Raw genomic sequence first — 144,179 nt, 5'->3', positions numbered from 1 at the left:
TAAAATATGACGGTGTGGTTTTGCTCCTCTCAGAATTTTGAAAATTGTGTGAACAATTGGAAAAAAAATGTGGAGAGCATTAAACCTCGGGGGAGAGATAATCAACAGCTTAAACATCAGTGAGTTTTTTATTTTTATATATTTGCTTATGTTGGGTTTTTTATTATTATTTTTTTCTGAACAATTAGAAAAAGGTTGTGAGTGAAGGAATTAGGCCGGGGTCTCACTCGCGAGTGCAATGCAAGAAAAGTGTGCGAGTCTCTCGCCTCAATCCCCGGCACTGCCACCGGTGGCTCGGAGCAGAGCGTTCAACTGCAAAGAAATACATGCAGCCGCACACTCCGGTCCCGAGTGCCAGCGGTAGTGCCAAGTATTGAGGCCAGAGACTCTCGTGAGTTTCTCGCATTGCACTCGCAAGTGTGACCCGGCCTTAGGAAGATTGTTGTTTTTATCTGATTTCCTCTTTTTGTATCTCTACAGTATGTTTTGTACAATAAAGTTGTAAAATTCAAAAAATGAGCAAACAATTGCAGCATTCTAATGATGTCACAATGGGCTGGAGGCTATAGAATGCCCCGTCACCCAGGGTTCCGTTGAGGGTTTTAGTAGGCGTTTGTGGAGAGAGGAGTGTTGTGAGCGACTTGTGCAAATATGATGCCAAGAAAGCGATTTAAGAGTATTATAGTTCTCTGTGATACCGAGGACAGCAGCGATGATGACGATTTACATCAGGTGAGCATCATTTTATATTTTTAAATAAATAAAAAATATTTGGGATAAAAGTTCAAGAAAAGATGGTGGGACAGAAAATAGCGCTCCAAGTAGATGAGGCGATAACTCGGATCATGATTGCAGAGTGAAGACTGTGTCACTTGTAATATTTGTGACAATATGTCCATGTACTGGATACATAACATTGTATGAAGACACATAAATGTCACCACCGCCCCTATCCATAGCCTAACCATAAGTGTCCCATACCCCCGCTATACTCTGTACGTGGAATAAGCACAGTGGAGACCACACTCATATCGCTGCCCACCTGTAATCAGTGGAATATGGGGTAAGATTATAGATTGGAGATGTTCATGGTTATAGATTCTATCTGACATGTTTGCCATTTTTTCAGTCTCATCGAAGAAAGAGGCCAATACCGAGGTCTCCAGGCCAAGATAACACCACTGGCTTCAATTCGGGCCCGACTCCGAGTTTACCAGGTACTGTAACCCTAATCTAGTGAAGTCTCTGATGTATTAATAAGCCATTGTAGTCACCGGGTGCAGATCACGTGCACATTGTGGTCAGGGCTTGGATTTATCTTTATTATTCGTCTATGGTAGAGTTTATAGCAAACATTTCTGTTCAGCATTTGGTCAGGAATATTCATGCAGGCGTTATAAAGTCAGGCAGAAATGGGATTTGGGGATTGCTTCTCATGGTGGCCATGTACAGGGCAGATTACTGTAGCTGAAGGTGATTGTTTTGCCCCATGTACCTATAGGGAAACACTGGATAATTTATTAGGATTTATTTCTTTTGATATTGAGCCTCGGTCGTTGCTATTACAATATTCTAATAAGAGAGTTATATTGTGTTTCCCCCACAGATCTGAGTTTACCACCAACAGATCATGGTCCGGACAGTACCACCTGGTGAGACACGTTTCCTCCATTACTAAGTACAAGATGGGGATTAATGATTAATGATGGCTCATTACCTGTTACATTTATTCCACAGCTCTGATGACATCATTATTGATGATGACGATTCCAATAGAGCAGCAACATCCATGTATAATAGTAAGTTATCATTTCTAGACACAATCCAGGGTTATGTTATTGTAGAGGTAACAATGACTTTTCTGTACTGTCACAGGTCAGTTTCCAAATCTAACAACTAAAAGGGCGCTGATCAGGAGTTGGAACAGCGAGCCACCTTGGAAATGTGCTGTAAATGCCAGTGTCAGAGCAGTATTTAACAGGTGAACAGAAGCAGGCAGAGCTCCAATCCACTCTCGGCTGTCAGAGGCAGATGATGGCTGAATGACACAACCATCATCTGCCATGAAAGAGGCGGGCTCAACTCCTTAGCCCTCTCCATTCATTCTCTACTGATGAGCGTCGTACATGGTTGTTAAGGGGTTAAATTACAGATACCTTACAGAGGTAATCCTATTTTACGCATGCTTGATTGGTGTGGATCCTGTGTCTCGGATATTTCCATATTGGGAGAGCACGTCACCGCCATGTTGACTTATGGCCATTGTTATCCTTAGAGAATTTATTACAGATGTGCAGTACATTTGTTTGTGTCTTTTTGGAAACCCAATAGATATCAATGGAGAAATCCCTGCACCAAGGCATCCCACATCTCCATTAAAACCATGGAGGCTACCATGAATCAGCAAATGAGGTGAAAATGGAACCCTACCATTTGAGGGTCCACCCTCCGGCCATTGAGGACATGTTCACTTCTGATCTTGTACTGAGCACATACAACATTACTAAGGATATATTACCTGAGCAACAGGTGGGATAGACATCTGAGAAAGTTTATGGACCCTGATGTTGCTGAACCCCATTATAATGTCAGATCCTGATCTGAAGGGAAGATCCTGTGGATTTCTGGTGGTCTGGTCAGCTATGTGTTCTGCTCTGGTCGGATCCCATATTCATAGTCTTATTAGTCCTCTACACTGTATATTTATAGACCCCTCTCTAGTACGGGCTGCATACTAACACGTCTGATTTGAGCCTTATAAAAAGTATTTTCACTCTTCCATATTTCTGTACAGATCATTTACCATCTGACAGCGAGGAGAGCTCCGCTACAGAGGAGAGGTAAGTTAGGCCAGATCCATCTACCTCTATATAAAGCCATGAACTAGGCAAGATGTTTCCTGTGGATTTATATATGATTCTTATCTTTGCCAGGACACCACGATGTAACATCCCCGGCTGTTTCCTGGAAGAAATTATTTCTCCTACTTCCATCTATGTTACCCACTTCCAGGAAAATAAGGAGGAGCTGGTGGAGCGACTGTACAACTTGTACAACCGGACAGTCTTCGATAATAAGGTATCACATCTTGTCATGAGTTTCTGGGTGATACATGACTTCTCTATTATCTCCCCCTTTAGACAATCAATTCCAAGAAAAATGGCTCTAACTTTCTGAAAGGCAGATTCCTAACCCCATTGTCATGTTTCTGTAATACAGTTATTGAATATCTCAGGTAAATCTCACTTAGTTTGGTGAATGCCGTCACCCTCTTCCCATCTGTGGGACGAGAGGAAACCTTAGATGATCCACCATGCAGAGACAAAAAGATTAGCATTTTTTGGCTTGAAGTTCAAAGGATTTTTACATTTATTTATAAAAAACATTTAGTTGATATTTGGACATTTTAGAATAAGGTTATTTTTATTTTTGTTCTCACATCTTGGACTTCTCGGTAGACCCAGTGCCCCATACAAGTAGACCAGTGCTGTAAATCACATATGAGAGTTGGGGACTTTGTAAGATTGGGGGTCAAAGAGTTTACAGATGTAATGGAATTTGTTTTGTTTATTTTAGCTCCCTTTGAAAATGGACATTTTGTGGAGCAAGAGGCTGACAGCATCCGCCGGCCAATGCTGGAATAAGCTGCAGGACAACCACCGTTTCTCATATATTGAGCTTTCTGAAAAAGTCTGCGATTCTGCCGGTAGGTTTCACATCACATCCATCCTACAGCTTCATAAGACAACCTGCATACAGGGCAAAAAAACTGCTACTTGTTATGCAGAACATCTTACAAACTCATTGTACATACTGTCATAAGAAAAACTAAGTACACCCTCTTTGAATTCTAGTATTTTACATATCAGGAGAAAATAAAAAAAAGTATCAGCTCCATAGAAAGTCCTAAAAGTAGGGAAATACAATCTCAGAAAACAACGTGAAAAAAATATATTGCATCATTATTTAACAAAAAGTAGGCCAAAAGGCAACAACGGTGTGTGATAAAGTACACCGTCGATGCAACTTCAAGTTATTGCTGCTAAAGATGATTCTAAAAGCTATTGATTGATGGGGTGTACTTATTTTTCACTCTCTGCTTCTGCATTTTGAAGTAGGTTTCGGTAAATAAATAACGGCACGGTTGACTTGTCACGTGTTGTTCATCTCATGATGTATTTTGTATTTTGTCCTGCTATGTAAAACCAAATAGTTCAATCAGGGTGTACTCAGATTTTGTCATAACTGTATAACCTCTTGTTTTAGAGCGAGTACGATCCACACTTGCGCATGAGATGTGCCATGCCGCCTCTTGGATAATCAACGGTGAACGCAAAGACCACCATGGCTTGTTATGGCAGGCTTTCACAAGAAGGGTAAACCTTATCCATCCCGAGCTGCCAAAAGTGACGGAATATCACAATTATACCATCAACTACACCTACAAGTACAAATGCCACCGGTGTGATAAAGAGTAAGTGGATTTTATGACCCATCTCCTCCGGACACACAATCACTGCGGAGAGACGTCCGTGCGGTTCTGTTGGTGGAATGCTTTCATACTTTACTACTATCAGAGTGGACTGACGTCTGGGGGGCGGTAGGGTTTAGGATGCTACGTGTTATATTTTCTGTGCTGGGCCAGTTCTTAATATATTGATTTCAATTTGTTCTTGTTAATATAATCCATGGTATTAATGAGCGTTCATTCCAGTCCAGTAACCAATATTCCTCTTATCTTTGCAGAATTGGGCGATTTAGACCAATACCTGGCAATAAACGTAAATGCCGCCGGTGCGGAGGACGAATGCGACAACTACCCAGCAGCTAAACATGTAACTATTCTTCAGAATATTTAGTCTCTAATTTGATTTCTTTAAAATGTAAAGTTGAGACACTTTTATATATTTTCCCCTGAGTAGCGAGACAATGAATATCTGTGTTCATCACCAGCAATTAGCGGTAAAGATCCAGAATCCGTCCTCATAGGTTCCAGATAAGCCCCGGTTACATTTCCCATAACTTGCTGGCTATGGAATGATTGACCATTCCCAGCAATTATCTACAATGCTCTGGAAAACCTTCTATGAGTTTACGCTTTGTTGGATGTAATTATTTTCTTTCTATTTTCAGGTTCATTATTGGAACAGTGAGATTCCTCTAAGTATTGTCATCTCATCCACCTGTGATGGAGGTAAGAACGAATCTTCCATTATTGTCAGCAATCAATAATAAAAGTGAATTTTACAATATTGAGAATCTGGAGTCTCTAATTTAGTCTTTTATTGAGTTTTATCATTTAAAGGTTAAATACTTTTATATATTTTGCCTTTTTCCACCACCGTGTAGGGAGACAATCAGTTTACATCTTCATCACAAGCAGCGAACAGCAAACATTCAGAATCCACCTCTTCTGATGGACACAAAGCTTCTGACGTGCGTTTTCCAGGTAAATATTTCGGTGGTTTTCCTCCAATCATTCTTGTTTTCAAGAAGTGCAACAGCGAGGACAGTGTAAGCAAGGTGTCATAACAGAAGAAATGCAATATCGGTTTTATTACTGCATTTATTTCTTCTAATTATTATTTTTTCTTGCTGCACAATTTTTAAATTCTGTCTGAGAAAGGAAGGAAATGATGAAAGTTATCAGCCTACTGCTGCGGAGGAATCTCCAACACACAGTCTGACGGGCGAGATGAGCCCCTCTGACATGGCATGCCGTATAGATCTATTGTGAGTGCTCTCACCATAGCCGTATGGCTCATGTCACATTTATCTCACATTACACTATTATTGGCAGCTTCCTATTTCCAATCTCCACATTGGCCTTCTTTGTAGACAATATATAATGCAATATTTCAGGTCTATTTCACCTTCAGCTGATGACCAGGAATACAATGCTGAAGTTCCTTCTCGGAGTTTGCTTCTTTTGATCACCAGTACCTTTTGTCAAGTTTTTAAAAAACATCTTTTAATTGTTTTCAGGTTAATGAGAAAGGCGACTTATCGCTTCTACACAGGCATGACACATCGTGGAAGAAAACGGTGAATTCCGGCACCGACCTGCGCTGAGAACAGTTTCCAAGACCTGGAGAATCTCTACAAGTGCTTTATAATCAGAGCTGCCCAGCAATGGATATGGCGCTGGACATTTGAACTTCAATAGTCATCAATTGCTTTTTTTTTCTAATTTTTCTGAGTTAGATATAAATACCATTAAAAAATGAATATATTAATTCTTTCTAGTTTGGGATTTTTGTTCTGCAAAACGATGGCTGTTGATAAACATATTACAATCAATGTTGTCTACTTGTGATATTCAGCCATAATCCGCCTCGCACAATCGAGAGGAGCGGAGCTTTGTCTGCTGCTGTTAAACTGATAAATGCAGCTGTCAATCTGTGAGAGTTGCATTTCACCCCTTAACGTCTAATGACGGACACAGTCCATCATGGCTGGGTGTCAGTTTCCGCACCAGGACGGACAGTGTCCATCATGCATGTAAAGTGTCACTAAAACTTGCAAACACCCAGTGATAGTTCAGCGCCGGCAGATGTGTATGACAGCTGAGAGGCACGGAAAGAGGTAGTGTAGTTACCAGGGGGGCAGAGGGTGTTGTTGCCTCAGGCCCTTTGCTTTGAGGGGACCCACCCAGAGCTACTGCCACTGAGTATACCAACTGAGAAACTGGGTCTGAGCAGAAAAAGTAACTTAATGTGCATGCAAAATGTAATTGCATATGAACACATGACCTTTACACAGAGAAAACCAAAAACAAAACACAAAACAAATATCCTGAAATAAAAAAATAAAAAAATATATATTGCAAAAATTGCATGAAAGTAGTAATAGTAATAATAATGGTATTTAGTTAACATAATTTTGATCAAAATAATGTAGAAGCCATCCCGCCACATCACGGCAACCCTTGTGGGACAGTCCTAACTCTTGTATTTAAAACCTTTCCACTTGTCAAGTGACTCCAGAAAAGGGGCAAAAGATGTCCTCCAGATTGGCGTGCCTCGAGTCCAGATGGATCTGGACACTTAAAACTGTGCATCCTCATGGGTTGAACGAAAATTTAAGTTTTGCCCCTTTTCTGGAGTAGGTGTGTACTTTTTGTAATTAGCTGTTTTCTTGTCTTTTGTTTTTAACCTTCCTTTTGTTTTATCTTTTTTAGTATATACAGTGCTTAATATTGTGGATTCCGAAAGGTTTTTGTGGATACATGATGAAGTGGACCATATTCCATCATTTGGATCTTCACATTGAATAACGCCATGTGACGAATTTTACACTATGGACAATGGATGGGTGTTATGAGTTGGGGTTGTTATTATATGAATCCTACCGCTCATACGTCTTGGTATATTGTAGATATACCGTGAGACATGATGTTTACTAAAGTGTATTTCAACTCTATCTGGGCAATCTAATGTTCTGTATATACAGTTATACTTATATATCCATACTTATGATGGCATAAATTTTTATGTTATATTTTCTATGATTGCTCCAGGTATACCTTTGGTATTTGGATGTATATTAGGGTTATATGTGCGGGTTTGGCTTTGAGGGCATCTCTTATTTCTATTTAGCAATAACACTGGTGCTGCGGGCAAAAAATAGGAAGAGGTTATTTATTTTTATATATTTTTTATATATATGGTTAAATCAATATGCTCATTATATTTGGCTTTTGCTATTTATTTACCTTTTCAATTGCATGCAGCACCAGTGTTTTATCTGTTATCTATTATTTTTTACTATTCTTGATAATATACTGGCGATCTCATCCCTCAGACCGGCTATTGCTGCCTTTTGAATATGCTGGATCTTTTGCCCCTAACTAATATGGCGCCTATCCATACATGTTTGTTATGCGCATGCCCGATCTACATTGTGTGACTTGTTGGTCCCTCCTCCCGGCCGGCGCATGGCAGCTTTGGGCGTCCGGTCACGTGGGGCCCCACGTCATCCGGACGTCACGGCTGTCCATCTGCCGAGCGTGGGGGTGGGTCAACGGTTACCCGGGTAGCGCTGAATGACTTCCGTCCAATACATGGACTGGCCCTTCCGGTCTCTGCACTATAAGAAGCACTGAGGTTCATTGTCTTATAGCGCCCCCTGACGATGGCTCCCGAAACACGCGTCGGGGCGGGTACCTGGTCCTTTCACTTGTCGCTGTGCACGGGCACTTGAACTGGTAATGTAGGACAGATTTATATTTCCTTGTCATGACCCTGTGTAATCCACTTTGAGGTTATTATTGTTTTATATAGTGGGCCATCTTCCCACACTACTCTTTGTGTGTTATGACCGTGTGCCATATTATATGATGATATCACTGCTACACTGAGTGGGGTTTGTTCCCACTTCACACTTTGAGTGGTTGTTATAACATCTCTGTGTTTCTTCCTTTTGTCCTTCCCATTTGGGTTATGTTTGATTGACATTTGAGGACTTCTGGTACCTTTTTTATGACAAGTTACCAACTGTTGCAATTTTTAATGGTATAGTCCCTTGCCCTGTATCCTAAATAAAGCAATTTTATTTATTGACCTGTTTGTTGTCAGGAAGTTTGTTCCTTTCTTCCTTCCCCTTGTAACTTTCATCAAGAAGAACAAGTCATGGATTTCCAATGACTTTTGCATTCCAGTCGCAGACATGGCAGACTAGGCATGGTGTCATTTTTAGTGTCATGCATTGATTTTGCGCTATTGCAGTCTGACACGTTTATTGTGGCTTCTGTGCCTACTGTTCCTACTGCTGCAGATGTTACAAACATTTTTTTTTAAATGTGGAGACTCCAAGTTTGGTCTCCATATGGTGTGTTGCCTGTAGTGGAAGGGGTGTCACAGCACAATTATACTATTTCCACTCTGGGAAAATTGATGCCACTTTAGTGGTGTAGGACAATTATTTTTTGAAATGTGGAGACACCAAGTTTGGTCTCCATGTGGTGTGCTGCCTGTAGTGGAAGGGATGTCAGATGCCCATTATACTGTTTCTACTCTGGGAAATATAATGTAACTTTAGTGCTGTGTGACAACAATTTTTTGAAATGTGGAGATTCCAAGTTGGGACTCCATCTGGTGGGTTGCCTGTAGTGGAAGGGGTGTCAGAGGCCCATTATACTGTTTCTACTCTGGGAAATATAATGTAACTTTAGTGCTGTGTGACAATTTTTTGAAATGTTTGTACTCCAAGTTGGGTCTTTATCCGTTGGGTTGACTGTAGTGGCAGGGGCATCAGAGGGTCGTTATACTATTTCTACTCTGGGGAAATTGATGCCACTTTAGTCGTGTAGGACAATTATTTTGTGAAATGTGGAGATTCCAAGTAGCGTCTCCATCTGGTGGGTTGCCTGTAGTGGAAGTGGTGTCAGAGGCGCATTATACTATTTCTAATATGGGGAAACTGATGCCATTTTAGTGGTGTGTGAGAATATTTTTTATAAATGTGGAGACTCCAAGCTGGGTCTCCCTCTGGCGTGTTGTCTGTAGTGGAATAGTTGTCAGAAGCCCATTGTACTGGTTCTACTCTGGGGAAATTGATGCCACTTTATTCGTGTGTGACAATAATTTCTTGAATGTTTGCACTCAAAGTTGGGTCTCCATCTCGTGGGTTACTTGTAGTGGAAAGGCTGTCAGAGGCCCATTACTCTATTTCTATTTTGGGGAAATTGATACCACTTTATTGGTGTGTAGCAATTTTTTAAAAATGTTTGCACTACAAGTTGGAATTAGAGATGGTCTATTTCACCATGGATGGAAGACACCCCTTGTCAGAAAGGAAAAGAGAAAACTAACAAAGGACACAGGCAGAGGCGCACATGAATGACAGTGGTTAGAGAGGTGTTAGTATTTTGATATTCAGGCTAAATATTGGTGAATAAACGTGAATTGTCAGCTCTGCTCAAGGACCTTAAGGAAGAAGTTGTTCTTCATTTGCATTGGATCCTCAGTGAAATGTAACAAATGTTTACAGATCTCTGAAGTCAACACTTACTTTCTGACCAGAATGGTTTTCTACATTTGCATAACTTGAAGCTCACGGACCCCACATTTAAAAGCTCCAATGGGGTTCTATACCAGGGACAGGAAATTATTCATTTGAGGAAAGCGTTTGCAAATATCCAATTAGGAGAAGAAGCCACCACTCCTTCTGGGCATGAAATTCCACAAAGGCTTAGAACACGGTGGAGCAGGAGTTCCTATGTAGGGTAATGAAGTAGTTTGGGTTTGGTGAGAATTTTACTAGGTGGATCCAAGGCCGGAACAAGGTATTTTAGTGCCGTAGGCAGATGAAGCCGATGGTGCCCCCCCCCGATGAACTTTCAGTCCCTAAGTAAAGGAATGGGTCAGAGACTAAAGCGACAGGTCCCCTAACGCCCCTGTCCTTTCCTTCTGATGGGTTAAGTAGCAAGCTGTTAAGACTACTATCAATAGAATTGCTACCTTTTTCACTCAAAAATACCAGCAAAAGTAAAAAGAGTGATGTGATGTACTTTAGAGAAGTGGCTCAACAGGGAGTATTTTTTTTAAGATAGATATAGAATCATTCATTGTTTAAGGACCATTAAGAGAATACAAATAGCTATATTCATCCCTGACAGCCTATATTTCAAATCTCAGACCTAGTGATGGTCATGGAAACTAATATAGCTTAACTATAATGGGGGCTGTTTGCTTTCAGTTAAGATGTCCAGCATTTGGAAGACATCATAATAGAAACTAAACAGACCCTATTATAGATATAGGGATACATATGATGATTTTACTTCCATCATGTTAGTTCTGCTGCCGCATCCCTTGTGAGAATCAGGGAGGAATAGTGGATGAGGGCAGGTATATCTCGCCCAGATACCTTTCCTATGTGGCCTGGTCCGGTCAGTATCTCACCTGGTGACTAATGAATAATGGGAAGCGGATATAAAAGGAGGCCAGGTGGTGTGTTAGTAGCTCAGCCTGGGGAACACAGAGAGCCTGTCTGTGTGAGCGACACTTGTGAGTGAAAGCTGTGCTTACGGTAATGCTGGTTTGGGTGGCTGGGAGAAGCCCTCCAGTTGGTAGTTAGTACGGACCCTGTTTAGTTAGTGCCGGACAGGCAAGGAATTGTTTTATGTTTATTTTCCTGTATGTTTTGCTTTCACCTGAAATAATCCTGACCCAGCGTCAGTTATGTCCAAAACCTGACTGTGCACCTGAGTTCTATGCTAAACCCATGTGACCTTTGACCCCAGCAAAGGTGATCCCGGAGTGTTTTATCACACCCTGTATTGATGGTGCCTCTGGTGATATATTCATGTATGGATGAAGGTTCATATAATGTAGTGATGAATGTTCTGGAGATTGATTCGTAACCAGAACCATCATCAATATGAAACCAAAATCATCATAAGTACACAAATTGAACACTAGAGCTTTCACTAGTACATACATACGGCACCAGAACCATCATTAGTAAATAACTATGTCACTACAGCCTCTATCAGTATATGAATATGGCACCAGAAGCACCATCAGTAGATAAATGTATCACCAGAAAGATCATCAGTACAGGACTACATCACCAGAACCACTATCAGTACATTAATGCGTCACCAGAACCACAGCCAGTAAATAAATACACCACCATCATTATCTACATAAATACGGCACCAGAATCATCACTGATAAATAACTATGTCAGTAGAGCCACTATCAGTACATGAATACAGCCCAATAGCCAGCATCAGGAGATAAAGGCATCACCAGAATCATCATCAGTACATGAATACATCACGAGAACCACAGCCAGTAAATAAATACAACATCAGTGTATTTGTACACCACCAAAACTATCACTAGTACATGAATACATCACCAGAACCACCATCAGTACTGTTGGGGTGATCTCGTAATGTGAGATCTTAGTGACTGCCTGCCCCTGACCTGATGAATATCAGCCGAATGCATGCATAGAAGAAGGACATCAGACACAAGGTCAGGTGTGCTCCTCTCTTGGCCAGTGCTGTCACAGAACTGACTTTATTAGTATAAATAATCCTTCACTTTCTGCTAATTCCTCTAATCCCTACTCCTAGCAAGGAACTGTTCATTTCTTCTTCAATCCTCCCCATCCACCTCACCTCCGCCTCAAAACTGTTCCTTAACATACAATCCTCTGTCTCCAAACACAGACAGCCCCCTCATGCCCTTTCCTGCTCCCACCTGCTAACACTTTCTCTGCTTCTTCTCACTGATGGTGATATCTCTCCAAATCCTGGTCCTCCTCACCACATTCCCACAGTCATTTCTACCTCCCATCCACGCTCTATCACAACCTTCCGTAACCACTCCAACCTTATACCCATTCACCCATCCCCCGCTTCCCCAGTCCCACTAACAGGAGCTCTGTGGAATGCTCGCTCTGTCTGCAACAAGCTTTCCTACATCCATGATCTTTTTGTCACTACCAAACTTTCCTTCCTCGCCATCACCGAAACCTGGCTCACCCCTTCTGACACAGCCTCTCCTGCTGCACTTTCGTATGGCGGCTTCCACCTTTCTCACACCCCCCGCCCCAGCAGCAAACATGGCGGAGGAGTTGGTTTTCTCCTGTCAGATACCTGCTCCTTCACCCCAATCCCACTGCCACCCTCTGTTACCCTCCCTTCCTTTGAGGTGCACTCCGTGCGCATCTACTCCCCCTCCAACCTCCAACTGGCTGTCATCTACCGCCCCCCAGGGCCAGCCACCACCTTCTTTGACCACTTCACCACCTGATTACTTCATTTCCTCTCCGTGGACATCCCTACTATCATCATGGGCGACTTCAACATCCCCATTGACACTTCCCTCTCAGCTGCCACTAAACTTCTATCTCTCACTTCCTCCTTCGGCCTCACTCAATGGTCTTCTACATCCACCCATAAAGATGGCCACACACTGGACCTCATCTTCAACCGCCTCTGCTCCCTATCTAACCTCTCTAACTCACCTCTCCCTCTCTCTGACCACAACCTGCTCACATTCTCTTCCCTCTTCACTCCATGTCTACAATCCCCACCCCACAAACTTTCACACCCTCGCAGGAATCTTAAACACCTTGACCTACACTCATTCTCTGAATCCCTCCTCCCTCTCACAGATATAAGTTCCTTACACAATGCAGATGACGCTGCTGCTCTATATAACACCACAATAGCTGTAGCTTTGGAATCCGCTGCCCCACTTACACATAACAAAACTCGCAAAATCAACAGACAGCCCTGGCACACCAGCCTGACCAAAGAGCTGAGGCGAGCTTCCAGGGCTGCTGAGCGCAGATGGAAAAGATCCCACTCCAACGAGCACTTCATCGCATTCAAACAGTCCCTCACTACTTTCAAGACCACACTTGCCACTGCTAAACAAACCTACTTCTCATCTCTCATATCCTCCCTGTCTCACAACCCTAAACAGTTATTCAACACCTTCAATTCTCTCCTCCGCCCCCCAGCACCTCCTCCCTCCCCACTCATCTCAGCTGAAGACTTTGCCTCATTTTTCAGGCAGAAAATTGATAACATCAGGGACAGTTTTGGTCAACAACCCCCAGAGCCCTTCCTCCTGACTTCCCAGCCCTCCACCTTCAAAACCAACTTCTCCACCATTACAGAAGATCGACTCTCCACTCTACTCTCAAGATCACATCTCACCACCTGTGCACTCGACCCAATCCCATCCCACTTCATACCAAACCTCACCACAGTCTTCATCCCAACCCTAACCCATCTCTTCAACCTATCACTAACAACTGGTGTTTTCCCCTCAAGCTTTAAACATGCCTCCATCACACCTATCCTCAAAAAGCCCTCTCTTGACCCATCCTCTGTATCTAGCTATCGCCCTATATCACTTCTCCCCTACGCCTCCAAGCTACTGGAACAACACGTCTACCTTGAACTGTCCTCCCATCTCTCTTCTTGCTCCCTCTTCGACTGCTTACAATCTGGCTTCCGGTCACACCACTCCACTGAAACTGCCCTTACTAAGGTCACCAATGACCTCTTAACCGCCAAGAGCAAGCGACACTACTCTGTCCTCCTCCTCCTGGACCTGTCGGCTGCCTTTGACACAGTGGACCATTCCCTATTATTACAGACCCTCTCATCCCTCGGCATCACAGACTTGGCCCTATCCTGGATCTCATCATACCTAACAGACCGGACATTTAGCGTCTCCCACTCACACACCACCTCCTCACCTCGCCCCCTATCTGTCGGAGTCCCACAAGGTTCAGTCCTTGGGCCCCTGCTGTTCTCTATTTACACCTTTGGCCTGGGACAGCTCATAGAATCTCATGGCTTTCAGTATCATCTTTACGCTGATGACACACAGATCTACATCTCTGGACCAGATATCACCTCCCTACTAAACAGAATCCCTCAATGTCTGTCCACTATTTCATCCTTCTTCTCCGCTAGATTTCTGAAACTCAACATGGACAAAAAAGAATTAATCATCTTTCCCCCATCTCACGTGACCCCCCCCTACGAACCTATCATTTACAGTAAATGACTGCCCACTCTCCCCAGTCCCACAAGCTCGCTGCCTCGGAGTAATCCTTGACGCTGATCTCTCCTTCAAACCACATATCCAAGCCCTTTCCACTTCCTGCCGACTTCAACTCAAAAATATTTCATATTCCTCACCCAAGAATCTGCAAAAACCCTAGTCCATGCCCTCATCATCTCTCGCCTTGACTACTGCAACCTCATGCTCTGTGGCCTCCCCTCAAACACTCTTGCACCCCTCCAATCTATTCTAAACTCTGCTGCCCGACTAATCCACCTGTCCCCCCGCTATTCCCCAGCTTCTCCCCTCTGTCAATCCCTTCACTGGCTCCCAATTGCCCAGAGACTCCATTACAAAACCCTAACCATGACATACAAAGCCATCCACAACCTGTCTCCTCCATACATCTGTGACCTCGTCTCCCGGTACTTTCCCGCACGCAACCTCCGATCCTCACAAGATCTCCTTCTCTACTCCCCTCTTATCTCCTCTTCCCACAATCGCATACAAGATTTCTCTCGCGCATCACCCCTACTCTGGAACTCTCTACCACAACATATCAGACTCTCACCTACCATCGAAACCTTCAAAAAGAGCCTGAAGACCCACCTCTTCCGACAAGCCTACAACCTGCAGTAACCACCGATCGACCAAACCGCTGCACGACCAGCTCTACCCTCGCCTACTGTATTATCACCCATCCCTTGAAGATTGTGAGCCCTCGCGGGCAGGGTCCTCTCTCCTCCTGTACCAGTTATGACTTGTATTGTTTAAGATTATTGTATATGATTATATGTATACTCCTCCTTACATGTAAAGCGCCATGGAATAAATGGCGCTATAACAATAAATAATAATAATAATAAACAAAAGACCATGTAATAGGCAGGAAAAGGGAATTGCTCAGCTTCTCCGGAGCCATTGTTCCAGTCTGTATAAGGTCCGTGCTAAGTCTATTCCACATATGGTCTTCAGTGTATCCTCATCACATTCCAAGGATTCCAGGGCATAGTTCCAGCATATAGACACCACCTTGCCACACCACGTCTGAACTAGCTTATGTTAGGTTAATAATTGATTTCATTAGCCATTCTCTCCTTCACAGTACAGCAATAAGTTGTATTGTCAAGTCAGGCCCATATACCGTATATACTCATGTATAAGCCGAGATTTTCAGCCCATTTTTTTGGCTGAAAGTCCCCCTCTCGGCTTATACACGAGTCATATATGTCAGGTGGTCGTGGGGTGGGGCGGGGGTGTCAGATCACACTGAACCCATCTGGCACGGTCTCTGCAGCTCCCGTTTGTCCCACGGTCTCAGGCTCCTTCCATCAGCGGTCATGTGGTACTGCTCATTAAAGTCATGAATATGCGCAGAGAATGGGGCTGCAGAGACCACGCCAGGAGGGGGTAAGTATACGCGATATTCACCTGTCCCCATTCCAACGCTGCTCACCGCTGTCTGCCGCGTCCTCTGTTAGTGACATTCAGGCAGCAGAGGGCGTGATGACATGGTTAGTGCGCGCTGTGCCCTCTGCTGCCTGATCATCACTGACGGAGGACACGGCAGACACCGGCACCTGTTCCCCAGTGAAGGAGAGGTGAGTATGTCTTTTTTTATTTGCAGCAGCATATGGGGTATAATCTATGGAGCAGCATATGGGGGCAGCATGCATATGGGGTATAATCTATGGAGCAGCATATGGGGGCATAATCTGGGGGCAGCATATGGGGGCATAATCTATGGAGAATTTTATGGAGCAGCATATGGGGCATAATTTATGGAGCACCTTATGGGGCAGCATATGGGGGCATAATGTATGGAGCATCTTATGGGGCAGCATATGGCGGCATAATCTTTGGAGCAGCATATGGAGCCTATTCTATGAAGCAACTTATGGGGAAGCATATGGGGACATAATCTATGGAGCATCTTGTGGGGGCATAATCTATGGAGTATCTTACGGGGCCTATTCTATGGAGCATCTCATGGGGCCATTATTAACCTTTGTGCAGCATTATATGTGGTGTATTTTGTATGGAGCATTTTATGGGGCCATCATAAACTGTATGGAGCATTATATGGGGCTCAAAAACATTTAATCTACTGATGTCTCAATTACAGTAATTTTACTTTTATTGGTATCTATTTTTATTTTTGAAATTTATCAGTATCTGCTGCATTTTCCACCCTAGGCTTATACGCGAGTCAATAAGTTTTCCCAGTTTTTTGTGGCAAGAGTAGGGGGGTCAGCTTATACACGGGTCGGCTTATACACAAGTATATACGGTATATTTGGTATTCAATTAAATTAAATGTTTATTAAGACAAATTCAAGACAATTAATGCAGGGGTGAGAATAAATTACCAAAAAGAAGGGGCAACACAAGGAGTCTATTGCACAGATATTATGCACTTCAATGTACTATGGCTACATAGGATGTAATATGGTTGTAAAAAGAATTAATAAGCCACAAAAAATAAGAAAATTGATATACTGATATTATACATAATCATAAAGTGCAAATAGTGAAAAAATAATTCATAAAAAGCACAAATTTGTAAAGACCAATCTATATATAAAAAGTGCAATATGCACAAATTCATAGACAGTGGGTTTAGGCACACAACCGCATAAATGTATATCACTAATTCAACAAATGACTAGTGTAGATAGCCATGTGGGCAGAGATAAATATATGTCACAACAGATATCCATTTAAATAAAAATGCTCAGTGGCAGGTTCTAAATAGAGGTGTTCAATGACAATTAGTCATATATGCGGCTGCAAGTAAACTGTATTGAAAAGTACATATACATGTGCCAAAAAATTGCACTCAATCAATACCTTATGCCAATGTGCGATAGATCCCCAGGATGCGCCAGTCCCCGATGCGCGTTTCGGCGTCTGTCTTCGTCAGTTTTTTTTCCGTTGTGATATGATTTGATATCCGATTTGTCCTTATTTGTCTTATATTGTCCATTTGTGCTTTGATAAGGCTTATTATATAATTTTTAACACCATTTATAATTTTCCTTAAACATGCACCTTTGACCTTGGTATTTTGTTGAACCATATACATTTGGATCTCATAGAATCTTAGAATCGTAGAGTTGGAAGGGATCTCCTGGGCCATCTGGTCCAACCCCCTGCTCAAAGCAGGATTCGCTAAATCATCCCAGTCAGATGTCTGTCCAGCCTCTGTTTGAAGACTTCCATTGAAGGAGAACTCACCACTTCTCGTGGCAGCCTGTTCCACTCATTGATCACTCTAACTGTCAAAAAGTTTTTTCTAATATCTAATCTGTGTCTCCTCCCATTCAGTTTCATCCCATTGCTTCTAGTCTTTCCTTGTGCATATGAGAATAAAGTTGATCCTTCTACAATGTGACAGCCCTTTAGATATTTGTAGACAGCTATTAAGTCTCCTCTCAGTCTTCTCTTTTGCAAACTAAACATTCCCAAATCCTGCAACCTTTCCTCATAAGACAGGGTTTGCAGACCGGTCACCATTCTGGTCGCTCTTTTCTGAACTTGCTCCAGTTTGTTGATGTCTTTTTTAAAATGTGGTGCCCAAAACTGGACACAATATTCCAGATGAGGTCTGACCAAAGAGGAGTAGAGGGAAATAATGACTTCACATGATCTAGACTGTATGCTTCTGTTAATACATCCTAGAATTGCATTTGCCTTTTTTGCTGCTGCATCACACTGTTGACTCATATTCAGTCTGTGATCTATTAGTATACCCAAGTCTTTTTCACATGTGCTGTCGCAGTGGAAAACCGCAAAAAAAGGGAAGAAATCCGCAGGAAAAATGCCGGTCATTAAATCCGCGGGAGGATCCGCACCGTGTGCACATGGCCTCACCTGCACAACAGCAGCTATTGGATCTCTATACAAACCGATATCTGCTGCTGCGCAGGCTCCCCGGATGCCATTTTCAAAATGACTTTCTTTTTTTTGCCTCGCTCAAGTAAATCTCCAAAGGCATTCAGTGCACAGTAACCATGCGACTATGATGATGCGCATTTATCATACAAACTGCGGGGCAGGGCAGTGAGAGATCAGTGGGGGGGTCAGTAGTCTGCATTATGAATATCTCATCGGAGCACCACATACATGAACCCCATCCTAGAGCACGAGAATCTCATTAATATCAAACTGAAAATAAAGATTAAGAAACAGCCACAAGACGGCTTTCATCAACCAAGGCATCATTTTATTCAGTATAACAGCACCGACCTGACATTGTGTGTAGGTCACTATGCACAATCCTGCTGACAGGTTCCCTTTAAGTAGGCGGCTTTATATCACAAGAGTGGATTTCGTTAGGAAATGGATAAGGCAAAAATGGAGCATTACAGAACAGAAGAAATTACTAAAGAGAGTGATAAAATATGACGGTGTGGTTTTGCTCCTCTCAGAATTTTGAAAATTGTGTGAACAATTGGAAAAAAAATGTGGAGAGCATTAAACCTCGGGGGAGAGATAATCAACAGCTTAAACATCAGTGAGTTTTTTATTTTTATATATTTGCTTATGTTGGGTTTTTCATTATTATTTTTTTCTGAACAATTAGAAAAAGGTTGGGAGTGAAGGAATTAGGCCGGGGTCTCACTCGCGAGTGCAATGCAAGAAAAGTGTGCGAGTCTCTCGCCTCAATCCCCGGCACTGCCACCGGTGGCTCGGAGCAGAGCGTTCAACTGCAAAGAAATACATGCAGCCGCACACTCCGGTCCCGAGTGCCAGCGGTAGTGCCAAGTATTGAGGCCAGAGACTCTCGTGAGTTTCTCGCATTGCACTCGCAAGTGTGACCCGGCCTTAGGAAGATTGTTGTTTTTATCTGATTTCCTCTTTTTGTATCTGTACAGTATGTTTTGTACAATAAAGTTGTAAAATTCAAAAAATGAGCAAACAATTGCAGGGTTCTAATGATGTCACAATGGGCTGGAGGCTATAGAATGCCCCGTCACCCAGGGTTCCGTTGAGGGTTTTAGTAGGCGTTTGTGGAGAGAGGAGTGTTGTGAGCGACTTGTGCAAATATGATGCCAAGAAAGCGATTTAAGAGTATTATAGTTCTCTGTGATACCGAGGACAGCAGCGATGATGACGATTTACATCAGGTGAGCATCATTTTATATTCTTAAATAAATAAAAAATATTTGGGATAAAAGTTCAAGAAAAGATGGTGGGACAGAAAATAGCGCTCCAAGTAGATGAGGCGATAACTCGGATCATGATTGCAGAGTAAAGACTGCGTCACTTGTAATATTTGTGACAATATGTCCATGTACTGGATACATAACATTGTATGAAGACACATAAATGTCACCACCGCCCCTATCCATAGCCTAACCATAAGTGTCCCATACCCCCGTTATACTCTGTACGTGGAATAAGCACAGTGGAGACCACACTCATATCGCTGCCCACCTGTAATCAGTGGAATATGGGGTAAGATTATAGATTGGAGATGTTCATGGTTATAGATTCTATCTGACATGTTTGCCATTTTTTCAGTCTCATCGAAGAAAGAGGCCAATACCGAGGTCTCCAGGCCAAGATAACACCACTGGCTTCAATTCGGGCCCGACTCCGAGTTTACCAGGTACTGTAACCCTAATCTAGTGAAGTCTCTGAGGTATTAATAAGCCATTGTAGTCACCGGGTGCAGATCACGTGCACATTGTGGTCAGGGCTTGGATTTATCGTTATTAGTCGTCTATGGTAGAGTTTATATCAAACATTTCTGTTCAGCATTTGGTCAGGAATATTCATGCAGGCGATATAAAGTCAGCCAGAAATGGGATTTGTGGATTGCTTCTCATGGTGGCCATGTACAGGGCAGATTACTGGAGCTGAAGGTGATTGTTTTGCCCCATGTACCTATAGGGAAACACTGGATAATTTATTAGGATTTATTTCTTTTGATATTGAGCCTCGGTCGTTGCTATTACAATATTCTAATAAGAGAGTTATATTGTGTTTCCCCCACAGATCTGAGTTTACCACCAACAGATCATGGTCCGGACAGTACCACCTGGTAAGACACGTTTCCTCCATTACTAAGTACAAGATGGGGATTAATGATTAATGATGGCTCATTACCTGTTACATTTATTCCACAGCTCCGATGACATCATTATTGATGATGATGACGATTCCAATAGAGCAGCAACTTCCATGTATAATAGTAAGTTATCATTTCTAGACACAATCCAGGTTTATGTTATTGTAGAGGTAACAATTACTTTTCTGTACTGTCACAGGTCAGTTTCCAAATCTAACAATTACAAGGGCGCTGATCAGGAGTTGGAACAGCGAGCCACCTGGGAAATGTGCTGTAAATGCCAGTGTCAGAGAATGACAGCAGCATTTAACAGGTTAATAGAAGCAGGCAGAGCTCCAATCCACTCTCGGCTGTCAGAGGCACATGATGGCTGAATGACACAACCATCATCTACCATGAAAGAGGCGGGCTCAACTCCTTAGCCCTCTCCATTCATTCTCTACTGATGAGCGTCGTACATGGTTGTTAAGGGGTTAAATTACAGATACCTTACAGAGGTAATCCTATTTTACGCATGCTTGATTGGTGTGGATCCTGTGTCTCGGATATTTCCATATTGGGAGAGCAAGTCACTGCCATGTTGACTTATGGCCATTGTTATCCTTAGAGAATTTATTACAGATGTGCAGTACATTTGCTTGTGTCTTTTCGGAAACCCAATAGACATAAATGGAGAAATCCCTGCACCAAGGAATCCCACATCTCCATTAAAACCATGGAGGCTACCATGAATCAGCAAATGAGGTGAAAATGGACCCCTACCATTTGAGGGTCCACCCTCCGGCCATTGAGGACATGTTCACTTCTGATCTTGTACTGAGCACATACAACATTACTAAGGATATATTACCTGAGTAACAGGTGGGATAGACATCTGAGAAAGTTTATGGACCCTGATGTTGCTGAACCCCATTATTATATCAGATCCTGATCTGAAGGGAAGATCCTGTGGATTTCTGGTGGTCTGGTCAGCTATGTGTTCTGCTGTGGTCGGATCCCATATTCATAGTCTTATTAGTCCTCTACACTCTATATTTATAGACCCCTCTCTAGTACGGGCTGCATACTAACATGTCTGATTTGAGCCTTATAAAAAGTATTTTCACTCTTCCATATTTCTGTACAGATCATTTACCATCTGACAGCGAGGAGAGCTCCGCTACAGAGGAGAGGTAAGTTAGATCCATCTACCTCTATATAAAGCCATGAACTAGGCGAGATGTTTCCTGTGGATTTATATATGATTCTTATCTTTGCCAGGACACCACGATGTAACATCCCCGGCTGTTTCCTGGAAGAAATTATTTCTCCTACTTCCATCTATGTTACCCACTTCCAGGAAAATAAGGAGGAGCTGGTGGAGCGACTGTACAACTTGTACAACCGGACAGTCTTCGATAATAAGGTATCACATCTTGTCATGAGTTTCTGGGTGATACATGACTTCTCTATTATCTCCCCATTTAAACAATCAATTCCAAGAAAAATGGCTCTAACTTTCTGAAAGACAGATTCCTAACCCCATTGTCATGTTTCTGTAATATAGTTATTGAATATCTCAGGTAAATCTCACTTAGTTTGGTGAATGCCGTCACCCTCTTCCCATCTGTGGGACGAGAGGAAACCTTAGATGATCCACCATGCAGAGACAAAAAGATTAGTATTTTTTGGCTTGACGTTCAAAGGATTTTTACATTTATTTATAAGAAACATTTAGTTGATATTTGGACATTTTAGAATAAGGTTATTTTTATTTTTGTTCTCACATCTTGGACTTCTCGGTAGACCCCGCGCCCCATACAAGTAGACCAGTGCTGTAAATCACATATGAGAGTTGGGGACTTTGCAAGATTGGGGGTCAAAGAGTTTACAGATGTAATGGAATTTGTTTTCTTTATTTTAGCTCCCTTTGAAAATGGACATTTTGTGGAGCAAGAGGCTGACAGCATCCGCCGGCCAATGCTGGAATAAGCTGCAGGACAACCTCCGTTTCTCATATATTGAGCTTTCTGAAAAAGTCTGCGATTCTGCCGGTAGGTTTCACATCACATCCATCCTACAGCTTCATAAGACAACCTGCATACAGGGCAAAAAAACTGCTACTTGTTATGCAGAACATCTTAGAAACTCATTGTACATACTGTCATAAGAAAAACTAAGTACACCCTCTTTGAATTTTAGTATTTTACATATCAGGAGAAAATAAAAAAAAGTATCAGCTCCATAGAAAGTCCTAAAAGTAGGGAAATACAAGCTCAGAAAACAACGTGAAAAAAAATATATTGCATCATTATTTAACAAAAAGTAGGCCAAAAGGCAACAACGGTGTGTGATAAAGTACACCGTCGATGCAACTTCAAGTTATTGCTGCTAAAGATGATTCTAAAAGCTATTGATTGATGGGGTGTACTTATTTTTCACTCTCTGCTTCTGCATTTTGAAGTAGGTTTCGGTAAATAAATAACGGCACGGTTGACTTGTCACGTGTTGTTCATCTCATGATGTATTTTGTATTTTGTCCTGCTATGTAAAACCAAATAGTTCAATCAGGGTGTACTCAGATGTTGTCATAACTGTATAACCTCTTGTTTTAGAGCGAGTGCGATCCACACTTGCGCATGAGATGTGCCATGCCGCCACTTGGATAATCAACGGTGAACGCAAAGACCACCATGGCTTGTTATGGCAGGCTTTCACAAGAAGGGTAAACCTTATCCATCCCGAGCTGCCAAAAGTGACGGAATATCACAATTATACCATCAACTACACCTACAAGTACAAATGCCACCGGTGTGATAAAGAGTAAGTGGATTCTATGACCCATCTCCTCCGGACACACAATCACTGCGGAGAGACGTCCGTGCGGTTCTGTTGGTGGAATGCTTTCATACTTTACTACTATCAGAGCGGACTGACGTCTGGGGGGCGGTAGGGTTTAGGATGTTACGTGTTATATTTTCTGTGCTGGGCCAGTTCTTAATATATTGATTTCAATTTGTTCTTGTTAATATAATCCATGGTATTAATGAATGTTCATTCCAGTCCAGTAACCAATATTCCTCTTATCTTTGCAGAATTGGGCGATTTAGACCAATAGCTGGCAATAAACGTAAATGCCGCCGGTGCGGAGGACGAATGCGACAACTACCCAGCAGCTAAACATGTAACTATTCTTCAGAATATTTAGTCTCTAATTTGATTTCTTTAAAATGTAAAGTTGAGACACTTTTATATATTTTCCCCTGAGTAGCGAGACAATGAATATCTGTGTTCATCACCAGCAATTAGCGGTAAAGATCCAGAATCCGTCCTCATAGGTTCCAGATAAGCCCCGGTTACATTTCCCATAACTTGCTGGCTATGGAATGATTGACCATTCCCAGCAATTATCTACAATGCTCTGGAAAACCTTCTATGAGTTTACGCTTTGTTGGATGTAATTATTTTCTTTCTATTTTCAGGTTCATTATTGGAACAGTGAGATTCCTCTAAATATTGTCATCTCATCCCCCTGTGATGGAGGTAAGAACGAATCTTCCATTATTGTCAGCAATCAATAATAAAAGTGAATTTTACAATATTGAGAATCTGGAGTCTCTAATTTAGTCTTTTATTGAGTTTTATCATTTAAAGGTTAAATACTTTTATATATTTTGCCTTTTTCCACCACCGTGTAGGGAGACAATCAGTTTAAGTCTTCATCACAAGCAGCGAACAGCAAACATTCAGAATCCACCTCTTCTGATGGACACAAAGCTTCTGACGTGCGTTTTCCAGGTAAATATTTCGGTGGTTTTCCTCCAATCATTCTTGTTTTCAAGAAGTGCAACAGCGAGGACAGTGTGAGCAAGGTGTCATAACAGAAGAAATGCAATATCGGTTTTATTACTGCATTTATTTGTTCTAATTATTATTTTTTCTTGCTGCACAATTTTTAAATTCTGTCTGAGAAAGGAAGGAAATGATGAAAGTTATCAGCCTACTGCTGCGGAGGAATCTCCAACACCCAGTCTGACGGGCGAGATGAGCCCCTCTGACATGGCATGCCGTATAGATCTATTGTGAGTGCTCTCACCATAGCCGTATGGCTCATGTCGCATTTATCTCACATTACACTGTTATTGGCAGCTTCCTATTTCCAATCTCCACATTGGCCTTCTTTGTAGACAATATATAATGCAATATTTCAGGTCTATTTCACCTTCAGCTGATGACCAGGAATACAATGCTGAAGTTCCTTCTCGGAGTTTGATTCTTTTGATCACCAGTACCTTTTGTCAAGTTTTTTATAAACACCTTTTAATTGTTTTCAGGTTAATGAGAAAGGCGACTTATCGCTTCTACACAGGCATGACACATCGTGGAAGAAAACGGTGAATTCCGGCCCCGACCTGCGCTGAGAACAGTTTCCAAGACCTGGAGAATCTCTACAAGTGCTTTATAATCAGAGCTGCCCAGCAATGGATATGGCGCTGGACATTTGAACTTCAATAGTCATCAATTGCTTTTTTTTTCTAATTTTTCTGAGTTAGATATAAATACCATTAAAAAATGAATATATTAATTCTTTCTAGTTTGGGATTTTTGTTCTGCAAAACGATGGCTGTTGATAAACATATTACAATCAATGTTGTCTACTTGTGATATTCAGCCATAATCCGCCTCGCACAATCGAGAGGAGCGGAGCTTTGTCTGCTGCTGTTAAACTGTTAAATGCAGCTGTCAATCTGTGAGAGTTGCATTTCACCCCTTAACGTCTAATGACGGACACAGTCCATCATGGCTGGGTGTCAGTTTCCGCACCAGGATGGACAGTGTCCGTCATGCATGTAAAGTGACACTAAAACTTGCAAACACCCAGTGAGAGGTACGGAAAGAGGTGCAGACACCAGTAGTGTAGTTACCAGGGGGGCAGAGGGTGTTGTTGCCTCGAGCCCCTTGCTTTGAGGGGGCCCACCCAGAGCTACTGACACGCAGTATACCAACTGAGTTGTAATCAGGGTTACCGGTTAGGGGCCCACTCAGATATTTCTCCCCCCCCCCCCGAGCTGAACCCCTAGCTACGCCTCTGGCAGGGACCCATGCTGTCAGTCCCCGCACCCAGATCGCTGTAATCGGGCAGTCAATCTGACAAACCGCTCACAGCATGACTGCGCAGGAGATGCTGAAATATCAGCCCTTCCTGCCCGATCAAAGGAGAAGCTCGGCGCTGACAGTTACTGAACGGGCAGCAGCCACGGGACAAATGGAGGAGTATGAGAAAGAAGAGTTAATGGGCATGCAACAGTCAGGAGATGAAGTGGATAATGATCCCCTCTCTGTTGTCTCTAATTTGAGGAAGGGGACGGAGGAAGCAAGCTTGAGTGTTAACTCGCCACCCACACAGTATGGACATGGACCAACTGAAGACTGTGAAGTGGGTTATCATGTGGCCTTCTAGTATGTGTGTTCACAAGCTGATTGGGGTGCATATGACTTGGCAGCACGGCAGGCCTTGCAGTCAAGGCATAAAGAAAGAGTACAGGAGTACAAAATGCATAATGTGAGGTGAAATTTCCTGGGCCCATCCAGTATGTGGGTTCCAAGGCATAGTGGGGTACAGATGACTTGGCAGCAGGGCAGGCCGTGCATTCAATGCAACATTTTTTATGGAGGCCCTCCTGGACATCTCGTGAAAGGGATATTGGGGTGCGTCATAATTCTTGGCAGCCCATCCACTCACTGCATTGGCTGCAACAGTTTAGGAGACCCACTGTTTAATAATGGCCCTTTAAGCAGATTAATGCTGCCTAATGTCCCTGTAAAAATAGGCTCTGTGACTTTAAGAGTCCCTCCTTCATAAATGAAACAAGATGTGCCTGCTTATGTGTCACACACCACATGGCCAGCTAGGGTTGGTAAATGTTACAATGACATTTCCCAGTGAATGCATGTTTTGGATGAAAGCAATGTTAAAGTGGAAAAACGCTTCAAAAACGCTGCGTCTGAACATAGCCCAAGTGGGGGAGGAACATTTTGGTCTGGGGTTATTTATTTTGCCTTATATACAAGTCATTAACCTGGACAGGATGTACCTTAAGATATTTCCCAGCAAAATCCATTTTGGTTTTGTTTTAGTAAGTTTTTTGGTGCACCGGTAAAAATGGCATGAAACTATGAAACAATTGATTAAAGCTGTGAACTAAGAGTCAGAAATGCTTCCACGGGCATTTTAGTGCTCGCCCATCACTAGTCCTTGACATTGAAGAGGAGCTACATATAGACACAGCCAGCACTAAAATTGATTTTAAGCTATGGCCCAATGTATTTCTTCATTAGGGTACTTGTACATGTGAGTTTTACATTGTTAGGGCTGGCGGAACACACCAAATAATATTAAGATGGTAATAAGGTGCGTTCGAAGCCCGGGGTTCACCGTGCAGAGATGTTAACTGCTGCTCGGTAATGGCGGACACAAAATGGCAGTATCGCACTGGACACACGTGGGCTTAACGCCACCTGGTGTGTAGTTGCAACGAGCTGTTACTTCAGAGTCGCGGAACTGCAGAGCACAGATACCGCACCCTGTTAACTGTCACAGGGCACAGCTGAATCAGCGCTAGTGTTCGGTCTCAAGACTCAGCCCCAAGGACGTGGGGTAAGAGCCTCTCTAGACCCACGAAGCGCACAACGTCACACCTGCGATGCCTGGACGAATCCTGACTAATAAATTTAGCGCACTGAGTGCACACAGCATCGCACTGGCAAACGCCACTAACCACCCTTATTAGGGATTCTAGCGTACTGATGGCATATCGCGTCGCGCTGGCAAACGCCACTACTTGGCGCTGACTCTGCCTCCTACCTGTACTATCAGCCTAGGCACTAGCTGGCAGGGCTGAACAACACATGCATACCATGGGTAGGGGTTTCATAATGAGTCTTTCACCAGAGACATTCATACATGCATGCAACACTCACTCCACATGGTCTATACTAGCGCAGGGCTGTGCGATCCTTTTATAACCGCAGCCTTCCGGGACCTTGCTGATGGCCCAATCCGAGCTGCTGGAGGACCTGAGCAGGTGACCACCAATGAGCGATCGATTCACAGGCATGTTCCGATGGAGAAAAGCAGGACTTAGTCCCAGGAGTGTCTGCTCACCGCTGACTAATACTGGATGCTATAGCTGAACCTGGGGTGGCAACAGCAACCAAATGCATAGCATTATCCTGAGCAAATGCTGGGACTGACATCTCTGCTGCGCAGGATCCTCTGTGGCTGAAGAAGAATGGGAGACCACAGAGGACATGGCTCAAGATTCCCCCTGTTCAGTGGCAAGATAACGATGTCTAACATACATTATCTGCACGAAATGTAGATCAATTGGTTGAGAAATTGATGCAGTTTTGATTAAATTAGGAGAAAATATGACATACTGCTGAATTTTTAAAGGATCATCTGCTGTCCAGAGCCTGACTGGTGTCCTCCACTGAGACATGTACAAGATTGGGAGGTACCATGTACGCGTCCTCAGAAAGCAACAAGAACTTTTCTAATCTCATTTACAAGTTGTTGCTATATTGCAGCTAAATTGCTACATGTGATAAACCAACGCCTGTCTGCACAAGTACAAGTATTTTATTGGGGCAGCTGTATTACAGCACCATATACTGTTTTGCACATTTTCTGCATTTGATTTTTTAGCTTCAGGCCCAGTCCATCTACATGTATTTTTTTTATATATATTTCCTTTCTACGGTGTTTTTTTGGCCAAAATCAGAATACATAAAGGGGAAAAATATTAATCCCAAAAACCAAGAGGAAAATACACCAATGAAGATAAAAGGGGCAAAAAAAATACAAAATACTAAGTCATAGTGCAAAAGTAAAATATTAATAATGCCCAAGCCTGAGACAAACTGAAAAATGAAGAGCAAAATGCACCAAAACAAAAATGAGAAATTAGTTTATTCTCGGTGCTTAAACCCAAATTAAAAAAAAGTGGGAGATGGAGACACAGACACCTTAGTGTACGCGCAAGCAATCAAATAACACCCTCTCCAAAATACAAGCGCACGCGCAGGGCTGGAATCTATCATGTTATTAGAATTGCTAACATTGCTTGCACTGGGTACTTTTGGGATTGCCTTCCAGTTTAACGCCATGAATTAGCAGCACACGTCTGTGCACATTCTAACGTCTTTGTTGGAGGGGCAGCTGTATTTTAACACCATGTCCTGTCTTGCAAGATGTATGTATAGCGACACTTATGAGCATTATTATTCCTCATTTTGTTAATTTGCCTTTCAGCCTGTCACTGCACTATTTTCAATATTTCCTTTCCACCGGGTGTTTTTAATTCAAAATTATTAGCAAAACGCACCTAAACGTAAAATGGCGCAAAACTAGTTTGCTCAGAAAGTGCAATCACCTCTTATCCTACTACTCGCTCATGTACAGCGACATTTATGTGCTCTAGGTCCCTTTTTTTTTTGGCTTCTGACCCTGTCCCGTACACGCTTTTCCATCTTATATTTCCTTTCTAAGGTGTCTGTTTTTAAGACAAAATCAAAAGCAGAACACACAAAGGGGCAAAGAAAATTCACTCATGGTGGCACAAGACTGAGATAAACTGGAGCTAATCCCAAAAAAAGAGAAACAAAAGGCACCTTAAAAAGTATAAAGCCATTGTTATAAAAAGCAGGAGATGGAGATCCTCATACTTTAGTGCGCATAAAGCCTTGAGTCACGCTCCAAAGATAAGCGCCTGTGCGGCACTGGACGTCCACCATCATTTAATGTCCAGTACTAACTTTGTTTGTACGGAGTATTTCTGTGACTAATTGCACCTTTACACGCCTTGGATTTCTGATAAAGGGTTATATTCCCTTTATTACAGCTCTCAGTACTGTTTGTACTGGGTATTATTGTAATTGCTCTCTAACATCATGAATTAGCCGCACACGTCTGTGTACATTCTGACATCTTTGTTGGAGGGGGAAGAAGAATTTCAGTGCTATGTTCGATTTTGCTGGATATATGTGTATGTTAGGGTTGGTGGAACGCACCAAATAATATAAAGATGGTAATAAGGTGCGCTCACAGCCCGGGGTCCACCGTGCAGAGATGTTAACTGCGGCTCGGTAATGGCGGACACTAAATGGCGGTATCGCATTGGACACACGTGGGTTAAACGCCATCCAGTATGTAGTAGCGACGGGCTCTGTTGCTCTTCACAGAGCCACAGTACCGCATAACACAGATGCCGTACCGTTTACTGTCACAGGGCACAGCTGAGTCAGCGCTAGTGTACGGTCACAAGACTCTGCCCCAAGGACGCGGGGTAAGAGCCTCTCTAGACCCACTAGGCTCATGGCGTCGCACCTGCAAACGCCTCTAATAGACGCTGGCTACTGTGGAGTGCAGACCAAGTGCACAGTGGTGTACAGGCAGCCACCACTAGGCGCTGAAGCTCGGCCCTGACTCTGCCTCCTACCTGCACTATCAGCCAAGGCACTACCTGGCAAGGCTGCACAACACATGCGTACCAAGGGTCGGGGTTTCATATTGAGTCAGTCACCAGAGACATTCGTATGTGCAAACAACGCTCACTCCATATGGTCTATACTAGCGTGCAGTATATTGCCCCTGATGAGCATTATTCCTTTATCTGCATTTGTCTCTCAGCCCCGGTCCCTGCTCTCTCTCTAATATTCCCTTTCTACGGTGTCTATTTATAGTGCAAAATTATAAGCAAAATGCACCGGAACATAAAATGGTGAAAAACTATTAGTGCACACGAAGAATGTTATCAAAGGCCATAAAGGGCAGACAGGGCCCCGATCACCCCTACCCTAACACAAGTTTATATAGCCACTTCTCAGCAGTATTCGCCTTTATGTGCACTTGCGCTTCAGACCCCTCTGTCCTCCATCAATTACTTCCTAATTTCTTTCCTAATTGCGTTTTATGACTGAATCGGGGGAAAATCAATAAAAAAAAAAAGGTGTGTAAAAGCCACAAGCACCCACCCTGCCCTCTGGTCACATCTACTGTCTCTACACCAAGATCAAGAGAAAACAGCAACAAAATCAAAGTAGTGCGGAGCTAGTTCACTAATTACACAAGAGGAAGAGGAAAATGGCGAGAGAGCCTGAGGCCCCAAACCAGGCCCTCTCCGAAAACCAGGCGCCCTGGAGTGCAGCGTCTCACTAATAGGCCACGTGCAGTGATTGCTACGATAGCTGGGGACTCGTGTTCCTGTCACTTCGGCGTCATTACGAGGCCACACGCCCGCTGCTCCCCTTTCCCTCCCTTCCCTTGTGCAATGGGCGCAGCGTCTCACTAAAAGGCCACGGTCACTGAGTGCTATTAGATTTCGTGCCTCAATTTCCTGTCACTTCGGTGCCGTTACACGGCCACACGCCCGCAGCTCCCCTTTCCCTCCCTTCCCTTGTGCAATGGGCGCAGCGTCTCACTAAAAGGCCGCGGTCATTGAGTGCTATTAGATTTCGTGCCTCAATTTCCTGTCACTTCGGTGCCGTTACGCGGTTACACGCCCGCTGCTCCCCTTTCCCTCCCTTCCCTTGTGCAATGGGCGCAGCGTCTCACTAAAAGGCCACGGTCATTGAGTGCTATTAGATTTCGTGCCTCAATTTCCTGTCACTTCGGCGCCATTACGCGGTTACACGCCCGCTGCTCCCCTTTCCCTCCCTTCCCTTGTGCAATGGGCGCAGCGTCTCACTAAAAGGCCACGGTCATTGAGTGCTATTAGATTTCGGGCCTCAATTTCCTGTCACTTCGGCGCCATTACGCGGTTACACGTCCGCTGCTCCCCTTTCCCTCCCTTCCCTTGTGCAATGGGCGCAGCGTCTCACTAAAAGGCCACGGTCATTGAGTGCTATTAGATTTCGGGCCTCAATTTCCTGTCACCTCGGTGCCATTACGCGGTTACACGCCCGCTGCTCCCCTTTCCCTCCCTTCCCTTGTGCAATGGGCGCAGCGTCTCACTAAAAGGCCACGGTCATTGAGTGCTATTAGATTTCGGGCCTCAATTTCCTGTCACCTCGGTGCCGTTACGCGGTTACACGCCCGCTGCTCCCCTTTCCCTCCCTTCCCTTGTGCAATGGGCGCAGCGTCTCACTAAAAGGCCACGGTCATTGAGTGCTATTAGATTTCGTGCCTCAATTTCCTGTCACTTCGGCGCCATTACGCGGTTACACGCCCGCTGCTCCCCTTTCCCTCCCTTCCCTTGTGCAATGGGCGCAGCGTCTCACTAAAAGGCCACGGTCATTGAGTGCTATTAGATTTCGGGCCTCAATTTCCTGTCACCTCGGTGCCATTACGCGGTTACACGCCCGCTGCTCCCCTTTCCATCCCTTGTGTAATGGGCGCAGCGTCTCACTAAAAGGCCACGGTCATTGAGTGCTATTAGATTTCGGGCCTCAATTTCCTGTCACCTCGGCGCCATTACGCGGTTACACGCCCGCTGCTCCCCTTTCCCTCCCTTCCCTTGTGTAATGGGCGCAGCGTCTCACTAAAAGGCCACGGTCATTGAGTGCTATTAGATTTCCTGCCTCAATTTCCTGTCACTTCGGTGCCATTACGCGGTTACACGCCCGCTGCTCCCCTTTCCCTCCCTTCCCTTGTGTAATGGGCGCAGCGTCTCACTAAAAGGCCGCGGTCATTGAGTGCTATTAGATTTCGGGCCTCAATTTCCTGTCACCTCGGCGCCATTACGCGGTTACACGCCCGCTGCTCTCCTTTCCCTCCCTTCCCTTGTGTAATGGGCGCAGCGTCTCACTAAAAGGCCACGGTCATTGAGTGCTATTAGATTTCCTGCCTCAATTTCCTGTCACTTCGGTGCCATTACGCGGTTACACGCCCGCTGCTCCCCTTTCCCTCCCTTCCCTTGTGTAATGGGCGCAGCGTCTCACTAAAAGGCCGCGGTCATTGAGTGCTATTAGATTTCGGGCCTCAATTTCCTGTCACCTCGGCGCCATTACGCGGTTACACGCCCGCTGCTCCCCTTTCCCTCCCTTCCCTTGTGCTGCCCCGAGGAAATAGCGGTTAGCGCGCTACGCAGGGGTATATATACCCCATTCAGATCACGTGGTACACTAGCGGTCAGAGGGGGACGCTGGCGCTCGCGTGTTCTCGTGACGTCACTACGCGCCGGTCACATGACTGTGATGTCAGCAGTGGGCGCGGATTCCTCCTTACACAGCGCTGATATCTGTAGAGGCTAAAGGACCTGTGGTGACGTCATGCCCATGTGATCAGAAGGGGCGGCGCCTCTTCCTCCGTAGAGCAGACAGGAGGAAGCTGCAGCTGTCATGGAGGGATGTGAAGTCACAGATCAGCTAAGTGGATGTTCCTGCACGAGCTGCGAGTCTGCCTGGGGAGAAGGAGGTGATGTTGCTTGCATGGGGCTGCATGTGCATGTTGGGGGGGTCTGTCTGGGGAGAAGGAGGTGATGGGGCTGCATGTGCATGCTGGGGGGGGTCTGCCTGGTGAGAAGGGGTGATGCTGCATGGGGCTGCATGTGCATGCTGGGGGGGTCTCCCTGGGGAGGAGGTGATGTTGCTTGCATGGGGCTGCATGTGCATGCTGGGGGGGTCTCCCTGGGGAGGAGGTGATGTTGCTTGCATGGGGCTGCATGTGCATGCTGGGGGGTCTGCCTGGGGAGAAGGAGGTGATGTTGCTTGCATGGGGCTGCATGTGCATGCTGGAGGGTCTGCCTGGGGAGAAGGAGGTGATGTTGCTTGCATGGGGCTGCATGCTGGAACGAGGTCTGCCTGGGGAGAAGGAGGTGATGATGCTTGCATGGGGCTGCATGTGCATGGTGGAAGGGGGTCTGCCTGGTGAGAAGGGGTGATGCTGCATGGGGCTGCATGTGCATGGTGGAAGGGGGTCTGCCTGGTGAGAAGGGGTGATGCTGCATGGGGTTGCATCTGCATGCTGGAGGGGGGTCTGCCTGGGGAGAAGGAGGTGATGTTGCTTGCATGGGGCTGCATGTGCATGCTGGGGGGGTCTGCAAGGGGAGAAGGGGGTGATGTTGTTTGCATGGGGCTGCATGTGCATGCTGGAGGGAGGGTGTGCCTGGGGAGAAGGGGTAGATTCATAGAATCGTAGAGTTGGAAGGGACCTCCTGTGCCATCTGGTCCAACCCCCTGCTCAAAGCAGGATTCACTTAATCATCCCAGTCAGATGTCTGTCCAGCCTCTGTTTGAAGACTTCCATTGAAGGAGAACTCACCACTTCTCGTGGCAGCTTGTTCCACTCATTGACCACTCTAACTGTCAAAAAGTTTTTTCTAATATCTAATCTGTCTCCTCCCATTCAGTTTCATCCCATTGCTTCTAGTCTTTCCTTGTGCAAATGAGAATAAAGATGATCCTTCTACAATGTGACAGCCCTTTAGATATCTGTAGACAGCTATTAAGTCCCAAATCCTGCAACCTTTCCTCATAAGACAGGGTTTGCAGACCGGTCACCATTCTGGTTGCTCTTTTCTGAACTTGCTCCAGTTTGTTGATGTCTTTTTTTAAAATGTGGTGCCCAAAACTGGACACAATATTCCAGATGAGGTCTGACCAAAGAGGAGTAGAGGGAAATAATGACTTCACGTGATCTAGACTGTATGCTTCTGTTAATACATCCTAGAATTGCATTTGCCTTTTTTGCTGCTGCATCACACTGTTGACTCATATTCAGTCTGTGATCTATTAGTATACCCAAGTCTTTTTCACATGTGCTGTTGCTTAGGCCTATTCCTCCCATTCTGTATATGCTTTTTTCATTTTTATTGCCCAGATGTAGTACTTTGCATTTTTCCCTGTTAAAAACCATTCTGTTAGTTGCTGCCCACTGCTACAGTTTATTTATATCTTTTTGAATCCTCTCTCTCTCTTCTCTAGTATTAGCTATCCCTCCTAGCTTTGTGTCATCAGCAAATTTAATCAGTTTACCCTCAATTCCTTCATCTAAATCGTTGATAAAGATGTTGAACAATACAGGGCCCAGGACAGAGCCCTGTGGTACCCCACTTGAGACATTCTTCCAACTGGATGTGCAGCCATTTACGACCACTCTCTGGGTCCGATCACTAAGCCAGTTATGAATCCACCTAACAGTTGCCTTGTCAATTCCATACTTAGTCATTTTTTATTCGGTCGTCCATGACAGCACCACCTGAGAGAGGGGATCCGCCCTTTAGGAACAGGAAACCTACAGATACAAAAAGGGTGGCACCTCTCCCACGCATCAGTTGGTTTCCTGTTCCTAACAAGGACAGAACTCCCTACAGATCGTCCGTCATGGATAACTGAAGTCCCAGGCCAGCGGACCGACTCAGGTAGCGGGGGGTTCTCCTACCTCGGTCTCGCTGGGAGCCCTGGATGCGCCACGGTGGGTCCGGGTAGGATTTCCACGGCAGTGGTAAGAGCAGGCGGAGACAGGGTCCGGCGGATGCCTTCTCCATGGGACCGGTGAGGTAAGTGGGGTCCCCCTGTGTCTCCTTTCCCCGGAGCGGTCCGTTCGGGCGGACGCCGCCGGCGGTGTCCCACAAAGGGAGCGACGGTTCCGAGCCGGCGGCGCAGTGCTAGCCCCTTGCCGCGCGTCCCCGCGCGCGGCGGAAGTGACGCGGCGGGGCCTAGCGCCGAAACCGGAAGTCGGATGCCGGTCGACTTCCGGTTGTTGTGGACACGCGCCGATGCGCGCCCGCCGCCTGGCGGGCCTGAAGGGGAGGGGGAGGATCGCAGAGCGGTCCAATGGGGGGCCCGAACACCGGACGGAGTTCCTGCTGATCCGGAGGGGAAGCCTTCTTAAGACAGAAGGCATTGCTGCTGAGGTGCTTCTGGAGGCCCAGCGATGGACACAACAGAAGCCCCCATGGACCCACAGGAGGTGCAGCCCGTGGCAAAGCACCCCAGTGACCAGCCTAAGAGGCGGAAGGAGGGAAGTGGACAGAGCCACAGTAGTTCCTCTAGGCCAAAGGATCCTGCTGCAGCCCCCCGTGATCCGGTACCTATCCTCGTCTGCAAGGGTAAGAGATCTGCGAGAATGTACCCTGATGCAGTGTCCCTTTATATTTTTTGATTCTCAGGGAAAGAAGGCCACAGGGAAACAGAAGCACAAGGAATGTGCCCTCTGTAGTTGCCCCTTACCAGATGGTCACCCTAAGAGATTATGTCAGTCTTGCGTGAGACAGACGGTAGGGACGGAGATGAGGGGTAGAACGTGAGTGGAGTATCAGACTCTTACACTCTTCCCTATTTATGCAGGTAGCGGAAGAAGCTCCAAGCTTCGCTACGGACCTGAGGCAATTAATCAGGACTGAAATAAAAGCTCTATCAAAAGAAGATTCTTCTAAAAGAAGACGGGCTAGTGTTTCAGGCTCAGAATCTTCAGTCGGCCCTAGGAGGGAAGATATCTCCTCAGAGTCCTCGGCCTCCTCTTCTTCCTCCGAAGAGGATTCCAGCCGGTTTTGTTTTCCCTTGGACCGTATGGATAAATTAATTAAAACCATAAGGTCAACCATGGGGGTAGAGGAAAAAAAGACAGAACTGTCTGCTCAGGACATTATGTTCGGGGGTCTAGACCCCAGAAAGCAAAGGACTTTTCCATTAAACGAAAAAGTCCAGAACCTGATAGACAGGGAGTGGAAAAAAACGGAAAAAAGGGGTTCTATGCCGCCTGCTTTCAAGCGAAGGTACCCCTTTGAGGACCCAATAGTAAGTCGATGGGATAAGGCCCCCAAGCTGGATGCAGCGGTAGCTAAGGCCTCCAAAAAATCATCTATACCATTCGACGATATGGCCTCCCTTAAAGATCCCCTAGATAAAAAGGCAGATTCCTTTTTAAGGGGCACTTGGGAGATGTCAGCAGGCGCCCTAAGGCCAGCAATAGCAGCCACGTGCGCAGCCAGATCCATGATGGTTTGGCTGGATCAATTGGACTCCCAGCTAAAGGATGGGACCTCGCGAGCTTCCATCCGTAAGTCTCTTCCAATTATCCAGAATGCTGCTGCCTTTCTGGCAGATGCCTCGGCAGACTCTGTAAGAATGGCGGCCAGGTCTGCAAGTTTGTCTAATTCGGCCCGAAGAGCCCTCTGGTTGAAATGCTGGCCGGGAGATATCCAAGCCAGGTCCCGTCTCTGTTCTATCCCCTGTGAGGGTGAATACTTGTTCGGCCCCGTCCTAGACGAACTGTTAGAGAAAGCCGGGGATGAGAAAAAGAAATTTCCGAGTCTGCCGAATACATCCTGGAGACGTCCCTTTTCTAGGAAAGGGTATTCCCGCAGGAGGCAGGCCAGAGATCAGAACAGATGGGACAACAAGAAAACCAGAGGTACGGGCTTCATGTTCGGAGGAGGGGGGCGCCAAGAAGGTCCATCTCGGGATAATAAGAAACCGCCCCAATGACTAGTGGCTCCGGTAGGAGGAAGATTATCTGCCTTCTACCCGGCCTGGGCCAGAATCTCAAATAGCAGCTGGATACTGGGGGTGATAGCTACAGGACTGCACCTAGAGTTCTCCTGCGTTCCCCAAGACCGGTTCAAGGTAACTCCGCTCAAATCTTCCCCGCTAGAACAAGCTGCCCTGGAGACCGAGGTCCTCGAGCTACTGGACAAAAAAGTCCTGACGAGAGTTCCAGAGGAAGAGAGGGGGAAAGGCTTCTATTCCCCCCTGTTCTTGGTCCGTAAACCGGACGACTCATTTAGGGCTATATTTAATCTCAAAGCCCTCAATAAATGTCTGGTCGTTCGACCGTTTAAAATGGAAACAATTAACACCGCAATAAAAATGCTGTTTCAAAACTGCTTCATGGTGGTCCTAGATCTGAAAGACGCGTACTACCATATACCCATATGTCTAGCTCACCAACCTTTCCTCAGACTGGCGGTTCAGTTGGAGGGGTCAATCCAGCACTTCCAGTACGCGGCCTTACCCTTCGGGGTGGCAGTTGCACCCCGAGTATTCACCAAAGTGATGGCAGAGGTGATGGCCCATCTGCGCGAGCTAAATATTCTAGTCGTTCCCTATCTAGATGACCTCCTTATAATAGGCAGTTCAGCCGAGCAATGTTTAGATCAGTTACAGAAAACAACGGCGGCTCTAGAGCGGTTGGGATGGTTACTTAATATCAAAAAATCCCGTTTGCAGCCTTTAAAAATTCAACAATTTTTAGGCCTAACCCTAGATTCTAAAAAACAGAAATGCCGTCTGCCCCCAGAGAAGCTGCTGCACCTGCATGGCCGGGTCCTGAACGCTTCCAACAACCCCTCCATGTCCCTCAGGAAAGCCATGTCCCTGTTGGGTTCCTTCTCGTCCTGCATTCCCGCGGTCCAGTGGGCCCAAGTTCATACGAGAACTCTACAGGGCGAAGTTTTGTGGTATCAGAGGATTCTTGGGGGTAACTTAGAAGGTCGACTGACCTTATCCAGAAACACAATAGAGTCCCTGGAATGGTGGCTAGAAAGAAATAACTTATCTAAAGGGGTCCCTTGGGAGTATAACATTACCCGCGTGGTCACCACGGATGCAAGTCCTTCCGGTTGGGGGGCGCATATGGAGGGAATTCTGGTCCAGGGCCTATGGGAACGGGATCAAATACAAATGTCTTCTAATTTGAAAGAATTGACAGCGGTAGTACACGCAGCTAAAGAGCTCCTTATGTATCTACAGGGCCATCACGTACGAGTTCTCTCGGACAATCGAGTGGCCGTGGCCTATATCAACCACCAAGGCGGAACTCGATCCAAAACTCTGATGAATGTGGCAGGACAGTTATTCCAGCTAGCAGAGCGGCATTTTTTATCTCTCACGGCTCTTCACATAAGAGGGAAAGAAAACGTCGCGGCAGATTTCCTAAGCCGCAATCTGTTAAAACAAGGAGAGTGGGCCTTAAACACCTCCATTTTTGTTCAGATCGTACAGAGATGGGGTCAACCAGAGGTGGATCTATTCGCCACCAAAGAGAACTCGAAAACGAGACAGTTTTGCTCCCTAAATCCCAGGGAGACTCCTCTGGCAGTAGATGCGCTACTGATAAAATGGGACTTCAGGCTAGCCTATGCCTTTCCTCCCCTATCTCTACTTCCTCTGGTGTTGAGGAAGATCAGGAAGGACAAGGCAAGAGTCATAGTCATTGCCCCGTTCTGGCCCAGAAGAGCATGGTTCTCGAACCTCAGGATCATGTCGATAGACGTTCCTTGGGTTCTCCCGGACATCCCGGACCTTCTGTCCCAGGGCCCGGTCTTCCACCCTCAGGTGGCTGGCCTACATCTCACGGCGTGGAATTTGAGCGGTCACTGCTAAGAAGTAAAGGTTTCTCCCCAGACCTAATTGACACTCTACTAAAAAGTAGGAAAGTGGTGACAACTAAGATTTACGTCAGAATTTGGAAAAGATTCCTCCAAAGCTCAAATATAAATACTGATGATTCCGTCCCTATAGGCCAGATCTTGGAATTTTTACAAAAAGGGCTGGACCTGGGTCTCCCCACCAGTACCCTTAAAGTACAGGTATCTGCCTTAGGGGCCCTCTTTAGCTGCAACATCGCGGCTAATTACTGGGTCAATAGGTTTATCAAAGCAGCGAGTAGGTCCAGACCAATAGTAAAGAATAGACTCACGCCATGGGATTTGAACCTAGTCCTCACAGCTGTGACAGAAGTGCCATTTGAACCCATCTCGTCAGCCTCTATTAGGAGCCTGTCCCTCAAGATAGCTTTTCTGATAGCCATAACGTCAGCCCGTAGGGTAAGCAACATTCAGGCATTGTCTAGGCGCCCACCTTTTCTTCAGGTAAAAGAGGATAGGGTAATACTTAGACCTGACCCAGCGTATTTATCAAAAGTAGCCTCCAGCTTTCATAGGTCGCAGGAAATAGTCCTTCCATCATTCCTCCCTAAGCCAACTAATGAGAAAGAGGAGAAGCTACACACTTTAGATGTTAGGAGATGCCTCTTAGAGTATCTAGCAGCTACCGATCCTTGGAAGAAGGACAATGCCCTCTTTGTCTCCTACCAGGGCCCTAGGAAAGGTCTTAGGGTGTCCAAAAGTACACTAGTCAGATGGATTAGAGAAGCAATCTCGTTAGCTTATACCTCAAAAGGTAGAGTGGCTCCGGAGAAATTGAAGGCGCATTCCACCAGAGCCGTGGCGACCTCGTGGGCCGAGAGATCAGAAGTCTCCATCGACCAGATTTGTAAGGCGGCCACTTGGTCCTCTCTGAGCACTTTTTATAGTCATTATAGGCTAGACTTGGGTGCTTCTGCAGACCTCTCCTTCGGTATCAGGGTTCTGCAGGCTGTAGCCCCCCCCTAAAGTAGTGATTACTCTCTGTAATTCTCTCAGGTGGTGCTGTCATGGACGACCGAATAAAGTCTTAGTTACTCACCGGTTATCGGTATTTTTCGGAGTCCATGACAGCACCCGTATATTCCCTCCCTTTAGTTTAACTTGGGTGTGCACGTCTATATTTCTTGTATATGCTCACTGGTGATAAAAGTTTATAATTGTAAAGAATACTGTACATAAATCATGCATTAACCTTGGAAGTCCTCTTGTGCTCTGTAATCCAACTGATGCGTGGGAGAGGTGCCACCCTTTTTGTATCTGTAGGTTTCCTGTTCCTAAAGGGCGGATCCCCTCTCTCAGGTGGTGCTGTCATGGACTCCGAAAAATACCGTTAACCGGTGAGTAACTAAGACTTTCAATAAGGATTGTATGAGATATTTTGTCAAATGCTTTGCTGAAGTCAAGATATACTATATCTACAGCATTTCCTTGATCCACCCAATCAGTGATTCCGTCATAGAAGGAAATTAAGTTAGTCTGACATGACTTATTAGTTACAAACCCATGCTGACTCTGTTTAATCACTTCATTCTTATCCAGGTACTGACATACATGTTGTTTAATAATTTGTTCAAAGATCTTTCCTGGTATAGAAGTCAGACTCACCGGCCTATAGTTGCCTGGGTCCACCTTCTTCCCCTTTTTGAAGATAGGAACAACATTTGCTCTTCTCCAGTCTTCTGGGACTTCTCCTGTTCTCCAAGAATTTTCAAAGATTATGGAGAGGGGTTCAAAAATTTCTTCTGCTATCTCCTTCAGTACTCTGGGGTGTAATTCATCTGGACCTGGAGACTTGAATTCATTTAGGTTAGCTAAGTGTTTCCTCACTATCTTTCTGTTTATAGATATCCTGGATTCTTCTATTCCCCTAAGGACAGTGATGAACAGTTGATGTTACATTTCCTTTCTGAGAGAAAACAGATGCAAAATAGGAATTTAAAAGTTCGGCCTTCTCAACATCCTGTCTTACCATTTCATCATTTTCATCCTGTAAAAATCCTGTAACATCTTTGACTTTACTTTTACTTTTGACATATCACCAAAATCATTTATTATTGCTTTTGACATCTCTTGCAAGCCTCAATTCATTGTCAGCTTTAGCTAATCTGATTTGTTCCCTGCAGGTTCTGCAGACAGAATTATATTCATCTTTAGATATGCCTCCCTCTTTCCATTTTATAAACATTTTTGTCTTCCTTTTTAGCATGTGCTTAAGTTCTGTGTTCATCCATCCTGGCTTCCTTAAATGCTTCCTATTCTTCCCTCTTTTTGGAATTGTTAACAATTGTGCTTTGAGAATTTCATTTTTCAAGATTTCCCATCCTTCCTGGACATTTTTGTCTTTAAGGATATCCAGCCATTGGATCCCTCCAATTCTCTTTCTGAATCCCTTAAAATCTGCCTTTCTGAAATCTAACCTTGACGTCTGAGTCTTCACAGGTCTTCCTCCTCTAGTTATCCAAAATTCTAAAATAGCATGGTCGCTACCTCCTAGGGTCCCAGCCACTTTTACCTCCTCAACCATTTCCTCCCTGTTTATAAGGATTAGATCTAAGGTAGCAGTTCCCCTTGTTTTCTCCCTTACCTTTTGGAAGATAAAGTTGTCAGCAAGAGAGGATAAGAATTTCCTTGACATGTTAGTTTTGCCTGAGAGAGATTCCCAACAAATGTCTGGATAGTTGAAATCCCCCATGACAACTATGTCATATTTTTTGGAGAACTTGGCCATTTGATGCATAAAGAGATCATCCATATCTTCAGCTTGCACAGGCGGCCTGTAGTAAATGCCTACAATGGTGTCCTTTCCATTGTTCTGTCCTTGTATTCTTACCCAAACAGTTTCCACAGAACTCCCAGTCTCTGAAGCTTCAATCTCTGTGCAGATATACGCGTTTCTAACATACAATGCGACACCCCCTCCTCGTTTATCAAGTCTGTTTCTTGTAAATAAGTTGTATCCTTCTAGTCTTGTATTCCAATCATGTGTATTGTCCCACCAAGTTTCAGTGATTCCAATGACATCATATTTCTTTTCCTGTGTTAGTAGTTCCAATTCTCCTTGTTTGTTGCCCATGCTTTGTGCATTAGTATAGAAACATTTTAGTTTGTGATTGGTTTCTCTTTCTCCAATATTTTTATTAATTAGATTCTTTTCTCTTTGTTCTTCCTTTCCACTTCTAATAGCAGAGTTCTCAATAGCATTTGTCAGGTGTATGGCTTTTTCTGGTCTTTTGCTTCCCTTCCCATGTTGTTCTATTTTAAAGCTCTCCTTACAAGTGTAGCAAGGCGACTTCCAAATACATGCTTTCCAGTCTTCGTAAGGTGCACCCCATCTCTAGCAAGTAGTCCATCGTATAAGTAGTTCACTCCGTGATCCAGAAATCCAAATCGTTGTTGACTGCACCATCGACGTAGCCAGTTGTTCACCTGCAGAATCTTTTTCCACCTCCTTGTTCCATGGCCACCCACTGGGAGGATGGAAGAGAAGACCACCTGCGCTCCCAGTTCTTTCACTTTCTTGCCTAAGTCTTCAAAGTCTCTGCAGATGGTTTCCAGGTCGTTTCTTGCGGTGTCATTTGTCCCCACATGTAGTAGCAGAAATGGGATGGGAATCTGTAGGTCTGAAGAGTCCTGATATCCTGTCAGACATGGGTGATGTTGCTTGCATGGGACTGCGTGCTGGGAGTCTGCCTGGGGAGAAGAGGGTGATGTTGCTTGCATGGGGTTGCATCTGCATGCTGGAAGGGGGTCTGCCTGGGGAGAAGGGGGTGATGTTGCTTGCATGGGGCTGCATGTGCATGCTGGAGGGAGGGTGTGCCTGGGGAGAAGGGGTGATGTTGCTTGCATGGGACTGCGTGCTGGGAGTCTGCCTGGGGAGAAGAGGGTGATGTTGCACACATGGGACTGCGTGCTGCAGTACTTTACTCTGCTCTCAACAGGGCAGAGCAGTGCGCCTGCGCAGGAGCCACTGCAGAAGTAAGAAGGCGGATGGCATCGTATGGAGATGGGAGGCGCCGGACCGCAACACCCATTGGACCGGATCCCAGGGTGAGTATAATCTGACTCATTTCTCTTCTCTTTCATGTTACATCGGGGGCTTATCTACAGCATTACAGAATGCATTACAGAATGCTGTAGATAAGCCCCTGATGGCGGTGGCCGCAGCTTATAGGCCAAAAATGGGGTGACAGATTCCCTTTAAGGCCAGGGACCCCCGGTTTTGTCACTGTGATGTGGTAGTGGGCTTCATAGTCTGATCAGAATGTAAAGTAATAGCCTCATGTTCTGTTTGTACATTGTTGCTGATGGGCATTAGATCACGGTGTGAATATTGGGAGGGGCGGCCATGGCTTTTTGTACAACTTAGGCAGGATTTTTCTTTAATAAATGTCTTTGTTTTCTTCTAGGTGTTGTGGGTTTCCTCCATCTTTTCAGTAGTGCCCTCATTGGATGCCAATTCATCATGTGTCCTCTTTCCGCCAAGTGGAGTGTTGGAGCCTCCACCATCCGTGTTCTGCCAAGATAGCTGTGACCCAGCGCCCCTCCGATGTCAGATGAGTCTAAGATCTCCGATATTCCCCTCTCTCCACTTCTCATGGCTTGCTAGGGTGGGTCCTGTGGGGGTCTGCCACCTTTTCATTTCCTTTGTCCAATATTTCTCACCTTTACCGTATTTGCCTTACATACTATCTGTACTGTCATGCTTCTCTCTGTCTTTTTTTCGGGGCTTTGTTTTTTGGGTCACCCTGGGACGTGTTATCTGTGGTGCAGGGCCCACCTAGGTCTCCTTCCCTTTACCCACGCTTGTGTCCTATAGTGGATTCAATGAGAAATGAATCTTGTGTTAAGTACCGCAATACAGTTTGTGCAGCTAAAGAACAGGGGACTTTGGTACAAAATGTGTGTTATTTTATTTTGTCATTAATCTCTAATGTGCCTTAACCCCTTTCCTACATTAGACGTACTATCCCGTCCATGTGACCTGGGACCTAAGTCCCAAGGACGGAATAGTACATCTAACGCGATCAGCGGCACTCACGGGGGGAGCGCCGCTGATCGCGGCCGGGTGTCAGCTGATTATCACAGCTGACACCCGGCACTATGTGTCGGGGCGGTCACGGACCACCCCCGGCACATTAACCCCTGGCACACTGCGATCAAACATGGGGCATAGGAGAGAAATGTGTAGGGAGCGGGCTCCCTCCGTGCTTCCCTGAGACCCCCGGAGCGACGCGATGTGCTGCGTCGCTCCGAGGGTCCTCCTCCCTGCAGGCCCCCGGATCCGATATGGCCGTGGGGGCCTTCAGGGAGGTGGCTTCCTCAGTGCCTGCAGAGTGCAGTCACGGATGAAGCCTGCAGCAGCGCCTGTCAGATCGCTGATCTGTCAGAGTGCTGTGCAACCTGTTAGATCAGCGATCTGACACATGACAGTGATGTCCCCCCCTGGGACAATGTAATAAAGTTAAAAAAAAAAAAGTGTAAAATATATTTAAAAAATCGCTAAATTAAAAAAAAAAATATTGCCTGATAATTTCATTTTTTGGAAAAAAAAAATAAAAGTACACATATTTAGTATGAGCACGTCTGTAACGACCCGCCCTATAAAACTGTTCCTCTAGTTAACCCCTTTAGTGAACCCATTAAAAAAAAATAAAAAAACAAAGCAAAAAAACAATGTTTTATCATCATACCACCGAACAAAAAGTGCAATAATGCGCGATAAAAAAAACAGATATGAATAAACATGGAACCGCTGAAAACATCATCTTGTCCGGCAAAAAAACGAGCCGCCACACAGCATCATCAACGAAAAAACTTAAAAGTTATAGCTCGCAGAATAAAGCGATGCAAAAATAATTATTTTTTATATAAAATTGTTTTTATTGCATAGAAGCGCCAAAACATAAAAAAACGACATAAATGAGGTATCGCTGTAACCGTACTGACCCGAAGAATAAAGGTGCTTTATCAATTTTTCCGCACATGGAACGGTGTAAACGCACCCCCCAAAAGAAATTCATGAAACGCTGGTTTTTGTTCATTCTGCGTCCCAAAAATCGGAATAAAAAGCGATCAAAAAATGTCACATGCCCGAAAATGGTACCAATAAAAACGTCAACTCATCCCGCAAAAATAAGACCTCACATGACTCTGTGGGCTAAAATATGGAAAAATTATAGCTCTCAAAATGTGGTGCTGCAAAAACTATTTTTACATTAAAAAGCGTCTTTTAGCGTATGACAGCCGCCAAACATAAAAACCGCCATACATAGTAAATCAAACCCCCCGTTATCACCCCCTTAGTTAGGGAAAAATAATAAAATTAAAAAAATGTATTTATTTCCATTTTCCCATTAGGGTTAGGGCTATGGCTGAGATTAGGGTTAGGGGTGTGTTGGCGTTAGGGTTGGTGTTAGAATTGGGGGTTTCCACTGTTTGGGCACATCAGGGGCTCTCCAAATGCAACATGGCGTCTGATCTCAATTCCAGCCAATTCTGTGCTGAAAAAGTCAAACAGTGCTCCTTCCCTTCCAAGCTCTGCCATGCGCCCAAACAGTGGTCCCCCCCCCCCACATATGGGGTACCAGCGTACTCAGGACAAATTGGACAACAACTGATTTCCAAAATGGGGTCATTTGTGTGGGGTTTCCACAGTTTAGGCACATCAGGGACTCTCCAAATGCGACATGTCACCCGCAGATCATTCCATCAAAGTCTGCATTCCAAAATGTCACTACTTCCGTTCTGAGCCCAAACGTGTGCCCATACAGTAGTTTTCTCCCACATATGGGGTATCGGCGTACTGAGGACAAATTGGAGAACATCTCTTGGGGTCCAATTTATCCTGTTACCCTTGGGAAAATAAAAAAATTGGGAGCTAAAAGGTCATGTTTGTGGAAAAAATGATTTTTTCTTTTTATTTTCACGACTGGGCGTTATAAACTTCTGTGAAGCCCTGGGCGTTCAAAGTGCTCACCACACATCTAGATAAGTTCCTTAGGGGGTCTAGTTTCCAAAATAGTGTCACTTATGGGGGGGTTTCCACTGTTTAGGCACATCAGGGGCTCTCCAAATGTGACATGGCGCCCGATCTCAATTCCAGCCAATTTTGCGTTGAAAAAGTCAAACGGCGCTCATTCCCTTCCGAGCTCTGCCATGTGCCCAAACAGTGGTCCCCCCCACACATATCAGATATCAGCGTACTCAGGACAAATTGCAAAATACCTTTTGTAGTCCAATTTCTCCTGTTACCCTTGGTAAAAAAAATTGGACCTGAATTAAATTTTTTGGGGAAAAAAATTTGTTCATTTTTTTTTTTTTTTTTTTTGTAAACATTCAAAAAATTCCTGTGAAGCACCTGAAGGGTTAATAAACTTCTTGAATGTGGTTTTGAGTACCTTGAGGGGTGCAGTTTTTAGAATGGTGTCACTTTTGGGTATTTTCTATCATATGACCCCTCAAAGTGACTTCAAATGTGATGTGGTCCCTAAAAATAAAATGGTATTGTAAAAATGAGAAATCGCTGGTCAACTTTTAACCCTTATAACTTCTTAAGAAAAAAAAAATTTGGTTCCAAAATTGTGCTGATGTAAAGTAAATATATGGGAAATGTTAGCAATATATCCAAATGTTCATCAACTGATCCACCCTGCATGTATTTACTCCATTCACTGCTAGCAAGCAGCCTGAATGGTACAACTTCCCACCTCTGCTGCCTCTATTTTCTGATGCAATATATCCAAATGGTACAACTCCATACTTCTGCTTGCTGTCTGTCTTCTGCTGCTTTACCATTTTGCTGCATATTTTAATGTGCTTGCTAAAGCTTTGCTATAATTCATTTGTTGCACTGTATGTAATACTTATTTCCACAACTAGGGCCTGAAAAAACATGGCACTTCCCAACTAATGTATACACCAAACAGATCAAGGAAGCATAATGCCATAAAATACAAATTGCTTTATTGAAATACATACAGCAGACATGAACATACTAAAAAGAGATAGATATATCGATGGATATCACAAATACAAGTGTGCTAATCGTGTAAAAGTATACACAAAAAATGATACACCAAAATGAAATATCAAAAAATCACAACAAAGTGCATCAGTATAAGTCATAAGGGGTATGCAAAACATGTACATTCATAAGCAGATAGACTGTGGTCTACTGCAATAGTGATACTAACAGGCAAAAATACTGAAAGCATCCAATATTACATGACAATGTGATAGACATTACCAAAATGTATGCCCTACATGAGGAGGAAAGCCCTCAGCAGATAATGTAGGATATGGTCAAATTCAATGCACGACACTGCTATAATAGCTTAGACAAGAAACCAAGTCTTAAAGAGGTATATATTTTGACCCATTATCATACCAGTAACGCTAAACAAACATGCATAGTCAAGAAGCGTAACATATAGTATGGCCAAAATACTAAGTATTTATAAATATGCTGCCTATAATAATATACTATATTTCATTTTTGGTGTATCATTTTTTGTGTATACTTTTACACGATTAGCACACTTGTATTTGTGATATCCATCGATATATCTATCTCTTTTTAGTATGTTCATGTCTGCTGTATGTATTTCAATAAAGCAATTTGTATTTTATGGCATTATGCTTCCTTGATCTGTTTGGTGTATGTATGTAATACTTACTGCTTTAGATCCATGACTGGGGCCTCTCTAGAGCTTATCAGGTGGAAGGTGCTATAGCATATGACACAGCCTGGTCTAGTGCCTTTGATCATCTAACCACCCCCTAGTGTGCTTGCCCCAGCTGCCAAATTATACCCAACCAGCTCCCACAATCCCTCTCTCCTGACCCTGCAGTGTGGCCTATATATGTAGTAGTTCCTAAGGGGAAGCATGCAGTGTGGGGTGCAGCACGCAAGCATCCCATAAGCAAAGCATCAAGAAAACAGCAGTTATCCATGGCAGTTAATCAGGGCAGGAATCAGGTAACTCACACTTTGCTTTCCCCTTTAACCATGTGCTTTATTTCTATCCTCCTGTGTTCCCTTGCCATCCACATTCACCACCCCATCCCCCCTCCATCACGACTCATACACACCAGCCCCTCTATACTTCCCTCTCCCATGTACAGATCTGTACATGGGAGAGGGAAGTATAGAGGGGCTGATGTGTATGAGTCTGATGTGTATGCACTCCTCAACTTCCTGAGAAACCTCATCCCATCTTGCCCAAACACATCGCAGAAATAAACTACTTACAATTCCAACAACTATTTGCTCTTTATCTTCCTACTCCAACTGATTTCAGGGGACATCTCCCCCCAACCCTGGTCCACCATCCCCCAACCCCTACCCTACCTCGTATCGAAACCATAATAATTAATTAATATTACTTGCACTCCCTCATCTCCATCTTTTAATTGTGCCCTCTGGAATCCATGGTCTGTTTGTAACAAGCTTCCTTTTCCCTTCCCCATGACAGCACCGCAGATGAGAGAAGGTACCCGCCCCCAGGAAACAGGAAACCTGTAGCAGAGACATAAGAAGGGGGGCGGCACCTCTCCCCTCAGTTTGGTTTCCTGTTTCTTGTAGGCGGGTGCCTGGGGCAGAGTGGTACCTTGGAGGTATCCCTCTCTGATGATCCGGTCGGGAGGCCGAGGTCCGGGGGGAGAGAGCGTCAGGGGGCGTGGTCGCGCGCGCCTGTCAGCTCAGCTTGTGGGCGCTGCAAATGGCGTCCTCCTCCTGTGACTCCCCGGCGGCCGCTCCAGTGGGAGGCAGGGCCGGGGGAGGCGTGGCCACCATGACGCTGGCGCCGATTGAGTGGCGACGGCTTCCGGGGTCGCACCGGAAGTGACGTCGCACGCCGGGGGAGAGGTGTACTGGGCACTTCCGGGCGGGAGCAGTCCCAGAGGCGCGCACCGCTCCTCCATAAGAAGGGAGTCGTGGCAGATGTCACTGGTCCCAGAGAGGCTGCACACAGGCTCCACGTATAGCCAGCAGCAGAACGGAATGGATCCTGAAGTTGGAGAGCAAGTCCAGGAGGAAAAGCCACCAGCTGCCGGGGTACCCAGAGGGCCGGGTGAGTGCCTTTGTAAGGCAGCACAATATATTAACAAAGGCCCTGTGTATGTTTTCTGTAGGGAAAGGCCACATCCAAACAAAAGAACAAAGAATGTGCGTTATGTAAAAAGGCCCTAGATAAAACGTATGACAAGCGACTCTGTCGCTCGTGCATTAAAAAGACAGTGGCCGAAGAGTCACCATCCCTGCTCCAAAGCATTAAAGCTATGATCCGGGATCAAGTAAAGTCAACGGGGAAAGAGGAAATAAAAGAGCAGGCCACACATAGCACCGATATAACGCCTGCCTCACCCCCGCCCCCACTGCCTCCCACAGAGATAACTACTGATGTTGAGTCTGAGGAAGAGCAAGGGGAGATAGGGGCCTCGGATTCAGACCTAGACTCCTCGGACGAGGAAAAGGGGCGTCCATATTTTCTATCAGAGGGCATTGGGAAATTGCTAAAACTTGTAAGGTCCACAATGGGACTTGAGACACCAAAAGAGCCTAAATCAATTCAAGATGCTATGTTTAGCAATCTTGAGGGGGAAAAGCGAAGGGTTTTTCCCTTCCATGATAACCTGCTAAATTTAATCAAGAGAGAGTGGAAAAAACCCAACAAAAAAATGTCCATACCGCAGGCGCTCAAACGAAAATACCCGTTTGATGAGGAGGTATGCGATAAATGGGAAAAGGCACCCAGACTAGATGCCGCCATTGCTAGTACATCCAAAGGGATAGCATTGCCATTTGAAGATATGGGCGCCCTAAAAGACCCCCTTGACAAGAAAGCAGACGCTTTTCTAAAAGCTGCTTGGGAAGCATCAGCTTGGTCGTTTAAACCAGGGGTGGCTGCCACTTTTACGGCACGTGCTATGGTCAGGTGGTTAGACGAATTAGGTGACCAAATTAAGAATAAATGCCCAAGGGAGACACTGCTGGAGGCAATACCTTTCCTACAGAAAGCAGCAGGATTCCTGGCTGACGCCGCAGTAGATTCCGTCCGAGGTGCCGCCCGTGCATGCGCCCTTTCTAATTCAGGCCGCAGAGCACTTTGGTTAAAAAACTGGTCGGCAGATTTCCAGTCAAAGGTTAAACTCTGTGCCGTCCCCTGTGAGGGCCAATACTTATTTGGAAAAGCACTGGACGAAATTTTGGAAAAAGCATCAGATAAGAAAAAACGGTTTCCAACCCCCTTCCCTGGGCGTCGGTGGACTGAGGCTCACTCGTCCTTTCGTGGAACAGGGAATAGAGGGAGCCGAGGACGGCCAGACGATAGAACCACGCGGGGTAGGCCCTGGAGGGGAAGAAGAGAGGTTTCCTCTTTAGTAGAACCACCCCGAGACCCGATACCAAGCAATGACGCCAGGGCGGTTGGGGGAAGGCTTCGATTCTTTGTCCATCAGTGGGTAGCATTGCCCACCTCAAAGTGGGTAACCAACCTGTTGGCCGAGGGCCTACGACTCAGTTTTCTAACCCTTCCTCCTCAAAGACTAAAAGTGACCCGGGTAGCCAAGAAGAATCAGGCTACATTAGAAAAGGAGATCCAGCTCCTCATTCAAAAAGAGGTACTTATAAAAGTACCATGTCATCAGAAAGGGAAAGGGTTTTACAGTACTCTGTTCCTCACGCCAAAACCAGATGGGTCACTAAGAACAATATTCAATCTCAAAGCCCTGAACCAATATATCAGAACAGAAAAATTCAAAATGGAGACCTTGGGGTCAGCAGTAAAGCTACTCGACCCAGGTTGCTACATGGCAGTAATAGATCTTACCGATGCCTATTACCATGTCCCAATATGGGAAGAACACCAACAATATCTGAGACTGGAAGTAGAGATTGCTCAAATCCCCACTTATCTACAGTACCGGTGCCTACCCTTCGGGGTATCAGTAGCCCCGCGTATATTTACGAAAATCATCGGGGAAGTAGCGTCCTTTATAAGAAGGGAAAATATCCTGTCAGTACCTTATCTAGATGATTTCCTGGTTATAGCAAACAGCAGGGAAAATTGCGAAGATGCAGTTACAAGGGTCCTGGAGATATTAACCAGGTTAGGCTGGATGATCAATCTGAAAAAATCCAAATTAACTCCCGTACAGTCACAAGAATAAAGCAAAAAGTACAAGTGAAACATGTCACCATATTATCCGACAACAGCACGGTCATAGCATACATAAACAGACAAGGGGGTACAAGGTCGGCAACCCTTATGGCAGAGGCCAGGGAATTACTCGCTTGGGCAGAAAACAATATTCTATCCTTATCGGGTACACATTTAAAGGGGGCAGACAATTATCTGGCCGATTATTTAAGCCGTCATGTACTACACCAGGGAGAATGGTCCGTAAGTCAAAAAATATTGGGAAATCTGCGCTGCCTGGGGCACACCAGAAGTAGACTTGTTTGCCACCAGGGAAAATCGGAAAGTGGACAGGTTCTACTCCCTAAATCCAAGAGAGCGGCCAGAGGGGGTGGATTCGCTACTACACCGGTGGAAATTTCACCTGGCATATGCGTTCCCCCCCCGTTGGCATTGATTCCAGTAGTCTTAAAAAAGATCCGGCAGGAAAAAGCTCGAATAATCCTGATTGCGCCCTTCTGGCCAAAAAGGGCATGGTTCACATGGCTCAGACGCATGTCTATCTCGGACCTATGGATCCTCCTAGATACCCCGAATCCGCTATACCAGGGCCAAGTGGAACAACCCAGGGTTCACGGGCTGCACCTCACTGCGTGGAACTTGAGAGGGGACTCCTTCTAGCAAAAGGGTTCTCAGTCCCGTTAGTAACCAGCCTGCTCGCTAGCAGGAAGGAGGTAACTTCATGAAAATACCAAATAATTTGGGAAAAATTCTTACAGTTCACGGGCCGACAATTGACTAGAACAGCCCAGAAAATACCAATAAAGGAGATCCTGGAGTTCCTCCAGAAAGGGCTGGAAAAAGGACTATCCACAAGCACCTTAAAAGTGCAGGTATCGGCCCTGGGTGCATTGTTTGATCAAAAACTGGCAGATCACCCATGGATCTATAGATTCATTCGGGCCTCCTTCACATCCAGGCCCACAAAATTAACACCTAAGGTAGCTCCCTGGGATCTAAATTTAGTATTAAGGGCACTAACAGCATCTCCATTCGAACCGATTGCTTCCATCCCAATAAAGGCGCTGACACTTAACACAGTACTCCTGGTGGCCCTAACCTCAGCTCGTCGTGTTTGCGAGCTGCAGGCGATATCTGTAAATCCACCATATACCACCTTTTTGGATGATAGTGATCATAAAAACTGATCCAGCCTTCCTACCAAAGGTAAATTCCAAATTCCACAGGGAGCAGGAGATAATTTTGCCCTCGTTTTGTTCGAAACCCAAATCCCAGGAAGAGGAAACCTTCCATTGTTTAGATGTCAGACGTTGCCTGCTTCAATATATAGAAGCCTCAAAACCATGGCGACAGTCTTCAGCCCTTTTTGTCTCCTTTCAGGGGACAAACAGGGGTAAAAAAGCTTCAAAGTCAACGATTGCACGATGGCTTCGTATGGGTATTGCACTAGCTTACTCTTCTTCAAACCAGACTCCCCCACTGGGTGTAACGGCTCACTCTACAAGAGCCATAGCCACGTCCTGGGCTGCAAGGGCAAATGCTTCAGTTGAGCAGATCTGTAAGGCAGCAGTATGGTCATCACCATCCACTTTCTTCCGACACTATAGACTAGACCTAGGGCCCTCAAATCTGGCCTTTGGGAGAAAAGTGTTGTCTGCTGTTGTCCCACCCTAGGAGTCTATTCTATCTTTCCTCTCATGTGCGGTGCTGTCATGAGGAAGGGAAAAAATGATAATTACTTACCGGTAATTTGATTTTCCAGAGCCATGACAGCACCGCATAGGGCGGGAACAATCTTGGTGATGGTTGTGTGGTGCACCAGAGGTTTTTAAAAATTATATCTGGATGTGTAAATATATGTGTATATATAGACATGTATTTAAAGGGAAAGGGGAATATTAGTAGCGCTGTCATATAAAATGTATGTAAACTAATAAGGCGGTTACCTTGCATACTCTGAAACAAACTGAGGGGAGAGGTGCCGCCCCCCTTCTTATGTCTCTGCTACAGGTTTCCTGGGGGCGGGTACCTTCTCATGTGCGGTGCTGTCATGGCTCTGGAAAATCAAATTACCGCTAAGTAATTATCATTTTTCCTACACAACTGCTTTCTGAACAACTCTCAATCTGTTGGCCTCACTGAATCCTGGATTCAGGATTCTGACACTGTCTCTCCTGCTGCCATTTCCTATGGTGGCTTACAATTCTCTCATTCCCCGAGACCCACAAACAGACATGGTGGTGGAGTCGGCATACTCCTGTCCCCACAATGCACTTTCCAGGTCATTCCCCCAGTTCCATCACTCTCATTCCCTTCTTTTGAGGTCCACACCATCAGGTTGTTCCGTCCCCTCTCCTTCAGAGTAGCGGTCATATACCGGCCCCCAGGCTCACTCACCCACCCACTTCCTTGACCACTTTTCAGCCTGGCTGCCGCACTTCATGATGTCCTCAGAACTTCCAACCCTTATCCTGGGAGACTTCAACATCCCCATTAATAACCCTATTTCCACATCTGCATCCCAGCTTCTATCACTAGCCACCTCTCTAGGCCTTTCACAGCTTTCAACCTCTGAGACACACAAGGACGGTAACACCCTTGATCTGGTCTTCGTCCGGCTCTGTTCAATCTCCCACCTAAATAACTCACCGCTTCCACTCTCTGACCACAACATTCTCTCCTTCACGCTCACAAATCCTCACCCACCCCAGCCCACTCCTACCTACCACACATTCAGAAATCTACAAGCCATTAACCCTCGGACACTTTTTCAGATTCCCTACACTCATCACTGTCCCCAATCTCCTCTTTTTCCTCTCCTAATCTGGCTGTTCATCACTACAACGACACTGTTAGAAGCACCCTTGACCAAGTAGCTCCTGTTGTGAGTTCATTTTCCCCTTCATTACTGAGGCCCGAGGAACTCCCTCTTCTGGTAAAGAAAGGTAGTGAGCCTGATTGTCAAACACCTGAGGCTGATGATTGTGACTGGCTGAGTGGAGTTACGGACTGGATATAATGCTGCCGACGCCCTTCTGCCCTGCGGGTGATTTCTCTGTGGGATCCTTGGAGACCAGTCTGAATTCCTGCTCCTCCAAAGCTAAGTTTGCTGCTCGGCCTTTTGCTTTTGTGCTTTGACTTTGTTTTTGCTTTGTTTTTCTGGATTTCTGCCATTCCCTGCTGGGGTGTGCTGAATTCATTTAGCTCTGTCTTCTGAAAATACCTGAGTGCTGATTCAGTTTTTGAAGCCTAGCTGCTTCAGGGCCTTTTTCATATCAGCTGGTTGGCTTATGTCTTTGATAGGGTTTTGGCAGATTGCAGTCAGCAGCCTTCCTGTCCTTTCCTATCTAGGTAGTTTTGGGGCCCAGTCTTTGCTCAGTCTATCTTTCTGTCTGTGTTAGTATTTTCATCTTGCTTCACCGTCATATGTTGGGGGCTGCCTATTGCTTTGGGGTCTGCTCTGGGGCAGTTTAGATTTCCCCTTTCTTTCTTTAGGCCTATGTATTTCTCCGGCTGTGATCGAGGGGTCTAGGGCATCGTAGGAACCCCCCACGGCTACTGCTAGTTGTGTTGATAGGTTCAGGGGTCTGCAATCTGATAGTTGCCAACTTCTCTGGTTTTCTGGACTTAGCTTTTATTTCTGCTTTTGCCTCCTACGGTGACTCATTCATAACAGAATCACCCACCATACCGCAGATTCTAGGGTACTCAATAGCAGGAAAGAATTGTAAAAAAAAAAAGAAAGTGTGTATATTTTTTCCTCTATATCTGTGAGGCCGTAGCAATTGTCTGATCGTGTGGAGCAGCTCGCTGCGGAAGTGCGGGGAATTTCCGCCTACTTTGCTCATTCACATGCTGCTGAACCAAAGATTCCTACACCTGATGTATTTTTTGGGGATCGGTCTAAATTTTTGAATTTCAAAAATAATTGTAAATTATTTTTTGCCTTGAAGCCTAACTCGTTAGGGAGCTCCGCGCAGCAGGTTAAAATTGTCATCTCTTTGCTGCGTGGCGATCCCCAGGATTGGGCGTTTTCTTTGAAACCAGATGATCCTATTCTGACTAATGTGATCGCATTCTTTCAAGCTTTGGGGTTGTTGTATGACGAACCTAATGCTATTGATCAGGCTGAAAAGACCCTGCTGGCATTGAGCCAGGGTCGTGATTCTGCAGAATTGTACTGTCAAAAATTCCGAAAGTGGGCAGTACTTACTACCTGGATGATAATGCATTGGCTGCTCTCTTTCAGAAGGGGTTGTCAGAAGCCGTAAAAGATACTATGGTGGGATTTCCTGTTCCCTCTGGTCTTGACGATTCTATGTCATTAGCCATTCAGGTTGATCGGCGTTTGCGCGAACGCAAAGCAGCACGAGAGGTGTTGCCACCTGTTGAACAAATGTCTGAACCTATGCAATGTGATAGTTTTTTCCAGAGAGCAGCGTCAGGAGTTCAGAAGGCGTAATAAGTTGTGTTTTTTCTGTGGAGATGCCTCGCATATTATTTCTGTCTGTCCCAAACGAGAGAAACGCTTTGCACACACGTTTTCTGTTGGGGGTGTTCAACCTAAGTTTCTTCTGGCTATTACTCTGATCTGCTCCCTGTCCACATTTTCCGCCAAGGCGTTTGTGGATTCGGGAGCAGCCCTAAACCTAATGGACTTGGATTTTGCTAAACGTTGTGGATTTCCGATGACACCTCTGCAGACGCCTATCCCTTTGAGGGGAATTGATGCTACTCCTTTGGCTAAAAATAAACCCCAGTTTTGGACCCAGGTGGTAATGCGGGTCGCCCCAGACCATCAAGAAAATTGCAGATTTCTGGTGTTGCATAATCTGCATGATACTGTTGTTCTGGGGTTTCCCTGGTTACAGAGTCATAATCCAGTTTTGGATTGGAAATCTGTGTCTGTGGTGAGTTGGGGTTGTCGGTGTGCCTTTAGTGAGGCTCCGGTGTTTTCCACCTCTCCTCAGTCGCATGATGTTCCTGATTATTTGGCGGACTTTTATGATGTATTTAGTGAGAATGAGTCTGAGTCTCTGCCTCCTCATAGGAGTTATGACTGTGCAATTGAACTGAGCCCGGGGTGTAAATTTCCCAAGGGTCGGCTCTTCAATTTATCTGTACCCGAGCACGAGGCTATGCGATCCTATATTAAGGAGGCGTTAGAGAAGGGTCATATTAGACCATCCTCGTCACCCTTGGGTGCCGGGTTTTTTTTTTGTAGCCAAAAAGGATGGATCATTGATTATCGTGCCCTCAACAAAATTACTGTTAAATATCAGTATCCGTTACCCCTGATTTCTGATCTATTCTCCAGAGTTAAAGGAGCTTGCTGGTTTACCAAGCTTGACCTCAGGGGGGCGTATAATCTTATTCGCATTAAGCATGGGGATGAATGGAAGACAGCGTTTAATACTCCGGAGGGACATTTTGAATACCTGGTGATGCCTTTTGGGCTCACTAATGCCCCTTCTGTCTTCCAGTGCTTCATGAACGATATTTTCCGAGATTTTGTCGATAAATTTTTGATTATCTATCTGGATGATATTTTGATCTTCTCCAAGGATTGGGATTCTCATGTGGAACATATTCGGACTGTGTTCCGGATCTTGAGGGAGAATTCCCTGTATGTCAAGGGATCTAAATGCCTTTTTGGAGTACAGAGGATTTCTTTTTTGGGATTTATTTTGTCCCCGTGAACTATTGAAATGGACCCTGCCAAGCTACAAGCCATTCACGATTGGGTTCAGCCCACTTCTTTGAAGGCCCTCCAGAAGTTTTTGGGTTTTGCTAATTTTTATCGGAAATTTATAGCAAAATTTTCTAGTATTGCCAAGCCATTGACTGATTTGACTAAAAAGGGTGCTGATGTGTTAAATTGGTCTCCGGAGGCTGTTTCTTCCTTTCAGGAGTTGAAGCGAAGATTCACCTCCGCCCTGGTTTTGCGGCAACCTGATGTCTCACTTCCATTCCAGGTAGAGGTGGATGCTTCTGAGATTGGTGCAGGAGCTGTTTTGTCCCAAAAGGATCCTGTAACATCTAAAATGAATCCCTGTGCTTTCTTTTCCCGAAAGTTCTCTCCATCTGAACGTAACTATGATGTGGGGAATAGGGAACTGTTGGTCATGAAATGGGCATTTGAGGAGTGGAGACATTGGTTGGAGGGAGCTAAGCATCAAGTCGTGGTCCTCACTGACCACAAGAATTTGATTTACCTAGAGTCGGCTAAGCGCTTGAACCCTAGACAGGCTAGGTGGGCCTTGTTTTTGACACGTTTTGATTTTGTGGTTTCTTTTCTTCCTGGAACAAAGAATGTCAAGGCAGACGCCCTCTCTAGGAGTTTCTTTGCTGATTCTCCTGTGGTGACCAAGCCTGCTACCATCTTAGGCGAAGGGGTAGTTCTTTCTGCCATCTCGCCCGATTTGAGACGTGCTCTGGAAGAGTTCCAGGAGGACAAACCTGAGCGTTGTCCCAGTGGAAAGTTGTATGTTCCTGACCAGTGGAAGAAGAGAGTGATGTCTGAAGTTCATTGCTCTGCTTTGGCTGGTCATCCAGGTATTTTTGGTACTAGAGATCTGGTGAGTCGGTTTTTTTGGTGGCCCTCCTTGTCTCGTGATGTCAGGAATTTTGTGCAGTCCTGTGGGACGTGCTCCCGGTCTAAATCGTGTTCTCGCTCTAGTGGGTTGTTGATGCCTTTGCCTGTCCCCAAGAGGCCATGGACCCATATTTCAATGGATTTCATCTCTGATATGCCTGTCTCTCAGAGGATGACTGTTATTTGGGTGATTTGTGATAGGTTCTCTAAGATGGTTCATCTTGTACCACTCCCTAAGTTGCCGTCTTCCTCTGAGTTGGTGCCCCTGTTTTTACAACAGGTGGTTCGTTTGCACGGGATTCCTGAGAACATTGTATCAGACAGAGGAGTGCAGTTTGTGTCTAGATTTTGGAGAACTTTCTGTTCCAGGCTGGGAATTCAGTTGTCCTTCTCCTCTGCTTTTCACCCTCAGACCAATGGGCAGACAGAGAGAACAAACCAGACCTTGGAGTCATATTTGAGATGTTTTATTTCTGCTGATCAGGATGATTGGGTTTCATTTTTGCCCTTGGCCAAATTTGCTTTGAATAATAGAGCTAGTTCTGCCACTTTGATGTCACCTTTTTTTTGTAACTTTGGGTTTCATCCTCGATTTTCTTCAGGGCAGGTGGAGCCCTCTGCCTGCCCAGGTGTTGACACTGTGGTGGAGAGAATGCACCAGATCTGGGACCAAGTGGTGGATAAGTTATCTCTCTCCCAGGAGAAGGCCCAGCGGTTTTCCAACCGACATAGGACCATTGGTCTCCAGTTTAAGGTTGGTGATATGGTGTGGTTATCATCAAAAAATATTGCTATGAAGGTGGCTTCTCCTAAGTTTAAGCCTAGATTTATTGGACCTTACAAGATTGTGGAGATTATTAATCCGGTCTCTTTTCGTTTGGCTCTTCCTGTCACATTTAAAATCCATAATGTGTTCCATAAATCTTTGTTGAAGAGGTTTGTTGAACCTGTTGTTCCGGGGGTGGCACCTCCAGACCCTGTATTGGTTGAAGGTAACATGGAGTATGAGGTAGAGAAAGTACTGGATTCCCGTCTGGCTAGACGGAGACTCCAGTATTTGGTTAAGTGGAAGGGTTATGGTCAGGAGGATAATTCCTGGGTCTCCGCCTCTGATATTCATGCCAAACGATTGGTGCGTGCCTTTCATCGGGCTCACCCTGATCGCCCTGGTGGCAGAGTTGAGGGTTCGGTGACCCCTCCTCAAGGGGGAGGTACTGTTGCGAGTTCATTTTCCCCTTCATTACTGAGGCCCGAGGAACTCCCTCTTCTGGTAAAGAAAGGTAGTGAGCCTGATTGTCAAACACCGAGGCTGATGATTGTGACTGGCTGAGTGGAGTTACGGACTGGATATAATGCTGCCGACGCCCTTCTGCCCTGCGGGTGATTTCTCTGTGGGATCCTTGGAGACCAGTCTGAATTCCTGCTCCTCCAAAGCTAAGTTTGCTGCTCGGCCTTTTGCTTTTGTGCGTTGACTTTGTTTTTGCTTTGTTTTTCTGGATTTCTGCCATTCCCTGCTGGGGTGTGCTGAATTCATTTAGCTCTGTCTTCTGAAAATACCTGAGTGCTGATTCAGTTTTTGAAGCCTAGCTGCTTCAGGGCCTTTTTCATATCAGTTGGTTGGCTTATGTCTTTGATAGGGTTTTGGCAGATTGCAGACAGCAGCCTTCCTGTCCTTTCCTGTCTAGGTAGTTTTGGGGCCCCGTCTTTGCTCAGTCTATCTTTCTGTCTGTGTTAGTATTTTCATCTTGCTTCACCGTCATTATATGTTGGGGGCTGCCTATTGCTTTGGGGTCTGCTCTGGGGCAGTTTAGATTTCCCCTTTCTTTCTTTAGGCCTATGTATTTCTCCGGCTGTGATCGAGGGGTCTAGGGCATCGTAAGAACCCCCCATGGCTACTGCTAGTTGTGTTGATAGGTTCAGGGGTCTGCAATCTGATAGTTGCCAACTTCTCTGGTTTTCTGGACTTAGCTTGTATTTCTGCTTTTGCCTCCTACGGTGACTCATTCATAACAAGCTCTCCTCACCCTCAGAACCTCCAAGCACAGAGTAAAACAGCCCTGGCTCACATCGCAAACTCAACTTCTCCAGCGATGCTCTAGGAGTGCTGAACGCCTATGGAGAAAAACCCGCACACCAGAAGACTTCATTCACTTCAAATTTATGTTAAGAACCTATAACGCTGCCCTTCACCTCGCCAAACAGACCTACTTCACCACACTGATCTCCTCACTAGCCAACAACCCCAAAAAACTTTTTGACACTTTTCACTCCCTCCTCAGGCCAAAAGCACAAGCCCCTATCACAGACATGTGTGCTGATGACCTGGCCTCCCACTTTACAGAAAAAATAGATAATATCCGTAAGGAAATCTGCTCCCAACCACCAAGTCCTGTGACTCCCATCCCTTCCTGCATCTCCCCTGGCTCACTTTCCACATTTGATCCCATCACAGAAGAAGAAGTCTTCAGACTCCTCTCGTCTGACTACATGCACTACCGACCCCATTCCCTCACATCTCCTCCAGTCGTCACAACCCACCTAACTACAATCTTTAATCTCTACCTCTCCTCGGGCATTTTCCCATCCTCCTTCAAACACGCCATCGTTTCACGATTACTAAAGAAACCCTATCTCGACCCATCCTGCACAAACAACTACAGACCAGTCTCCAATCTCCCCTTCATCTCTAAACTTTTGGAGCGCCTAGTTTACTCCCCCCTTACCCGTTTCCTCTCCACTCACTCCCTTCTAGACCCTTCACAGTCCGGCTTCCGCCCCTTACATTCGACTGAAACTGCACTCATCAAAGTGACCAATGACCTTCTGACAGCAAAACTTAACGGTGACCACTCTCCGCTCATTCTTCTTGACGTATCTGCAGCTTTCGATACTGTTGACCACCACCTTCTACTCTCTAGGCTCCAGTCACTAGGCATTAAGAACACTCCTCTCTCCTGGTTCTCTTCCTATCTCTCTGACCACTCCTTCAGTGTTTTGTTCTCTGGCTCCACGTCATCTTCTCTTCCTCTTGCAGTCGGGGTACCTCAGGGCTCACTCCTTGGCCCCCTCCTCTTCTCTCTCTACACAGCCCCAATTGGACAGACCATCAGCAGATTTGGCTTTCGGTACCATCTTTATGCTGATGACACGAGACTATATACGTCTTCCCCTGACCTTACCCCCGCTGTACTACAGAACGCCAGTGACTGTCCGCAGTCTCCAACATCTTGTCCGTTCTCTATCTGAAACTCAACCTCTCCAAAACTGCACTTTTTCTGCTCCCGCCGTCTCCTAACCTCCCTAAATCTGGCATTTCCCTCTCCATGGGTGGTACCACAATAATACCCCGGCAGCAGGCACACTGTCTGGGTGTTATGTTTGACACCAATCTCTCCTTCACATCCCATATACAATCTCTTGCCCGCTCTTGTCGCTTACACCTAAATAATATCTCTAGAATCTGCCCTTTTCTCACGATGGAAAAAAAAAAAACCCTCACTGTAGCATTGATCCACTCGCGCCTGGATTACTGCAACACTCTATTAATTGGCCTCCCCGTCACTCGACTATCCCCTCTCCAGTCCATACTTAATGCAGCAGCCAGGGTCATCTATCTGACTAATCGGTACTCGGACGCGTCCGCTCTTCACCAGTCCTTCCATTGGCTGCCCATTCATTATAGGATCCAATTCAAAGTACTTGTTCTCACCCACAAAGCTCTCCACCGTGCGGCACCCCCTACATCTCCTCCCTCATTTCTATCGGCCTAACCGACTGCTGCGCTCTGCAGACGACTTTCGACTAACCTCTGCACTAATCCGTACCTCTCACTCCCGACTCCAAGACTTCTCCCGCGCAGCGCCAAGCCTCTGGAATGCTCTACCCCAAGAAATCAGGACTATCCACAATTTGCATAGTTTCAGGTGCTCCCTCAAAACACATTTGTTCAGAGCTGCCTATCACGTTCACTAATCAGTCATTCTATGTGTAAGTGTGTGTGTGTGTAGCCCATTCACTATCTCCATCCATCCCTCACTCCTTCAAGATGGCTGGACCTTCATTGTAAATACACCATTGTAAATACACCCCTGTACTCTGTCTCCCCCACCTCATTGTAGATTGTAAGCTCTCACCAGCATCTATTAGGTGTGCTGATTCTTGCACTTTGCCTCAGCTCTTCCTGATTGCTTTTGTGCAGTGGCAATTGGGGTAATCTGTTGTTTGTAAAAAATCACGGCTGACATCAGGGTTAGTAATAGAGGTGTCTATGAAACACCCCAATGAATACTGTAAGTAAAAAATGTCAGGGTCCTGTCAGCGCCGGCGTGCAGCCTCCGCTGAGCAGGGACTCGCCCGCACTGTAGGGGGCCCGTTGTCAGGTACAGCCGGAAAGTACAATCAGGACCTGGGGACGCTGAAGTTTAGCAAGAAGTGAAGGACCTACGGTCATGTGACTGCAAGGGGCAGGGCTTAGCGTCCTGCTTCCAGAGCTGGCAGGACACTAAACAGAAATACTCAGTCAGGCAAAACGGAGGTCATACACAGAGATAGCAGTAAAGTACCAGGGATGAGACAGAACACAGAGTTGGGGCCAAGCAGGGGTCAAAACCAAACAGACAAAGAAGGTACCAAGCAGAATCCAACTAGCAATATCCAGAGAACAGACCGAGTCGTACACAGAGTATCAAGCAACCAGAACACAGCACAAACACACTCAGGGATCACCACACTATGCCAAGGGCGAAAGTATAACTGACAGGGATGGGAGCTTCGTGACGCTATAAGAAGCTTTCCCACAACCAATGAGAGGCCACCATAATAAGTCCAAAACATTAACCCCAGAAGTGCAGGTCCACCAGCACTGGTATCATGACAGTACCTCCCTCTCAATGGGGGGCCTCTGGACCACCAGGCTTGCCCGGGTACCTAGCATGGAAAGCCTGAACCAGGCAATCCGCATGCATCAACCGGGCCAGCACCCAGGACCTGTCCTCCGGCCCCATACCCCTTCCAATGAACTAGGTACTGTACTGACCGCTGTACCAACCTGGAATCTATGATGTGACCAATCTCATATTCCACATGTCCCTCAACCGAAACCGGAGGAGCAGCGGACTCGGATTCTCCCTGGACTGCTTCAAAAGGTTTCAGTAGAGATCTATGGAAGACGATAGGGATCTTGAAAGAGGGTGGAAGGCACAGCCTGTACGCTACTGGGTTGATTTTTTTTCTACAATCTTGTACGGGCCAATGAATTTGGGGCCCAACTTGGCTGACGGAATCTTTAACTTAATGTTTCGCATGGAGAGCCAAACTTTCTCTCCAACCTGAAACATGGGACCAGGTAATCATTTCCTGTCCGCGAAAAACTTATACCTGCCTTGAGACCTAGATATACGCCGCTGGACTTCTGCTGGAAACACCCCAAATCTAGACGAGAAAACTCACCAAAATGAGGACTGAACCCATAGTTGATCAAGAAAGGGGACATACCAGTGGATTGACTCACCCGACTATTGAAGGCAAATTCAGCCAATGGCAGTATATCACACCAGTGATTCTGTCTAGCAGAAGTCAGACATCTGAAGATCTGTTCCAGAGACCGATTAGTGCGTTCCGTCTGACCATTACTCTCGGGATGATACGCAGACGAAAAGGACAGAGATATCCCTAATTTTTTGCAGAAAGCACGCCAAAACTTAGCCACAAACTGCACACCACGATCAGACACCACATTCAGGGGTACCCCATGCAAGCGGACCACATGCTGCACAAACAACCTGGATAAGGTCTCAGCAGAAGGTAATGCGGACAGGGGTACAAAATGAGCCTGCTTTGAAAATCTGTCCACCACTACCCATACCACCGCATTACCCCTGGAAGAGGGAAGATTGGTAATAAAATCCATGGACAGGTGGGTCCATGGTCTTTCGGGAACTGCCAAGGGCATCAGCTCTCCAGCCGGACGGCTATGAGAGCATTTAGAACGAGCGCAGACCCCACAACCAGAAATGAATTTCTTTATATCAGAACCAAGGGTAGGCCACCAGAAGATCCTAGCCACCGCCAGTCGTGTGGCTGATATGCCAGGGTGAGCACACAGCTTGGATTCATGGAACTCTTGTAAGAGTTTAAGGCGAAGTTGCTCTGGGACAAACAACTTGCCCCCTGGCTTGGCCGCAGGAGCCAGCGACTGGGCCCCCTCAATTTCCCGTTCCAATTCAGACGAGATCCCTGCTAACACCACCCCAGGGTGCAGAATGGAGGACGGTGGCTCAGGGGCAGACACAGGATGAAAACTGCGAGATAAGGCGTCAGCCTTGACTTTCTTTGACCATGGACGGAATGTAATAGTAAACTGGAAACAAGAAAAAAAAAAAGCGACCAACGGGCCTGTCTGGGCGTTAGTTTTTTAGCAGACTCAATGCATGACAAATTTTTGTGATCAGTGATCACAGTAACCGGGTGACTGGCCCCCTCCAAAAAGTGCCTCCACTCCTCAAACGCCAACTTGACCGCAAGAAGCTCTCTATTGCCTACATCATAATTTCTTTCAGCAGCAGAGAACTTCCTGGAAAAGAAAGCACATGGCCTGAGGTTGGTAAGAGTGGCAGGCCCTTGGGACAACACTGCCCCCACCTCGGAGGCATCCACCTCCACCTCAAATGGTTTGGACGGATCTGGCTGTACCAACACAGGAGCAGACATAAAACATTTTTTCAGAGTCGCAAAGGCCTCTTTTGCGAGCGAGGACCAATTTCTCACATCCGCACCTTTGCATGTTAGGTCCGTGAGTGGTTTGACCACCTGCGAAAACCCCCGGATAAATTTGCGGTAATAATTGGCGAACCCCAAGAAGCACTGAAGACCCTTAAGATCTCTGGGTTGCACCCAATCCGCAATGGCCTGCACCTTCTTGGGGTCCATGCGAAAACCCTCAGAGGATACAATTAATCCCAAAAAAGACAATTCTTGAACACAAAATACACATTTCTCCATTTTGGCAAACAGATGATTTTCTCTCAGTCTTTGGAGAACAGTTCGTTCCAGATGAGACTGCCTGTCAGAGGAGTATATCAAAATATCATCTAAGTAGATAACAACAAAACGACCAGTGAGATCTGAGAATTCCATGTTGATGAAATTCTGAAATATGGCAGGGGCATTGGTAAGACCAAACGGCATGACTAAATTTTCTAACAGTCCCTCGGACGTGAGGAGCGCAGTTTTCCATTCATCCCCCTCTCGGACCCTTATCAAATTATATGGCCCCCGAAGATCCAGTTTGGAGAACCATTTTGCCCCTGATAGTTGGTTGCACAAGTCGGGAATCAACGGAAGGGGGTACGTATTCAGTACAGTAATCTGATTAAGCTCCCGAAAATCGAGACAGGGACATAACCCGCCATCTTTTTTCTTTACAAAAAAGAAACCTGCCGCCACAGGTGAGACTGAAGGATGTATGTGTCCCTTGCACAGACTTTCAGCAATGTAGTCCTTCATAGCCAAGCGCTCAGGACCGGATAAATTAAACAGACGGGCTTTAGGTAATTTAGCCCCCAGGACCAGCTCGATAGCGCAGTCAAAGGGTCTATGTGGCAGTAATGTCTCGGCCTCGCTTTCAGAGAATACATCTTCGAAGTCCTTCAGGCATTCCGGAATACCTTCCAGCTCGACAGATGATACAGACACAGATTTAACAGGTTCAACCAGTAGTGCAGATTTATCACACAACTTAAAATCATTAAACCCCCATTGAACAATCTCCCCCGTTTTCCAGTTAATAACTGGGTTATGGCGTTGTAACCAGGGCATGCCCAATACCAACCCTGCAGGTAGATTGTCCAGAACCAAACAACTTAGGTTTTCCCCATGAGTAGCGCCCACTCTGAGCGAAAACAAGTCAGACACAAAGAGAATTCCCTCCTTAGTGAGGGGAGAGGAGTCAATGGCCACCACCTTGATCGGAACCTTGAGCCTAACTGTCCCTATCTTGCAGCGTGTGACCCATTGGGAGTCAATGAGATTAATCGATGATCCGCAGTCCACAAAGGCTGTAGAGGGAAAAGAACTACCATCCACAAACCGTTCCACATGAAGTAAAACCTTAGAAAACGAGGAAAAGGGTACCTGAGGGTCTGAGTAGTCTCCCCGCTGACTACCCAGACCTAGTCATTTCCCGCCGACTGGGTCGAAGACGGGCAATCAGGACACTCCCTTTTCCAATGTCCCGTTTTACCGCAGTAAAAGCATAACTGCTTGTCCTTCCGGCGTTTCCTCTCCGTATCCTTCAGGGAGAGGACGCCTACATCCATGAGCTCAGGGGCAGTCTCTTTTCCACTGGGGAACAATGGAGTCTCCACCTGCATCACCCCTCTTGCCCACAGCCTGAGGTCCATCCGGACGGCCTGGGTCATGGCGTCCTCGAGAGAGTTAGGTGGGGGATGTAACGCCAAGGCATCCTGCAGCCGCTCGGACAAGCCTCTGCGAAAGAGACCTCGAAGCGCAGCGTCGCCCCAAGAGATCTCTGCAGCCCAGCGGCGGAATTCAGTACAAAACCACTCAGCCAAGTGTTTCCCCTGACAGACGCTCATCACCATGTCCTATGCCAATCGCACTCGGTCAGGCTCATCATAAATGTGCCCGAGGGCCTCAAAGAATGCATTCACAGACACTCTCAGGGGCAGTGGGAGGAAGGGAGAAAGCCCAACCTTGTGGGGACCCTGTTAATAAGGACATAATGACCCCAACCTTCTGACTTTCGTCCCCAGAGGAGCGTGGCCTCAAACTAAAAAGAAGTTTTGCAACCCTAAATGAAGATCCTGAACTCCTTTTTGTTCTCAGTAAAGAAGTCAGGCAGTTTAACAGGTGGTTCCGGGGACACCAGAACAACATCCCTCGCCCCAGACCCCGGAGACCCAGAAGATAAAGCCTCTCGCACTGTCTCAGAAACCTGCTGCTGAGAACGAGCCAGAGCTTGCTGCTCCAGAGATAAACCCTGAAACATCTGACTCAGACTTTTCATCTGGTCAGCCAGAGACTGTATGGGATCCATAACTCTGCATAAAAACCCCCCAAAAAACTTAATGGTCAGTTATAATGTCAGGGTCATGTCAGCACCGGCGTGCAGCCTCCGCTGAGCAGGGACTCACCCGCACTGTAGGGGGGCCTGGGGTCAGGTACAGCTGGAAAGTACAAACAGGACCTGGGGACGCTGAAGTTAAGCAAGCAGTGAAGGACCTACGGTCATGTGACTGCAAGGGGCAGGGCTTAGCGTCCTGCTTCCAGAGATGGCAGGACACTAAACAGAAATACTCAGTCAGGCAAAACCGAGGTCATACACAGAGATAGCAGTAAAGTACCAGGGATGAGACAGAACGGAGAGTCGGGGCCAAGCAGGGGTCAAAACCAAACAGACAAAGAAGGTACCAAGCAGAAGCCAACAAGCAATATCCAGAGAACAGACCGAGTCGTACACAGAGTATCAAGCAACCAGAACACAGCACAAACACACTCAGGGGTCACCACACTATGCCAAGGGCGAAAGTATAACTGACAGGGATGGGAGCTTCCTGAGGCTATAAGAAGCTTTCCCAGAACCAATGAGAGGCCACCATAATAAGTCCCAGGTGTGCAGGTAAAAGTCTGCACTGAGATCAAAACAGAGCTTTGCCAGTCACCATGGAATCGGTGGATGGTTCCCCATTAACTTCTGGACCAGTAGACCGGGAAACGGTGCTCCTGGAGTGTGAGATGGAACCAGACAATCAGGAAACCCTTTCATTTATGCTAATATCCTCCTCATTTTCCTATAATTTTAGGAATTCCCTGGCTACGGTCGCAAAATCCAAACATCAATTGGGAAACCAAGGAGATATCCTTCCCCTCGAAGGGTAGTCCTACCATCTGTCCAACGGTCACGGTTCCAGTTACCCGGGACGTGGAAGAGGCAATACAGGTACCTACTCTCCCTCTGGTTTTCCAGGAATTCGCGGATGTTTGTGACAAAAAGAAGGCAGACCAACTCCCACCACATAGACCATATGACTGCCCCATAGAATTGCTTCCAGGGGCAGCGATCCCTTTCGGCCATGTTTACCCGCAGGCAGCTCCAGAACTAAAAACATTACGAGAGTATATAGATGAGAACCTAGCCAAGTGGTTTATCCGACCATCCTCTTCACCAGTGGGAGCCCCCATATTCTTTGTAAAGAAGAAAGATTGGACTCTAAGACCTTGCATTGACTACCGGGAGCTAAATAAGGTAACCATTCGTAACAGGTACCCGTTGCCGCTAATTCCTGAAATGTTGGAAAGAGTTCGTCAAGCCAAGGTGTTTACGAAATTAGACCTTCGTGGGGCATATAATTTACTCCATATACGTCCCGGAGACGAATGGAAGACAGCTTTTAGATGCCGGTATGGACATTTTGAATATTTAGTGATGCCATTCGGACTCTGTAACGCTCCTGCTGCTTTTCAACACTTAGCCAATGATATCTTCAGGGATTTATTGGACCATTATGTGGTAATTTACCTTGATGACATCTTAATTTTCTCTGATTCTCTACAGGAACATGTCAAGACCGTGCTCAGACGCTTAAGAGATAATCATTTATACATTAAACTCGAAAAATGTAAGTTTCATTGCTCCGAAATTCAATTTCTGGGCTATATTATTTCTCCCCAGGGATTGAACATGGGATCCAGCAAGATCCAGGCGATCATAGACTGGCCGGTACCAGGAAACATCAAAGAGGTACAACGATTTATTGGTTTTGCTAATTTTTATAGACGTTTTATCCGGAATTTTTCGGAAATTGTCCGTCCCATCACTCTCCTTACTAAGAAGGGGAAGAAGTTTGTATGGTCTTCGCAAGCCCAGGAAGCCTTTGACCGCCTCAAGGTTTGTTTTACCACGGTTATTTAGCCTGCTAGATCTAGTATTAAAACACTCAGAGACCTGGTCCTTTAGCCAACTGGGATTTAGATTTCTCACAAAGAGCAGGCTAAATCTAAGTTGACAGAAGGAGCTGGTCATGGATGTAACGGGTGCAATGTATTCTACACCCTGAAATCAGTGTGAAAATTTAGCCTGCTTGATCTAGTATTAAAACACTCACAGGGACTTGTTCCTTTAGCCAACTGGGATTTAACTTTCTCACAGAGAGACGGCTAAATCCAAGTTGGCAGAAGGACCTGGTCCTTTAGCCTGCTAGATCTAGTATTAAACACTCACAGGGACTTAGTCCTTTAGCCTGCTTGATCTAGTATTAAAACCCTCACAGGGACTTGTTCCTTTAGCCAACTGTGATTTAGCTTTCTCACAGAGAGCAGGCTAAATCAAAGTTAGCAGAAGGACCTGGACCTTTAGCCTGCTAGGTCTAGTACTAAAACAATCACAGGGATCTGGGTCCTTTAGCTGACTTGCACGTAGCTTTCTCACAGAGAGCAGGCTAAATCAAAGTTAGCAGAAGGACCTGGACCTTTAGCCTGCTAGGTCTAATACTAAAACAATCACAGGGATCTGGGTCCTTTAGCCGACTGTGTCAGTATTCCGGGTTTTCTAAATCACCTTGTGAATGAATTTGCCCTTTGTCAAGATGGAGGTTGCTGTTCTTGTGTGCTCTACTTCCTGTTCATTTGTATAAAACCCGGCTCAGGTGCTGCCTTCCTTCCTGGAGTATTCTGCTTCCTTCAGCTGTGCTGCTGGTTTCTTAGTGTGCTTCTGCTGTGGCTCTGGACATTCCCTGTTCTCTGTAGGAAAGCTGTACTCATCTTTGGAACTTAACCCTTGGTTCACTTTATCTGTTAAGAACTGTGTTCCTGAACTATGTGTTGTTCTTAACCCTTCACTCTCCCCAATGAGAGCAGTCGGAACTGTCACCAACCGTATGCTTTAATGTGAACCTGTTCCTGGACTCACCTGTGTTCACGCCGCTCCTGGGATCAACTTGTAAATCAGCTTTTGGACTGTCCTGTGCTTTTGCTCGTCTGGGATTTACCTATAGACTTGTTCTGGACTTCCCTGTGCTTGCTACATACCGGGATTGGACTCTCTCTGCATCACTACGTTGTGAACTGTGCCACGTCACCTGAGTGTTACACTCAACTTTGGATCACATTTTTATGAGGACTCTGTCTTAGGAACTTTACTGAATTGCTATATAGCTTTAGGACTTGTCTCATTTCAGGTTATCAGCATATTGTTTTTGGGTGTCACTGCTGTTATAAAAATACACTATTTGCACTAAAGTAACCCGCTTCTGTCTGATCATTGCCCCACGCTATCAGAATCCTCGAGTTCCTACAATAGTATTACAGGCTGGCACTTAGCTTTCTCACAGAGAGCAGGCTAAATCCAAGTTGGCAGAATGACCTGGTTCTTTAGCCTGCTAGGTCTAGTACTAAAACAACCACAGGGATCTGGTCCTTTAGCCCAGTGGTCCCCAACCTTTTTTGCACCAGGGACCGGTTTCAAGCAAGACCATTCTTCCATGGCCCGGCAGGGCGGGGATGGAGGTGTGGCAGGGGCGGGGCTTTGGTCATAAGGGGGCGGGGCTATGGACACGGTTGTAGTGTAGCAGTGCATACTTATAATTAAATAACATTTATAATGTGACTCAACTCACCATAGGTTTTGAATAAGTGCTCCATCACCCCCTTCTCCCCATCATTGCCTTCACCCCATCACTCCCTTCTCCCCATCACTCCCTTCTCCCCATCACTCCCTTCTCCCCATCACTCCCTTCTCCCCATCACTCCCTTCTCCCCATCACTCCCTTCACCCCATCACTCCCTTCTCCCCATCATTGCCTTCACCCCATCACTCCCTTCTCCCCATCATTGCCTTCACCCCATCCCTCCCTTCTCCCCATCATTGCCTTGACCCCATCACTCCCTTCTCCCCATCATTGCCTTGACCCCATCACTCCCTTCTCCCCATCATTGCCTTCACCCCATCACTGCCTTCTCCCCATCATTGCCTTCACCCCATCACTCCCTTCTCCCCATCATTGCCTTCACCCCATCACTCCCTTCTCCCCATCATCGCCTTCACCCCATCACTCCCTTCTCCCCATCATTGCCTTCACCCCATCACTGCCATCTCTCCATCATTGCCTTCACCCCCTTCTCCCCATCATTGCCTTCACCCCATCACTCCCTTCTCCCCATCACTGCCATCTCTCCATCATTGCCTTCACCCCATCACTCCCTTCTCCCCATCATTGCCTTCACCCCATCACTCCCCTCTCCCCATCATTGCCTTCACCACATCACTCCCTTCTCTCCATCATTGCCTTCACCACATCACTCCCTTCTCTCCATCATTGCCTTCACCCCATCACTCCCTTCTCCCCATCATTGCCTTCACCCCATCACTCCCCTCTCCCCATCATTGCCTTCACCCCATCACTCCCTTCTCCCCATCATTTCCTTCACCCCATCACTCCCTTCTCCCCATCATTGCCTTCACCCCATCACTCCCTTCTCCCCATCATTGCCTTCACCCCATCACTGCCATCTCTCCATCATTGCCTTCACCCCATCACTCCCTTCTCCCCATCATTGCCTTCACCCCATCACTCCCTTCTCCCCATCATTGCCTTCACCCCATCACTGCCATCTCTCCATCATTGCCTTCACCCCATCACTCCCTTCTCCCCATCATTGCCTTCACCCCATCACTTCCCTCTCCCCATCATTGCCTTCACCCCATCACTCCCTTCAACCCATCACTGCCATCTCTCCATCATTGCCTTCACCCCATCACTCCCCTCTCCCCATCACTGCTGTCTCTCCATCACTCCCCTCATGGTCTTCTCCTCATGTCCCCATCTCCTCCAGGGCCAGGCTACACAAACACAGACCAACACACACATACATACACGCAGACAGACATACACAACACACACACACACATTATACATACACACAGACACCACCTCTCTCCTCTCACCTGCCCGCCGCCCGCGCTTCCTCGCTCTGACACAGCGGCCGCACTCCTCTCTGTGTCAGTCAGAGACAGGAAGCGCGGGCGGCGGGCAGGAAGCTGGACGGGTCCTTGCAGCTCCGCTCCTGCTATTAGCCCTTGCAGGCAGCGGAGCTGCTTGGATCGCTCCCTGGCCGCCGCTAGAACTGCTGCGCGCCGCCCCAGCCCCCGCTACGCCACTGACCGCCCCTGGCTCCCCTTGTGTCCGCGGACCGGCAAGGGCACTGCAGCGGCCCGGTGCTGGGCCGCGGACCGGCGGTTGGGGACCCCTGCTTTAGCCGACTGGCACTTAGCTTTCTCACAGAGAGCAGGCTAAATCCAAGTTGGCAGAATGACCTGGACCTTTAGCCGATTGGGATTTAGCTTTCTCACAGAGAGCCGGCTAAATCCATGTTGGCAGAAGGACCTGGTCTTTTAGCCTGCTAGATCTAGTTTTATAAAAAAACGGATCTGCCATTTTTTCCCCATAGACTTGCATTAGTGGTGGATTTTGACTGATGGTCGTCCGTCACATCCGTTTTTTTGACGGATCCGTTTGAATTTTAGCATCCGCCGGCTGGAGTAGACGGACAATGTAACGTTTTTTTCTGTCTCTCTCGATCGGTTCCTTTAAATTTCATGCACTTAGCGGCTGCAGCGGATCCGTCCAAGAAACGGATCCGGTGGCATACGTTTGTTGCAAAACGGAAACGGATCAGTTTTTTCACACTTTGGCGGTTTGCAACTGACGACAAACAACTGAAGTGTGAAACAGGCCTTAATGAGAGAAAAAATTGAAATGCCATAATTACGTATTTTTTGGTCGCCGCAACATTGCAGTGAAATGAAATAAGAGGTGATCAAAACATGGTATCCGCGCCAAAATGGTATCAATAAGAACGTCCCGCCAAACTAAAAAAAAAAAAAACCTTTCTTGATGAAAGTTAGGAAGTCTACAATTTCAGGAGACCACCAGCAGCACTGAAGACACGTTTTGAGAGAATGCTGGCTACCAAGCATGACAAAAACTCCAAGGCATGACAGGCGAGCTCAGGCCACTCTTCCATTTTTGACTACCAAAATGCAAATGGGTCCAAATTCCACCTGATGGCCTTGATATTGAGCTCGAGATACTCCTGCACCTTCCTCTCCGTTAGTCGTTTACATCATGTCAGACCTGTATTCTCTTCTGCTGGTGCATGAGCTGGTCTAAAAAATATGTGAAATGACACACAGAATTTGCTTATGCCACGTACACTGAAGCTGCTAATATTTTTCCTTTGACTACTCAACATTCCCGGGGTTGGAAGTCTATAACTGCGATGCACACTGTGTACCTCACTGCTGTCTTGGGAAAAACCACTCTTAAGATTGTCTACAAGCGTGTTTATATAATACTCCAGCATGCGCGCATCCCTTACAAGGGGGGAACGCCTCTGGCAAAATTTACTCTTGTACTGTGGATCTGACAGAATGACAACCCAGTAGTCAGTGCTACTTCTAATCCTAAATATAAGGGCATGATGATGCAGATAGTACAGCAAGAAGGCGCTCCTGTGTCAGGTTCTTCCATGAGGTCCATATCCATGCTGTGTGGGTGGCGAGTTAACACTCAAGCTTGCTTCCTCAGTCCCCTTCCCCAAATTACAGACAACCGAGAGAGGATCATTATCCACTTCATCTCCTGACTGTTGCATGCCCATTAACTCTTCTTCCTCGTACTCCTCCATTTGTCCCGTGGCTGCTGCCCTTTCAGTAACTGTCAGCACCGAGCTTCTCCTCTGATCGGGCAGGAAGGGCTGATATTTCAGCATCTCCTGCGCAGTCATGCTGTGAGCGGTCAGTCAGATTGACTGCCCGATTACAGCGATCTGGGTGTGGGGACCGACAGCATGGGTCCCTGGCAGAGGCGTACCTAGGGGTTCAACTCGGGGGTGGGAGAAAAATCTGAGTGGGCCTCTAACCGGTAACCCTGATTACAACTCAGTTGGTATACTCAGTGGCAGTAGCTCTGGGTGGGCCCCCTCAAAGCAAGGGGCTCGAGGCAACAACACCCTCTGCCCCCCTGGTAACTACACTACTGGTGTCTGCACCTCTTTCTGTACCTCTCAGCTGTCATACACATCTGCCGGCGCTGAACTATCACTGGGTGTTTGCAAGTTTTAGTGACACTTTACATGCATGATGGACACTGTCCGTCCTGGTGCGGAAACTGACACCCAGCCATGATGGACTGTGTCCGTCATTAGACGTTAAGGGGTGAAATGCAACTCTCACAGATTGACAGCTGCATTTAACAGTTTAACAGCAGCAGACAAAGCTCCGCTCCTCTCGATTGTTCGAGGCAGATTATGGCTGAATATCACAAGTAGACAACATTGATTGTAATATGTTTATCAACAGCCATCGTTTTGCAGAACAAAAATCCCAAACTAGAAAGAATTAATATATTCATTTTTTAATGGTATTTATATCTAACTCAGAAAAATTAGAAAAAAAAAGCAATTGATGACTATTGAAGTTCAAATGTCCAGCGCCATATCCATTGCTGGGCAGCTCTGATTATAAAGCACTTGTAGAGATTCTCCAGGTCTTGGAAACTGTTCTCAGCGCAGGTCGGAGCCGGAATTCACCGTTTTCTTCCATGATGTGTCATGCCTGTGTAGAAGCGATAAGTCGCCTTTCTCATTAACCTGAAAACAATTAAAAGATGTTTATAAAAATCTTGACAAAAGGTACTGGTGATCAAAAGAAACAAACTCCGAGAAGGAACTTCAGCATTGTATTTCTGGTCATCAGCTGAGGGTGAAATAGACCTGAAATATTGCATTATATATTGTCTACAAAGAAGGCCAATGTGGAGATTGGAAATAGGAAGCTGCCAATAATAGTGTAATGTGAGATAAATGCGACATGAGCCATACGGCTATGGTGAGAGCACTCACAATAGATCTATACGGCATGCCATGTCAGAGGGGCTCATCTCGCCCGTCAGACTGGGTGTTGGAGATTCCTCCGCAGCAGTAGGCTGATAACTTTCATCATTTCCTTCCTTTCTCAGACAGAATTTAAAAATTGTGCAGCAAGAAAAAATAATAATTAGAACAAATAAATGCAGTAATAAAACCGATTTTGCATTTCTTCTGTTATGACACCTTGCTTACACTGTCCTCGCTGTTGCACTTCTTGAAAACAAGAATGATTGGAGGAAAAGCACCGAAATATTTACCTGGAAAACGCCCGTCAGAAGCTTTGTGTCCATCAGAAGAGGTGGATTCTGAATGTTTGCTGTTCGCTGCTTGTGATGAAGACGTAAACTGATTGTCTCCCTACACGGTGGTGGAAAAAGGCAAAATATATAAAAGTATTTAATCTTTAAATGATAAAACTCAATAAAAGACTAAATTAGAGACTCCAGATTCTCAATATTGTAAAATTCACTTTTATTATTGATTGCTGACAATAATGGAAGATTCGTTCTTACTTCCATCACAGGTGGATGAGATGACAATATTTAGAGGAATCTCACTGTTCCAATAATGAACCTGAAAATAGAAAGAAAATAATTACATCCAACAAAGCGTAAACTCATAGAAGGTTTTCCAGAGCATTGTAGATAATTGCTGGGAATGGTCAATCATTCCATAGCCAGCAAGTTATGGGAAATGTAACCGGGGCTTATCTGGAACCTATGAGGACGGATTCTGGATCTTTACCGCTAATTGCTGGTGATGAACACAGATATTCATTGTCTCGCTACTCAGGGGAAAATATATAAAAGTGTCTCAACTTTACATTTTAAAGAAACCAAATTAGAGACTAAATATTCTGAAGAATAGTTACATGTTTAGCTGCTGGGTAGTTGTCGCATTCGTCCTCCGCACCGGCGGCATTTACGTTTATTGCCAGGTATTGGTCTAAATCGTCCAATTCTGCAAAGATAAGAGGAATATTGGTTACTGGACTGGAATGAACGCTCATTAATACCATGGATTATATTCAAAAGAACAAATTGAAATCAATATATTAAGAACTGGCCCAGCACAGAAAATATAACACGTAGCATCCTAAACCCTACCGCCCCCCAGACGTCAGTCCGCTCTGATAGTAGTAAAGTATGAAAGCATTCCACCAACAGAACCGCACGGACGTCTCTCCGCAGTGATTGTGTGTCCGGAGGAGATGGGTCATAAAATCCACTTACTCTTTATCACACCGGTGGCATTTGTACTTGTAGGTGTAGTTGATGGTATAATTGTGATATTCCGTCACTTTTGGCAGCTCGGGATGGATAAGGTTTACCCTTCTTGTGAAAGCCTGCCATAACAAGCCATGGTGGTCTTTGCGTTCACCGTTGATTATCCAAGTGGCGGCATGGCACATCTCATGCGCAAGTGTGGATCGTACTCGCTCTAAAACAAGAGGTTATACAGTTATGACAAAAATCTGAGTACACCCTGATTGAACTATTTGGTTTTACATAGCAGGACAAAATACAAAATACATCATGAGATGAACAACACGTGACAAGTCAACCGTGCCGTTATTTATTTACCGAAACCTACTTCAAAATGCAGAAGCAGAGAGTGAAAAATAAGTACACCCCATCAATCAATAGCTTTTAGAATCATCTTTAGCAGCAATAACTTGAAGTTGCATCGACGGTGTACTTTATCACACACCGTTGTTGCCTTTTGGCCTACTTTTTGTTAAATAATGATGCAATATATTTTTTTCACGTTGGTTTTTGAGATTGTATTTCCCTACTTTTAGGACTTTCTATGGAGCTGATACTTTTTTTTATTTTCTCCTGATATGTAAAATACTAGAATTCAAAGAGGGTGTACTTAGTTTTTCTTATGACAGTGTGTACAATGAGTTTCTAAGATGTTCTGCATAACAAGTAGCAGTTTTTTTGCCCTGTATACAGGTTGTCTTATGAAGCTGTAGGATGGATGTGATGTGAAACCTACCGGAAGAATCGCAGACTTTTTCGGAAAGCTCAATATATGAGAAGCGGCGGTTGTTCTGCAGCCTATTACAGCATTGGCCGGCGGATGCTCTCAGCCTCTTGCTCCACAAAATGTCCATTTTCAAAGGGAGCTAAAATAAAGAAAACAAATTCCATTACATCTGTAAACTCTTTGACCCCCAATCTTGCAAAGTCCCCAACTCTCATATGTCATTTACAGCACTGGTCTACTTGTATGGGGCGCGGGGTCTACCGAGAAGTCCAAGATGTGAGAACAAAAATAAAAATGACCTTATTCTAAAATGTCCAAATATCAACTAAATGTTTCTTATAAATAAATGTAAAAATCCTTTGAACGTCAAGCCAAAAAATACTAATCTTTTTGTCTCTGCATGGTGGATCATCTAAGGTTTCCTCTCGTCCCACAGATAGGAAGAGGGTGACGGCATTCACCAAACTAAGTGAGATTTACCTGAGATATTCAATAACTATATTACAGAAACATGACAATGGGGTTAGGAATCTGCCTTTCAGAAAGTTAGAGCCATTTTTCTTGGAATTGATTGTTTAAATGGGGAGATAATAGAGAAGTTATGTATCACCCAGAAACCCATGACAAGATGTGATACCTTATTATCGAAGACTGTCCGGTTGTACAAGTTGTACAGTCGCTCCACCAGCTCCTCCTTATTTTCCTGGAAGTGGGTAACATAGATGGAAGTAGGAGAAATAATTTCTTCCAGGAAACAGCCGGGGATGTTACATCGTGGTGTCCTGGCAAAGATAAGAATCATATATAAATCCACAGGAAACATCTCGCCTAGTTCATGGCTTTATATAGAGGTAGATGGATCTAACTTACCTCTCCTCTGTAGCGGAGCTCTCCTCGCTGTCAGATGGTAAATGATCTGTACAGAAATATGGAAGAGTGAAAATACTTTTTATAAGGCTCAAATCAGACATGTTAGTATGCAGCCCGTACTAGAGAGGGGTCTATAAATATAGAGTGTAGAGGACTAATAAGACTATGAATATGGGATCCGACCAGAGCAGAACACATAGCTGACCAGACCACCAGAAATCCACAGGATCTTCCCTTCAGATCAGGATCTGACATTATAATGGGGTTCAGCAACATCAGGGTCCATAAACTTTCTCAGATGTCTATCCCACCTGTTACTCAGGTAATATATCCTTAGTAATGTTGTATGTGCTCAGTACAAGATCAGAAGTGAACATGTCCTCAATGGCCGGAGGGTGGACCCTCAAATGGTAGGGGTCCATTTTCACCTCATTTGCTGATTCATGGTAGCCTCCATGGTTTTAATGGAGATGTGGGATTCCTTGGTGCAGGGATTTCTCCATTGATGTCTATTGGGTTTCCAAAAAGACACAAGTAAATGTACTGCACATCTGTAATAAATTCTCTAAGGATAACAATGGCCATAAGTCAACATGGCGGTGACTTGCTCTCCCAATATGGAAATATCCGAGACACAGGATCCACACCAATCAAGCATGCGTAAAATAGGATTACCTCTGTAAGGTATCTGTAATTTAACCCCTTAACAACCATGTACGACGCTCATCAGTAGAGAATGAATGGAGAGGGCTAAGGAGTTGAGCCCGCCTCTTTCATGGCAGATGATGGTTGTGTCATTCAGCCATCATCTGCCTCTGACAGCCGAGAGTGGATTGGAGCTCTGACTGCTTCTGTTAACCTGTTAAATGCTGCTGTCATTCTCTGACACTGGCATTTACAACACATTTCCCAGGTGGCTCGCTGTTCCAACTCCTGATCAGCGCCCTTGTAATTGTTAGATTTGGAAACTGACCTGTGACAGTACAGAAAAGTCATTGTTACCTCTACAATAACATAACCCTGGATTGTGTCTAGAAATGATAACTTACTATTATACATGGAAGTTGCTGCTCTATTGGAATCATCATCATCATCAATAATGATGTCATCGGAGCTGTGGAATAAATGTAACAGGTAATGAGCCATCATTAATCATTAATCCCCATCTTGTACTTAGTAATGGAGGAAACGTGTCTCACCAGGTGGTACTGTCCGGACCATGATCTGTTGGTGGTAAACTCAGATCTGTGGGGGAAACACAATATAACTCTCTTATTAGAATATTGTAATAGCAACGACCGAGGCTCAATATCAAAAGAAATAAATCCTAATAAATTATCCAGTGTTTCCCTATAGGTACATGGGGCAGAACAATCACCTTCAGCTCCAGTAATCCGCCCTGTACATGGCCACCATGAGAAGCAATCCACAAATCCCATTTCTGCCTGACTTTATAACGCCTGCATGAATATTCCTGACCAAATGCTGAACAGAAATGTTTGCTATAAACTCTACCATAGACGACTAATAACGATAAATCCAAGCCCTGACCACAATGTGCAGGTGATCTGCACCCGGTGACTACAATGGCTTATTAATACATCAGAGACTTCACTAGATTAGGGTTACAGTACCTGGTAAACTCGGAGTCGGGCCCGAATTGAAGTCAGTGGTGTTATCTTGGCCTGGAGACCTCGGTATTGGCCTCTTTCTTCGATGAGACTGAAAAAATGGCAAACATGTCAGATAGAATCTATAACCATGAACATCTCCAATCTATAATCTTACCCCATATTCCACTGATTACAGGTGGGCAGCGATATGAGTGTGGTCTCCACTGTGCTTATTCCACGTACAGAGTATAGCGGGGGTATGGGACACTTATGGTTAGGCTATGGATAGGGGCGGTGGTGACATTTATGTGTCTTCATGCAATGTTATGTATCCAGTACATGGACATATTGTCACAAATATTACAAGTGACGCAGTCTTTACTCTGCAATCATGATCCGAGTTATCGCCTCATCTACTTGGAGCGCTATTTTCTGTCCCACCATCTTTTCTTGAACTTTTATCCCAAATATTTTTTATTTATTTAAGAATATAAAATGATACTCACCTGATGTAAATCGTCATCATCGCTGCTGTCCTCGGTATCACAGAGAACTATAATACTCTTAAATCGCTTTCTTGGCATCATATTTGCACAAGTCGCTCACAACACTCCTCTCTCCACAAACGCCTACTAAAACCCTCAACGGAACCCTGGGTGACGGGGCATTCTATAGCCTCCAGCCCATTGTGACATCATTAGAACCCTGCAATTGTTTGCTCATTTTTTGAATTTTACAACTTTATTGTACAAAACATACTGTACAGATACAAAAAGAGGAAATCCGATAAAAACAACAATCTTCCTAAGGCCGGGTCACACTTGTGAGTGCAATGCGAGACACTCACGAGAGTCTCTGGCCTCAATACTTGGCGCTACCGCTGGCACTCGGGACCGGAGTGTGCGGCTGCATGTATTTCTTTGCAGTTGAACGCTCTGCTCCGAGCCACCGGTGGCAGTGCCGGGGATTGAGGCGAGAGACTCGCACACTTTTCTTGCATTGCACTCGTGAGTGAGACCCCGGCCTAATTCCTTCACTCACAACCTTTTTCTAATTGTTCAGAAAAAAATAATAATGAAAAACCCACATAAGCAAATATATAAAAATAAAAAACTCACTGATGTTTAAGCTGTTGATTATCTCTCCCCCGAGGTTTAATGCTCTCCACATTTTTTTTCCAATTGTTCACACAATTTTCAAAATTCTGAGAGGAGCAAAACCACACCGTCATATTTTATAACTCTCTTTACTAATTTCTTCTGTTCTGTAATGCTCCATTTTTGCCTTATCCATTTCCTAACGAAATCCACTCTTGTGATATAAAGCCGCCTACTTAAAGGGAACCTGTCAGCAGGATTGTGCATAGTGACCTACACACAATGTCAGGTCGGTGCTGTTATACTGAATAAAATGATGCCTTGGTTGATGAAAGCCGTCTTGTGGCTGTTTCTTAATCTTTATTTTCAGTTTCATATTAATGAGATTCTCGTGCCCTAGGACGGGGTTCATGTATGTGGTGCTCCGATGAGATATTCATAATGCAGACTACTGACCCCCCCACTGATCTCTGACTGCCTGCCCCGCAGTTTGCATGATAAATGCGCTTCATCATAATCGCATGGTTACTGTGCACTGAATGCCTTTTGCAGATTTACTTGAGCGAGGGAAAAAAAAGAAAGTCATTTTGAGAATGGCGCCGGGGAGCCTGCGCAGCAGCAGATATCGGTTTGTATAGAGATCCAATAGCTGCTGTTGTGCAGGTGAGGCCATGTGCACACGGTGCGGATCCTCCCGCGGATTTAATGACCTGCATTTTTCCTGTGGATTTCTTCCTTTTTTTTGCGGTTTTTGTGCGGTTTTCCACTGCGGTTTTCCACCTGCGCTTTTGTAGAATGGAGCAAGTGGAAAACTGCAGCAAAACCGCAGAAAAGAAGTGACATGCACTTCTTTTAAACCCGCAGCAAATTCGCACTGATTTTTCTGCACAGGATTTTTTTTCCCCATTGATTTACATTGTACTGTAAATCACAGTGCGGATCTGCAGCGTTTCTACGCGGAAAAATCCGCGGCGGATCCGCAGCAAATATGCATCGTGTGCACATATCCTGACGGCGACGCCATCTGGCTGGAGAAGAAAAAATGACATTGTAGCAGTTATAGCTGAAAATGGCACACAGTAATGTGGTTGTGGATTAGTAAGGCAGACAGTGTAGAGGCCATACACCATAGGAGGCTTATTTAGGGCATAGTATGGACAGATATCTTTGTGCAGAAGGCAATCTAGTAACACTTTGACTTTTAACGTCACCATGTGGGGATGTGCTCCAGAAGATTGGAGAAGAGAGAAGTCTGCAGAGAACAGCTGTGGATGTGAAAAGTCATCATGGCATCTGGTCAAGATGGAAATAAGAAGAAGGAAACCACTCAATCAGAGAAGATGTCACCTATTAGGTACCTGGATGTAAACATTTACATATGCCTGCGTTTCATCAGTATTGTGGTTCTTGCATGGTCCGCAGTCTGATAATGACTGATAACAACCACTCCCAGCATCTCCTTATCATTGTTTAATACATATTGGGAGTTGTTGGTTCATGAGATCCAAATGTATATGGTTCAACAAAATACCAAGGTCAAAGTTGCATGTTTAAGGAAAATTATAAATGGTGTTAAAAATTATATAATAAGCCTTATCAAAGCACAAATGGACAATATAAGACAAATAAGGAAAAATCGGATATCAAATCATCACAACGAAAAAAAAACTGACGAAGGCAGACGTCGAAACGCGCGTCGGGGACGGGCGCATCCTGGGGATCTATCGCACATTGGCATAAGATATTGATTGAGTGCAATTTTTTGGCACATGTATATGTTCTTTTCAAAACAGTTTACTTGCAGCCGCATATATGACTAATTGTCATTGGCACCTCTATTTAGAACCTGCCACTGAGCATTTTTATTTAAATGGATATCTGTTGTGACATATATTTATCTCTGCCCACATGGCTATCTACACTAGTCATTTGTTGAATTAGTGATATACATTTATGCGGTTGTGGGCCTAAGCCCACTGTCTATGAATTCGTGCATATTGCACTCTATATATGTATTGGTCTTTACAAACTTGTGCCTAAGCCCACTGTCTGTGAATTTCTGGACATTGCACTTTTCATATATAGATTGGTCTTTACAAATTTGTGCTTTTTATGAATGATTTTTTCACTATTTGCACTTTATGATTATGTATAATATCAGTATATCAATTTTCTTATTTTTTGTGGCTTATTAATTCTTTTTACAACCATATTGCATCCTATATAGCCATAGTACATTGAAGTGCATAATATCTGTGCAATAGACTCCTTGTGTTGCCCCTGTTAGCGCGGGTGGTCTGGAGCGGGAAACTCCGAGAGTGGACCCTCTGGACCGTGGCACCGAGGGACCCCGGGCGAGCTGCCAGGTGGAACCGACCCCTATACAGGGACCGTTAGGAGCAGGCCCAGGGGTTCGAGTACCACGGTAGCCGGTACCGAGAGGGGCGGCTCTGGATGGACCGGAGTAAGACTGAGACTGGAGTAGGACGGCAGGAGCACTGAAGGCAGGACTGGAGTAGGACGGCAGGAGCACTGAAGGCAGGACTGGAGTAGGACGGCAGGAACACTGAAGGCAGGACTGGAGTAGGACGGCAGGAACACTGAAGGCAGGACTGGAGTAGGACGGCAGGAACACAAGGCAGGACTGGAGTAGGACAACAGGAACACCGAAGGCAGGACTGGAGTAGGACAGCAGGAACACAAGGCAGGACTGGAGTAGGACGACAGTAACATCGGGATGTCTGCCAAAAACAATGAAAAACGAAGACTCACCAGCATGGTTGTTATAAGCGAACTCTGCCCCGGGGAATAAGTTGACCCAATCGTTCTGGTGGGCGTTAGAGAAGTGACGTAAGTATCCAGTAAGCGTCTGGTTGGTACGCTCTACTTGTCCGTTGGACTGTGGATGGTAGGCCGAGGAGAAGTCGAGGGAAGCGTTCATGAGCTTACAAAGCGAACGCCAGAACTTGGAGGTAAACTGAACCCCTCGGTCAGACAGAATGCGTCGAGGTAGTCCATGAAGCCTGAAGACTTGATGAATGAAGATTTCGGCCAGCTCTGGCGCTGAGGGAAGACCGGGCAGAGGGATGAAGTGAGCCATCTTGGAAAAACGATCCACCACCACCAGAATGACTGAGCAGCCCACAGAGCAGGGTAGGTCGGTGATGAAATCCATGGCAATGTTCTCCCAAGGAACCGTAGGGACAGGCAACGGAAGCAACAAGCCGGACGGAGATCTCCGTGGCACCTTGTTTTTTGCACAGGATGGACAAGAAGCCACAAAGTCGAGTACATCTTGGCGAAGTGAGGGCCACCAGTAGTGACGTTTGATAAGGTCAAGGGTCTTCTTAGTTCCAGCATGGCCGGCCAGTTTGGAGGAGTGCCCCCATAGAAGAACCTTTTGCTTGAGATTCTCTGGCACAAGCGTCCTGCCAGGTGGAGGAGTAAGCCAGTTCACTGGAGCCACGGTGATGATTCTAGTGGGATCAATGATATGCGACAGTTCCTCCGTGGATTCGTGTGGTTGGAAGACCCTGGACAGGGCGTCGGCTTTGGAATTCTTGTTGCCAGGACGGAATCGGAGCTCGAAATCAAATCGGGCAAAAAATAAAGACCATCTGGCCTGGCGAGGGTTTAGTCTCTGGGCAGACTGGAGATAGGCCAGATTCTTGTGGTCCGAGAAGATGACAAAAGGATGGACGGCTCCTTCCAGGAGGTGGCGCCATTCCTCCAAGGCCAACTTGATGGCCAAAATTTCCCGGTCACCGATCGAGCAGTTGCACTCGGATGGAGAAAAGGCCTTCGAGAAGAAGCCACAAGGATGCAGGCGACCGGAGGCGGTTCTCTGGGACAGCACCGCCCCGGCACCAGTCGAGGAAGCGTCCACCTCGAGTACAAAAGGTCGATCGCTCTCAGGGCGATGAAGGACCGGAGCCGTGGAGAAAGCCCGTTTTAGGTTCAGAAAGGCCTCCTCTGCCTCAGGAGACCAATCCTTGGAAGTAGATCCTTTACGGGTGAGCACAGAAAATGGGTCTTGTGATCGCGGAGAAGTGGGAGACAAATTGCCGGTAATAGTTGGCGAACCCGAGGAATCGTTGCATCGCCTTCAATCCGACGGGGCGAGGCCATTTGAGGATAGCAGACAACTTCTCGGGATCCATCCTTAGACCAGCGTCGGAGATAATGTAACCCAGGAATGGCAGAGAGGTCTGTTCGAAGAGACATTTCTCGATCTTCGCATACAGACGGTTCTCCCGAAGGCGCTGAAGCACCAGGCGGACACACTTTCTGTGGGAGGAGAGGTCCGGCGAGAAGACGAGGATGTCGTCTAAGTACACGACCACACAGGAGTACAAGAGATCCCGGAAGATCTCATTGACGAACTCTTGAAAGACTGCAGGAGCATTGCAAAGACCGAAGGGCATGACCAGGTACTCGTAATGGCCATCTCGAGTGTTGAAAGCGGTCTTCCACTCGTCACCTGCACGGATACGGACCAGATTGTAGGCTCCTCTGAGGTCCAGCTTGGTAAAGACCCGAGCCCCTCTGAGACGGTCAAACAGTTCCGGAATGAGTGGAAGAGGGTACCTGTTCTTGATGGTAATCTCATTCAAGCCCCTATAGTCAATGCATGGCCGTAGAGTTCCGTCCTTCTTTTTGACGAAGAAGAACCCGGCTCCCGCGGGCGAAGAGGATTTCCGTATAAAGCCTTTGGCGAGGTTCTCTCGGACGTACTCGGGCATGGCGGTGGTCTCTGCGGGAGACAGAGGGTAGATTCTGCCCCTTGGGGGGGTTGAACCGGAAACAAGTTCAATTGGGCAGTCAAACGGCCGGTGTGGAGGGAGGACCTCCGCTTCCTTCTTATCAAAAACATCGGCGTAGGAGCTGTAAGCTGGAGGAAGACCCGGGAGGCCTGGAGGCGACCGTGGAGCGGCCGCCAGGCGGACAGGAGTCAGACAGAGAGCTTGGCACGGGTGCCCCCAGCGGAGTATCTCCCCAGAAGACCAGTCGAGAACAGGCTGATGAGTCCTTAACCATGGAAGACCGAGTAGAATGACGTGAGAGAGCTTAGGTAAAACGTAAAAGGCTATTTTCTCTCGATGTAAGGCTCTGATTTGCAACTCCAAACCTGTAGCGGTTTGCCATCCACGGTGGCAATCTGAATTGGGTTAGATAGAGTGACCACAGGAATTTGGTATTTGTCTACCTCTTCCGGCCGAATGAAGTTACCCGCTGAGCCCGAATCCACGTAGGCCACCTCGGAACCACGCCTCCCCCCTGAAACCAAAAGCACAGAAATCGTAAGGGGTTGAGAGGAATCATCATCACCTAGGAAGGCCTCTCTTGCCTGACCTAGGTGGAGTCGTTTCTGTTAGGGTCGGCGGAACGCACCAGATATAAATAATAGGAGGTGCGTTCGCCGCCCGGGGTCCACCGTGCGGTAGGTGACAAGACCGCTGCTAAGTAATGGCGGATGCACCGAAAGGTGAGGTACTGCGCTCGGGTTAACGTCACCCGAACGCTAAGTACGGCTCTGTTCACACACATAGTCGATAAGACAACAGAGTTGTATGAGGACGCTGGCCCTGTTTACTTCACAGGATACCCAGCGAATGACGCTGCAACCGCAGACGCCAAGAACGCTGCAACCGCAGTGCGGCAATAACTATCGCTGCTGAGCGACGGCGCCGGAACGACCGAGCACCGTCGGACGCTAGTGTGTCGTGCAGGAGGCACAGTGGCGTGTAGCTGGCCACAACCTGGAGCTGACGACCCAACAATCTGTCACCATTCGTAATAACCGAGGGAAGGGGTTTCAAATGAGTCAGTCACCAGTCCATGCATCCATCACCATACACACACAGCATAATATGCTACACTAGCGCATGGCCGAGCCGCCATGCGGGCTTTTTATAGCCATGCGCTTCCGGGACCTTCCAGTACTATAGGAAGGACCAATCAGATTCGAAATAGGACCTGCACATGTGACCCCTGCTCTCCACTGAGAGGACAAGTTGTGGGCATGCCTAGTAGCACGGCATGAGGACTTAGCCTCGGGAGCAGTTCCCTGCAAAGCAGGTTGCGTCACCATTGCTGCACCAGAGGTGGCAGCAACATCCAGGCTCACAGAACGAGTCAGAGGGAGATACCTGGCCAGCCGAGATTGCTGAGCAGGAGTCCGAGCGGTCGGAGAGGAATGGGAGACTGCAGGATGTCTGGCTCTGGACTCCCGCTGTGCAGTGCCAGGAATCCGACGCCTAACATTACCCCCCCCCCTAGGGCCCCCTCCCCTCTGAGCCTCACTGCGCTCAAAAGCCGTGATCAGGAGCGGTGCGTGAATGTTTTCCACCGGCTCCCAGGTACGAGCCTCGGGACCATGACCCTTCCAGTTTACCAAATAAAATTTTTTGCCACGGACAAACTTGCGCCCCACGATGGCATTAACCTCAAACTCGTCAGACGATAAATCTGATGACCCGGCAGATGGCTCGGAAAACTGGGCCATGTGAACTGGTTTGAGGAGGGACACATGGAACACGTCCGAAATGGCCAAATGTGGAGGAAGAGCCAGACGGTAGACCACCGAGCTAAGTCGGTCAAGGACCTTGAATGGGCCAATGTATCGTGGCGCGAACTTGGGCGACTCAACCCGCAGTTTAATGTTTCGGGTAGAGAGCCATACCATGTCGCCAGGGGAGAAGCTTGGAGCAGGACGCCGGTGTGCGGGCATGGGCACAGGAAAGCGCGGATGCTGACCGTAATTTAGGAGGAATGGGGTTTGACCGGTAGAGTCGGCCACAGCATTGTTCAACGCGAACTCTGCCCACGGCAGCAAGGATGCCCAGTCGTCCTGCCTGTCTGAGACAAAATGTCAAAGATATGTTATCAAGGTCTGGTTGGCTCTCTCTATCAACCCATTCGTCTCGGGATGATAGGCCGAGGAGAGATTCAGCTCAATGCTGAGTAGAGAACAGAGCTCTCTCCAAAACCGGGACGCAAACTGAGGACCTCGGTCACTGACAATCTTGTCCGGCATGCCGTGCAGGCGGAAAACGTGCTTGATGAACAAGACTGCCAGGCCCCGCGCTGATGGTAACCGGGAGAGAGGTACCAGGTGCACCATCTTAGAGAAATGGTCGGTGACAACCAAAATGACCGTGCTGCCGCTGGACCTGGGTAGCCCCACCACAAAGTCCATACCGACCATCTCCCAGGGCCTGTCTGCTATCGGCAGAGGGAAAAGAAGCCCAGCGGGCCGCTGCCGAGAGGACCTATTCCGGGCGCAAGAGACGCATGCCTCAATATAGTCCTTGACGTCACGTTCCATATGTGGCCACCAGTACGTCCTCGCCAAAAGGTCGGAGGTCCGTTTTGTCCCAAAATGTCCACCCACTCTGGACGAGTGAGCCCAAGAGAGGACCTCCGGTCGCAGACGTGCAGGGACAAATGTCTTGCCCGGAGGCACAGACTCAAGGGCAACCGGAGCCACAGTCCTCAGGCTTTCGGATGGGACGATCAGCCGAGGCTCCTCCTCCTCTTCCTCCGATGACACCACGGAGCGGGAGAGAGCATCGGCCCGGACGTTCTTCTCCCCGGAGAGAAAGTGGAGGGTGAAATGGAACCGGGAAAAGAACAAGGATCATCTAGCCTGGCGAGAGTTTAGCCGCTGGGCTGTTTGTAAATACACCAAGTTTTTGTGGTCGGTGAACACCTGGAAAGGGTGACGAGCCCCCTCCAGGAGGTGTCTCCACTCCGAGAAGGCCAACTTCATCGCTAGCAACTCCCTGTCCCCGATGGCATAATTCCTCTCCGCCGGTGTGAAGGTCTTGGAGAAAAAGAAGCATGGATGCTTCCGACCTTGCGTGTCCTTCTGGAACAGGACTGCTCCAGCACCGACGGAAGAGGCATCCACTTCCAGAATGAAGGGCTTGTCTACATCGGGGCGATGTAGAATGGGAGCGCTAGCGAAATGGGACTTAATGGTGGAGAAGGCCTTGGAGACCGGTTCCGACCACAACTTGGGATTTGCACCCTTCTTGGTGAGGGCTACCAAGGGTGCTACCAAAGTCGAGAAGTGGGGGATGAATTGGCGATAATAATTTATGAACCCCATAAAGCGCTGCACCGCTTTGAGAGAATGAGGTTCCTGCCAATCCATCACCGCCTGTAGCTTGGCAGGATCCATGGCCAATCCCTGGGCTGATATATATAGTCCAGGAAAGGCAAGGACTCCTGCTCAAACACACACTTCTCCAACTTGGCATAGAGGGAGTTCGCCCGCAGGCGATCGAAAACTTTGCAAACTTCTCTCCGGTGTTAGTCAATATCTGGAGAGTAGATGAGGATATCATCCAGATAGACTACAACCGAGGTGGTAAGCATATCCCGGAAGATATCGTTCACAAAGTCCTGGAAGACGGCCGGGGCATTACAGAGCCCGAAGGGCATCACCAGGTATTCATAGTGCCCGTCCCTGGTGTTAAATGCCGTCTTCCATTCATCCCCATCACGGATGCGAATCAGGTTGTAAGCCCCCCCGCAGATCAAGTTTGGAAAATACCCTCGCTCCTCGTAGCCTATCAAACAGTTCTGATATCAGGGGCAGTGGATATTTATTCTTAACGGTGTTGGTGTTAAGACCCGTGTAATCAATGCAAGGACGTAATTCCCCACTCTTCTTCTGGACGAAGAAGAATCCCGCCCCCGCTGGTGACACTGACTTCCTAATGAATCCTCTTGCCAGATTCTCCCTGATGTACTGAGACATGACCTCAGTCTCCGGGAGAGATAGGGGATAGACTCGACCCCGGGGAGGCTCAGCACCAGGCAAGAGGTCAATAGGACAGTCATAGGGGCGATGCGGTGGAAGGGTCTCCGCCGCCTTTTTGGAGAACACGTCTGCATACTGCCGATAGTGTTTGGGGAGCGAGGAGAGATCAGCGGGAACCTCGATGGAGGCAACCTGAACGCACTCCCTCAGACCTCTACCCTCACATGACTTACTCCACCCAATAATCCTCCCTGAGGACCACTCTATATGGGGGGGAGTGATACCGCAGCCAGGGAACCCCTAGAAGTACCTGGTCAATACCCTCGGGCATGACGAGGAGGGATATCGTCTCCTGATGAGACGGAGCCACAGAGAGTACCAAGGGGACGGTCTGGTGAGTTATCTGCGAGGGTAGAGTGGTGCCGTTTACCACTCTGACGGTGACTGGTGTAGACATCATAACCAGAGGTATAGCGTACCGTTGGGCGAAGGCTGACGACATAAAATTGCCCTCCGCCCCGGAATCCACGCAAACCTCCACCGCCAGAGTGGAAGAATTAAACCCAAGAGTCCCCTTAAAGGACAGCTTGGAGGAAAACGTCGCTGGCTTTAGTGCGCCGCCTCCTACGGCCACTAGGCGCGAGCGTTCTCCCTGCTGCTGTGGGCACCGGTTGGCGAGGTGACTGGCCTGCCTACAAATATGACAGCTCACAGGAGCTCGAGCGGACCGGAGTCTAGATCCCTCACGGGAAGCCCCCTGACGCTCGGACGCCCGATCGGGGGATTCCAGAGGTGTAGAAAAACAAGGTGCCAACCTAAACCTCTGCCTACACTGGTCCCGTTCCAACCTTCGCTCGATGAAGCGAAGATCAATTCGGGTGGAGACAGAGATAAGCTCCTCCAGTGTAGCGGGAATCTCCCTGGTGGCCAGAGCGTCCCTCACATGGCCAGCCAAACCTCTCCAGAACGCCGGAATGAGGACCTTATCTGGCCACTCTAATTCTGAGGCCAGCGTCCGGAACTGGATGGCGAAGTGACTGACCATGGACGAGCCCTGTGACAGTGCCAGCAGCCGGAGCGCGGTGTCATGGGTGACTCGTGGTCCCAGGAAGACCTGTTTCAGAGTGTCTAAGAACCGCAAAGCACCCTGCACCACATGATCACCACGATCCCACAGCGGTGTGGCCCACTCCAAAGCCCTGCCCGACAGAAGGGAAATAATAAATCCCACTTTAGCCCGCTCGGAGGGGAATCGGGCGGCCAGCAGCTCCAGCTGTATAGAGCACTGGCTTACGAAACCCCTACAAGCTGCACTATCACCCGAGAACTTTTCGGGCAGCGGGAGGTGGGACAAAGTCGGGACAGGGATGGCAGTGGTCACACGGGAAACAGCCTCTGTGGCTGCCTGAACAGCGACTGCAGTAACATCCGCAGCTGAGGCTGAACGCTCGAGAGCCGCCAACCTGCCCTGCAGCTGCCGGATGTGCTGCAGCAGTCGCTGTTCATCCGCCATTACTAGCCAGACCCTGGCGCTAGTGTAATGTTAGGGTCGGCGGAACGCACCAGATATAAATAATAGGAGGTGCGTTCGCCTCCCGGGGTCCACCGTGCGGTAGGTAACAAGACCGCTGCTAAGTAATGGCGTATGCACCGAAAGGTGAGGTACTGCGCTCGGGTTAACATCACCCGAACGCTAAGTACGGCTCTGTTCACACACAGAGTCGCTAAGACAACAGAGTTGTATGAGGACGCTGGCCCTGTTTACTTCACAGGATACCCAGCGAATGACGCTGCAACCGCAGACGCCAAGAACACTGCAACCGCAGCGCGGCAATAACTATCGCTGCTGAGCGACGGCGCCGAAACGACCGAGCACCGTCGGACGCTAGTGTGTCGTGCAGGAGGCACAGTGGCGTGTAGCTGGCCACAACCTGGAGCTGACGACCCAACAATCTGTCACCATTCGTAATAACCGAGGGAAGGGGTTTCAAATGAGTCAGTCACCAGTCCATGCATCCATCACCATACACACACAGCATAATATGCTACACTAGCGCATGGCCGAGCCGCCATGCGGGCTTTTTATAGCCATGCGCTTCCGGGACCTTCCAGTACTATAGGAAGGACCAATCAGATCCGACATAGGACCTGCACATGTGACCCCTGCTCTCCACTGAGAGGACAAGTTGTGGGCATGCCTAGTAGCACGGCATGAGGACTTAGCCTCGGGAGCAGTTCCCTGCAAAGCAGGTTGCGTCACCATTGCTGCACCAGAGGTGGTAGCAACATCCAGGCTCACAGAACGAGTCAGAGGGAGATACCTGGCCAGCCGAGATTGCTGAGCAGGAGTCCGAGCGGTCGGAGAGTAATGGGAGACCGCACGATGTCTGGCTCTGGATTCCCGCTGTGCAGTGCCAGGAATCCGATGCCTAACAGTTTCCCTGTCTCTTAGGACAGGTGCGGATATAGTGTGACAAATGACCGCAATAGAGGCACAGACCCTGTGCCCGTCTCTCTCTCTGACGTAACTCGGCCAACCTGAGATGATCTATCTGCATGGGCTCACCCAAAGAGAGGGAAGAAGATTTGACTGAACGGGAGCTGGCAGACTAAGTGAAAGGAGAAACTGACCTGGAGGAGCGCCTGTCTCTCGCTGACTCCCGAGCGCGCTCCAGGAAGCGCAGGTCAATGCGGGTAGACAGCGAGATAAGGTCCTCTAAGGTGGACGTGGTATCTCGACCTGAGAGTTCATCCTTTATTTTACTAGAAAGACCGCGCCAGAATGCCCCCACCAAAGCTGCGTTATTCCAGCCGAGCTCGGAGGAAATAGTGCGAAAGCGAATAGCGTACTGTCCGACCGTGAGAGAACCCTGGTGTAAGTTAAAGAGTGACTCAGTGAGAGAGGCTAACCGGCCCGGCTCATCGAAAACCTTACGAAATGTATCCAGGAAAACCGGGAGATTCGAAACGACCGGGTCGTCACGTTCCCAGGGCGGGTTTACCCAAGACAGGGCCTCTCCCTCCAGATGGGACATGATGAAGGCCACTTTGGCCCGGTCCGAGGGATATTGCTGCGGCAGCCATTCAAAGTGGAGACTACACTTATTTAAGAACCCCCTACAGAGCTTGGGATCCCCGGTGAAACGAGGTGGGGCGTCGGAAGGGGAACACCAGGAACACGGGTAGCAGGACTGAGAAGCTGCTGTGAAGAGCAGCCGAGACAGGAACTGCAGGAGCAGAGTGTGCACGATGGAGCGAGGCCAGAGTGTCAGGAAACACAACGATCAGGCGCCTCCCTCAGGGGGAAGCGGCCTGATATGGCTCCGTCTGGTCAGCCATTGGTCCAAAGGTGCTTCCGGGTCAGGGCACAGCCGGAGCATAAGAAGCAGGAAGGAGGCGCGGCTTATGGCGCATGTGCATAGCATGCAGGGAAGGCATCGGTCGCGGGCCTGTCTCAGGTGACCGCCGCGGCCGTCGGGTGGAGAGAGGCTGTGGCGTGGGAGTGGAGGGCGACTGCGGCGTGGGAGCGGAGGCCGGGTGAGTATGGTGGAGCGGTGTAACAGCCCCTTCTTTTTGGTAATTTATTCTCACCCCTGCATTAATTGTCTTGATTTTTTCTTAATAATCATTTAATTTAATTGAATACCAAATGTACCGTATATACTTGTGTATAAGCTGACCCCCCTACTCTTTCCACAAAAAACTGGGAAAACTTATTGACTCGCGTATAAGCCTAGGGTGGAAAATGCAGCAGCTACTGGTAAAATTCAAAAATAAAAATAGATACCAATAAAAGTAAAATTACTGTAATTGAGACATCAGTAGATTAAATGTTTTTGAACATCCATATTGAATCAGGAGCCCCATATAATGCTCCATACAAAATACACACCATATAATGCTGCACAAAGGTTAATAATGGCCCCATAAGATGCTCCATAGAATAGGACCCATAAGATGCTCCATAGATTATGCCCCCATAAGATGCTCCATAGATTATGCCCCCATATGCTGCCCCATAAGTTGCTCCATAGAATAGGCCCCATATGCTGCTCCAAAGATTATGCCGCCATATGCTGCCCCATAAGATGCTCCATAGATTATGCCCCCATATGCTGCCCCATAAGGTGCTCCATAGATTATGCCCCATATGCTGCTACATAAAATTCTCCATAGATTATGCCCCATATGCTGCCCCCAGATTATGCCCCCATATGCTGCTCCATAGATTATACCCCATATGCTGCTGCAAATAAAAAAAAGACATACCTCTCCTTCACTGGGGAACAGGTGCCGGTGTCTGCCGTGTCCTCCGTCAGTGATGTTCAGGCAGCAGAGGGAACAGCGCGCAGTAACCATGTCATCGCGCCCTCTGCTGCCTGAATGTCACTAACAGAGGACGCGGCAGACAGCGGAGAGCAGCGTTGGAATGGGGACAGGTGAATATCGGGTATACTTACCCCCTCCTGGTGTGGTCTCTGCAGCCCCATTCTCCGAAGGTTTCCCTTCCTTCAGCGGTCACGTGGTACCGCTCATTAAAGTCATAAATATGCGCATATTCATGACTTTAATGAGCAGTACCACATAACCGCTGAAGGAAGGAGCCTGAGACAGTGGGACAAGCAGGGGGCTGCAGAGACCGTGCCAGAGGGGCTCAGTGTGATCTGACACCCCCGCCCCACCCCACGACCCCCTGGCATATATGACTCGCGTATAAGCCGAGAGGGGGGACTTTCAGCCAAAAAAATGGGCTGAAAATTTCGGCTTATACGCGATTATATACGGTATATGGGCCTGACTTGACAATACAACTTATTGCTGTACTGTGAAGGAGAGAACGGCTAATGAAATCAATTATTAATCTAACATAAGCTAGTTCAGACGTGGTGTGGCAAGGTGGTGTCTATATGCTGGAACTATGCCCTAGAATCCTTGGAATGTGATGAGGATACACTGAAGACCATATGTGGAATAGACTTAGCACGGACCTTATACAGACTGGTACAATGGCTCCGGAGAAGCTGAGCAATGCCCTTTTCCTGCCTATTACATGGTCTTTCGTTTATACAAATAAAGTCAGTTCTGTGACAGCACTGGCCAAGAGAGGAGCACACCTGACCTTGTGTCTGATGTCCGTCTTCTATGCATGCATTCGGCTCATATTTATCAGGTCAGGGGCAGGCAGTCACTAAGATCTCACATTACGAGGTCACCCCAACAGTACTGATGGTGGTTCTGGTGATGTATTCATGTACTAGTGATAGTTTTGGTGGTGTCCACATACACTGATGATGATGTTGTATTTATTTACTGGCTGTGGTTCTCGTGATGTATTCATGTACTGATGATGATTCTGGTGATGCCTTTATCTCCTGATGCTGGCTATTGGGCTGTATTCATGTACTGATAGTGGCTCTAGTGACATAGTTATTTACCAGTGATGATCCTGGTGCCGTATTTATGTAGATAATGATGCTGGTGTATTTATTTACTGGCTGTGGTTCTGGTGACGCATTAATGTACTGATAGTGGTTCTGGTGATGTAGTCCTGTACTGATGAGCTTTCTGGTGATACATTTATCTACTGATGGTGCTTCTGGTGCCATATTCATATACTGATAGAGGCTGTAGTGACATAGTTATTTACTAATGATGGTTCTGGTGCCGTATGTATGTACTAGTGAAAGCTCTAGTGTTCAATTTATGTACTTATGATTATTTTGGTTTCATATTGATGATGGTTCTGGTTACGAATCAATCTCCAGAACATTCATCACTACATTATACGAACCTTCATCCATACATGAATATATCACCAGAGGCACCATCAATACAGGGTGTGATAAAACACTCCGGGATCACCTTTGCTGGGGTCAAAGGTCACGTGGGTTTAGCATGAAACTCAGGTGCACAGCCGGGTTTTGGACATAACTGACGCTGGGTCAGGATTATTTCAGGTGAAAGCAAAACATACAGGAAAATAAACATAAAACAATTCCTTGCCTGTCCGGCACTAACTAAACAGGGTCCGTACTAACTACCAACTGGAGGGCTTCTCCCAGCCACCCAAACCAGCGTTACCGTAAGCACAGCTTTCACTCACAAGTGTCGCTCACACAGACAGGCTCTCTGTGTTCCCCAGGCTGAGCTACTAACACACCACCTGGCCTCCTTTTATATCCGCTTCCCATTATTCATTAGTCACCAGGTGAGATACTGACCGGACCAGGCCACATAGGAAAGGTATCTGGGCGAGATATACCTGCCCTCATCCACTATTCCTCCCTGATTCTCACAAGGTATATGGCACCAGAACTAACATGATGGGAGTAAAATCATCATATGTATCCCTATATCTATAATAGGGTCTGTTTAGCTTCTATTATGATGTCTTCCAAATGCTGGACATATTAACTGAAACCAAACAGCCCCAAGTGAGGGATGAGGGAGACTCCATTTTGGATGTACTATTCAGGCCCAATATATTGTCCAGAGATCTTCCTCCACTCCTGAAGTGGCCCCCCACTCTTGGGATAAGTACACAAATCCCCAAAAGAACAGAACTTCACCATTTGGTCAGAGAATTAGAGGCCACGTGTTAATGACGGCAAGAGCTAGAACCGCCTGCTATCTTTTGTGCAAGGTGGCCAACACCAAAGGAAGATCTAGACTGAGCGTCACCGACACCTAGAGATGAATTATGAGAGTACCATTGTCTCATATATTTCTAGTTGCCCCAGATACTAAGCATCGAGACTGGCTCTCCAGAACCACTTAGCCGACCCAAGTTTGGACTCTCAATATCTTTCCAGACCCAACGAACGCACTGAGATGGCAGTCGTTGATTTGAACCTCCCGCTAGGAAGTTATGACTCAGCCTAAATATTGGGATTTATTTTAGCTAGAGTTCAAGGGAGCAGAATTCAGTCCAACCCAGAGGGACAATGGCAAATATTGGAGGGGCGAGCTAGGGGTTAAAAAGCTAGCTGCACACATTTAGCCTTTGTCTTGGTTCTGCCATGGAAGCCACGTCACGTCACGTGTGGAGACGGACCAGGAGCTAACAAGGTGCCTGTGGATACCAGAACTTCCCTTATCCACAAGTGGTAAGAAACGTGGCACATACAGCTGACTGCACTCCCCATACCTGTACCCTACTTTTATCTGTACTTTTGGCTGTAATATCTGTATATTACTCTGTATATAATTGTATTATCTAATGAGCCTTTCGGCAATTAAACTATCAATTAATCCTGGGCTGCTCTTTTATCTGGAAACCCGATTTCCCACATCCGTGAGTTCGGCTAGTACTTATACGCTTCCTGGGTTTGGTTTCTGACCCGATATAAGCTTTTAAACGGACTGGGCTTATATCTAATGAGGAACTGGTGGCAGCATACTGTTCTGATGTTATTGGGGGATGCTGGCAGTGACTGACCGGAAGTTTTTATATATACTGTATATATATATTCCCGGACTGGGACTGGTGATATATATACAGCAATCACTGCAGAGTGCCCTGATAACCAGTAAATGACAGGGCAGCCTCTCCGGCGACTCCATAACCTAGGTGGAGTTCCCTGACTGACCTGAGGGTAAGGGGGCGCCAGAGAGCTGTGGCTGTGTAAGCTCCGTATCCCCCATCTCTCCGCTCGTGTGTTTTCCTTACAGTTCTGGTGCCGTAATTATGTAGATAATGGTGCTGATGTTGTACTTATTTCACTGGCTGTGGTTCTGGTGACACATTAATGTACTGATAGTGGTTCTGGTGATGTAGTCCTGTACTGATGAGCTTTCTGGTGATGCATTTATCTACTGATGGTGGTTCTGGTGCCATTTTCATATACTGATGGAAGTTCTAACGACATAGTTATTTACTAATGATGGTTCTGGTGCCGTATGTATGTACTAGTGATAGCTCTGGTGTTCAATTTATGTAGTGAGGATGATTTTGGTTTTATATTGATGATGGTTCTGGTTATGAATCAGTCACCAGAACATTCATTACTACATAAATACATTGTTAGAACCACCATCCATACATGAATACATCAGCAGAAGCACCATCAATACAGAAATACGGCACCAGAACTACCCTGATGGGAGTAAAATCATCATATGTATCCCTATATCTATAATAGGGTCTGTTTAGTTTCTATTATGATGTCTTCCAAATGCTGGACATCTTAACTGAAACCAAACAGCCCCCATTATAGTTAAGCTATATTAGTTTCCATGACCATCACTAGGTCTGAGATTTGAAATATAGGCTGTCAGGGATGAATAGAGCGATTTGTATTCTCTTAATGGTTCTTAAACAATGAATGATTCTATATCTATCTTAAAAAAAATACTCCCTGTTGAGCCACTTCTCTAAAGTACATCACATCACTCTTTTTACTTTTGCTGGTATTTTTGAGTAAAAAAGGTAGCAATTCTATTGACAGTAGTCTTAACAGCTTATTACTTAACCCATCAGAAGGAAAGGACAGGGGCGTTAGGGGACCTGTCGCTTTAGTCTCTGACCCATTCCTTTACTTAGGGACTGAAAGTTCAGCGGAGGGGGGGCACCATCGGCTTCATCTGCCTACGGCACAAAAATACCTTGTTCCGGCCTTGGATCCACCTAGTAAAATTCTCACCAAGCCCAAACTACTTCATTACCCTACATAGGAACTCCTGCTCCACCGTGTTCTAAGCCTTTGTGGAATTTCATGCCCAGAAGGAGTGGTGGCTCCTTCTCCTAATTGGATATTTGCAAACGCTTTCCTCAAATGAATAATTTCCTGTCCCTGGTATAGAACCCCATTGGAGCTTTTAAATGGTGGGTCCGTGAGCTTCAAGTTATGCAAATGTAGAAAACCATTCTGGTCAGAAAGTAAGTGTTGACTTCAGAGATCTGTAAACATTTGTTACATTTCACTGAGGATCCAATGCAAATGAAGAACAACTTCTTCCTTAAGGTCCATGAGCAGAGCTGACAATTCACATTTATTCACCAATATTTAGCCTGAATATCAAAATACTAACACCTCTCTAACCACTGTCATTCATGTGCGCCTCTGCCTGTGTCCTTTGTTAGTCTTCTCTTTTCCTTTCTGACAAGGGGTGTCTTCCATCCATGGTGAAATACACCATCTCTAATTCCAACTTGTAGTGCAAACATTTTTAAAAAATTGCTACACACCAATAAAGTGGTATCAATTTCCCCAAAATAGAAATAGAGCAATGGGCCTCTGACAGCCTTTCCACTACAAGTAACCCACGAGATGGAGACCCAACTTTGAGTGCAAACATTCAAAAAAATTTTGTCGCACACGAATAAAGTGGCATCAATTTCCCCAGAGTAGAACCAGTACAATGGGCTTCTGACAACTATTCCACTACAGGCAACACGCCAGAGGGAGACCCAGCTTGGAGTCTGCACATTTATAAAAAATATTCTCACACACCACTAAAATGGCATCAGTTTCCCCATATTAGAAATAGTATAATGCGCCTCTGACACCACTTCCACTACAGGCAACCCACCAGATGGAGACGTTACTTGGAATCTCCACATTTCACAAAATAATTGTCCTACACGACTAAAGTGGCATCAATTTCCCCAGAGTAGAAATAGTATAACGACCCTCTGATGCCCGTGCCACTACAGTCAACCCAACAGATAAAGACCCAACTTGGAGTACAAACATTTCAAAAAATTGTTGTCACACACCACTAAAGTTACATTATATTTTCCAGAGTAGAAACAGTATAATGGGCCTCTGACATCCCTTCCACTACAGGCAACCCACCAGATGGAGTCCCAACTTGGTGTCTCCACATTTCAAAAAATTATTGTCACACACCACTAAAGTGGCATCAATTTTCCCAGAGTAGAAATAGTATAATTGTGCTGTGACACCCCTTCCACTACAGGCAACACACCATATGGAGACCAAACTTGGAGTCTCCACATTAAAAAAAAAATGTTTGTAACATCAGCAGCAGTAGCAACAGTAGGCACAGAAGCCACAATAAACGTGTCACAGACTGCAATAGCGCAAAATCAATGCATGACACTAAAAATGACACCATGCCTAGTCTGCCATGTCTGCGACTGGAATGCAAAAGTCATTGGAAATCCATGACTTGTTCTTCTTGATGAAAGTTAGTAAGTCTACAATTTCAGGAGACCACCAGCAGCACTGAAGACACGTTTTGAGAGAATGCTGGCTACCAAGCATGACAAAACCTCCAAGGCATGACAGGCGAGCTCAGGCCACTCTTCCATTTTTGACTACCAAAATGCAAATGGGTCCAAATTCCACCTGATGGACTTGATATTGAGCTCGAGATACTCCTGCACCTTCCTCTCCGTTAGTCGTTTACATCATGTCAGACCTGTATTCTCTTCTGCTGGTGCATGAGCTGGTCTAAAAAATATGTGAAATGACACACAGAATTTGCTTATGCCACGTACACTGAAGCTGCTAATATTTTTCCTTTGACTACTCAACATTCCCGGGGTTGGAAGTCTATAACTGCAATGCACACTGTGTACCTCACTGCTGTCTTGGGAAAAACCACTCTTAAGATTGTCTACAAGCGTGTTTATATAATACTCCAGCATGCGCGCATCCCTTACAAGGGGGGAACGCCTCTGGCAAAATTTACTCTTGTACTGTGGATCTGACAGAATGACAACCCAGTAGTCAGTACTACTTCTAATCCTAAATATAAGGGCATGATGATGCAGATAGTACAGCAAGAAGGCGCTCCTGTGTCAGGTTCTTCCATGAGGTCCATGCTGTGTTGGTGGCGAGTTAACACTCAAGCTTGCTTCCTCCGTCCCCTTCCTCAAATTAGAGACAACACAGAGGGGATTATTATCCACTTCATCTCCTGACTGTTGCATGCCCATTAACTCTTCTTCCTCATACTCCTCCATTTGTCCCGTGGCTGCTGCCCGTTCAGTAACAGTTTGTATGGAACCATGAACCCCTTCCATGGCACCTGCCTGTGTAATGACTGTCCGGATCCTAGAGATATTGTTATCCCTTGACTTCACCAACTGTGACACCGATGCCTCTACCTTGAGCCAGTCATTACACTGGTTACCCATCCACTCCAGAGTTCAATATAAACTTATCACTCTCACCCACAAAGCACTCCACGGTTCAGCACCACACTACATCTCCTCCCTCTTCTCAGTCTACCACCCTATCTGTGCCCTCTATTCTCATAATGATGTGAAGATAACATCCTCAATAATCAGAACCTCTCCAAGACTTCTAATGTACTGCACCAATTCTTTGGAATGCACTACCTAGAAATTTGATTAATCTCCAATACCCACAGTTTAAAGCATGCCCTAAAACGCATTTCTTCAGACTGGCCTACCGCCTCAAAACATTTATTTAACTATCCCTGTGTTGCCCATTCAAAGTTTTCTTCATAACCAGGTTCCTCTCATCATGTTCTCACACACTTTATGAATTTAATAGCCCTCTGTCCTTTTACATATTCTGACTGATATCTGGTTCATGCAGCGTTAAATGAACACCTGATTTCTTACATTATGTCTGGTCAGAACAATGAAAGCAATTGTTACCATCCACCTTTCGTGTCTCCCCTATTTCCTCATAGATTGTAAGCTTGCGAGCAGGGCCCTCATTCCTCTTGGTATTCTGTAAAATCTATTGTCTGTAGAAGTCCCCTCTAAAATGTAAAGTGCTACAGAATATGTTGGCACTATATAAATAAAATTATTATTATTATGATCTTCTGCTTCCACCTCATCCTATGGGACCACCACCTCCTCTCGTTGTCTATTCAAAGTGTGCTCCAGCATGTAGATAACCAGAAAAGTGGCCATTTCAAAACTGCATAAGTCCACCCTCCACCCTCACTGAGCAAATGTGACAGACGTGACAGAGTCTGGAGACGCTGTGGAGAGCGATCTTCTGCCTGCAACATCCTTCTGCATGACCGGTTTGATAGTGGGTCAGTAATGGTGTGGGGTGGCATTTCTTTGGAGGGCCGCAGGGTGTTGGGCTGTGAGCACAACCTCCATCTGTGGACGTCGAGCACTCAGACCATCCTCATGGAGTCAGTTTCTAACCATTTTTGCAGACACATGCACATTTTTGGCTTGCTGGGAGTCATTTTGCAGAACTCTGGCAGTGCTCCTCCTGTTCCTCCTTGCACAAAGGCAGAGGTAGCGGTCGTGCTGCTGGGTTGTTGCTCTCCTACGGCCCCCTCCATGTCTCCTGGTAGCCCCTCCAGCCTCTGGACACTACGCTGACAGACTCAGCAAACCTTGCCACAGCTCGCATTGATGAGCCATCCTGGATGAGCTGTACTCCCTGAGCCACTTGTGTGGGTTGTAGAGTCTGTCTCATGCTCCCATGAGTGTGAAAGCACAACCAACATTCAAAAGTGACCAAAACATCAGCCAGAAAGCATTGGTACTGAGATGTGGTCTGTGGTCCCCACCTGCAGAATCACTCCTTTATTGAGGGTGTCTTGATAATTGCCAATAATTTCCATCTGTTGTCTATTCCATTTGCACAACAGCATGTGAAATTGTCAATCAGTGTTGCTTCCTAAGTAGACAGTTTGATTTCACAGAAGTGTGATTGACTTGGAGTTATTTAAGTTGTTGTTTAAGTGTTCCTTTTATTTTTTTGAGCAGTGTATATAGATATAGATATAAAAATAGTCGTAATCAGGGACGGTATCAGCACCTGGGCAAGTGCTTGAGCAGGTCGGGGGGCTCATTCGCTGTCGGGGACACCGGCGAGCTATTAAGGTCAAGTGCCAGCCCCCACAAGTGAGCCCCCGTCGCTTGCTCAGGGCCATGATACTTGCAATACTTACCTCTCCCCGTTCCTCCTCTGCAGCGACTTCCGTGTCTTCTGACTGTGATGTTTCAGATCAGAGGACGTGATGACTAGTGTGCACCCATTATATATGGAGTAATATATGTGGCCCATCATATATTGAAGCATTATATTGGGCCCATCAAATATGGAGTAATACATTGGGCTCGTTATATACTGTATGGAGCATTATATGTGTGACCCATCATATATTGTATGGAGCATTATATGGTGCCCATAATATACTGTATGGAGCATTATATGGGGCCCATTATGTATAGTACAATATATGGGGCCCACTGTTCTGTTTGAAGCAATATGTGGGCTCATTATACTGTTTGGAGCATTATATGAGGCTCATTATATTGTATGAAGCAATATATGGGGCTCATTATTCTCTATGGAGCAATATATGAGGTTCATTATACTGTATTAAGCATTATATGGGGTCCATTATTCTGTATGGAGCAGTATATGTGGCTCATTATTCTGTACAGAGCACTATGTGGTGCCCATAATACTGTATGGAGGACTATACTGTCTGGTTTCTGAGCTACAATAGATATCAGTCATGTAATGTAAGAAGTGAAATCTTTGGCATTGTACGATACCTATATTTCTCTGCCGTATCTGTGCATCATGAATTGTGGTATGTGTTAAAGGGGCCCACTGAGACTCTTTCGCCCGGGGCCCATGAAAACCTGGAGCCGGCCCTGACCCGGAATTTATGTATGTAGCCAGAGTCGCCTTCACGCAACTTATATATTTTCAGTCCGAATCTGGACCTTTAATTCGGCAAGTACTGCTTGAAATGCAGCCTGCCCTTGAAAAAGACCAGGGACTCGTCCACACAGAAATATTTTTTCTGTGGTAAATGTCTGAGAAAATTTATTGTTAAAATATTTTATTAGGGGCCTGATTTTGTAAAGAGCTGGGGTCATTGGAAGGGGGGCAATTTGCGTTTTCTGCAAAATGTAGAAATTGAAGAATGCTCTCAAATCGTCGCCAGGCCATTACCTCTTTGAACATAGGGGTGTCGTACAGGACATCAGTTGACCACTATGATCTGAGTGTGGGCGAGGACGACATCAGCAAAAACTGCTCGGCCATTTCACTGGCACTGTCTGTATCCGAACAGATCATGGCGTAAGCCTCATCTGCCGAAGAGAAATGTGCAGCCATCTCAATCTCTTTCATATATATATATATAACAGAGGAGATGGGAGGACGGACAGGAAGACTGGGGTGCCACTGGGAGTGGGATAAAAATTGATTCTAGATTTCACACAAGTTTCTAACAGCAGCAGCTCTGGCACTGTCAGCGCCGAGCTTCTCCTCTGATCGGGCAGGAAGGGCTGATATTTCAGCATCTCCTGCGCAGTCATGCTGTGAGCGGTCTGTCAGATTGACTGCCCGATTACAGCGATCTGGGTGTGGGGACCGACAGCATGGGTCCCTGCCAGAGGCGTACCTAGGGGTTCAACTCGGGGGTGGGAGAAAAATCTGAGTGGGCCCCTAACCGGTAACCCTGATTACAACTCAGGTGGTATACTCAGTGGCAGTAGCTCTGGGTGGGCCCCCTCAAAGGAAGGGGCCCGAGGCAACAACACCCTCTGCCCCCCTGGTAACTACGCTACTGGTGTCTGCACCTCTTTCCGTGCCTCTCAGCTGTCATACACATCTGCCGGCGCTGAACTATCACTGGGTGTTTGCAAGTTTTAGTGACACTTTACATGCATGATGGACACTGTCCGTCCTGGTGCGGAAACTGACACCCAGCCATGATGGACTGTGTCCGTCATTAGACGTTAAGGGGTGAAATGCAACTCTCACAGATTGACAGCTGCATTTAACAGTTTAACAGCAGCAGACAAAGCTCCGCTCCTCTCGATTGTGCGAGGCGGATTATGGCTGAATATCACAAGTAGACAACATTGATTGTAATATGTTTATCAACAGCCATCGTTTTGCAGAACAAAAATCCCAAACTAGAAAGAATTAATATATTCATTTTTTAATGGTATTTATATCTAACTCAGAAAAATTAGAAAAAAAAAGCAATTGATGACTATTGAAGTTCAAATGTCCAGCGCCATATCCATTGCTGGGCAGCTCTGATTATAAAGCACTTGTAGAGATTCTCCAGGTCTTGGAAACTGTTCTCAGCGCAGGTCGGTGCCGGAATTCACCGTTTTCTTCCACGATGTGTCATGCCTGTGTAGAAGCGATAAGTCGCCTTTCTCATTAACCTGAAAACAATTAAAAGATGTTTTTAAAAAACTTGACAAAAGGTACTGGTGATCAAAAGAATCAAACTCCGAGAAGGAACTTCAGCATTGTATTCCTGGTCATCAGCTGAAGCTGAAATAGACCTGAAATATTGCATTATATATTGTCTACAAAGAAGGCCAATGTGGAGATTGGAAATAGGAAGCTGCCAATAATAGTGTAATGTGAGATAAATGCGACATGAGCCATACGGCTGTGGTGAGAGCACTCACAATAGATCTATACGGCATGTCATGTCAGAGGGGCTCATCTCGCCCGTCAGACTGGGTGTTGGAGATTCCTCCGCAGCAGTAGGCTGATAACTTTCATCATTTCCTTCCTTTCTCAGACAGAATTTAAAAATTGTGCAGCAAGAAAAAATAATAATTAGAACAAATAATGCAGTAATAAAACCGATATTGCATTTCTTCTGTTATGACACCTTGCTCACACTGTCCTCGCTGTTGCACTTCTTGAAAACAAGAATGATTGGAGGAAAAGCACCGAAATATTTACCTGGAAAACGCCCGTCAGAAGCTTTGTGTCCATCAGAAGAGGTGGATTCTGAATGTTTGCTGTTCGCTGCTTGTGATGAAGACGTAAACTGATTGTCTCCCTACACGGTGGTGGAAAAAGGAAAAATATATAAAAGTATTTAATCTTTAAATGATAAAACTCAATAAAAGACTAAATTAGAGACTCCAGATTCTCAATATTGTAAAATTCACTTTTATTATTGATTGCTGACAATAATGGAAGATTCGTTCTTACCTCCATCACAGGTGGATGAGATGACAATATTTAGAGGAATCTCACTGTTCCAATAATGAACCTGAAAATAGAAAGAAAATAATTACATCCAACAAAGCGTAAACTCATAGAAGGTTTTCCAGAGCTTTGTAGATAATTGCTGGGAATGGTCAATCATTCCATAGCCAGCAAGTTATGGGAAATGTAACCGGGGTTTATCTGGAACCTATGAGGACGGATTCTGGATCTTTACCGCTAATTGCTGGTGATGAACACAGATATTCATTGTCTCGCTACTCAGGGGAAAATATATAAAAGTGTCTCAACTTTACATTTTAAAGAAACCAAATTAGAGACTAAATATTCTGAAGAATAGTTACATGTTTAGCTGCTGGGTAGTTGTCGCATTCGTCCTCCGCACCGGCGGCATTTACGTTTATTGCCAGGTATTGGTCTAAATCGCCCAATTCTGCAAAGATAAGAGGAATATTGGTTACTGGACTGGAATGAACGTTCATTAATACCATGGATTATATTAACAAGAACAAATTGAAATCAATATATTAAGAACTGGCCCAGCACAGAAAATATAACACGTAGCATCCTAAACCCTACAGCCCCCCAGACGTCAGTCCGCTCTGATAGTAGTAAAGTATGAAAGCATTCCACCAACAGAACCGCACGGACGTCTCTCTGCAGTGATTGTGTGTCCGGAGGAGATGGGTCATAAAATCCACTTACTCTTTATCACACCGGTGGCATTTGTACTTGTAGGTGTAGTTGATGGTATAATTGTGATATTCCGTCACTTTTGGCAGCTCGGGATGGATAAGGTTTACCCTTCTTGTGAAAGCCTGCCATAACAAGCCATGGTGGTCTTTGCGTTCACCGTTGATTATCCAAGTGGCGGCATGGCACATCTCATGCGCAAGTGTGGATCGTACTCGCTCTAAAACAAGAGGTTATACAGTTATGACAAAGTCTGAGTACACCCTGATTGAACTATTTGGTTTTACATAGCAGGACAAAATACAAAATACATCATGAGATGAACAACACGTGACAAGTCAACCGTGCCGTTATTTATTTACCAAAACCTACTTCAAAATGCAGAAGCAGAGAGTGAAAAATGAGTACACCCCATCAATCAATAGCTTTTAGAATCATCTTTAGCAGCAATAACTTGAAGTTGCATCGACGGTGTACTTTATCATACGCCGTTGTTGCCTTTTGGCCTACTTTTTGCTAAATAAATAATGATGCAATATATTTTTTTTCACGTTGTTTTCTGAGATTGTATTTCCCTACTTTTAGGACTTTCTATGGAGCTAATACTTTTTTTATTTTCTCCTGATATGTAAAATACTAGAATTCAAAGAGGGTGTACTTAGTTTTTCTTATGACAGTATGTAAAATGAGTTTCTAAGATGTTCTGCATAACAAGTAGCAGTTTTTTTGCCCTGTATACAGGTTGTCTTATGAAGCTGTAGGATGGATGTGATGTGAAACCTACCGGCAGAATCGCAGACTTTTTCAGAAAGCTCAATATATGAGAAGCGGCGGTTGTTCTGCAGCCTATTACAGCATTGGCCGGCGGATGCTGTCAGCCTCTTGCTCCACAAAATGTCCATTTTCAAAGGGAGCTAAAATAAAGAAAACAAATTCCATTACATCTGTAAACTCTTTGACCCCCAATCTTACAAAGTCCCCAACTCTCATATGTCATTTACAGCACTGGTCTACTTGTATGGGGCGCGGGGTCTACCGAGAAGTCCAAGATGTGAGAACAAAAATAAAAATAACCTTATTCTAAAATGTCCAAATATCAACTAAATGTTTTTTATAAATAAATGTAAAAATCCTTTGAACTTCAAGCCAAAAAATACTAATCTTTTTGTCTCTGCATGGTGGATCATCTAAGGTTTCCTCTCGTCCCACAGATAGGAAGAGGGTGACGGCATTCACCAAACTAAGTGAGATTTACCTGAGATATTCAATAACTATATTACAGAAACATGACAATGTGGTTAGGAATCTGCCTTTCAGAAAGTTAGAGCCATTTTTCTTGGAATTGATTGTTTAAATGGGGAGATAATAGAGAAGTTATGTATCACCCAGAAACCCATGACAAGATGTGATACCTTATTATCGAAGACTGTCCGGTTGTACAAGTTGTACAGTCGCTCCACCAGCTCCTCCTTATTTTCCTGGAAGTGGGTAACATAGATGGAAGTAGGAGAAATAATTTCTTCCAGGAAACAGCCGGGGATGTTACATCGTGGTGTCCTGGCAAAGATAATCATATATAAATCCACAGGAAACATCTCGCCTAGTTCATGGCTTTATATAGAGGTAGATGGATCTGGCCTAACTTACCTCTCCTCTGTAGCGGAGCTCTCCTCGCTGTCAGATGGTAAATGATCTGTACAGAAATATGGAAGAGTGAAAATACTTTTTATAAGGCTCAAATCAGACATGTTAGTATGCAGGCCCGTACTAGAGAGGGGTCTATAAATATAGAGTGTAGAGGACTAATAAGACTATGAATATGGGATCCGACCAGAGCAGAACACGTAGCTGACCAGACCACCAGAAATCCACAGGATCTTCCCTTCAGATCAGGATCTGAAATTATAATGGGGTTCAGCAACATCAGGGCCCATAAACTTTCTCAGATGTCTATCCCACCTGTTACTCAGGTAATATATCCTTAGTAATGTTGTATGTGCTCAGTACAAGATCAGAAGTGAACATGTCCTCAATGGCCGGAGGGTGGACCCTCAAATGGTAGGGGCCCATTTTCACCTCATTTGCTGATTCATGGTAGCCTCCATGGTTTTAATGGAGATGTGGGATTCCTTGGTGCAGGGATTTCTCCATTGATGTCTATTGGGTTTCCAAAAAGACACAAGTAAATGTACTGCACATCTGTAATAAATTCTCTAAGGATAACAATGGCCATAAGTCAACATGGCAGGGACTTGCTCTCCCAATATGGAAATATCCGAGACACAGGATCCATACCAATCAAGCATGCGTAAAATAGGATTACCTCTGTAAGGTATCTGTAATTTAACCCCTTAACAACCATGTACGACGCTCATCAGTAGAGAATGAATGGAGAGGGCTAAGGAGTTGAGCCCGCCTCTTTCATGGCAGATGATGGTTGTGTCATTCAACCATCATCTGCCTCTGACAGCCAAGAGTGGATTGGAGCTCTGACTGCTTCTGTTAACCTGTTAAATGCTGCTGTCATTCTCTGACACTGGCATTTACAACACATTTCCCAGGTGGCTCGCTGTTCCAACTCCTGATCAGCGCCCTTGTAATTGTTAGATTTGGAAACTGACCTGTGACAGTACAGAAAAGTAATTGTTACCTCTACAATAACATAACCCTGGATTGTGTCTAGAAATGATAACTTACTATTATACATGGAAGTTGCTGCTCTATTGGAATCATCATCATCATCAATAATGATGTCATCGGAGCTGTGGAATAAATGTAACAGTTAATGAGCCACCATTAATCATTAATCCCCATCTTGTACTTAGTAATGGAGGAAACGTGTCTCACCAGGTGGTACTGTCCGGACCATGATCTGTTGGTGGTAAACTCAGATCTGTGGGGGAAACACAATATAACTCTCTTATTAGAATATTGTAATAGCAACGACCGAGGCTCAATATCAAAAGAAATAAATCCTAATAAATTATCCAGTGTTTCCCTAGAGGTACATGGGGCAAAACAATTACCTTCAGCTCCAGTAATCTGCCCTGTACATGGCCACCATGAGAAGCAATCCCCAAATCCCATTTCTGCCTGACTTTATAACGCCTGCATGAATATTCCTGACCAAATGCTGAACAGAAATGTTTGCTATAAACTCTACCATATACGACTAATAACGATAAATCCAAGCCCTGACCACAATGTGCAGGTGATCTGCACCCGGTGACTACAATGGCTTATTAATACATCAGAGACTTCACTAGATTAGGGTTACAGTACCTGGTAAACTCGGAGTCGGGCCCGAATTGAAGCCAGTGGTGTTATCTTGGCCTGGAGACCTCGGTATTGGCCTCTTTCTTCGATGAGACTGAAAAAATGGCAAACATGTCAGATAGAATCTATAACCATGAACATCTCCAATCTATAATCTTACCCCATATTCCACTGATTACAGGTGGGCAGCGATATGAGTGTGGTCTCCACTGTGCTTATTCCACGTACAGAGTATAGCGGGGGTATGGGACACTTATGGTTAGGCTATGGATAGGGGCGGTGGTGACATTTATGTGTCTTCATGCAATGTTATGTATCCAGTACATGGACATATTGTCACAAATATTACAAGTGACACAGTCTTTACTATGCAATCATGATCCGAGTTATCGCCTCATCTACTTGGAGCGCTATTTTCTGTCCCACCATCTTTTCTTGAACTTTTATCCCAAATATTTTTTATTTAAGAATATAAAATGATACTCACCTGATGTAAATCGTCATCATCGCTGCTGTCCTCGGTATCACAGAGAACTATAATACTCTTAAATCGCTTTCTTGGCATCATATTTGCACAAGTCGCTCACAACACTCCTCTCTCCACAAACGCCTACTAAAACCCTCAATGGAACCCTGGGTGACGGGGCATTCTATAGCCTCCAGCCCATTGTGACATCATTAGAACCCTGCAATTGTTTGCTCATTTTTTTGAATTTTACAACTTTATTGTACAAAACATACTGTACAGATACAAAAAGAGGAAATCAGATAAAAACAACAATCTTCCTAAGGCCGGGTCACACTTGTGAGTGCAATGCGAGAAACTCACGAGAGTCTCTGGCCTCAATACTTGGCACTACCGCTGGCACTCGGGACCGGAGTGTGCGGCTGCATGTATTTCTTTGCAGTTGAACGCTCTGCTCCGAGCCACCGGTGGCAGTGCCGGGGATTGAGGCGAGAGACTCGCACACTTTTCTTGCATTGCACTCGCGAGTGAGACCCCGGCCTAATTCCTTCACTCCCAACCTTTTTCTAATTGTCCAGAAAAAAATAATAAAAAAACCCACATAAGCAAATATATAAAAATAAAAAACTCACTGATGTTTAAGCTGTTGATTATCTCTCCCCCGAGGTTTAATGCTCTCCACATTTTTTTTCCAATTGTTCACACAATTTTCAAAATTCTGAGAGGAGCAAAACCACACCGTCATATTTTATCACTCTAGTAATTTCTTCTGTTCTGTAATGCTCCATTTTTGCCTTATCCATTTCCTAACGAAATCCACTCTTGTGATATAAAGCCGCCTACTTAAAGGGAACCTGTCAGCAGGATTGTGCATAGTGACCTACACACAATGTCAGGTCGGTGCTGTTATACTGAATAAAATGATGCCTTGGTTGATGAAAGCCGTCTTGTGGCTGTTTCTTAATCTTTATTTTCAGCTTCATATTAATGAGATTCTCGTGCCCTAGGACGGGGTTCATGTATGTGGTGCTCCGATGAGATATTCATAATGCAGACTACTGACCCCCCACTGATCTATCACTGCCCTGCCCTGCAGTTTGCATGATAAATGCGCTTCATCATAGTCGCATGGTTACTGTGCACTGAATGCCTTTTGCAGATTTACTTGAGCGAGGGAAAAAAAAGAAAGTCATTTTGAGAATGGCGCCGGGGAGCCTGCACAGCAGCAGATATCGGTTTGTATAGAGATCCAATAGCTGCTGTTGTGCAGGTGAGGCCATGTGCACACGGTGCGGATCCTCCCGCGGATTTAATGACCTGCATTTTTCCTGCGGATTTCTTCCTTTTTTTTGCGGTTTTTGCGCGGTTTTCCACTGCGGTTTTCCACCTGCGGTTTTGTAGAATGGAGCAGGTGGAAAACTGCAGCAAAACCGCAGAAAAGAAGTGACATGCAAATTCGCACTGATTTTTCTGCACCATCTGCACAGAATTTTTTTTCCCCATTGATTTACATTGTACTGTCAATCACAGTGCGGATCTCCAGCGTTTCTGCGCGGAAAAATCCGCGGCGGATCCGCAGCAAATATGCATCGTGTGCACATATCCTGACGGCGACGCCATCTGGCTGGAGAAGAAAAAATGACATTGTAGCAGTTATAGCTGATAATGGCACACAGTAAAGTGGTAGTGGATTAGTAAGGCAGACAGTGTAGAGGCCATACACCATAGGAGGCTTATTTAGGGCATAGTATGGACAGATATCTTTGTGCAGAAGGCAATCTAGTAACACTTTGACTTTTAAGGTCACCATGTGGGGATGTGCTCCAGAAGATTGGAGAAGAGAGAAGTCTGCAGAGAACAGCTGTGGATGTGAAAAGTCATCATGGCATCTGGTCAAGATGGAAATAAGAAGAAACCACTCAATCAGAGAAGATGTCACCTATTAGGTACCTGGATGTAAACATTTACATATGCCTGCGTTTCATCAGTATTGTGGTTCCTGCATGGTCCGCAGTCTGATAATGACTGATAACAACCACTCCCAGCATCTCCTTATCATTGTTTAATACATATTGGGAGTTGTTGGTTCATGAGATCCAAATGTATATGGTTCAACAAAATACCAAGGTCAAAGTTGTATGTTTAAGGAAAATTATAAATGGTGTTAAAAATTATATAATTAGCCTTATCAAAGCACAAATGGACAATATAAGACAAATAAGGACAAATCGGATATCAAATCATATCACAACGAAAAAAAAACTGACGAAGACAGACTCCGAAACGCGCGTCGGGGACTGGCGCATCCTGGGGATCTATTGCACATTGGCATAAGATATTGATTGAGTGCAATTTTTTGGCACATGTATATGTTCTTTTCAATACAGTTTACTTGCAGCCGCATATATGACTAATTGTCATTGGCACCTCTATTTAGAACCTGCCACTGAGCATTTTTATTTAAATGGATATCTGTTGTGACATATATTTATCTCTGCCCACATGGCTATCTACACTAGTCATTTGTTGAATTAGTGATATACATTTATGCGGTTGTGGGCCTAAGCCCACTGTCTATGAATTCGTGCATATTGCACTCTATATATGTATTGGTCTTTACAAACTTGTGCCTAAGCCCACTGTCTATGAATTTCTGGACATTGCACTTTTTATATATAGATTGGTCTTTACAGATTTGTGCTTTTTATGAATTATTTTTTCACTATTTGCACTTTATGATTATGTATAATATCAGTATATCAATTTTCTTATTTTTTGTGGCTTATTAATTCTTTTTACAACCATATTACATCCTATGTAGCCATAGTACATTGAAGTGCATAATATCTGTGCAATAGACTGCTTGTGTTGCCCCTTCTTTTTGGTAATTTATTCTCACCCCTGCATTAATTGTCTTGATTTTTTCTTAATAATCATTTAATTTAATTGAATACCAAATGCACCGTATATACTTGTGTATAAGCCGACCCGTGTATAAGCTGACCCCCCTATTCTTTCCACAAAAAACTGGGAAAACTTATTGACTCGTGTATAAGCCTAGGGTGGAAAATGCAGCAGCTACTGGTAAATTTCAAAAATAAACATAGATACCAATAAAAGTAAAATTACTGTAATTGAGACATCAGTAGATTAAATGTTTTTGAACATCCATATTGAATCAGGAGCCCCATATAATGATCCATACAGTTTATGATGGCCCCATAAAATGCTCCATACAAAATACACCCCATATAATGCTGCACAAAGGTTAAGAATGGCCCCATAAGATGCTCCATAGAATAGGCCCCATAAGATGCTCCATAGATTATGCCCCCATAAGATGCTCCATAGATTATGCCCCCATATGCTGCCCTATAAGTTGCTCCATAGAATAGGCCCCATATGCTGCTCCAAAGATTATGCCGCCATATGCTGCCCCATAAGATGCTCCATAGGTTATGCCCCCATATGCTGCCCCATAAGGTGCTCCATAGATTATGCCCCATATGCTGCTACATAAAATTCTCCATAGATTATGCCCCCAGATTATGCCCCCATATGCTGCTCCATAGATTATACCCCATATGCTGCTGCAAATAAAAAAAAGACATACTCACCTCTCCTTCACTGAGGAACAGGTGCCGGTGTCTGCCGTGTCCTCCGTCAGTGATGTTCAGGCAGCAGAGGGCACAGCGCGCAGTAACCATGTCATCACGCCCTCTGCTGCCTGAATGTCACTAACAGAGGACGCGGCAGACAGCGGTGAGCAGCGTTGGAATGGGGACAGGTGAATATCTGGTATACTTACCCCCTCCTGGCGTGGTCTCTGCTGCCCCATTCTCTGAAGGTTTCCTTTCCTTCCTTCAGCGGTCACGTGGTACCGCTCATTAAAGTCATAAATATGCGCATATTCATGACTTTAATGAGCAGTACCACATGACCGCTGAAGGAAGGAGCCTGAGACAGTGGGACAAGCAGGGGGCTGCAGAGACCGTGCCAGAGGGGCTCAGTGTGATCTGACACCCCCGCCCCACCCCACGACCCCCTGACATATATGACTCGCGTATAAGCCGAGAGGGGGACTTTCAGCCAAAAAAATGGTCTGAAAATCTCGGCTTATACGCGAGTATATAAGGTATATGGGCCTGACTTGACAATACAACCTATTGCTGTACTGTGAAGGAGAGAACGGCTAATGAAATCAATTATTAATCTAACATAAGCTAGTTCAGACGTGGTGTGGCAAGGTGGTGTCTATATGCTGGAACTATGCCCTGGAATCCTTGGAATGTGATGAGGATACACTGAAGACCATATGTGGAATAGACTTAGCACGGACCTTATACAGACTGGTACAATGGCTCCGGAGAAGCTGAGCAACGCCCTTTTCCTGCCTATTACATGGTCTTTTGTTTATACTAATAAAGTCAGTTCTGTGACAGCACTGGCCAAGAGAGGAGCACACCTGACCTTGTGTCTGATGTCCGTCTTCTATGCATGCATTCGGCTCATATTTATCAGGTCAGGGGCAGGCAGTCACTAAGATCTCACATTACGAGATCACCCCAACAGTACTGATGGTGGTTCTGGTGATGTATTCATGTACTAGTGATAGTTTTGGTGGTGTCCACATACACTGATGATGATGATGATGTTGTATTTATTTACTGGCTGTGGTTCTCGTGATGTATTCATGTACTGATGATGTTTCTGGTGATGCCTTTATCTCCTGATGCTGGCTATTGGGCTGTATTCATGTACTGATAGTGGCTCTAGTGACATAGTTATTTACCAGTGATGATTCTGGTGCCGTATTTATGTAGATAATGATGCTGGTGTATTTATTTACTGGCTGTGGTTCTGGTGACGCATTAATGTACTGATAGTGGTTCTGGTGATGTAGTCCTGTACTGATGATCTTTCTGGTGATACATTTATCTACTGATGGTGCTTCTGGTGCCATATTCATATACTGATAGAAGCTGTAGTGACATAGTTATTTACTAATGATGGTTCTGGTGCCGTATGTATGTACTAGTGAAAGCTCTAGTGTTCAATTTATGTACTTATGATGATTTTGGTTTCATATTGATGATGGTTCTGGTTACGAATCAATCTCCAGAACATTCATCACTACATTATACGAACCTTCATCCATACATGAATATATCACCAGAGGCACCATCAATACAGGGTGTGATAAAACACTCCGGGATCACCTTTGCTGGGGTCAAAGGTCACGTGGGTTTAGCATGAAACTCAGGTGCACAGCCGGGTTTTGGACATAACTGACGCTGGGTCAGGATTATTTCAGGTGAAAGCAAAACATACAGGAAAATAAACATAAAACAATTCCTTGCCTGTCCGGCACTAACTAAACAGGGTCCGTACTAACTACCAACTGGAGGGCTTCTCCCAGCCACCCAAACCAGCGTTACCGTAAGCACAGCTTTCACTCACAAGTGTCGCTCACACAGACAGGCTCTCTGTGTTCCCCAGGCTGAGCTACTAACACACCACCTGGCCTCCTTTTATATCTGCTTCCCATTATTCATTAGTCACCAGGTGAGATACTGACCGGACCAGGCCATATAGGAAAGGTATCTGGGCGAGATATACCTGCCCTCATCCACTATTCCTCCCTGATTCTCACAAGGTATATGGCACCAGAACTAACATGATGGGAGTAAAATCATCATATGTATCCCTATATCTATAATAGGGTCTGTTTAGCTTCTATTATGATGTCTTCCAAATGCTGGACATATTAACTGAAACCAAACAGCCCCAAGTGAGGGATGAGGGAGACTCCATTTTGGATGTACTATTCAGGCCCAATATATTGTCCAGAGATCTTCCTCCACTTCTGAAGTGGCCCCCCACTCTTGGGATAAGTACACAAATCCCCAAAAGAACAGAACTTCACCATTTGGTCAGAGAATTAGAGGCCACGTGTTAATGACGGCAAGAGCTAGAACCGCCTGCTATCTTTTGTGCAAGGTGGCCAACACCAAAGGAAGATCTAGACTGAGCGTCACCGACACCTAGAGATGAATTATGAGAGTACCATTGTCTCATATATTTCTAGTTGCCCCAGATACTAAGCATCGAGACTGGCTCTCCAGAACCACTTAGCCCACCCAAGTTTGGACTCTCAATATCTTTCCAGACCCAACGAACGCACTGAGATGGCAGTCGTTGATTTGAACCTCCCGCTAGGAAGTTATGACTCAGCCTAGATTTTGGGATTTATTTTAGCTAGAGTTCAAGGGAGCAGAATTCAGTCCAACCCAGAGGGACAATGGCAAATATTGGAGGGGCGAGCTAGGGGTTAAAAAGCTAGCTGCACACATTTAGCCTTTGTCTTGGTTCTGCCATGGAAGCCACGTCACGTCACGTGTGGAGACGGACTAGGAGCTAACAAGGTGCCTGTGGATAACAGAACTTCCCTTATCCACAAGTGGTAAGGAACGTGACACATACAGCTGACTGCACTCCCCATACCTGTACCCTACTTTTATCTGTACTTTTGGCTGTAATATCTGTATATTACTCTGTATTTCGGCAATTAAACTATCAATTAATCCTGGGCTGCTCTTTTATCTGGAAACCCGATTTCCCACATCCGTGAGTTCGGCTAGTACTTATACGCTTCCTGGGTTTGGTTTCTGACCCTATATAAGCTTTTAAACGGACTGGGCTTATATCTAATGAGGAACTGGTGGCAGCATACTGTTCTGATGTTATTGGGGGATGCTGGCAGTGACTGACCGGAGGTTTTTATATATACTGTATATATATATTCCCGGACTGGGACTGTTGATATATATACAGCAATCACTGCAGAGTGCCCTGATAACCAGTAAATGACAGGGCAGCCTCTCCGGCGACTCCATAACCTAGGTGGAGTTCCCTGACTGACCTGAGGGTAAGGGGGCGCCAGAGAGCTGTGGCTGTGTAAGCTCCGTATCCCCCATCTCTCCTCTCGTGTGTTTTCCTTACAGTTCTGGTGCCGTAATTATGTAGATAATGGTGCTGATGTACTTATTTCACTGGCTGTGGTTCTGGTGACACATTAATGTACTGATAGTGGTTCTGGTGATGTAGTCCTGTACTGATGAGCTTTCTAGTGATGCATTTATCTACTGATGGTGGTTCTGGTGCCATTTTCATATACTGATGGAAGTTCTAATGACATAGTTATTTACTAATGATGGTTCTGGTGCCGTATGTATGTACTAGTGATAGCTCTGGTGTTCAATTTATGTAGTGAGGATGATTTTGGTTTTATATTGATGATGGTCCTGGTTATGAATCAGTCACCAGAACATTCATTACTACATAAATACATTGTTAGAACCACCATCCATACATGAATACATCAGCAGAAGCACCATCAATACAGAAATACGGCACCAGAACTACCCTGATGGGAGTAAAATCATCATATGTATCCCTATATCTATAATAGGGTCTGTTTAGTTTCTATTATGATATCTTCCAAATGCTGGACATCTTAACTGAAACCAAACAGCCCCCATTATAGTTAAGCTATATTAGTTTCCATGACCATCACTGGGTCTGAGATTTACAATATAGTCTGTCAGGGATGAATAGAGCGATTTGTATTCTCTTAATGGTCCTTAAACAATGAATGATTCTATACCTATCTTTAAAAAAAATACTCCCTGTTGAGCCACTTCTCTAAAGTACATCACATCACTCTTTATACTTTTGCTGGTATTTTTGAGTGAAAAAGGTAGAAATTCTATTGATAGTAGTCTTAACAGCTTGCTACTTAACCCATCAGAAGGAAAGGAGAGGGGCGTTAGGGGACCTGTCGCTTTAGTCTCTGACCCATTCCTTTACTTAGGGACTGAAAGTTCATCGAGGGGGGGCACCATCGGCTTCATCTGCCTACGGCACCAAAATACCTTGTTCCGGCCTTGGATCCACCTAGTAAAATTCTCACCAAACCCAAACTACTTCATTACCCTACATAGGAACTCCTGCTCCACCGTGTTCTAAGCCTTTGTGGAATTTCATGCCCAGAAGGAGTGGTGGCTCCTTCTCCTAATTGGATATTTGCAAACGCTTTCCTCAAATGAATAATTTCCTGTCCCTGGTATAGAACCCCATTGGAGCTTTTAAATGGTGGGTCCGTGAGCTTCATGTTATGCAAATGTAGAAAACCATTCTGGTCAGAAAGTAAGTGTTGACTTCAGAGATCTGTAAACATTTGTTACATTTCACTGAGGATCCAATGCAAATGAAGAACAACTTCTTCCTTAAGGTCCATGAGCAGAGCTGACAATTCACGTTTATTCACCAATATTTAGCCTGAATATCAAAATACTAACACCTCTCTAACCACTGTCATTCATGTGCGCCTCTGCCTGTGTCCTTTGTTAGTTTTCTCTTTTCCTTTTCTGACAAGGGGTGTCTTCCATCCATGGTGAAATAGACCATCTCTAATTCCAACTTGTAGTGCAAACATTTAAAAAAAATTGCTACACACCAATAAAGTGGTATCAATTTCCCCAAAATAGAAATAGAGCAATGGGCCTCTGACAGCCTTTCCACTACAAGTAACCCACGAGATGGAGACCCAACTTTGAGTGCAAACATTCAAGAAATTATTGTCACACACGAATAAAGTGGCATCAATTTCCCCAGAGTAGAACCAGTACAATGGGCTTCTGACAACTATTCCACTACAGGCAACACGCCAGAGGGAGACCCAGCTTGGAGTCTCCACATTTATAAAAAATATTCTCACACACCACTAAAATGGCATCAGTTTCCCCATATTAGAAATAGTATAATGCGCCTCTGACACCACTAAAGTTGCATTATATTTCCCAGAGTAGAAACAGTATAATGGGCCCTGACTCCCTTTCACTACAGGCAACCCACCAGATAAAGACCCAACTTAGTGTCTCCACATTTCAAAAAATTATTGTCACACACCACTAAAGTGGCATCAATTTCCCCAGAGTGGAAATAGTATAATTGTGCTGTGACACCCCTTCCACTACAGGCAACACACCATATGGAGACCAAACTTGGAGTCTCCACATTTAAAAAAAATGTTTGTAACATCTGCAGCAGTAGGAACAGTAGGCACAGAAGCCACAATAAACGTGTCACAGACTGCAATAGAGCAAAATCAATGCATGACACTAAAAATGACACCATGCCTAGTCTGCCATGTCTGCGACTGGAATGCAAAAGTCATTGGAAATCCATGACTTGTTCTTCTTGATGAAAGTTACAAGGGGAAGGAAGAAAGGAACAAACTTCCTGACAACAAACAGGTCAATAAATAAAATTGCTTTATTTAGGATACAGGGCAAGGGACTATACCATTAAAAATTGCAACAGTTGGTAACTTGTCATAAAAAAGGTACCAGAAGTCCTCACATGTCAATCAAACATAACCCAAATGGAAAGGACAAAAGGAAGAAACACAGAGATGTTATAACAACCACTCAAAGTGTGAAGTGGGAACAAACCCCACTCAGTGTAGCAGTGATATCATCATGTAATATGGCACACGGTCATAACACACAAAGAGTAGTGTGGGAAGATGGCCCACTATATATAACAATAATAACCTCAAAGTGGATTACACAGGGTCATGACAAGGAAATATAAATCTGTCCTACATTACCAGTTCAAGTGCCCGTGCACAGCGACAAGTGAAAGGACCAGGTACCCGCCCCGACGCGCGTTTCGGGAGTCTTCGTCAGGGGGCGCTATAAGACAATGAACCTCAGTGCTTCTTATAGTGCAGAGACCGGAAGGGCCAGTCCATGTATTGGACGGAAGTCATTCAGCGCTACCCGGGTAACCGTGGACCCGCCCCCACGCTCGGTAGATGGACAGCTGTGACGTCCGGATGACGTGGGGCCCCACATGACCGGACGCCCAAAGCCGCCATGCGCCGGCCGGGAGGAGGGACCAACAAGTCACACAATGTAGATTGGGCATGCGCATAACAAACATGTATGGATAGGCGCCATATTAGTTAGGGGCAAAAGATCCAGCATATCCAAAAGGCAGCAATAGCCGGTCTGAGGGATGAGATCGCCAGTATATTATCAAGAATAGTAAAAAATAATAGATAATAGATAAAACACTGGTGCTGCATGCAATGGAAAAGGTAAATAAATAGCAAAAGCCAAATATAATGAGCATATTGATGTAACCATATATATATAAAAAATATATAAAAATAAATAACCTCTTCCTATTTTTTGCCCGCAGCACCAGTGTTATTGCTAAATAGAAATAAGAGATGCCCTCAAAGCCAAACCCGCACATATAACCCTAATATACATCCAAATACCAAAGGTATACCTGGAGCAATCATAGAAAATATAACATAAAAATTTATGCCATCATAAGTATGGATATATAAGTATAACTGTATATACAGAACATTAGATTGCCCAGATAGAGTTGAAATACACTTTAGTAAACATCATGTCTCACGGTATATCTACAATATACCAAGACGTATGAGCGGTAGGATTCATATAATAACAACCCCAACTCCATTGTCCATAGTGTAAAATTCGTCACATGGCGTTATTCAATGTGAAGATCCAAATGATGGAATATGGTCCACTTCATCATGTATCCACAAAAACCTTTCGGAATCCACAATATTAAGCACTGTATATACTAAAAAAGATAAAACAAAAGGAAGGTTAAAAACAAAAGACAAGAAAACAGCTAATTACAAAAAGTACACACCTACTCCAGAAAAGGGGCAAAAAATGTCCTCCAGATTGGCGTGCCTCGAGTCCAGATCGATCTGGACACTTAAAACTGTGCATCCTCATGGGTTGAACGAAAATTTAAATTTTGCCCCTTTTCTGGAGTAGGTGTGTACTTTTTGTAATTAGCTGTTTTCTTGTCTTTTGTTTTATTTTGTTTCCTATTTGACAACTCAACATTCCCGGGGTTGGAAGTCTATAAGTGCGATGCACACTGTGTACCTCACTGCTGTCTTGGGAAAAACCACTCTTAAGATTGTCTACAAGCGTATTTATATAATACTCCAGCATGCGCGCATCCCTTACAAGGGGGGAACGCCTCTGGCAAAATTTACTCTTGTACTGTGAATCTGACAGAATGACAACCCAGTAGTCAGTGCTACTTCTAATCCTAAATATAAGGGCATGATGATGCAGATAGTACAGCAAGAAGGCGCTCCTGTGTCAGGTTCTTCCATGAGGTCCATATCCATGCTGTGTGGGTGGCGAGTTAACACTCAAGCTTGCTTCCTCAGTCCCCTTCCCCAAATTACAGACAACCGAGAGAGGATCATTATCCACTTCATCTCCTGACTGTTGCATGCCCATTAACTCTTCTTCCTCGTACTCCTCCATTTGTCCCGTGGCTGCTGCCCTTTCAGTAACTGTCAGCACCGAGCTTCTCCTCTGATCGGGCAGGAAGGGCTGATATTTCAGCATCTCCTGCGCAGTCATGCTGTGAGCGGTCAGTCAGATTGACTGCCCGATTACAGCGATCTGGGTGCGGGGACTGACAGCATGGGTCCCTGCCAGAGGCGGAGCTAGGGGTTCAGCTCGGGGGGGGGAAAATCTGAGTGGGCCCCTAACCGGTAACCCTGATTACAACTCAGGTGGTATACTCAGTGGCAGTAGCTCTGGGTGGGCCCCCTCAAAGCAAGGGGCCCGAGGCAACAACACCCTCTGCCCCCCTCGTAACTACGCTAGTGGTGTCTGCACCTCTTTCCGTGCCTCTCAGCTGTCATACACATGTGCCGGCGGTGAACTATCACTGGGTGTCTGCAAGTTTTAGTGACACTTTACATGCATGACGGACACTGTCCGTCCTGGTGCGGAAACTGACACCCAGCCATGATGGACTGTGTCCGTCATTAGACGTTAAGGGGTGAAATGCAACTCTCACAGATTGACAGCTGCATTTATCAGTTTAACAGCAGCAGACAAAGCTCCGCTCCTCTCGATTGTGCGAGGCGGATTATGGCTGAATATCACAAGTAGACAACATTGATTGTAATATGTTTATCAACAGCCATCGTTTTGCAGAACAAAAATCCCAAACTAGAAAGAATTAATATATTCATTTTTTAATGGTATTTATATCTAACTCAGAAAAATTAGAAAAAAAAAGCAATTGATGACTATTGAAGTTCAAATGTCCAGCGCCATATCCATTGCTGGGCAGCTCTGATTATAAAGCACTTGTAGAGATTCTCCAGGTCTTGGAAACTGTTCTCAGCGCAGGTCGGTGCCGGAATTCACCGTTTTCTTCCACGATGTGTCATGCCTGTGTAGAAGCGATAAGTCGCCTTTCTCATTAACCTGAAAACAATTAAAAGATGTTTATAAAAAACTTGACAAAAGGTACTGGTGATCAAAAGAAACAAACTCCGAGAAGGAACTTCAGCATTGTATTCCTGGTCATCAGCTGAAGGTGAAATAGACCTGAAATATTGCATTATATATTGTCTACAAAGAAGGCCAATGTGGAGATTGGAAATAGGAAGCTGCCAATAATAGTGTAATGTGAGATAAATGCGACATGAGCCATACGGCTATGGTGAGAGCACTCACAATAGATCCATACGGCATGCCATGTCAGAGGGGCTCATCTCGCCCGTCAGACTGGGTGTTGGAGATTCCTCCGCAGCAGTAGGCTGATAACTTTCTTTCTCAGACAGAATTTAAAAATTGTGCAGCAAGAAAAAATAATAATTAGAAGAAATAAATGCAGTAATAAAACCGATATTGCATTTCTTCTGTTATGACACCTTGCTTACACTGTCCTCGCTGTTGCACTTCTTGAAAACAAGAATGATTGGAGGAAAACCACCGAAATATTTACCTGGAAAACGCCCGTCAGAAGCTTTGTGTCCATCAGAAGAGGTGGATTCTGAATGTTTGCTGTTCGCTGCTTGTGATGAAGACGTAAACTGATTGTCTCCCTACACGGTGGTGGAAAAAGGCAAAATATATAAAAGTATTTAATCTTTAAATGATAAAACTCAATAAAAGACTAAATTAGAGACTCCAGATTCTCAATATTGTAAAATTCACTTTTATTATTGATTGCTGACAATAATGGAAGATTCGTTCTTACCTCCATCACAGGTGGATGAGATGACAATATTTAGAGGAATCTCACTGTTCCAATAATGAACCTGAAAATAGAAAGAAAATAATTACATCCAACAAAGCGTAAACTCATAGAAGGTTTTCCAGAGCATTGTAGATAATTGCTGGGAATGGTCAATCATTCCATAGCCAGCAAGTTATGGGAAATGTAACCGGGGCTTATCTGGAACCTATGAGGACGGATTCTGGATCTTTACCGCTAATTGCTGGTGATGAACACAGATATTCATTGTCTCGCTACTCAGGGGAAAATATATAAAAGTGTCTCAACTTTACATTTTAAAGAAATCAAATTAGAGACTAAATATTCTGAAGAATAGTTACATGTTTAGCTGCTGGGTAGTTGTCGCATTCGTCCTCCGCACCGGCGGCATTTACGTTTATTGCCAGGTATTGGTCTAAATCGCCCAATTCTGCAAAGATAAGAGGAATATTGGTTACTGGACTGGAATGAACGTTCATTAACACCATGGATTATATTAAAAAGAACAAATTGAAATCAATATATTAAGAACTGGCCCAGCACAGAAAATATAACACGTAGCATCCTAAACCCTACAGCCCCCCAGACGTCAGTCCGCTCTGATAGTAGTAAAGTATGAAAGCATTCCACCAACAGAACCGCACGGACGTCTCTCCGCAGTGATTGTGTGTCCAGAGGAGATGGGTCATAAAATCCACTTACTCTTTATCACACCGGTGGCATTTGTACTTGTAGGTGTAGTTGATGGTATAATTGTGATATTCCGTCACTTTTGGCAGCTCGGGATGGATAAGGTTTACCCTTCTTGTGAAAGCCTGCCATAACAAGCCATGGTGGTCTTTGCGTTCACCGTTGATTATCCAAGAGGCGGCATGGCACATCTCATGCGCAAGTGTGGATCGTACTCGCTCTAAAACAAGAGGTTATACAGTTATGACAAAGTCTGAGTACACCCTGATTGAACTATTTGGTTTTACATAGCAGGACAAAATACAAAATACATCATGAGATGAACAACACATGACAAGTCAACCATGCCGTTATTTATTTACCGAAACCTACTTCAAAATGCAGAAGCAGAGAGTGAAAAATAAGTACACCCCATCAATCAATAGCTTTTAGAATCATCTTTAGCAGCAGTAACTTGAAGTTGCATCGACGGTGTACTTTATCACACACCGTTGTTGCCTTTTGGCCTACTTTTTGCTAAATAAATAATGATGCAATATATTTTTTTTTCACGTTGGTTTTTGAGATTGTATTTCCCTACTTTTAGGACTTTCTATGGAGCTGATACTTTTTTTTTATTTTCTCCTGATATGTAAAATACTAGAATTCAAAGAGGGTGTACTTAGTTTTTCTTATGACAGTGTGTACAATGAGTTTCTAAGATGTTCTGCATAACAAGTAGCAGTTTTTTTGCCCTGTATACAGGTTGTCTTATGAAGCTGTAGGATGGATGTGATGTGAAACCTACCGGCAGAATCGCAGACTTTTTCGGAAAGCTCAATATATGAGAAGCGGCGGTTGTTCTGCAGCCTATTACAGCATTGGCCGGCGGATGCTGTCAGCCTCTTGCTCCACAAAATGTCCATTTTCAAAGGGAGCTAAAATAAAGAAAACAAATTCCATTACATCTGTAAACTCTTTGACCCCCAATCTTGCAAAATCCCCAACTCTCATATGTGATTTACAGCACTGGTCTACTTGTATGGGGCGCGGGATCTACCGAGAAGTCCAAGATGTGAGAACAAAAATAAAAATAACCTTATTCTAAAATGTCCAAATATCAACTAAATGTTTCTTATAAATAAATGTAAAAATCCTTTGAACTTCAAGCTAAAAAATGCTAATCTTTTTGTCTCTGCATGGTGGATCATCTAAGGTTTCCTCTCATCCCACAGATAGGAAGAGGATGACGGCATTCACCAAACTAAGTGAGATTTACCTGAGATATTCAATAACTATATTACAGAAACATGACAATGGGGTTAGGAATCTGCCTTTTTTTAGAAAGTTAGAGCCATTTTTCTTGGAATTGATTGTTTAAAGGGGGAGATAATAGAGAAGTCATGTATCACCCAGAAACTCATGACAAGATGTGATACCTTATTATCGAAGACTGTCCGGTTGTACAAGTTGTACAGTCGCTCCACCAGCTCCTCCTTATTTTCCTGGAAGTGGGTAACATAGATGGAAGTAGGAGAAATAATTTCTTCCAGGAAACAGCCGGGGATGTTACATCGTGGTGTCCTGGCAAAGATAAGAATCATATATAAATCCACAGGAAACATCTCGCCTAGTTCATGGCTTTATATAGAGGTAGATGGATCTAACTTACCTCTCCTCTGTAGCGGAGCTCTCCTCGCTGTCAGATGGTAAATGATCTGTACAGAAATATGGAAGAGTGAAAATACTTTTTATAAGGCTCAAATCAGACATGTTAGTATGCAGCCCGTACTAGAGAGGGGTCTATAAATATACAGTGTAGAGGACTAATAAGACTATGAATATGGGATCCGACCAGAGCAGAACACGTAGCTGACCAGACCACCAGAAATCCACAGGATCTTCCCTTCAGATCAGGATCTGATATAATAATGGGGTTCAGCAACATCAGGGTCCATAAACTTTCTCAGATGTCTATCCCACCTGTTACTCAGGTAATATATCCTTAGTAATGTTGCATGTGCTCAGTACAAGATCAGAAGTGAACATGTCCTCAATGGCCGGAGGGTGGACCCTCAAATGGTAGGGGTCCATTTTCACCTCATTTGCTGATTCATGGTAGCCTCCATGGTTTTAATGGAGATGTGGGATTCCTTGGTGCAGGGATTTCTCCATTGATGTCTATTGGGTTTCCAAAAAGACACAAGTAAATGTACTGCACATCTGTAATAAATTCTCTAAGGATAACAATGGCCATAAGTCAACATGGCGGTGACTTGCTCTCCCAATATGGAAATATCCGAGACACTGGATCCACACCAATCAAGCATGTGTAAAATAGAATTACCTCTGTAAGGTATCTGTAATTTAACCCCTTAACAACCATGTACGACGCTCATCAGTAGAGAATGAATGGAGAGGGCTAAGGAGTTGAGCCCGCCTCTTTCATGGCAGATGATGGTTGTGTCATTCAGCCATCATCTGCCTCTGACAGCCGAGAGTGGATTGGAGCTCTGCCTGCTTCTGTTAACCTGTTAAATGCTGCTGTCATTCTCTGACACTGGAATTTACAGCACATTTCCCAGGTGGCTCGCTGTTCCAACTCCTGATCAGCGCCCTTGTAATTGTTAGATTTGGAAACTGACCTGTGACAGTACAGAAAAGTAATTGTTACCTCTACAATAACATAAACCTGGATTGTGTCTAGAAATGATAACTTACTATTATACATGGAAGTTGCTGCTCTATTGGAATCGTCATCATCATCAATAATGATGTCATCGGAGCTGTGGAATAAATGTAACAGGTAATGAGCCACCATTAATCATTAATCCCCATCTTGTACTTAGTAATGGTGGAAACGTGTCTTACCAGGTGGTACTGTCCGGACCATGATCTGTTGGTGGTAAACTCAGATCTGTGGGGGAAACACAATATAACTCTCTTATTAGAATATTGTAATAGCAACGACCGAGGCTCAATATCAAAAGAAATAAATCCTAATAAATTATCCAGTGTTTCCCTATAGGTACATGGGGCAAAACAATCACCTTCAGCTACAGTAATCCGCCCTGTACATGGCCACCATGAGAAGCAATCCCCAAATCCCATTTCTGCCTGACTTTATAACGCCTGCATGAATATTCCTGACCAAATGCTGAACAGAAATGTTTGCTATAAACTCTACCATAGACGACTAATAACGATAAATCCAAGCCCTGACCACAATGTGCACGTGATCTGCACCCGGTGACTACAATGGCTTATTAATACATCAGAGACTTCACTAGATTAGGGTTACAGTACCTGGTAAACTCGGAGTCGGGCTCAAATTGAAGCCAGTGGTGTTATCTTGGCCTGGAGACCTCGGTATTGGCCTCTTTCTTCGATGAGACTGAAAAAATGGCAAACATGTCAGATAGAATCTATAACCATGAACATCTCCAATCTATAATCTTACCCCATATTCCACTGATTACAGGTGGGCAGCGATATGAGTGTGGTCTCCACTGTGCTTATTCCACGTACAGAGTATAGCGGGGGTATGGGACACTTATGGTTAGGCTATGGATAGGGGCGGTGGTGACATTTATGTGTCTTCATGCAATGTTATGTATCCAGTACATGGACATATTGTCACAAATATTACAAGTGACACAGTCTTTACTCTGCAATCATGATCCGAGTTATCGCCTCATCTACTTGGAGCGCTATTTTCTGTCCCACCATCTTTTCTTGAACTTTTATCCCAAATATTTTTTATTTATTTAAGAATATAAAATGATACTCACCTGATGTAAATCGTCATCATCGCTGCTGTCCTCGGTATCACAGAGAACTATAATACTCTTAAATCGCTTTCTTGGCATCATATTTGCACAAGTCGCTCACAACACTCCTCTCTCCACAAACGCCTACTAAAACCCTCAACGGAACCCTGGGTGACGGGGCATTCTATAGCCTCCAGCCCATTGTGACATCATTAGAATGCTGCAATTGATTGCTCATTTTTTGAATTTTACAACTTTATTGTACAAAACATACTGTAGAGATACAAAAAGAGGAAATCCGATAAAAACAACAATCTTCCTAAGGCCGGGGTCACACTTGCGAGTGCAATGCGAGAAACTCACGAGAGTCTCTGGCCTCAATACTTGGCACTACCGCTGGCACTCGGGACCGGAGTGTGCGGCTGCATGTATTTCTTTGCAGCTGAACGCTCTGCTCCGAGCCACCGGTGGCAGTGCCGGGGATTGAGGCGAGAGACTCGCACACTTTTCTTGCATTGCACTCGCGAGTGAGACCCCGGCCTAATTCCTTCACTCACAACCTTTTTCTAATTGTTCAGAAAAAAATAATAATGAAAAACCCACATAAGCAAATATTTAAAAATAAAAAACTCACTGATGTTTAAGCTGTTGATTATCTCTCCCCCGAGGTTTAATGCTCTCCACATTTTTTTTCCAATTGTTCACACAATTTTCAAAATTCTGAGAGGAGCAAAACCACACCGTCATATTTTATAACTCTCTTTAGTAATTTCTTCTGTTCTGTAATGCTCCATTTTTGCCTTATCCATTTCCTAACGAAATCCACTCTTGTGATATAAAGCCGCCTACTTAAAGGGAACCTGTCAGCAGGATTGTGCATAGTGACCTACACACAATGTCAGGTCGGTGCTGTTATACTGAATAAAATGATGCCTTGGTTGATGAAAGCCGTCTTGTGGCTGTTTCTAAATCTTTATTTTCAGTTTGATATTAATGAGATTCTCGTGCCCTAGGACGGGGTTCATGTATGTGGTGCTCCGATGAGATATTCATAATGCAGACTACTGACCCCCCACTGATCTCTCACTGCCCTGCCCCGCAGTTTGCATGATAAATGCGCTTCATCATAGTCGCATGGTTACTGTGCACTGAATGCCTTTTGCAGATTTACTTGAGCGAGGGAAAAAAAAGAAAGTCATTTTGAGAATGGCGCCGGGGAGCCTGCACAGCAGCAGATATCGGTTTGTATAGAGATCCAATAGCTGCTGTTGCGCAGGTGGCGGCGACGCCATCTTGCTGGAGAAGAAAAAATGACATTGTAGCAGTTATAGCTGATAATGGCACACAGTAATGTGGTTGTGGATTAGTAAGGCAGACAGTGTAGAGGCCATACACCATAGGAGGCTTATTTAGGGCATAGTATGGACAGATATTTTTTGTGCAGAAGGCAATCTAGTAACACTGACTTTTAAGGTCACCATGAGGGGATGTGCTCCAGAAGATTGGAGAAGAGAGAAGTCTGCAGAGAACAGCTGTGGATGTGAAAAGTCATCATGGCATCTGGTCAAGATGGAAATAAGAAGAAACCACTCAATCAGAGAAGATGTCCCCTATTAGGTACCTGGGTGTAAACATTTACATATGCCTGCGTTTCATCAGTATTGTGGTTCCTGCATGGTCCGCAGTCTGATAATGACTGATAACAACCACTCCCAGCATCTCCTTATCATTGTTTGATACATACTGGGAGTTGTTGGTTCATGAGATGCAAATGTATATGGGCCTGACTTGACAATACAACTTATTGCTGTACTGTGAAGGAGAGAATGGCTAATGAAATCAATTATTAACCTAACATAAGCTAGTTCAGACGTGGTGTGGCAAGATGGCGTCTATTTGCTGGAACTATGCCCTGGAATCCTTGGAATGTGATGAGGATACACTGAAGACCATATGTGGAATAGACTTAGCACGGACCTTATACAGACTGGAACAATGGCTCCGGAGAAGCTGAGCAATGGTCTTTTGTTTATACTAATAAAGTCAGTTCTGTGACAGCACTGGCCAAGAGAGGAGCACACCTGACCTTGTGTCTGATGTCCTTCTTCTATGCATGCATTCGGCTCATATTTATCAGGTCAGAGGCAGGCAGTCATTAAGATCTCACATTACGAGATCACCCCAACAGTACTGATGGTGGTTAGTTTTGGTGGTGTACACATATATTGATGATGATGCTGATGGTGTATTTATTTACTGGCTGTGGTTCTCGTGATGTATTCATGTACTGATGATGATTCTGGTGATGCATTTATCTCCTGATGCTGGTTATTGTGCTGTATTCATGTACTGATAGTGGCTCTAGTGACATAGTTATTTGCCAGTGATGATTCTGGTGCCATGTAAGCTCTTATGGTCATTGGGGTCCTCTCTCTCCTGTAGAGGGTAAGCTCTTATGATCAGTGGGGTCCTCTCTCTCCCCTGTAGAGTGTAAGCTCATATATGGGCCATTATATTTCTTGTATAAAATTTATATTTTTGCATGTGTGTGTACTATATAACAGAAGAATGCAACGGGGAGTGGTTGATGGGATTAAGTCAAAGTAGAAGAAAGGGAATTATCACACACTCAAAACCGAGCAACAGTAACAGATAAATCCACCAAATGCCTTCTTCAGTAATAACCACCAGCAACCACCAGCCATACAGCATAAGCTATCCCTGACAATGTGTGCTAGCCTGACCCAGATTATATAGGAGATGGGAGTGGCTAGTAGTGCACAGTTGAGAGCCTTAATGCAGGAAAGTTTTCAGGAGCTCTCAGCTGAGCAGATTAACCTTTGCACTGCTAAAATAAATTTACACCATTTCATATGAAGGTGAAGTGCTTCTAATCAGTTGAGGAGTAGGAGAAATCAGACACTGTGGTCTTCTGGCTTCTCTCTGTTGTGGTAAACCCATGACAGTTTCCATGCTGAACTTTCCTCCCACCTTTCATTTAACTCACTATTTGACAACCCACAATCCGGCTTCTGCCCCACTTAAACTGCCCTGACCCAAATTACTAACTAACTGCCAAAGCTAGCAAACAATTTATGCTTTTTTAGACCCCTCCTCTGCCTTCGACACAGTCGACCACTCCCTGCTACTGCAGATCCTCTCTTCCCTTGGCATCAAAGACATTGCCTTCTTCTGGATCTCCTCATATCTCACATTTAACGTCTCCTACTTCCACACTACTACCCCATCCCATGCTTCCTTTATGGTTGTCCTTTCCAGGTTATGTCATGAGCCCCCTACTCTTCCTCATCTATACCTTTGGCCTGGGACCACTTAAAAACTTCCATGGCTTTCAGTCAGCGTTGGACTGGAGCACCTTTGGCCCACCAGAGAAAAGCATTTTTGGGGCCCACTATGTATCTACATAGAAATAAATACCTGACCACCAATTGTGTGCTAAAACGCACTAATATCATGTCTTAATTATATAGCAGGGGTTGGGGTAGTCTCTTCATAGAATGTAATGTTGCCTCCCTCATTGAAAATAATGCAGCCCCCCCTCATAGAATATAATGCAGCCCCCCTCATGGGGTATAATGCAGCATCCCACAAAATATAATGAAAACCCCTCATAATGTATAATGTAGCCCCCATGGAATATAATGTAGCACCCTCATAGGGTATAATACAGCCACTTCACAGAGTGTAATGTAGCCCCCTCAGAGTATAATTCAACCCCCTCATAAGGTTGCCCCCCATAGAATATACTGTAGCCCTCTCATATGGCATAATGCAGCCTACTTCATATAATATGTAGCCCACTGAGAGAATAATGCAGCCCCCATACAGAATATAATGCAGCCCCCCACAAAATATAATGTAGCCCCCTCATAAAGTTTAACACAGCCCCCTCATAGGGTATAATGCAGCCCTCCTCATAGGGTATAATGCAGTCCCCCTCCACCTCCATAATTGTTCTCCCCTTCCACCCCATCATTGTCCTCATCACCACCTCCATCGTTGCTTTCTCACCCTCCCCCCTATCATTGCCTTTTCCACTACCTCCATCATTGCTCATTCTACCATCTCCATCATTGCCTCCTTCCCCACCACCATTGTCCTTTCCACCACAACCATCATTGCTATCTCCCTCACCACTCCAATCATTTCCCATTCCAACACCTCATCATTGGCTCCCCCCCACCACCATTGTTGTCCTTTCCACCACAACCATCATTGACTTCTTCCCATCACCCCATCATTGCCCATTCTACCACCTCCATTATTGCTTCCTCCCCAACGACCCTATCATCCTTTCCATCACCAACATTGCCTTCTCCCCCACCACCCCATTACTGCTCTTTCCATCACCCACATCATTGCCAATCTCCAATACACACGTTCAGCAACTCTCTCACACACACAGCACCACACACACAGCAGCACACCACTCTCACACACACAGACACAAAGCACCGCACTGCACGCAGCCAGATAGACACGCACACAGCACCACTCACCTCTCCACACATTCCCTGCAGCCGCAGCACATCCCGGCAGCTTTCTCTCTTAAACAGCTGCTCTGAATGATGACGTCATTCAGCTGCGCTGTGTCAGACAGGAAGTGTCAGGCAGGAAGCAGGATGGCATCGGATCCCTGCAGCTCCACTCTGCTGCCTAGCTGAAGGGATCACTCCCTGCCCAGCCATTGTCCTCAAGGTTAGCCGCTCTGCAGTGGTCCACCTCCGGGGTATATCACATGCGGTATGTCCGCTCCTGCGGGCAGTGATAGCCTCAGCCTGCGGCTAACACTGCCCGCTATAAAAGTGAAATGGTATTCACTCCTCTCCACGCCCATGGGGGTTTGGAGAAACGTGAATATTAATTTATCTTTAGCAGCGGGGACAGGCTCTTGTCTCCAGCTGCTACTCTGCTGGCACCAGGAGGGACCCCCTTACTCAGGGGCCCCATAGCAGCTGGGTCTGCTTCTACTAGCGACACGTCACTGGCTGGGGGGCCCCTTGAGCAATGGGGGCCATAGGCAGATGCTGGCCAGTATGCCAGCAGGTGTCCGACCCTGCTTCCAGTACCATCTTTACACTGATGACACTCAGAGCTACTTCTCCGGCCCAGACATCACCTCTCTGCTGTCCAGAATCCCAGAGCATCCATCAGCCAGAGCATCCATCAGCCATATCCTCCTTCTTCTCTCACTACCTAAGTCTCATTGTGGACAAAACAGAACTTATCATCTTTCCTGCATCTCACCTAATCCCCTACCTAATCTATCATAATAAATTACATCATGCTTTCATCTATAACACAAGTCCACTGCCTCAGAGTAACCCTCTCGCCACCTCCTGCCGCCTCCAACTCAAAAATATTTCCAGAATGCATCCTTTCCTCAACCCTGAATCATCTCCAGAGGCTGCAGCATCCTCCTCTGTGACCTCCCTGCTAACACTCTGACACCTCGCAATTCCATCCTTAACTCTGCTGCCTGACTAATCCAACTCTCTACTCGATACTTCTTTGCTTCTCCCCTCTGCAAATCCCTTCATTGTCTCCCATTCCCCCTACTAATCCTACACTGCTTAAAAAATAAAGGCAACACTTGCATTGTGTTGTTTAACTCCAAGTCAGTCACATTTTGAATTTCTCCTGCTGTTCTGCAAATGGAACAGACAACAGGTAGAAATGATAGACAAATAGCAAGACAACCCACAGACCATTTCTCTGTTCTCTTCCTTTTTGGCTGTTTTGGTCACTTTTGCATTTTGTATTTGCTCTCGCCCCTAGAGGTACTGTACAGTAGCATGAGGCGGTGTCTACAACCCACACAAGTTGCTCAGGTAATGCAGCTCATCTAGGATGGCACATCAATGGGAGCTGTGGGAAGAAGGGAAGCTGTGTTTGTCAGCACAGTGTCCAAAGCATGGAGCAGATACCAGAAGACATGGAGGGGGCCATAGGAAGGCAAAAACCCAGCAGTAGGGCCGCTACCTCACCACCACCATTTCTGCCACAACCCCCAACCTGCTGTTTCCTTCCCCATTATCTTGTAGTGTGTAAGCCTCAGAGAGCAGGATCCTGTTCCGTTTGTACCAGTCTGTCACTATTGGTTTGTTAACCATACAGCACCATGGAATCAGTGCTGCTCTAAAAATAAATAATAATAATATTCATAAATAGAATACTACAACCCCCAACATGACAGATCAGAAGAGTTGAGCGAAATGGGTCGAACAAATTCAAAAGTCGCCGACTTTCGCCAAAGTCGGGTTTCATGAAACGAAACCCGACCATAGCATGAGGTCGGCAACGAGGTCGGCGACCATCGCACCAAAGTCGCGTTTCAAAAGATGCTTTAGCGCCCTTTTTCAGCCAATCAGGAAGAACGGACACTGTGGGCAGCGTGATGACATAGGCAGCGGGCAGCGTGATGACATAGGCAGCGGTCACCACCATCTTTGAGAAGGGCATGCAAGTGATTGGCTTGCTTTGCGTGGCATCACAGGGGGTGTAAAAGGGCGTGCACGCCGAACGCCATCTTACTTATGCTGATCTTAGAATAGGGAGAGCTGCTGCTGATTCTGTAGGGAGAGCGTTAGGAAGGCCAAAAGAAAAAAAAAACTGCTTCTGCTGATAGCGCTTTTCACTGTAGTTAGTGTGCAGTGAAAGGTGATGATTTTTGCTTTTGTGCAGCAGCGCTGGTGGTGATTAGGCTGCCTTTTAAGGCTAGCTGCATTGCTGTGTGCACACTGGTGTTCAAACTGCTTTTTTCAAAGCAATCCAAATGTTATTGTTTTGTCCTGGTAAGTTACTGAGGGTTCATTTTTTCACACACCGTACAGCGGTGTTCGCTCCTCACACAGTACCGTGTACTGGCTGTTATCACGGCCAAATTGAAGCTATCTGTGTGTGACTCTGTAAGAAAAAGCTGAGGAGTTTGTCCGTTCTTACACACCTACACCTTAGAGTTTTGTCCGTTTTTCAAACAGTTTCATATATCTGCTGTTTGATTACATTCAAAACTAGAGAGAGACAGCGTGTGTCAGTCCGTATACAAAAACACGGGGCTTGACAATTTTACATACACACACTGTACAGCGGTGTACGTGTACGGTCCTCACACAGTACCGTGTACCGGCTGTTATCACGGCCAAATTGAAGCTATCTGGGTGTGACTCTGTAAGAAAAAGCCGAGGAGTTTGTCCATTCTTACAGACCTACACCTTAGAGTTTTGTCCGTTTTTCAAACAGTTTCATATATCTGCTGTTTGATTACATTCAAAACTAGAGAGAGACAGCGTGTGTCAGTCCGTATACAAAAACACGGAGCTTGACAATTTTACATACACACACTGTACAGCGGTGTACGTGTACGATCCTCACACAGTACCGTGTACAGGCTGTTATCACGGCCAAATTGAAGCTATCTGGGTGTGACTCTGTAAGAAAAAGCCGAGGAGTTTGTCCATTCTTACAGACCTACACCTTAGAGTTTTGTCCGTTTTTCAAACAGTTTCATATATCTGCTGTTTGATTACATTCAAAACTAGACAGAGACAGCATGTCGGTCCGTATACAAAAACACGGAGCTTGACAATTTTACATACACACACCGTACAGCGGTGTACGCTCCTCACACAGTACCGTGTACCGGCTGGTATCACGGCCAAATTGAAGCTATCTGGGTGTGACTGTAAGAAAAAACTGAGAAGTTTGTCCGTTCTTACAGACCTACACTCTAGGGAGAATCCAATTCTGCCCAATTCTATATACACCTTGTAGTTTGTCATACACTAGGCAATTTCTGCCTGTTACATTGCGGTGTAATCTCTCCTGGTCCTTGAGACAATAGTTCAGCAACCTCCAATCTACAGTGAGCTTCAAATTCTCACCAATACTCTATACACCGTCCACCGTGTCATACAGCATCCAATTTCAGCTTGTTACATTGCGCTGTAATCTCTCCTGGGCCTGAGACAATAGTTCAGCGTCCTCCAATCTACAGTGAGCTTCAAATTCTCACCAATACTCTATACACCGTCCACCTTGTCATACAGCATCCAATTTCAGCATGTTACATTGCGCTGTAATCTCTCCTGGGCCTGAGACAAGAGTTCAGCCTCCTCCAATCTACAGTGAGATTCAAATTCTCACCAATACTCTATACACCATCCAGCTTGTCATACAGCATCCAATTTCAGCCTGTTACATTGCGGTGTAATCTCTCCTGGGCTTGAGACAATAGTTCAGCCTCCTCCAATCTACAGTGAGCTTCAAATTCTCACCAATACTCTATACACCCTCTACCTTGTTTTACAGTACCATATAGCTGTTGTTATTTTGGGTACTTTTTCAAAAAAATGAGGAAGTATCGTGGAAGAGGCCGTGGAAGAGGGCGGGGGTTGCCAGCTGGTCTTGATTGTGGTGTTGGTGGTGGTGCTTCTGCTGGTAGTGGCAAAAGCACAATAGCACCTAAGGCAGGAGGTGGTGAGCCTGCATCATTGTCTGGCTCCACAAGGCCTCGTAGGCTCCCTTTTCTGGGAGTAGGTTAACCGCTTTTAAAGCCGGAGCTTCAGGAACAAGTTTTGGCTTACATTGCTGACACAGCCTCCAGCTCTATCACCTCCTCTTCTGAAGTTTCAAAAAATAAAAGCACTGCGTCGTCAGTGGAGGCTCCTGGTCAGGAACAACACCTTTCCTTGTGTCCTTCACCCCTACCAAAAGTGAAGGATGCGGCAGTCCACACTACAGATTACTCCATGGAGCTCTTTTCTCATACCATGCCTGGGTTATCAAGTCAAATTGTGAATTACCCAGGCCAAGATGAATCTGACATGGAGTGCACTGATGCACAGCCACTGCTAGATTTTTCTGCTGGTACATTCACTCAGAGCACTACATTGTCCTTGCAGTGTACTGAGCCAGAATCTGACCCTGATGAAACTCAGGTGCCCCTTCCCGCATACTATACCACCATACACTGTGACACAGAGGAAGGTGCACAGGACATTGAAGAGGAGGTGATGGATGACCCAGTTGTTGACCCAGATTGGCATCCATTGGGGGAAGAGGGTGCCACTGCCAATAGCTCAGAAGAGGAGGAGCATCCGCAGCAGGCATCGACATCGCAGCAGCTGTTATCTGGCAGGCCTGGAGCAGTCCAAAAACGGGATCCAAAAAACAAAAGAGTTGCAGGACAGCTTGGCCAGATGGTCAAAATAGCACAGCGTGCAAGGCCTCAAAATGTCTTCCATAGTAGGAAGAGTGCAGTGTGGCACTTTTTTGAACAAAATCCTAATGATCAGGCAAAGATTATCTGTAAGAAGTGCGCAAAGACCTTTAGCCGAGGGAAAAATCTGAGAAATTTGAATACCAGTTGCATGCTTAGACATTTAACCACTATGCACTTGCAAGCGTGGACGGACTACCAAAACTCACGTACCACATGTGCAACTGCTCCCAAAGAAGGTAGTCAGCAATGCTACATTGTTTCCCCCACTGTAAGCCCACCAGTTAGCACACCACCAGCAGCAAATGTTGAGGTGTCGTCGCATGGCCAAAGCAGTCAGGGAATCAAAATATTATTGCAATGAAAGGCTGAATCTAGGCCATCAGAAAGAACACCAGCTCCATCACCATCATCAACCCTCTCTCAGTCCGCCATGTCCACCGCTAGTTCCACCATATGCAGCTCTCAAGTCCAGCTCACCCTACCAGAGACTGAGTAGGACAAGAAAGTACTCATCCTCTCATCCGCGTACACTGGGTTTGCCAAACTAATCTCGTTAGAGATGATGCCCTACCGGTTGGTTGAAAGCGCAGCTTTCCGCGACCTCATGGCCTACGCAGTACCACGCTATGACCTACCCAGTCGCCACGTTTCTCGCAAAGCCATCCCAGCCCTCCACCTTCATGTGAAAGACCGCATTGTCCATGCACCCAAGCAATCAGTGAGTGGAAAGGTGCACCTCACAACTGATGCATGGTCCAGTAGGCATTGCCAGGGCCGTTTTGTGTCCATCACTGCGCACTGGGTTAATGTGGTGGATGCAGGGTCCACAGGGGACAGCGGTGGTGGGACAGTGCTGCCTAGCCCACGGTATAGGAAACAGTTGGCTGTAGGCGTTCGACCCTCCTCCTCCTCCAGAAGCGAAAGCTTGTCCACAGAGCGCAGTCGCATGAGCACTCCATCCGCAGCTGCCAGTGTTGCACACGAGGTGTCCCACTATCGATCAGCTAGTGGAAAGCGTCAGCAGGCTGTGTTGAAGATGATGTGTTTGGGCAACAGACACACCAAGGAGGTACTGGCCGACTACTTTCAGCGACAAACTGAGTCATGGCTGGGCAGTCTACATCTTGAGGCAGGCAAGGTAGTTAGTGATAACGGCCGGAATATTGTGGCAGCCATAGCCCTTTCAAAACTCAGACATATACCTTGCTTGGCTCACACCTTGAACCTGGTGGTGCAATGCTTCCTCAATAATTATCCAGAGTTAACAGGCCTGCTCCATAAGGTTCGAAGACTGTCCTCGCACATCCGCTGGTCGCCGGTACACTCCAGTCGTATGCAGAAGCTGCAGCGATTGCTCCACCTTCCCAAGCACCGCCTAATTATCGACGTTGCAACAAGGTTGAACTCCACCCTGCACATGGTTGAGCTTCTGTGCGAACAGAGGCAGGCCGTAATATATTTGTGAGAGGATACACGGGCAGGCACTTTGAGGGCAGACATGGAGTTGTCAGGTGTGCAGTGGTCGAAGCTGAAAGACCTCTGTAAAGTCCTTCAGTGTTTTGAGGAATGCACACGGCTGGTAAGCGCAGACGACGCCATCATAAGCATGAGCATCCCACTTATGCGTCTGCTCATGCAAACTTTGACACACATTAAGGAGCAGGTGTCTGCAGCCGAGGATGATGAGGAAGAGTGAAGCCTTGATGACAGTCAGCCATTGTCTGCTCCGGGACCCCTCCTGGACGAGGTGGAGAAAGAAGAGGAAGAGGAGGAGGATTATGATGATGGGGATGATTATTTAGGGGAGGAGGATGCTTCTCGTGGGGCAAGAGAAAATGTTGGCGTGGCAAGGTCTGGTACTGGGTTTGTGCATGACTGGAGGGATGTGGATTTGCCAGAAAGTGCTCCTCCACCTAGCACTCGCAGTGCATCATTGACACCGGGAACATTGGCCCACATGTCAGATTATGCCTTGCAGATCCTAAAAAGGGACCCCCGCATTGCCAAAATGATGAACGATGATGGCTACTGGTTGGCCAGCATCCTGGATCCACGCTATAAAGGCAAATTCCAAAACATCGTGCCACAGGAGAACCTTGACCTAATATTGGCTAACAAGCAAGCAACTCTGGTAAACCGGTTGGTTGAGGCATTCCCAGCACACAGCAGCGGTGATGGCTCTCACACGAGCCGTAGGGGCCGGGGGCAACTTGGAAGAGGTGTTGGTGGTGCACACATCAGAAGTGGCGTTGGAGACAGGGGTTTCATGACCATGTTGTGGACTGATTTTTCAAGTCCCGCTCACATGACTGGTAATACTGCATCGATTGAAAGTGACAGGAGACAGCACTTGTCAACTATGGTTACAAACTACTTCTCGTCCCATATCGATGTTCTCCCTCACAGGTCATTCCCATTTGACTATTTGGCCGCTAAACTGGACACCTGGCCTGAATTGGCACAATATGCCTTACAGGAGCTCGCTTGCCCAGCTGCAAGTGTGCTATCGGAAAGAGTCTTCAGTGCTGCTGGATCAATCCTGACAGAAAAAAGGACCCGTCTGTCGACCCAAAATGTGGTTGATCTAACCTTCATTAAAATGAACCATGCATGGGTTTCCAAGGATTTTGTCCCACCTTCCCCTGATGACACATAAGTTGCCAGAAAAATGGCTTGCTTTGGTCCTCCTCTTCCTCAGACTTGACCAATTTCGCCTTTAGCAGCAGCTGAATGTCCCACATCAACATATGCCATTTTGTAAACCTCCCTAACTGAGCTGCCTCCCCCCCATGGCCGGGGTCACCACCTAGCGCACGCAACCGTGCGAGTGCCGTTGCCCTGGACAGGTGGGTGGGCCGACTCTTGGGCGCGGGCACTGGCACAGGGTACCTCATAGTGCAATCAAGTGTCTCTGACGGTGGGGGTGCACACCCGCCGTCAAACACACCGCTGTACTATGAGGGGCCCAGTGCCAGTACCGACGCCCACAAGTGTGCCCCCCTTGCTTAGCCAGGGCCCCAGCATTTGCAATGTTTACCTCTCCCTGCTCCTCCGCTGTGTAGCCTGGGCTGTCAAATCCTTCACTGGGACTGCCACTACAAATTTGTTGAACTGATAGATGATGGTTAAGACGTAGCTATGCCCTGTCCCGCTGGCCAGGCTCTAGCTTCAGATGATCAATGGCTTCCATTTCTTATGGACGTCGACTCACAATGAGATGCAGTGGTGGTTTCTCATCAGCTTTCACAGTTTTCCTACTCACAGACGTGTGACATTCCGGCGCACATTTTTAAATGTGCCCTCTCATGCCAATCCAATAGAATTGCCTACGGCCTGTGGCTTCTGTCTTTTGCACTCCAAAGTTACGTGACAGATCATGATAGGCAGTGAGCACCATGTTTACATCTCTCCCTGTGATCAAAATTTGATGAAGATGAGTAATGGTGATGGGATCAATGGTACTGCGATACAGCAACCCTTTCTTCACAAAGAAATGTTTTCGCTGTCTCCACACACAAATTAATTGAGGGTCAGCATCGCCTCTGAGAATTGTCACGGAAGTTTTTCCCGTGATTAGTAATTCCTAGATTTCTGCAATCATTAGACTTTATGTCAGTAATTGTATGCATCTCATTTCCTATTGCGGAGAGTCTGGACTTTCTTACTGAGACAGAAATATATATGAAGATTTAAAAATACCACCAAAAGTGTATACTTGTGTACGCTTCAAATACATTTCCTTTTTTCTACTTTTTAGATTGTTGTCTAATCCATACTGAGAACACGGAGATTTTAAATGTTTAAACTATGCTCTATATACCTGCTATCCAGTGATAATATACCCTTTCTCACCTTTGTCCAATCACGTCTAATCCATACTGGGCCTGAGACCATCTGAGCCTGCCTCCTGATCTGTAGACATAGGTTTTTAATGTGTAAACTATGCTATACATACCTGTTATCCAGTGATACGGTACCCTTTCTCACCTTTGTCCAATCACGTCTAATCCATACTGGCCCTGAGACCGTCTGAGCCTGCCTCCAAATATATAGACATAGGTTTTTAATGTGTAAACTATGCTATCCATACATGTTATCTGGTGATACGGTACCCTTTCTCACCTTTGTCCAATCACGTCTAATCCATACTGGCCCTGAGACCGTCTGAGCCTGCCTCCTGATCTATAGACATAGGTTTTTAATGTGTAAACTATGCTAGAAATACCTGTTATCTGGTGAAACTGTACCCTTTATCAACTTTCTACAATCCTGTTGAATCCATATTGGGCCTGAGAACGGCTGCCGAGCTGGTAAACAACCTACAGCACCTGTGGTTTGGACACTTATTTTTTTTATTTTTTCAGGAATGCCGGTTAGGCCTAATTCCGGAATTGCGGTTGACCTGCACTTAATAGGAAATCATTGTTCGCGGGGAAGAATTGAAATCCCAGATCCCCATCACTAACGGTGTTCAGCGGGTTATCTGCACCTGTAAGCGACAAAAGCTGGTCCTTTCAGTGTACAGCGCATGCAGCCCTGGACATGTAAGGGCATGATAGACCTGTTATTGCTCGATCTCGCGTGACAGAGCCTCGCGTGTCCCTCTAGTAAGCTTGACGCGTACAGCGGGGGCATGCCGGAGTCTCGTTCGTTAACGGAGTAAAGCTGGCAAATCTCTAGCACAACTAAAAACGGACATACCACACCACACACAGAATCGACAAAGCTTTCAATGTGTGCATCTTTTCTTTAGGTGGCATGGTTATGGTTTCACGGGTGGAGTCCAATTAAGCCGCAGGCTCCACTCCTGGTGGTGCCCTATTGGACATTCCTTTAAGGTTCAGCTTTGCAATCATACTGCCCCCAGAAACCAAACACTTTGCCTTCATGGACGCTGTTTGGAGGTTCGTGGGAATAACGCCGCCCGATCGACAGTTGGCATAATTTATTGGTGGGAAGTCCGACGGTATATGATCGTGTTCGACTTCAGATTTTTTTTTTGTTTGTATTTTACATTTTTATTCCAGCCTTTCTTGACTTCATAAGGGCATAACAAGCCTATATCTGTGTCTCCTCCACCTCCTCCTTTTACTCCACCTCTTTTCTAAATGTAGTTGCCCTTTTCCATATGTTATTTTTGTCTTCTGAGCATTTTGTCTGCTTTGGGACACCTTTTAAGGTGTTTTGTAATTGTTTTCTATGTGTTTGTATGTGTTTGTGTTTGCCTGCCATTGTTTTCAATGGGGTTCGACGGTGTTCGTCGATGTGCGATGAACCAAAACACTAGCGGGGTGGGTCAACACTACTCCTGATATATAGACGTACATTTTTAATGTTTAAACTATGCTATGTATACCTGGTATCTGGTGATACTGTACCCTTTCTGCCAGGAAGTCCTCCTCCAACCACCACTCTAAGTGTATCATTGACACCTGGAACATTGTCCCACATGTGTGATTATTTCTTGCGGATCTTCTTGTTATATTGTGGTGTGATCCATCCTGAGCGTGTGAGAGGCTATGGGTTATTCCTGCAATTTAAATGTACATTTAAAAATTACCCCAACACTGTATACAGCTCTACGCTTGTGATACATTGCCCATTTACTGCTTGTTATATTCTGGTCTAATCCAAACTGACCAAGTGAGAGTTATTTTCTGACTGTGGAAATAAATACTGAGATTGACAACAATGACACCTACACTGTGTACAGCTGTACTCTTCAGATCCAATACCGTTTTACGGCTTTTTAGATTGTGTTGTAATCCAATACTGAGCCTGAGAGTGTCTGTGTGTGCCTCCTGAAATTTCTACGGAGATTTAGAATGTTTAAACTATACTATATATACCTGCTATCTGATGATACTGTACACTTTGTCTACTTTTTATATTCTTGTCTAATCCATACTGAGCCTGTGAGCATTTCTGTGTGACTGTTGGAATATATAGGGAGATTGACAATTATCCTTTGACTGAATAGAGCTGAACATTTCTGATACAGTACCATATATCTGATGTTATTTTGGGTCTATTTTCTGCAAAATTTTGACGTTTGGTGGAAGAGGCCGCAGACATGGGCGTGGGGGGCCAGCTGGGGCTGATGGTGGTGGTGCACCTGCTGGTAGTGGCAAAAGCACAATAGCAGCTAAGGCAGGAGGTGTTGAGCCTGCGTCATGGTCTGGCTCCGGAACGCCTGGAAGGCTACCTTTTCTGGGAGTAGGTTAACGCTTTTAAAGCCGGAGCATGAGGAACTGGTTTTGGCTTACATTGCTGAAGCAGACTCCAGCAAATATGCCCTCTTCTTCTGAAGTTTCAAAAAATGCAAGCACTGAGTCATCAATTGCTGGCTCCTGGTCAGGAAGAACCCCTTTCCTTGTGTCCTTCACCCCCACCAAAAGTGAATGATGCAGCAGGCCACACTTCACATTAGTCCATGTAGCTCTTTCTATCATACCATGCCTGGGTTATCAAGTCAAATCGTGAATTCCCCAGTCCAAGATGAATCTGACATGGAGTGTGGGTGGCCAGTCAGGGCAGTGGGGTTAATCGGTACCGGGCCGGTGTCTCACAGGGATGTGTCACGGTGGTGGTGACCCGTTCCGTGGCCCTGGACGTCCATGCAAATTGGTGAATTACGTTTATAGGTGAATGATACGTGACGCCACCTGTGGTTTCTGATTAGATTGACCAGCACTGAAGTGTCACTTCTCTGGGACAGATGTTGTGGTGCAGCTAAGATGTAGAAGCCCTGCACAGGTAGAGCTGTAGTCGCAGGGCAGATGAAAGAGTTGGTAGATGGTGTGCAGTGCAGGATGTAGCAGAGCCGTGCGCCAGGCGCAAGAGAAAGATGACAGACACAGTCGTGCAGTTCCTTTACCTGTACTTGGTAAGTGCCGTCCAGGACCCAGAGTACAGATGGAGAAGGAGTTGGTCAGCCTGGAAGCCAATTTGGAATTCTCTCTCTTCAGATAGGTAGTGTGGCCTCCGTTCTAGCGCTTACCTGAGGTACTCGCAGTGCTGAGTTCAATGAAGTTCCCCCTGTTGACTCTTTTGGAACTTTCTCGTATGGGAGGCAGCCATAGCCATTTCTTTCTGGCTCCCACACGTCACTGATGAGGCCTCCGAGCCTAACTTGGGTACAGAGCATTTACAGCTGCTACTTCCTCCGGTTTCTGCTGCAGGAACGTCAGTGTTCCTACCAGCTCGGAGACCGGAATCTGGACCATGCGCTCCAGCTAGGAGTGAGCCTTAACTCTGCTCATCCTCCAGCTACCCTTCTCACGTCCACACACTTCCCATTCCCTTCACAGACTGCCCTAACATACCTCCTCCCAACCACAGAGAGCAGCTCCTCAGCAGTCAGGTTCAGAGGTCTCCCTGCTGGCCTGGAGTGGGAAATGTGTTGTGTGTTGGTTTAACTGCTAGAGAGATCCTTCGTTGCTCCCAAGCATGACATCACACTCCCTAGGAGGAAGGTAATGCCACTGTGGTGACCGTACCCCTGGGGGCGCCACAAGTGCACTGATGCCCAGCCACTGCTAGATGATTCTGCTGGTACATTGACCCAAACCACTACATTCCCCTCACACTCTACACAGCCAGAATCTGACCCTGAGGAAACTCGGGTTCCCCTTCCCGCATACTATACCACCTTACACGGTGACAAAGAAGAAGGTGCAGATGAAGTGCCGGTTCCTTGAGCAGGTGGGGGTATACTCATGGGCGACGGCACAGGCACAGAGCCCCTCATAGTACGCAAAAGTGTCTCTGCCGGTGGGAGGGCCCAGGCCCACCCGCCGTCAGACACACCGCCTCACACCGCCGTACTATGAGGGGCCCTATGCCAGTGCCGTCGCCAACGAGTGGGCCCCCCCTGCTTGCTCAGGATCTCAGCACTTGCAAAGTGGATATACTTACCTCTCCCTAATCCACCGCCATGACGTCTTGCGCGTTTCCTGACAGTGATATTCTGATCAGAGAG

At 45.6% G+C, this 144,179-nt stretch overlaps 1 protein-coding gene across 15 annotated transcripts; it reads left to right on the top strand.

Moving 5' to 3' along the window:
* The first annotated feature begins 32,860 nt into the window (after positions 1-32,860).
* Positions 32,861-128,556, top strand: LOC141069345 (uncharacterized). 15 transcript variants are annotated; one of them, XR_012226550.1, is made up of 6 exons: positions 32,862-33,013; positions 42,905-43,013; positions 43,373-43,573; positions 67,541-68,478; positions 111,163-111,306; positions 128,428-128,556. XR_012226550.1 is itself a non-coding variant. In XM_073558820.1 (5 exons), exons 1-5 carry the CDS (start codon positions 32,973-32,975, stop codon positions 111,304-111,306), a joined length of 564 nt encoding a protein of 187 aa, XP_073414921.1. In that variant the 5' UTR covers positions 32,861-32,972; the 3' UTR covers positions 111,307-111,593. The 15 variants fall into 15 exon arrangements, 5 of the variants coding, with proteins under 5 accessions (XP_073414921.1, XP_073414923.1, XP_073414919.1 ...); XR_012226551.1 differs by lacking the exon at positions 128,428-128,556 and adding an exon at positions 123,950-124,196; XR_012226546.1 differs by lacking the exons at positions 111,163-111,306; positions 128,428-128,556 and adding an exon at positions 76,622-77,025 and having other exon boundaries at positions 32,863-33,013; positions 67,541-68,138; positions 68,410-68,478.
* Positions 128,557-144,179: the final 15,623 nt, after the last annotated feature.

The sequence above is a fragment of the Dendrobates tinctorius genome, unplaced genomic scaffold (assembly GCF_039654945.1).
Source record: "Dendrobates tinctorius isolate UK_male_01 unplaced genomic scaffold, ASM3965494v1 ptg000259l, whole genome shotgun sequence".
Lineage (NCBI taxonomy): Eukaryota > Metazoa > Chordata > Amphibia > Anura > Dendrobatidae > Dendrobates > Dendrobates tinctorius.
This window is presented reverse-complemented; position numbering and strand designations above follow the sequence as displayed.

What these genes read in the sequence shown, in the direction of transcription:
- LOC141069345 (XM_073558818.1), top strand. Translation starts at nt 32,973, where the DNA reads ATGTTCCTGCACGAGCTGCGAGTCTGCCTGGGGAGAAGGAG. An exon ending in GTCTGCCTGGGGAGAAGGAG is followed by an intron (nt 33,014 to 42,904) that starts GTGATGTTGCTT and finishes TGCTCTCAACAG; the next exon opens with GGCAGAGCAGTGCGCCTGCG. An exon ending in TACCAGGAAACATCAAAGAG is followed by an intron (nt 68,479 to 69,382) that starts GTACAACGATTT and finishes AACCCGGCTCAG; the next exon opens with GTGCTGCCTTCCTTCCTGGA.